The sequence below is a fragment of the Hoplias malabaricus genome, chromosome Y (genome assembly GCF_029633855.1).
Source record: "Hoplias malabaricus isolate fHopMal1 chromosome Y, fHopMal1.hap1, whole genome shotgun sequence".
In the NCBI taxonomy this organism is placed as follows: domain Eukaryota; kingdom Metazoa; phylum Chordata; class Actinopteri; order Characiformes; family Erythrinidae; genus Hoplias; species Hoplias malabaricus.
The window spans coordinates 77,211,266-77,313,843 of NC_089820.1; the positions used below are offsets into that span (position 1 = coordinate 77,211,266).

Consider the following 102,578-nt stretch of genomic DNA (forward strand, 5'->3'; position numbering starts at 1 on the left):
TGAACAGTCTTTTTCACTGGTCTTCAAACTGTAGCTATTGGTTTGTTGACAAGTTTCCAAAAATAAACAAGGTTGGTTTACATTTCACAATCATCATGGCAATGTTAATTTTGGCAGCAGGTTTGTTTAAATTTAGTTTTACACTTTATTAATACTAATTCACTTCTAATTTAGTTTTATTTAACAAAAATATCTTATTAATCAGTTTCTGAGAAGGTTAAAACGTTGTTGTTATACAAATATTTTCAGAAATGCAAACATTCATTCATTCCAACTGCTTATCCAGTTCAGGGTCAGGGATGATCCAGAGATTACACGGAATCATTGAGCTCAAGGCAGGAACATACTCTGGACATAGCGCCAGTTCATCACAGGGCACCACACACTCACTCACACACTCACATGGATGCTTTTCCACAACCAGTCCATCTATCTGCGAGTTTCGAGTTCTACCTACAGCCAGTTTCAGACACCCATTTTAAACTACGCAGCCTGCGGAATTCACCTAAAGAAAAAGAAAACACACAAACATTGACAGTGTCATTGATGCGCTGCACAATAGCGTCCCCGTGTGGAGCAATCCATAAATGTGTGTGACTGTGAGAAATGCAGCTGTTATGTTGCCCGCCTGCAATAACACACACACATATAGACATTATCAGCACCGAGTGTACACGAAGAAAATACTTTTATTATTTAATGTTTCTCTTCCACTTTAAATTGTACAGAATTTACTTGCTATATTATTATATATGGAAAGATATATTAAAATAGGGAACAGGAATGTAAAATGGATTCAGTCTCCTATAAAAAGCCACCTCAGCCCCAGAATGTACCCAGAAGGTGAAAGTTAAACACTGATTAAAATGTCAAAGTGCTGCACCATTTAAAGCGGAAGTAAATTTAGCAAATCTCTGTAAATATTGAAGCACTAAGCTGTGGAATATCAGCTTCATTCAATAAATCAGTTCTGCTAATGATATTAAAGATTTAAAAACACTGTAAATCTGTTCAGTGTCGTAAACATCCATGATTAAAATTTTATAAAAATAATATAAAATATATGTAAATTCTCTGCAAAACATAAACTGGAATATTTTGATTATTCTGAACATTTTAAGGATACTGTGAATATATTTAAATAATCTGAAACAGCAAAAACTATTTAAAGTGAATAAAATGCTATTTAGGGAGCTTTGAATAATACAAATATTTTGTTCAAATGTCAATACGTTATTCATTAATTTATTGTCTGTAACCGCTTATCCGGTGGGTCGGGAAACTACCTGGAATCACTACAGGTGCAAGGCGGGAATATACTCTGGAGGGGGCGCTCTCACATTCACTCACGCCTGGGCACTTATTGAGTAACCAATCCACGTACAAACGTGTTTCTGGACCGTGGCAGAACATCGGACAAAGGAACCCACCAAACTCCTCACAGACCGTCACCCGGAGCGGGGCTCGACCCTGAAGCTGTGTAACAGTGACACTGAGTGGTTTCGCCACCGTGCCGTCGGTCAATACATTTTACTGGTTTAAATAATGAATTCACAACTACGGCAGTTCACACTCAGGCCAGCAGGAGGCAATACACTGATGATATGGTCTAAATTGCACATACTTGTCGGTTCTTGTCTGTGGTGTGTTGGTAATTTGGGTGCTTAGCTTATTTATTTATTTATTTATTTATTTAGAGGAACTATGAATGGAACCATGAGTCATTCAACCTGACCCTGTGGTATGGAAGGCTGGATCTATATGGCCATGTATATGTTGTATTTATGAAGATCAACATGCGTAAATATCAGAATGAGTCATGATGCTTTTACAGAGTATAGTATTATATTTATTTATCATATTGTTATATAGATCACTGAATGTCACAGCACTAAAAGCACTCCGGTGAAAGGTGTGGCCTGCATTTCCTGAAAGAGTCCCTTTTAGTAAACAGTGAGCTTGAGGTGCCTGCCTGTGACAATCTCATACAAACTCAACAGAATATCTCATCCTTCTCAAAATCACACTTAAGGCACATAACCTCTTTCTTTCACTTGCCCCTGAAACATAAAGCCATAGTCATCACTGTTGGGAAAGAAGTAATGCTCAAAACTTGTGGAAGTTTACTTAGCTCATGTCATACAGTCGTACATTACACTTGACTCATGAAGCATTTTTATTGGTCCATCCATCAAGCAATTTGCACACAACATAAAGGGCAGCTCATCCTTCATTCATTCATTGTCTGTAACCACTAATCCAGTTCAGGGTTACGGTGGGTCCGGAGCCTACCCGGAATCACTGGGTGCAAGGCAGGAACACACCCTGGAGGAGGTGGTCTTTCAAAGGGTGACACACACTCACACATTCACACTCACACCCACAGACACTTTTGAGTCACCAATCCGACTACCAACTTGTTTTTGGACTGTGAGAGGAAACCGGAGCACCCAGAGGAAATCCACGCGGACACGAGGAGAACACACCAAACTCCTCAAAGACAGTCATCAGGAGTGGGACATGAACCCACAACCTCCAGGTCCCTGGTGCTGTGTGACTGCGACACTTCCTGCTACGCCACCGTGTAAAGGGCAGCTCCTATATTTAAATTAACATGAACATTAAAATAAAAAAACGGACATAAAAGACTTTGTGTGGACAGTTTTGTAAACTGAGAATTATTAGAGACAACTAGCACTAGGTATTTTAACCAGTCTATTCAGAGCAGGAGAGGGTCAGAAACAGGAAGAACACTTCAGTCAAATGTACTTCACTCAGAGGCAGGAAGAGTATTTGTCTCTGGAGCCTCTTACAGAAAGATGCACTTCTACTCCCTCATGAGTTCTTTAATTCTCTCTGTGTTCGTCCTCTACATCTCAGGTAAGATCAATGCTGCATCATTCCTGTGCACTGGAGGTGTGTTCTTCACTCTCTCACTGCTTTAAATACACTTTGATTAACTCACCTGCTCCAGGGTGCAGAGTGGATACTGAATAATAACATTTAGGACGAGGGTGAAATGTGTTTGCTCAGTTATGACCAGTTTATTCCTCTGATATAGTTCTGAAGCAGTTCCTGAGTCGGAGTAACACTGTTGTACCATTTGACTTCTTCTCTGTAGAGTCTGAGAGTGTGAAGACACTGAGGAATGTAGCTGTAAAAAGAGGAGGATCTCTCACCATTCCATGTTTTTATGATGAACAATACAAATCAAACCCTAAATACTGGTGTAAGGGGAAGTACTGGAGCTCCTGTGGAATAGTAGCCCGTACAAACACAAGAGGAAGAACATCAGTCACTGATTATCCGACCCAGAATATGTTTACTGTGGAACTCAATAGTCTCCAATACTCTGACTCTGGATATTATTGGTGCGCTGTGGAAATTGGAGATAAATGGACCGTAGATGACAGTGATTATTTGTACCTGACGGTCAGTGCAGGTAAGAAGTCTCTCTGTGTGAAGTAGAACCTGTTCACTGTAACTTAAAGCTTGTTTGATGGAGGATGTGTTTACAGCACTCATTCTCTGCCTCTTTATTCAGATCCTGCTGTGTCTGTGATAAACAGCAGAGTGAGTGGTCAGGAAGGGGGCAGTGTCAGTGTCCAGTGTCTCTACAGAACTGATTATAAGAATAAACAGAAGCAGTGGTGCAGATTTAGAGACTGGCGCTGCTTAACATCCCAGAATTCATCAGTGCAGATCAGTGATGATGGGAGAAGAGCGGTCAGTGTGGAGATGAGTGGACTGAAGAAGAGTGATGCTGGCTGGTACTGGTTCAGTGCAGGAGAAGTGGGAGTTACTGTTCATCTCACTGTCACTGAAAGACCTACAAGTAAGATCACATCTATCAGAAACACTGCTCATATCTGCTGACCATCCTGCTGTAACTGTGCCACTAACATCAGTTTATTTCTCCTTTTCAACAGCAGGAAAAGCTGCACCTACAATTTCCTCAACTGAGAAAACCAGCATCAGTGAGACTCCTTCCTGTTATTAACTTTTTTTGTGGTGAAATTAATAATAAATACAGGGAGAATTGCTGCACTTCTCTCAGCAGGCAGGTCACAATGCCGAGAAAAAGCAGCAGCAGTCAGAGGCCAGTAGCCTGTACTATGCAGAGAAGCTCTGGTGCAATGAATGAAGACACATGATTAAGTTAGCATTGCTTACACTTGTGGTGTTTCTCCTTTTCAACAGCAACAGCAGCTGTAACTACAATTTCCTCAACTGAGAAAACCAGCATCAGTGAGACCACTTTTGGTATAGAAATATTTTGTGTTTACAGTAAATAATATTTATATGTAAATTATGTAATTGTTTTTCAGGTTCTTCAGCTTTGACAAGAAAGTCAGAGACTACTCTGTAAGTAATGACATTCTTTATGTGGCATTCAAATTTACAAACAACTGAATGGTACACTTTCCCTGTTTTCTTTCAACAGAAGGACAACCTCCTCTTCTGCAGTGACCTCTGAGGGAGTAAAAGTCTTAAACAAGCAAGAGAAGTAATTCACTCATAATGTGAAATGAACAGAACTATTTATTTTTGGACATTAGTGATGAAAAAACATCTTCCTTTACATTTCATGCTCTGAAATCTCAGGCAAGAGATATGTTCCTTTGCAGAGAATGCAATTTACAGGAATCAGACAAGCACAGTTGATTTAATGTGGCTTTCATTTAGGTAAAGTTTGCTTAGCATGTGTAAGCAATGCTAGCCTAATCATATCAATTCATTCACTGCAGCAACAGAAACACCATGCATCTCTGGATTCTACTGGCTGCAGGCCTCGGACTGCTACTGCTTTTGGTCGGTGTTGTGATTGGGCTGATGAGAAGAAAGCGCAGTAAGTAATAGTGTTTAATTAGTGTTTAATTCATGTTACATTTACATATTTATGACTATTGAGAAATGCTCATAATACATTTTATGTTTATTAAAAACAATGCAGAAAAATAATACATTAATACAGATAATATGCTTCATAAATTCCTAACAGATCAAGCAGAGACCAGAGAGAGGATCAGGAGCTCTGCAGTTCGCACAGTTAGTATTAATGGCTTTGTGTTTTCTGGTGCAGTTTTCAGTTTTTCATTTTCTACTTTTCTTGACCTGCTCTGAAGGCGTGACCAAGCCAACAAATGACAAAGTGAGAACTGGACAAAGCTTGTTTGTGGATTTCACATTGCCTATTGTGCCATGTGGATGTTCTCACTGCCCACCTGTTCAAATTGATTCAATGTTTTGGAGCCTTGGATCCTGCTTAGACACTTTACTTTGCCTTTGTATGTGACGTTATATTGACTGCTTTTCGTGTGTTTTCTCATTTAAAAACTGCAGCAGAAATTAAATGCAGTTTTACATAAATGCCCAACTCTTTCTGTTGGGTTGAACAGCACCACAATATACATATGAACATGGTGAACTCTAACAGCTGTGGAATAGAAATAACAGAAAGTAGTATTATGTCATAACAATGAAGAATTTTCTCACTGAAGATTTTCCAAACTGAAGACCTGCCCCCAAAAATTCATGGCCGTCAATGGTCATTATCAGACAGATTAGAGTCAGCAAACCAGAGCTGTACCAGTTGAGGAAGGTCCACACTTTTTAACTTTAAATAGATTCAGATATAGACTGGTGTAATTTACAACTTTTCTTTGTGTATTTGCCTTTCTGTCAGTTCTGTGTGCACTGGCTGTTCCTCTCTGGCTATAGATTTGCAGTCTCAGAAAAATGGATTTTGTGGCTATAAACAAATGAATATGATGTGTGTGTGTGTGTGTGTGTGTGTGTGTGTGTGTTGCATTTTTGCCTAAACAGCCTCTCATATTTGTGTGTGAAATAGATCTCTACAGCTAAAGCTGAAGATAAAGAAGTGATATATGAAAATATGAATCCCAAGAATAGCAAGGTAAGACTTTATACTTCACATTCATCTACTTATAAATTGCACTCGACAACTGAAGCATCAAGGCAAGCCTGGGTTGTTTGTAATGCAGTTCCTCTGTGTGTTCTTGTGTTTTTATGCATGGCTTTATAAAACCCGGAATCAATAAGAAAAATTCAGGATGATATGGAAAATGCAAATCAAACAACAAAAGCAGTGATCTTTAAATAATGTTTGGCCTGCATTAAACTGCAAACAAAATAACAGCACATTACTTAATGTTTTGCCTCATGTAATGTTTGTTGTTTTTTCAAAACAACTATTTTAATTTTGATCAGCAGCAGAGAACACGTCAGAGAAAATAAATTGTCAATCATTTTAAACATATTTCTCTTGAATACTATAATCACATTTTATGAAAAAAAAAACAGTAGCGGACCAGGTATGAAAAAATAAAACGGGAACTTATGAATATGAAAGGCAGCAAACAGGTTTGTCTCATTTTTGCCACTCTAGAGGGCACTTTAGAAAAAAAAAATTCTACTATAGGGGCACAGGTGAAACCTATGGATTATTAAATATTATTTATTTACATTACATAGTTTTAAATTATTTTCTGAATTAAATTACATACTGCTTGTTTTTTTAGGCAGACATTTATATAAAATGTGTTTTTACATAAATATCTGGATCCCAGCGATGCTCTTTTAATTTAATTGGGGGCACAGGTGGGGGGAAGACTGCACCCCCAGAGTCTGCCAGTGACAAATATTGTAGTACTATATTTATTTTAGTATATATGTCTTGCTTCCACATCCAAAAGAGAAAAAAATTAACAAATCAGGATTTAGTTCTCTGTGGTAGATAGCTAGCTAGCTAGCTAGCTAGATAGATAGATAGAGCCAACCTAGCTCTCCAATATGATTGGAATTCAGGAGCTGGAATAAAGCCCTACCATCTCAGATGAACAATTTATTCATAATTTAAAATGTAATCAATTAACTTTAGCTTAGTGCTAACATACTACTAGAATACCATAGAATAAGCGTTACATCGTAGTGGTGTTAAATTTCGACATTTATGACCTTAACTGACGGCCTTCCTCCCACACCCATACCCCACCGCCATTAGCTGACAAATTACAATCAGAAAACTGGTACTTTCCAGTTAATAAAAATGTGTGCGCGCGTGTGTGTGTGTGTGTGTGTGTGTGTGTGTGTGTGTGTGTGTGTAACAGGACTCTACAACTGAAAATAGATTCATCTATAGCACTGCAACTAATATAATGGTAAGTCTTTATTTTTCGTATTCATATATACATAAATATAAAAAGGATTTAATTACTGAAACTTTACCAGACTTACACTGAGTATCTGATTTCCACAGCCTTCATATGAAGTTGCTCAGGAAACTGATTTGATCTACAGCAATATTGACATAGCTCCGAAAAATAATAGTGTAAGTGAAATATTTCAAAAGCTGCTGCCATAAGTGAGACATGAGCTTTGACCACAGGAAGTAAAGGTGTCATACGTTTATTTCTAAAACTGTCCCATTTTACAGCTCTCTTCAACTGCCGGAGATGACACAACGATCTACAGTAATGTGCCCTGTAAATAAGAAGTGAGTCAAAATGCACCATAATTAATTGTGGACTGAAATTTTTGATACTTTCACTCTTCTGTTCATTATTTATCTTTTGATATCAGGTGTATTTCTGAACAACAGCCAGGCCAGATCAACTGCATAGAAGACACTGCACAGCAGATACTGAAAAACAATAATCCTTTAAAAAACAGATGTTGTTTAATTTCAAATATTGAACATAGTGGTCTTATTCTTATTACAGTGGTCAGTGTAGCAATGAGTATGGTATTCCCACATGTATGTTACATATATAAATGTATATATGTCACATGTGCATTGCATTAGACTTTTTCACTTGCTGATCATAAGTTTTAGAGGGGCCATTACTCCCTCTCTGAGCCCGTCTTGTATTCCTTCCTCTGACCACAGTATGGTCTTGAAAGGGTTTTCTATAGAGTGAAAGTTGTCTATGCAACTATGTTTTACATATATTAGTCTTGTGCATGTCATTTTTTAATGTACTTCTGCTTTTTAAATAATTAACAAAATATTATTAATATATTATTTTCATTAGATTCATTAGATTAAATGCTAATGTTGAATTTAAGACGTGGGAAAGTATTTCACAACTCACATTTACTATTTTAGATGTAAAACCCAACAAATAAACTGTAGCAGTGCATTAAGTGTGTAAATGTGCAGGTGTGTGCACTCTGTAACGGTATGTATTTGTTATCACTTAGAAGAAGGCAAGACAAGCTTGGCCAGCATTATAGGGACGAGGAAATGGAAGTCATTCATGTTGTTCTCCACTTGTATTTTTATGGTCCTGCTCTTTTTTTAGACCCAAATGCTTCCGGCCAGGATTTCTAAATCGCCTAAAATGTCTGGGATTTTGCATTCCACAGTCTTTCCCCCGTAGGGCTGCACAGTGGCGCAGAAGGTAGTGTTGAAGTCACACATCTCCAGGATCCTGGGGTTGTGGGTTAAAGTTCCAGTGACTGTCTGTGAGAAGTTTCAGTGTGGTTTCCTCTGGGTGCTCTGGTCACCTCCCAGAGTCCAAAAACACACGTTGATAGGTGGATTGGTGACTCAAAAGTGACCATAGGTGTGAGTGTGTGAGATTTGCAAGATCTGGGTGTCGCCCTGTGAAGGACTGGCGACCCCTCCAGGGTGTGTTGCGCCCAGTGATTCCGGGTAGGCTCTGGACCCACTGCCACCCTGAACTGGACTAATTACAGACAATTAATTAATTAATGTCTTTCCCCATCCCAATTCTTGCCATCGGCCCTAAAGCCTTCTATGAAGTGTGAACTGTCATTGACGTTGTTTTAAGTGAGCAAAAGTGGCGCAAGAGTTCAATTGTTCAAGGGGCCAGAGAGAGGACAGAATTGGACACACTTTGCGGCTCACGTTTTCACGTGTTTACATCACTACGGCTTTAACAGAATTTACACTGTATACTTTACTGGACACAGTTGAGTGTTAATGCCCTTTTGACAAATAAGTTACATTTGCACAGCTTTTTGTTTTACTTTACATGAAACAGGCGAAACCTCTGGATTATTAACCCTCTATGGCATAGTGTTGCCCTCAGGCAACAAACTACATTTTTGGCCCCAAAATCTTCCCTTTAAATAAAAATAAATATTTAAATAATTCCAGTGTCACATGACATGTCAGTGACCAATAACATGGGGTGCTGAAGTGCTTGTCATTGTCTGTTTGAGGGTGGAGCAACCCTTTCAATAAGCAGTGCTGCATAGGTCACAGTGCTAGCAAAGGGTAAGAAAAAGCATTAGTTTTTCATGTTTTTAATAGACATACATTCACACAAAAATATTTATATGTACATAAATCTTTAATGAACTACATTGTATTGTTTAAATACATAATTTGTTTATATTTATATACAAAAACTTCATGTATTCATTCACTCAAGGCATTGTGCAACTAGACTACTTTTTAGTTCCATATGGATGAATATGTGGTAAGGTGCAAAATAATGATCACATTGAATGTTTTTGCTGTCCAATCTACCCGTTCTCACAGAAAATGAGACACAAAGGAATTTTATGGCCAATAGAAACCCGATCAAGCAGTTAGCAACATAAAATGTGTAAAATGTTTTGACGTAAAATAAGATATATCCATGAGCTTGGTGAGGTATTATGGTTCCAGTATGGGAATGAAATTATGTAAATAACATTTGTATGAAATACACCTTGCGCCCAATGATTCCAGGTAGGCTCTGGACCCACCTCAACATTGAACTAGATAAACGCTTACAGATAATGAATGAATGAATAAATGAAATGCATAAGATCTCATTTATCCCTGCCTGCTTTCTTCTTGAAGCTGATTGTTTGCCTGTTGATAATGATGAAAATGAAGAAAGTTATGTTGACACTGCATTGCATAGCATATAGACTTTACTGCTCTACAATGACTTGCAAAATGTCTTCAAAAAAAAATTGCTCCAGGGGGGACTAGATTCCGGGTAAACAGTAAAGTTCGCACTATGTTGGGTTCTCCACTGTGGTAAGCATGGAACATCATTGTCAGATACATAATCAACATTTTTTTTCAGCATTTTTCTGAAGACATGTTGCAAGTCATTGTAGAACAAATCTATATGCAATGCAATGCAATGTCAACAGGCCCCTAAATCTCACTGTCATAGAACTGGAGCAGTTTCTGTGTGCTGTGATATATATGTCATTGTTTGGGTTGCCAGGCACACGCAAATGCTGGAATTATGATGCACACCTGTGCTTCACAACCACTAAAAAGTGTTAAGTTCTACACAGAATAGGAGTTTACAATTAGCTAAAAAAATATTATTGTCAAAAAATATCCCACAAAAAACACATTCCATCACACATGCATGCACCCACACACACACAAAATACCTACAGTATAGATAGAGTTCCAATGTTACAATATTGGAAGTCTTATTTTGTGGTGATTAATAAAGCCTGGCTGAAGCTTGTTGTAATATAATATTCTAATGCATGTATCACACGTTTTACATTGTTTCACATATTAAATGTATTATAGAAATCCTGTGTTTTAGTACAACTGTTGCACACTGTTGCCCTGAGGCAACGAAGTAAAACTGGCTTGTGATGTGGGGGGTATAAAATTTTATGACTGATACATTATCAGGTACCCCCAGTCTTCCAAAATAGGCTTTTTCCTAAAAAATAAATATTCAAGGCTGTGAATTAAATTACATACTGCACGTTTTTTTAGGCAGACCTTTATATAAAATGTGTTTTTACATAAATATCTGGATTCCAACGAAACTCTTAGAATTTATATTATGCAGTTGGCTATATCATTTCTGGCTGCTAAAATGTGGTGCTTGCTTTCAGTAACAAGCAGCTGAGCCATTAATAACACGTAGGAGTCTGGGAAATTGAGTTTCTTATGACTGACCATAATTTTCCTAACGCGTCGCCCACGCCCCCTACTGGCTGCCGACGGCGTTAAATGATCCCTTTCAGATAGCAATGACATTTTACATACAGAATCTTATAAATAAATAATTAAATTAAATCATTTTAATGTTGTCTTGCATAACTCTTTCTATAAATACTCATAACCATTTTTAATTGATGGTTTACAGGTTTTGTTACTAACTTGTAGCATCAAAAACATGTGAAATTTTAATTACTTTTATAATTTACAGAAGGGCATACACATTCAATATCAGTCTGTGTGATCGTAATATAGACCTAGCAATGGTTTGAGTTGTTTGAGAAATGTGCATTATTAAATTATGGATAATAAATCAATGAATGCACCGCGACCCTGAAATGGAGAAGCCGAAAATGATGATGATGATGAAATTAATGAATGGTGATTTTTAAACAATGCTTGGTATTGTTTAAAAAGTATCTCTGGTCAAAAAGAGCTACATTTCTTCAAAAAGAGAGGGAGGAAGCAAAAGGAGAAATACAACATAAAATCTTAGGTATAATTGTAGATAATTGTAATGGAGTGATAGCAAAACTTCAGAGGTTATTACTTCAGGGAGCATACTGTCAGCTTTAAGACCCACTGATGGAAATGTGAAATTGCATGCTATTTTATAAAATACGTCAGGGGTTTTCTCACCTGAGTGTATGTGAGTAGATTAGCATTTCAGTCCCAACATTATAATTTCGATTTTGTGGTTAAGAAATCCTCGTGTTCCCAACCTGAGCATATTTTGAAGCTGTGTTTTTGGGTGTTGTTTATACATAAAAATATTAGACATAAAAAATTACTCCTGGTCCTCACCTTGCACTGGACACTGACACTACCTCTTTCTTCAACAATCACAATGCTCCCCATCACAGATAAATCAGAATTTATACTGATAGGATTGCTGATTTAAATCTTGTACCTCACTTCATGAAATAAAAATGACTTCATTTATCTGATTCACTGCCAGTCTGCACAGTCAAATACAGCACATCAGAATGCTCCAGTGCCTCCACTCTCCAGATCTCTCATGGTCACATTAAAGAGACCTTGAGCTGGGGATGGAGTCTCGCTTTCTTCCAGAGGTTTTTTTTTCATAAACTAGGATCTCACAGTAACTCCTGACAACTCAGTTCAGTGTGGTAATGTCTAATAATATAAAAAAGAGTAAACTAAAGTGTAACATGCTTGGAATTATGAAACTGGGAATCAAAGAGTAGCGCGTGATTCATTATTGCGTCAATCAGTATACTTTTATTCTCACTTCCTCATCTCTATTTATGCTGAAACAGCAATTAGATCCTCCTCACTGTGTGTAGAGTGAAGATAAACTTTGATTTAATTTGGAATGTAAAAAAATGTTAATGTTACACAGCAGTCTGTTTCACTCGCTGCCGAACTACAAAAATGAGGTGAATCAGATTTAAATATATTGTGGAATCTATTTTTAGATGCTGAGGCAGGCACCAGGATTCCCATTACACTGTCTCTTTTATGGTGTGACCACAATGAGAGCACTGACAAGCACAGTGTTGGGAATTGACCAAGAACTAATTCTCAGGCTCTGACAGGGTCATGTTCCAGGGGGGGGGGATGAAACAGCATAAAACATGAGAGCAGATTACACAAGTGCTCTCTCTCTCTCTCTCTCTTGCACAGACACAGAAACTAGAAAAACACAATGGATTTATATATATTTCATTAGGAAGTTGAACATAAGTTTTGAGTGTTTTAACTATGAGAACTAAGAGACTTAGTGCATTGAGATATTTTGTGTTGTGTGGCGATACATTAAATATAGACTTCCGCAGTGGCTCGCCACCTATAAATTTAAGCCATGTGTCCTGACCTTTTGTAAAACTATGCTTTGGCCAAACTATATGCTTTTTTGAGCTGTCCCAATAACAACAGACTGACAACTTAAACTATAAAATACAATGAAACAAAGATGACAAGAGGCAGAAGACTGATTTACAAGACTAGGGGGAAGACAAGGTCAAAAGAAAAGTTGGCATTTAAGAAAAAGTATGTGCAGAGTCTAATCAGGGGAACCATCCATTAATCATGTGAATAGATCTTCAGTCTGAGAGTCTCTAACTTCTTTCTTAGGAAGCACAGAGCTGTAGATTACCCCATCATGTCTGTCTGGTGGGGTGGACTGTAGAAAGAAACAGGTTTCGAAAAACTGAGATCTCATTCATATCCCTTGCCCCTTTACCAGAAAAAAATCAATGTTGAATTTTTTGGAAATATATATATATTTCATAGGGAAATAGACTTAGAATTCTTCCATGGACAGTGTCTACAGAATGTGGCACAACTTTAATGAGCTACCTGCCTTGCCATATAATTTAAGTCTTACCTTGTTGTTTTTTAAAGCCAAAGAAGCATACATCATTGAGTCTTCAGTTGGAGAGGCCTTTCTCAGACATACAAGTACACACACACACACACACACACATTATTAAAGGAGCAATGAAAGTATTGCAACATGAACACCAATGGCGAAACTGTACCAGCTTGGATCAACCACTAAACTCACCATGTGATCTGCAGAACTACTGACACTCTCTTTGGTCTTTGTTTGATCTGTAACAGTGAGATAAAGTGAGAAAAGCTTTAAAGTTAGGAGCTCAGCCTTCACAGTATTGACATGCTCATATTAGCTGTTAGTTGCTTATAATTAACATAGAAAAGAAATACATACTGTGGTTCTTTCTCAATTTGTAGATTACAATGAACAGGATCAGCAGCAGTCCAAGAACAAGAGTCACTGTGATATGGATATTGCTGCAATGCATGGAGACATGTCCATTACATTGGATTTATGAAATAAAACAGAAGGAGAAACATTTTCATTTGCACCAACTTTTTCTATTGCATATGTGTTAATCTGTGAGTACAAAATTTCAGGCTGGTAATAATATTTATTAAAGGAGCTAAATTGGTCAATAGGGGCGGGAGGGTGGTGCAGCAGGTTAGTGTCACAGTCACACAGCTCCAGGGGCCTGGAGGTTGTGGGTTTGATTCCCGCTCCGGGTGACTGTCTGTGAGGAGTTGGTGTGTTCTCCCTGTGTCTGTGTGGGTTTCCTCCGGGTGACTGTCTGTGAGGAGTTGGTGTGTTCTCCCCGTGTCCACTTGGGTTTCCTCCAGGTGCTCCAGTTTCCTCCCACAGTCCAAAAACACACGTTGATAGGTGGATTGGCGACTCAAAAGTGTCCGTAGGTGTGAGTGAGTGAGTGAATGTGTGTGTGTTGCCCTGTGAAGGACTGGCGCCCCCTGCAGTGTGTATTTCCACCTTGCACCCAATGATTCCAGGTAGGCTCTGGACCCACCGCGACCCTGAACTGGATCAGCGCTTACAGAAAATGAATGAATGAAACTGATTAATAGTTCAAATATCATCACTGTCCAAATAAATGCGCTTCATTTTAGTAGATTTTTTAGTTTACCAGATCAATTGAAAGCCGCATTGTGTGACCGTTTCATGATGAAATGACTAATAGAAATGCTCCATAATTACTTGGAATAAAATCTTTATTCATTTATCTCCACTGAGATTTAAGAAGTTATTACCTTCTCCTGTAAAGTTACTATTGTGGAGATACATGTTCATTCATTCATTCATTATCTGTATCCGCTTATCCAATTCAGGGCCTACCTGGAATCATTGGGCGCAAGGCGGGAATACACCCTGGAGGGGGCGCCAATCCTTCACAGGGCAAAACGGACACACACACACACACACTCAAGGACACTTTTGAGTTGCCAATCCACATGCAACGTGTGTTTTTGGACTGTGGGAGGAAACCGGAGCACACCCACGCGGACACACCAACTCCTCACAGACAGTCACCTGGAGGAAACCCACGCGGACACGGGGAGAACACACCAACTCCTCACAGACAGTCACCCAGAGCAGGAATCAAACCCACAACCTCCAGGTCCCTGGAGCTGTGTGACTGCAACACTACCTGCTGCGCCACCGTGCCGCCCACAGATACATGTTGTAACAGTTAATTTAACAGCCCCTTCCAGCTACAGCAATAAAATGATGAAATGCAATGAACTGCCTCTTGTGCACCTAAATGTTTAAATGTTGGCTGACTATTACTAGCATGTTTTATTTAAGCATGTTTCAGATCAGATATAATAATATATTTATCAGATATAATTATTGGTAATATTGATTCCTTTTGAATCTCAAAAAATATAAATAAATAAATAAATAACTCACAATACTTACCGATTTGTAGCTGCATTACTAGCCCCTGTAGACATTATATAAGAAAAAATTATTATGTTTGATTTTATATGTTTTGTATGTGAAAAACAAAGTAAAGGACCCCAAAAGTTTTAAATTAGCCCTGAAATATGTAAGAAAATACTCTGACTTTCCTTCTGTGACACTGAGATGGACAGGAATCTGTAGATCTTTAGATTTACACCAGTACCAGCCAGTATCACTCTTCTTCAGTTTACTCATCTCCACAGTAAAGGACCTTATTCCATCATCACTGAGCTGCACTGATGAATTCTGGGATGTCTTAGACCTCCCCACTGTGTAGCACCTCTCGTCTTTAGATCTGCACCATTGCTTCTTTTCTTTCTGATGCTGAGAACTGTACAGACACTGGACACTGACACTGCCTCCTTCCTGACCAGTTACACTACTCTTCACCACAGACAGATCAGGATCTGGACACAGACATGGGTGATTTAGAAAGGATGTCTGGATTCACTACAGTGAAACATCATTTACAGTATGTAATATTTGCTGTTTTTAAATTATTACCTGATTTGACGTTGATAAACATGGCTTCTTTAACATCTGCCCCCATGTCAATCTCCACAACACACCAGTATTTTCCAGTGTCTCTGATCTGCAGATCTCTCATTGTCACTGTAAAGAGACTCTGAACTGGGGACTCAGTGACTACTAATTTATCATTTGTCGTATTGGCATAAGCACGAATCTTACAGTAACTGAAATCTCCCCCAGCATGATAGCACCAGTATTTCCTGTGTTTGTCATATTCATTACCATAGGGACATGGAATAGTCACAGATGATCCAGGCTGAAGCATTAACATCCTTTCACATTCAATGTCTGGAATAACATCAACCGAACAGTAAAATTAATCACTTCACATTCATTAAATAATATAATTTTCTTGTTAGCAAAGTTTTTTTTCTAAGGCAATCAATTGCACATGCATAGTTTGTGCTACTAGAATGTGACATTCTGGAGCCTGAAGTTACCATGCTCAACGCCAAGAGTCAGACAGAGCAGTATAAAGCCCCCAGTTTTACACTGTGGAACAGTGGAACTGTTTTTGAAACAGGGTTTCCAGAAGACTGTCCTTTTCAAAATAGAGTGTAGCTTTAACTCAGTCTGAATATACTTTAATAATTTGGCTACCTCAGGTTGCTGCACTTGGCTGATAAAACCACAGATAGATGAAAGGAAAATGTTGTGGTCTGTACATTTAAATAATTATAATAATAACAATAATATTAACAATAATTATTAATGATTAATTGAATATTATCAACGGTGGAATCAAAATGTTATTAAATATATTTGCCACTATTTACAAGAAAAATGGACTTGAAGACACTTTACATTATAATTAAAATCCGATCTGCCTACAAGAGACTACAGTATTTTTAATTTGTCAGTAAAGTTGTCTTGACGTACTGAAAAATACTTGTAAGAACTCTTCAACAATGCTCCCCAGAAAAACCCCTTCCCCTCAGACCTGGGAACGGTCCATTATGTAAATAGTGGGGCTATGGAAGAGGCATACACTAGATAATATATAAATAAAATATGTAATAACAATAACAATAATAATACAATATGAAATGTATGTTACTTACAGGGAATAAAGTAAATGAAAAACAGAAGGCAGTCCAAGCTGGTTCTTTTCTTGCTGCCTGTCTTCATTTTGTTGCTATCTGTATCTGAGCAAGTTCCTTTTTCTTTCAATTTCTTTTTTTAAACATCCCCCAAGAGCTTGTAACATCCTGAAACACAATGTGTTCTTTTATGGGTGGACCAGAAGAAAGAAAGTCCCTTACACACTTATACATTATTCAGCATTTCTTCTGAAATGAAATTATTTCATTGATACTTGGTCCACCATTACGACAGTAAAACTGTACATATTTCCCATTCATGTAGGAGTGGATCAGATACAGCAACGCAGCAGTGCAGTAGGAGTTTTTATTAGTGTCAGATCTCTCATAGTGAAAAAGAGACTCGGGGCTATAGGAATCATTCATTGTTTCTTTGTTTATTTTATCCTGATCAGGATGGAAATCAATGCACATGGTGGGAACACAATGGTTACCATATTACAAGTTATATATTGGCTAGTATAATGTTTTAAAATCAAAGTGTCTGTTAATATAAATATATTAATAAATTAATTAAATAAAGTCACACAGCTCCAGGGGCCTGGAGGTTGTGGGTTCAATTCCCGCTCTGGGTGACTTTCTGTGAGGAGTTGGTGTGTTCTCCCAGTGTCCGCGTGGGTTTCCTCTGGGTGCTCCGGTTTCCTCCCACAGTCCAAAAAAAAAACACATGTTGGAAGGTGGATTGGCGACTCAAAAAGTGTCGGTAGGTGTGTGAGTGAGTGTGTGTCTGTGTTGCCCTGTGAAGGACTGGCGCCCCCTCCAGGGTGTATTGCTGCCTTGCGCGCCAATGATTCCAGGTAGGCTCTGGACCCATCGAGACCCTGAACTGGATAAGCGGTTACAGATAATGAATGAATGAATGAATAAATAAGTAAGCATGAATATACCTACTGGAAATAAAGAATTAAATTATTTAAAATAAAAATTTCCATATTGTCTTTGTTCTTACGCCTGCTAAAATTAGCATATACTACACCACATTAAGTGAAAACTTGACTGTCGTTACTAACATGTTCCTGTTTTCTAAAAGTCATTAAATCATTTAAAAAAGCCATATCTTTTTAAAGGAATTGACATATGATCAGGGTGATAAACTTAATCCAGCTGCAAGCTCCCTTACTCAGCTATCAATAAGCCTGCTGCTGGTGGTTAGAGTATAAATGTGGTGTATAGCTAAAGCTATAGGTAAAGCTTGCTAGCATACTTGCAGTTTAACTCAGATTCAAATGGAGCCTTTCATTACAGCAAGCTTTCATCAAAAAAAAAAAAAAAAAAGTTCCATTAAATATGTTTTAATAGGAAAGAAGCAGCACAACTTAAAACTGTTGCCTAGTGCCTAGTTTAAATAGCAGTTACTACTAGCTGTTACGGCTAAAGTTTCTTCGATAATCTACCATTTACAGATCAAATTTCTTTGTGGTTTCAAGTAAATAATTTACTGATGTCAGTAATAATTTGCAGTACAATCATATGTGGACTAAAAAATGAATCAAATATTATACACAAAAATGTAGGACATGTGCATTTTGTGGCCTGAGGTCTGAGAGTCTGGGCAAAAAGCAGGTGAAAGAAAAATCTCAGACACTAAAAAGCAAGACCATGAAGATTCTAAGGTCCAGCACCTCACAGCATGTGTGGAATCCTTCAGTTGTGTTTAATGTGATGACTCTCTGAAACATAAAACCAGAAATCAATTCAGTTCATTTTAGACAGAGGATTAGTAGCAGAACTGCAAACAGAATCACTGATTTCAGCCAAACAAAACCGGCACGCTCGTCAGGACACAACTGTAGAGTGGGTATCTGTCTACTGACACATGATAAATAAATGTTTAAAAAAATCCTCATTGGAATTTTGTCTCGTGCACATTACAGCCGGTCCACCAGGGGTCCTCAGCGTCCCGTGCGAATTTGAGGTATACATTTGATGTATAAAGTAAACTGAGGTAATAGGTGTAAAATCAAATATTCATTCATATTTTCCAATGTTGCCTTAATGAACATATTGACTAGTCCATCTGACAGTAATTAAGACATGGGTACAGTATGAGAGAAGTTTTGATAATGAATTACAGAAGTTATTCAGGTTTTTTTTTTTCTGACTTCCTGTGTTTGTCAGCAGCAATAAAACACAGCCTTTGTTCTAAACTAACAAAGCAAAATTCTGACAAGCATTGGCTGATCAGTCTCATCTAGCATATCATCACTGTCCAAAGACAAACATGTATCTCCAAAAATAGTAAATTATAGGAGAATTCTTAACTTTCAATGGAAGTCTATGTAAAAAGATTTTATTCCAAGTCATTTTGGAACATGTTTATTGGTCCATTCATTAATACTTTTTCACACCAAGTAAAGGACAGCTACGGTGTTCAAATGATGTAGTAAAATAAATATCAACAAAAATACATGAGATACATGTTTTTGATTGGATAGCACTGATAATTTGTAAATTTGAATTTTTGCTGAGATAAGAGATTTTTTTTTCCCAGTGTGTGTTAACACTTATCCCCAGCTGTCTTTGGACCCTTAGTCTGTGAAGCTCTCACCTTTTACTTCAGAGTGGTAGATCACATCTTCATATGCTTGTGAGAGCTGGAAAATAAAATGTTTGGAAATAAAGGATTAGTTTACATTGTTACCATGCTGAGTGCTGCCCTATCTGCTCATTTTAATGTGTGAAAAGTTATGGAACATCCACAAAAATGAGACATTTCTTAAAATCAGCTTAGCTTATTATGCAGCTTTTATTAATCAGTAGAAACAATGTGTGTGATAATTTAAAAATGATTTTTTCTTTGTCCACATCACCATGTTTGTTTTCATTAAACTATTTGTATATATTTTATTAATATTATTTTGGTTTCTTTTTCACTCACTAGGTTTTGCTAGTCTCATTAAAGCAGCACTCCTCAGTTTTAAATTTGAGATGATTCATTTAAGCAACTTCTGCAGAGTCCTCTGCACATTTGCTCTGGGCATTTTTATTTAAAGTGCTGCTTGCATTTCTTAAACATTTGGATCTTTTAGCTTGGTCACATGAAAAGTGTTGGTGTTGTGAAAGAAAAAAAATCATTCTAGTAATTATTCAACCAGTTACATAACAGTGAATTGTGGTTCTTTACAACAGCTGCATTTTAAAAGGGATTTTACTTACAGTTGTGTTTTTGTTAGCCGTGGCTAAGCAGCTGTAAGTCACAGTGTTTTGTTGAGTAGGTGCTGATTGAGGCTGTAGATATAATATTATAATGGTAAGTCAGTGATAATACTTACAGATTTAAATAACAGAATACTGTTTATGGGTGCAGACAGATTAGTCTTACCTTTATATTAGTCACAGTGCAGTATGTAATAATGTTTTCTGCAGGAGTCTTTTTCCATGCACAGGTTTTACATGCATATTCACAAAAACAGTACAAGACTCAAATTATGCACTGGTTGCATTGGTAAAAAGCTTTTTTTTAATTTTTATTCTGATAAATTGTCATATATTTCCCTGATATCCAAAATATGCCTCATATGGACATGCTTTTAAAATCATGGCTATAATTTAGCATTGTCAATTGGTAATTATTTAACGTATTGATATATATGTATGTCATATATTTTACCATATGGCTATATATATAATACATGACATATACCAGATTTCCACGTGGATAATACTAACTTTTTGAACTGCAGAGTTACTGCTCCTCTCTCTGGTCTCCATCTTATTGTCCTCTGTTAGAATGAGAAAGTGTGAGTAAAGGAAAAAATGCAATTATTAATGAATAATTTGCTTTGTCCAGTAATAAAAATATTAACAAATATGTGCAATAAACATGAAAATATTTAGATGTAATGCTCTTCACGGAACTCCATTACAACTCTCACTCACTCACACTGCAACACGTTTACTCTCATAGTTAACTATAAGCTTATGTCACAAAAACCAAAAACCTACTGGAGAAGGAAATATAAAAGCTGGTGTTTTCAATTAGTGCAAAAAATGGAAAAGTTCAAAAAGATACATGGTTCTGTTTCGGCAAAACTGTGGTATGTGTTTTTACAAATGGCAGTTCAATGTGAAAAAGGATTTTTTAATTGCACCAGTGCAACTTTATTACAGGATTAAATCAAATTCTCCAAAATGTCTCTTAACTTAAGTAAATAAAGTCAATAAGTATTTACTGTGCTTTTTTTTCAGGATGCAGGCTACAAAACTTAGCAGAATCAGCAGTAGTCCGAGGATTGCGGCAAGGAGAAGCCAGTCAAGCATCTTTCTATGTCTGCTATAAACAAAGACATATCTTTTCAGTAAGTGTAAAACACATGAATTAACTTTCACAATCAAAAAGTAGCTTAGCATCTCTAAGCTAATGTTTGGATCACAGTGAACCTTTCATAAAGCATTTCTGTGTCATAATCAGAGATCTCTTTTTTTAAAGACTGTAATGAGGGGCGGCACGGTGGCGCAGCAGGTAGTGTCAGAGTCACACAGCTCCAGGGATCTAGAGGTTGTGGGTTCGATTCCTGCTCTGGGAGTGTGGTGTGTTCTCCCTGTGTCTGTGTGTGTTTCCTCTGGTTTCCTCCCACAGTCCAAAAACACACGTTGGTAGGTGGATTAGTGACTCAAAAGTGTATGTTGCCCTGTGAAGGACTGGCGCCCCCTCCAGGGTGTATTCCTGCCTTGCGCCCAAAGATTCCAGGTAGGCTCTGGACCCTGAACTGGATAAGGGTTACAGATAATGGATGGACTTTAATGAGATATATTTATGATGCAAGTGCTTGGATTATAAAAGAAAATGTGAGCATCTTCAATAAATGTACTTTTGGAAAGCAAGTATTCTGAAAAGGATGGAAGCTGTGATAAAGGTAAAAATCTACCTACACTACATTATGAAAATAAAACACCTTTTTTTTGGGGGGGGGGTTGTTTGTTTTTGGGGTTTTTTTGGCACACAGACAAATTAATATTTATATTAAAAATCTGTTAGGCAGGAAGTTAAGTAAACGGGGGATTGGTTTCTGATTTTTTCACAGCACTAAATCAGGAATTTATAAGTTGGAAATACAGAATTAGTCTGATTAGTCTTAGTTAGAGTTCAGCTTATCAACATTAAGTCTTTTGTGAGTTACTTGTCTTGCTCCCTCTTGCTCTTGTTCGTGTCATTTGTATTCTTAGGGGTTGTAACTGTAGAGTAAATAGTTGTCATTCTGCAAAAAAAAAGCCCCACCCCCCAAAAAAAATAAATAAATAAACTGAAATGAGAAAAAATGGTTGCGTTTGAAGAGATACAGGATACTTACTTATGTTGGGAGAAGTACACAGAATCATTACTTACAGGTATTTATCCGTCTCTCGTGTCACACTTGTAGACACTGCAAGACCAGTCAAATGAACTTATACATTCTGTTACATATTTTAATTAATTTTATTTAACCACACATTTTTGTGGCTTTGCAAGAAATTACACTTTTTATAGGCATTGTCATTTCTTTACTTTAACATTTTCATTAAATCAATATTTTACATTTGAGGTAGTTTAAAAAAAAACTACTGTTCAACCTCAAGTTCAATATCAGCCTCATCCTTCATCACTAACACACTAATTCAGTTCACTGCTGTCCAGAGCCAAATAATTTACATAACAAGCAAATTAAATCAAAAAGCATGTGTTTAAGATTGTACCTGGAATTGCATCACTGACAAAGAGATGGACAGGGATCTGTAACGTCTCAGTTTTACACCAGTACCAGCCAGCATCACTCTTCTTAAGTTCACTTATATTCACGCTGAATGACCCTGTCCCAGCTTCACTGATCTGCACTGATGAATTCTGGGATGTCTTTGTCCTCCCCACCGTGTAGCAGCTCCAGTCTTTAGATCTGCACCACTGCTTCTTTTTTTTCTGATAATTTGAACTGTAGAGACAATTGACACTGACCATGCCTCCTTCATGACCAGACACACTGCTGTGCATCACAGATAGATCAGGATCTGGACACAGAGAAAGAGGAATTAGGGATGATGCCTGGATTAATCACAGTGATAAGTCTGTGTTTAATATTTACTGTTTTAATAGAATACCGGATTTCACTGTGATGTAAAATTGTTCTTTATCATCTGGTTCTAAATGTCCCCCAATCTCCACAACACACCAGTACATTCCAGTGTCTCCACTCTGCAGATCACTCATGGTCACAGTAAAGAGACTCTGAGCTGGTGAATCAATGACTGTAACTCTCTCTCTTGTTGTATTTCCATAAGCAAGAATCTTGCAGTAATTGAATGCTCCCCTAGCATCATAGCACCAGTATTTGTTATGCTGTCTATATTTCATGTCATAGTGACATGGGATGTCAACCATTCCTCCAATTTTTTGAGTTATTTGCCTTGTTCTCCAGCTTTCAATGCCTACTGAAACAAAACAAAAACATTAGAATGCTATCATTACTATCCACTTTGACAGCTAATAGCTGGTCTATTATTATTTTAATGTAAACAGCCCACTTACCTGGAGCAAAGAAAAGGATGAATAAAAAGCAGTCCATGTTGGATCTATTCTTAGGTAAAATAAGGTTCTTTTCATTTCCTAAGTGTCTGACGTGTTGCTTGCAATGTGGTTGAAGCATTTGAACCAGTTCCTGTTTGCCCACATTTACTGGGAAATGATCAAACCATGGTTAAACTGTATGCATGTTTTGTAAAGACACTGAACACCTACCATATGAACTAATGTACTAATCAATTAATAAAAGTGTGTGTCAATCCGGCAGTTGGACACAAAGTAACTCTTCAGGTTTCTCCTTTAGTTAGCATCCACTGCTTCTGACAATGAAGCATAGGCTACAGGTTAGATATAAAACTGCTTGTGTTTTTAACATTACTGTTGTTGTAAGAACAAGGAAATCTTTTATATTTCACATCACAAAAAACTAGCCTGGGCGGCATGGAGGTGCAGCAGGTAGTGTCGCAGTCACACAGCCCCAGGGACCTGAAGGTTGTGGGTTTGATTCCCGCTCCTAGTGACTGTCTTTGAGGAGTTGGTGTATTCTCCCTGTGTCCGCATGGGTTTCCTCCGGGTGCTCCGGTTTCCTCCCACAGTCCAAAAACACACGTTGGTAGGTGGATTGGCAACTCAAAAGTGTCCGTAGGTGTGAGTGTGTGAGTGAATTTGTGTGTCTGTGTTGCCCTGTGAAGGACTGGCGCCCCCTCCAGGGTGTATTCCTGCCTTGCGCCCAATGATTCCAGGTAGGCTCTGGACCCACCACGACCCTGAACTGGATAAGCGCTTTCAGATAATGAATGGATGGATGGATGGATGGAAAAAACTAGCTCTTTATTAAAAACAGAAAAACAGAGGGCAGCACGGTGGTGCAGCAGGTGTTGTCGCATTCACACTGCCCCAGGATCCTGGAGATTGTGGGTTCAAGTCCCGCTCTGGGTGACTGTCTTAGGAGTGTGTTCTCCCCGTGTCCACGTGGGTTTTCTCCAAGTGCACCGTACACAGAGTCAGGTAATTTAGAAAGGATGCCTGGATTTGTTACAAGTGTAGGCCTGTATTAATAAATGTAATATAATACCACTGTGATTTCACTGTGATGTTATCTACCTCATGAATGAGGATTCTTACTCAATCTCCTCAAGTGAAATATCAGATACAGTCATTAGGTTTAATATGTTATCATTTTTTGCAATGGGGCATTTATTCTGATACAACATATACAAGATATAAACACAGTAGACATTCAGTGAAATTCTGTAATATCGCTTCAGTGATGATCAAGCCCAGACAAACCCTGCTTCCCCTGCTTCATCTCAAAGTCTTTTTACTGATGTTGTCCATTCGTTTCTTTCTTCCAGTCCCTTTTGCAGTGAAGGTGTTTTCAGTCAGAGCCCACGGACCTGTTCAGCTGAAGTGTTCATAAAGACCAGTGGAGTGTATTCTCCATCTGTACAGTTCAACGGCAACATCTGAAATGAAAAACAAAGCAATTCAACCTGATGTCTCAGCAAGTGTTTAGACACGTTCAAAATAGTATCATGAATTTAGAGGTGTATGGGACTATGGAAGCATATCAGTATCAAAATAAAAATGATAATGTAATACACAAAAAGACAATGTAAACCTAAGTTTGAATTTAAATGTTCCACTCATACATGCAATTTCCACTCAAAATTAATTAATTCATTCATTAGCTGTAAGCGCTTATCCATGTCATGGTCACGGTGGGTCCGGAGCCTACAAGGAATCACTGGGTGCACACAGGAACACAACCTGGAGGGGGGTGTCAGTCCTTCACAGGGCAACACACACTCACTCACGCCGGGAGAATACACCAAACTCCTCACAGACAGTCACCCGGAGTGAGACTCGAACCCTCTACCATAGACCTTTGAAGCTGTGTGACCACCGTGCCTCCTCCGCTCAAAATTCACATTCAATAATTCTATTTCAATTTGCAGTTTGTAGACTTTAACATTTGAATTTTTCCATCTGTCTAGCAGTGTGGTGAGTTTGAAAAATACACTTGAGTGCAAATCCACATTAGATGAATAACCTTTTAATCATCATTTTGACACAGTTAATTCAAACTGGGAAGAACATTTTCATTTAAATAAAGATCAAAGCATTCAAAGTACTCAGTACTCAGTGTAAATGAAATATCAACAGTCTACCAAATTGCAAATGTAAATGGAATTATTGAATTTTGAAATTTGTGGGAAATTAAATTCAAGTTTAGAATTAAATTGCACATTTTGACTATTAAGTTTTTATTTAAAATTTGATACTGATATGCTTCCATATGAGACAGACCATGGGCTTAGCTTTTGTTGCATCCACTGCTCTTTTCTCAGGCTCCCTCTCTGTTGAATAAAATAAAAACAATTTAATGATTGATGAACTATGTCCTAAAATGTTGAGACAGTGAAAAAGCAAAATCCTAAAAATTCTACATGTTTATAATTAATAATAACTGTATATTAATAATATATACAATATAATAAATCTATACAAATAACTAATAACTTTCATTGGTACTGTTTGCCAGTAGCTATGTTAGTTAGATGGTAACAATGACTGCTTGCTCCTTTAAGCCAGGCTCAGTGAATTCCAACTTTAGTTTTTAATGAACTGAAAGTGAAACTTACTGCATTTCTCTCGAATCCTCCATGGCACCAAGACTGCAGTCAGTAAAAGCAGCAGAGCTCCACAGACCATCAGAGCAGGGTGCCAGAATGCTCGGCTAAGAGAATACAGTAAAGAAATATGAAATAACAAAACATACAAAATGCCCAAAAGAATGAAGGGTGTTCATTGGCTGTTAGTACATCATTACAACAGAAACAGCTGGCAACACTTCTGGCAATGCTTTACAGTAGATGCAAAAAGAAGAAGAGCTAATTGAACCAAGCTTACTTCTCTAACCTTACTTCTCTAAGGCTACGACTGCCCCCACACCTCTTTGGCCCACTTCTCTAGCTAACATTTGACACTGAGAATAGATGAGCTGTCCACAATATTTTGGCCATATTGAGAAGCTAAACATGTAATCACACCCCACATATGTAATATGGTATCAGTTATTTATTATTCAATAAAGTAGATTGAAATAAGGAGGGGGATAGTCACCAGTCACCTTTTAGAGTCCTCAGACTTTAGCACTGAGGGATGCTCCGTTGTGATAGATGGCGCTGTAAAGGAAGGAGTTCAAAAGTAATCACAAGTTGAATTAAATTCAATCACAACATGAATTAAAAACAATCATTTTTAATTATATATGTGTAAAATTTATTGTGCTAACACTGAACTTGATGACTAGGTCATCATTCATAAGGCTCTATGGCACCTACATGACAACTAACAGGTGTTCTGACAATCGATGATTAACTTTTTTTTTTGTCTTTAGTATTATGGTTTCCATAATGTTAGTGCTTTGCTAATGGAGCTTAAACACATCACATACTAGTGGTTGGTCTTGGTGTCACGAGGACGTGAACAGACACTTGCTGCTGACCAGATCCACACAAGTACCACCCTGCATCTCGCATCTCCAGGTTCATCATGGTGATGGTAATAATGCTTTCCCTGTCGTCGCTGATGAGCAGTGATCTGCTGCTGAAGGTTCCATTAGAGTCCGTCGTTTTGCAGGAACTAATATAACCACTCCTGCACCACCTCTTCTCACTTTCCCTGAGAAAAAAGTTACAAGTCTCTGTGTATTTAGCTTGACTTGAGTCATTACATTTGAGTCTCTACACTCAACTATTTAATATCAGATAACAGTAAATATGCCAAAAAAAAAGTACCTGTGTTTCTCACTGTACTGGCACTGGACACTGACACTGCCGCCTTCCTGCCCAGTTACCATGCTGTTGACCACAGTCATACCTGATACACCACAAAACGTTTGCATTACGTTTAACAGGCCTCGGCGGTAAAATGGTACTTTAGTTCAACAATTTATGTAAAATTAGGTTAAATGAGGTAAAATTATAATCATTAAACTGGATGACACTTATAGGAACAGTCTGTAATAGAGGAGTCTTTACAGTAGAGTCTCTAGTTGATTTTAAAACTGGAAGGCCATAGGCCTCACAAAGTAGACAACTGAAATATTTTATGCACCCCATTTCAGGACTTATATTATGTTCTTTTACTTTACACAGTTTTACTATGTAATCTTACAAATAATCTCCTGAGAATGCAATATATGTTTAGAGAACAAAACCACTTTAAAGTGTATTCAAGTCCTTCCTGATTATTTCCTGTACACCTACGCATTTTGACTAAGAATGAATTACACAAAATGGTGGTGCCTTAATTTTGCACAGTACTTCAGGAAGCAGCTTTATTCACTCACCGTGTATGACAGTGATATAAATGGATGCAGTGCTGTCTACATTCCACATTCCTCCAACCTCCACAGCACACCAGTACCAACCAGTATCAGATTCCTTCAGGTCCCGCATTGTGACTGAGAAAATGTTTTGGCTGGGGTCATCAACTATGGTCACTTTGCCCTTCGCTAACGGGGCAGATTCTGGGTTATCTGTACGAGCCAAACTGCTGCAGAACTCCCTCATAGTGCCCTGACACCAGTACTTCACATTCAGAGAGTACTGAGGGGTGTAATGGCAGGGAACAGTCACTGACTGACCCTCTAATACTGTCTGATCTCCAATTGTGGTCACAGTGCACACAGCATCTAGAGGGAGAAAAAGAGGGTTAATCCATACAAACATCCTGATCATCTGACTGACCAACTCAAAAGTGTCCATAGGTAGAAGTGAATTTGAGTGTGTGTGTGTGTGTGTGTCACCCTGTGAAGGATTGGCGCCCCCTTCAGGGTGTGTTCCCACCCTGTGCTCAGTGATTCCAGGTAGGATTCTGACCCACCGTGACCCTGAACTGAATAAGCGTTTTCAGACAATGAATGAATGCATGAACTTACACTACATCCTGCTTACCATATTAAAACACTGCATACTCCATATATATGATCTACTTGAAACTAATTGTACATAGCTTTCTCTATCAGTGTAAACTCTATAGTGCATACAGTACAATGTGGTCTTTTTTAAGGTTTAGTGATCTGTAAAAAAGTTATGGAGGTATAAGATTGTGTTTATTTTTTCCCCTCCATGAAATATCTATAAATTGTCTTAAATTTAACAATTTGGGGCATAGCATTGACTTACAATTTCAATTGTAATGGTTCTTAATTGATCAGGCCTTCTACATTATGAAACAATGTTCATTATAGACAGTAGTTACATGAACTCTACAAGCTATTTAATTTGATTACAATTATGAATAATATTGCAGAGCACTGAGTATTATTGCGAGGAGAAAACTATTATATTCACATCAGGACTATGACTAGACTGTAGAAAATTACCCATTGGATGGTTGAAAGGTGAGGAAGAAAATGACAGAACTGGAGCAGAATAAATAATCACTAACATGGCATTTCTGAATGAGGGTAGGAACATTTGTTCAAAACAACAGCAAAAAAACAATGACCCACCAAAAACCCTGAAAATGAGCTGTCATTTCCTGGAGCTAGTTTTTTTTTTTTTTTTTTGGCAGCCCCCTAATATGAGGTCATTTTCACTGAACAGGAAGATGACTAGATCTTTGATTATTCTCAGTATACATCCAAGAATGAAAGACAATATGCATAAAAGCAACAGTGGTTAAGTGTGTGTATGCCTAGTTATTCTTGTGGTGTCCAGAGACTTGTGCAAGAGACAGAGGAGGAAGGGAGGGAAGGCACTTAGAGGTGGAGACACACAAAGAAGGCGGGGGAGAAAAATTGGGAAATAGGAAAAGATTGCAGAGAAATATGTTGGACACATTTTATCAGTTTGTAATATTCTAACATTTGTAGCCAGTTGTCAATAGACACCAATTACTTAAAAAAAACTGCTTATTTTGTTCAGAAATACCCTTCAATAAGCTGAGAGTTGCGGGAATATCTGTAAAGAAATAAATTCCAAAGACACTCTGGAGAGATGTGTCACAATTCTGCTGTTAAACATCCCACTAGAGACACTCCAAACCCTGTATCAGCATTAATAAAACACCCTCCATACTCCTGGCACTGTTCATGTTCTCAATATTTGCGCAGTGCTGACACTTACAGCTGCACGGACTGATGAAGAAACAAACTCCTGCCGGATACTGCACCTGAAGCTCACTGAGTCATATAGATGAACAGATCTCACCTGGAAGTTGATGAAAGAGAAGAGGGAGAAGAAAGAGGAGTGCAGTCATGGTTAAGACTCTGAGGGTTGGTTCAGAAGCGCAGCTGTTTTGAGAAGAATTCCTACTTTCCTTCTTCTTCACTTTCACTTCCCCTTCAGCCCTGACCAGTCCCAGATGTTAGAAGAGATTTAACTCTTTGTGCACCATGACACAAACTTCACCTTCAGCTTAGAAAATAAAAAGGCAGGAACTGGGTGAATATTTACAGGAAAAAAATATGAATTTAGCTGTGAAATTAAATAAAAACATTTTCAACTCATTTGCGTGAAACTTAGGTATAAATTTTGGAAAACATTAAAAAAAACTTTTATGCATTATGTTCTTTCCATTATGTTAAATAAATAAGAAACTGATTAACTTAGTGTTTTAGATTGAGGTCTGTAAAGGATTTTCCTTTAGAAATTCTTCTATATTTAGATTTTTTACACTTGATTTCCAAATGTTTGTAAACCCTGTTTTAGTAATTTAAGCTACTTTAAGGTTCATATATTGCAATATTTTTGTATGTATTTATAATGTTATATTTGTTATTTGTAGTGTTAGAAATACTTAGGTTTTATTAAGTTACTACACAAAGTGCATGGGATATGACACACACACACACACAGTAGTAATTGCCTAAATTATGCCTGGATCCGACTGCATGATATTTTTGCCTTTCACAACGTTCACTATGCCAGATTAGCATGTCAGTGAAAAGATCCAAAGAGTTCTAACATGCTAGATTTTCTGTCGTGGGGTGTCCCAGACACCACATCGCTTATCTTATTTCATACTACACAACCTTTGTTACGCCAAATTCTGTGACCGTCGAGTTCTGTGACCCTAGAGGGCGCTACTTCATAGCCTTGGCATAGGGAGTCACAATTTCTGATAGCTGCCGTCAGAATTTGTGACTCCCACTAAGTCTCCATATAAACCTTATAAAAATGAATGTTCAAGTACATTTATGTAATTAATATTCAGTGTCAGTATTTCTGACAGCTGGCATCAGAATTTGTGACCCCTATGCTGGACATGAAGCAGCGCCCTCTAGGCTCACAGAACTCAAAGAACAGAATCTTGTGTAACACTGTTACTCTCCTCCAATGATAATATTCTATTCCAACACTGGAAGTTTGTCTGAAATATCGGGCCAAATTCACGTATTCTGATCCCTGCATTAGAAAAACAGGCTTTGGACCAAATCACTAATGATGGCCTACAGAGTATTCACTGGCTCTGCTCCTATCTACCTCAATAGACTCTTAAAACCATATGTTAGCACCCGCCCACTCCGTTCCTCAAAGGAGCGCCAACTAACACGGCCAACCCCCCGTACAGGACAGTCGAGGCTATTCTCATCTCTGGTACCACGCTGGTGGAACGAGCTTCCAAGCACTATCAGAGCAACAGAAACCCTCTCCGCATTCAAGAAATCCTTGAAGACCCAGCTCTTCCGAGAGTATCTCTTGCAATGAAAGTCTTTCTTTAATGCACTTATTACTTCCTGGCAAATTGCACTCAATGTGAGGTAATTTGTATACATTTTGCTGTAGTTTGAATGTTAGATCCTCTTTTGTAAGTTGTTTTTTTTTGTATAAAAGCGTCTGCCAAATGCATAAATGTAAATGGACCAAAAGATTGCCGGTAGGATCACCTGGACAAGTAGGAAAACGGGGGAAGCGAAAGAGGAGCAGTGTTTTCTGATCCATCAACATCCATAGCTCAGGTACCCATGCTTCTAACCCCACCCAGAGTGCAATTTGAAATTATTTTAAAAGGCAGGTTTCAGGTTAGATCTTACCCATTGATGAAACACATTTTATAACATTCTTAAACAATATTTTGCAATAAAACACTGCAACAAATCAACATTCTTAATCACTTTATTCCTTTTTCAGTAACTGAAAGATTTTAGAAAAAAGTAGAAAAGCATGTTGCTGAGACAAACAGATCTTCTCCAAAATAATAAAGTTGTCATCAGAAAAAAAAAGAAATCATATTAAACATATTAACAATCTGCAATTTGATGGCACTCGTTGAGGTTCATTGTCCGATGTTGGTCAGAATGCATTTACACAGCGTCTCTGTCTGAAACAGATCAACATTTACTGATTAGAAGAGTATTCTCAGAGTTCAGGAGAAAAAAAAAACATTGCATGTAAATATTTCATAAGAGAGTGTAGTTAACCATTAAAATTCCTAATAGATCAATAAATTAAATACATATCTCTGCTATTATTTGTGTCTGTGAGAATGTGTGAGAGTGACAGGTTATTGCATATTTAAAATTTACAGTCATATTACATTAAATATAAATAGAATGCTGTTAACAAGGCTATAAAAACCTTCTGTAGAACCATTTCTAAGAATGTAGATATATTAGATTCAGAGAATTGTGAGAACTATTTAATGCAAATAATTTTTTTATTGTGCACCTGCAGGAAGTAGCACCAGGGAAGGTAGGGTCTTCACTCAGCCGATGAAATTGACCACCACCAGATGGAGAACCGTGTGAGCGAAGAGGAAGTCTGCAAAAGCCCTCTCCGGAGAAATGGAGAGGAATTCTCCTTTATTCTGAGGGTTGACCTGGATCCTCAGACAAACTGAAATAAAGAAGAGCAGGATTCAAGCAGCGGTATTTTAAATTCAAATTCAGTAATTGTTAGCTGACCTCAACAAATGATAAAAAAAAACCCAGCCTCACACAAAATTTTATGTGGCATATATTAGGGTCTGTTTTTGCCAAAATTACATGGATGAAGTTTTAGAATTTATGCACCTTTAAACTGTGTCTGAGTTTTCTGCTGGTGAGTGGACCTCTTGTTAGACACTTCTGAATGCATTTACTTTATCAAAGGACAATTCAGACCTTTGAAATGAGAAAAATTAGGCGCTTTCGGGTTCCTTTTAAAACTTGTTTAAGAACATAAAAATCTAAGGATCTGTGGGAGCTAGTTATTAATGATATAGGCTGCAGGCCTGCATTAATGCATATAATGATTGAAACCGGCTCCCAATTTTAATCTAATAAAAGACGTGCATTGCAATCAGTAACTTTCTCTCTCCACCTACCCCTCTGGTGCTCACCTGCTGCTAGAAAGCCCCAGTTCCCAATGCTGACTGTTAATGAATCCTTGAGCTTATGACTTAAAAAACCCTGGCTGTTTCAATGTGCAGGTTTAAGACCATGGTATGAGCTGAGCAGCTTCAAATGTGAAATACTAACCCTAACTGCCTTGCTTATAATAGTAGTATAGGTTATTATTATTTGAAAAATATTAATTGTAACACACAACACCACACGGACACATCAACAAAATTAAAAAGTTGATTTTCACTGGAGATAAAACAGATTTCTAATAAGAGGCTACTGAACATTAACACTTATGATGGAAAGTAAAATCTGACTAAAAATACTGATGAAAAGAAGCCAGCATCCCGGGTCAAAGTGTAGGCTAAGTGACAATTAAATAAATAAATAAATAAATGAACGCGAATATGAAACCCCCACTTCAGTCTCGTTAAAGCAACATTACCTGCGAGGATAAATGAGCCCACCGAGGAGATAAAGCCCGATAGAAAACTGTTAAAGGGGAAAGTTCCGACCAGTAAACAGTAAAGGAACTGAAAGGCTCCCGTCAGTAAGATATAGAGCAGATACGCGTCTATCACTTTCAGCTTAGTGGACGTGCTGCTCCTGTACTCCTCCAGAAAGCGGGACACCACGGAGATGACTGAAGTGGACATTATTCCTGGGAACGAACAGTTATTCACCAAATAAATGGAGATGAATGTTTCAGCTAAATGAATGACGTGTAGCCAACACCGTCAAGCGCTTTAAGAAAATGTGTCCCCACTGAAACAGGCAGCTGCGCCTTTTCGTTCCGACGTCAAGCTTTCTTTTACTCTCTATAACAGTTGTTAATCTAGATTTATAATTTCCAAATTGACATATATATTTTCAAACATGAGAGAAGCAAATAAAAACAATAAGAGCAAAGCTTTTTTGAAGTTATAAAAGACTGACACATATTTCACTAGATGGACTCGCTTTTCCAAATAGAGTGCAAAAGAATATGGCTAGAGAGATGCAAATGAGTAAGCTGGGTATACAAACATGGAAAGAGTTTAGGTGAAATATATCCTGCATTGAAAAATCAGTATTTGTACTTAGAAAATTGTCTGAGTGTTGGCATTACACTATGAGTGAAATAAGCAGTCAACGTTTCGTGTAGTCCAAAAATAGTCAAAATGGGTGAATTCTGACAGCCATAAACCTAAGGAGCCAATCCTGTCAACTTGTGGGGCGTTTCATGTACTATGTAGTGAGTAGGGGGCCAAGTGGGATACGACTTCATTGGCAGTGAACTCTAGTGTGAGGTTTGCTCCGCCCCTTTTAGATCAGCTGATCGCAGTGTAAGAAACAGGTTACAAAACAAGGTCCACTCGCTGAACTTAATGTACGTCGTAACATTTCCTCTGTCCACAGCTGGGAGCTGATTACAAGTATGTCAGCGATGCGCCGGGATTAATAAGTGTATTCTGCACGTTACTAACCTGCCTGGTGAACAACACAATGCAAGACGAGAATGAATTAGAGTAAGTAACCGACCACTTGGTCATTGTTGACACTACGGGAACTGTGTTTCACATCCGGTCTCTCTTATTGCCTCCCACCCCTCTCCAGTAATAACATACTAACATTTGTGTTATTATACGAGCTGAACAGGTTAATATATAATTATGTTATTGAAAGGAGATAAATGCTCTTAGTTTTAAGGTCCAGTTTAATTCATTTAGTCCTGTTTTTGTGCTGAGTCATGCTGTGGTTTTGAGTCAAGGGATAATGATAAAAAATATAATACATAACGTATTTGTTGTTGCTATTATTCATACGTGTTTTTGTAATAAAAGTACTATTAATAAGATTGTAAGTAACTAAAATCTGTCTTACTAAGGCACCCCCTGTGTAATGTGATAAAAGGTATAACTCTTTGGTGCTTATAGAGCTCATAAAGGGTGCATTCATTTATTTATTTATTTATTTATTTATTTATTTATTTATCTATCTATCCAAAATAAAAAATGATAATGTGAATTTTAGCTTTTGTTGTGAAATGTCTGGGACAAGAAATAGTCTCAGTTCTCATTAAACCACAATGCATGCTATTTGTATTTGTGTAAAGTCAAAATGTCTTTAGGATTAATGCTCTATACCAATAGTAAAATGTAAGTAGTGTCAGACTATGGGTGTGTGTTTACATATGTTTGTGTGCGAGTGTCTATAAAGCATGACTCAGGCCCTTTTACCTGACTGACCTGTGGCCTACTTGTAGCTCGTTCAATATATGTGCACTTTTTTTGTGTTTAGGTCAACCTCTGGGAACTGGTCCTGGTGGCCATCTTGGAGACCAACGTCTATGTCTCTGTTAAAGAGTGCCGAGGCCAAGATCCTTGCCTGTAAGTACCAGATCCCCTATTATACTTTTTCTGTGTTTTATTTCATACAGTAATTGATTGAGAATGTATGAAGCAAGGAATACATTTCTTTGATTTATGTAGCACTGCTGTTTACCTCACTGTGACAATAGCACAGTAAATTTTACTTTTTCATTATAAAGGCCCTTTAAAAATGTGTTCTCTTTGGTGCGGTTGTATGGTGATGTATATTCTTCACATTGGTGCATAATATTTAATTATAACTTTGTAAAGTTTTAGAGAACTGTCTGTTTGACACTTTGTGGCGTCTTTGTGGATGTGGTGTCTTTAGTCTCGTCTTTCCTGCCCTTATTAAGGTATTCAGAATGAAGTGTGGTCTCGATTTCTGACATTGCCAAATCAGGACCGAATATGGACCCTCACAGTGACCAACAGGACTGCACGCAAAGTTTCAGACAAAGGTAGACTCTTGTTTCCTTCTCTTTTTAAATGTACTGTAATAATTACTATTCTGTCTGAAGCAGACGTCTCTTGGCTGTTGGTTTGGGTGGGTGGGGTGTTATAATAGATCATAATTCATATAATTCTTCATATGACTGTATGATACTCAAAAGATGTTTGAATTTCCCTGGTCACATTATGTTTTGTTATTTAAGTGAAATCATAATCAAATAAAAACCAAGTCAAAAATTTCATCACTGACAGTTGCTGGTAAAGTCTTTAAGTTTACAATCATGGTATTTGCTCTCCATCTCCAGCCCCTAAGACTCCCCTGGTCATGGTCCATGGTTTTGGAGGAGGGGTGGGGCTGTGGGTCAGAAATCTGGATGCTTTGAGTCGCTCCCGGGCAGTTTACGCGTTTGACCTGCTGGGGTTCGGACGCAGCTCTCGTCCAACCTTCCCCTCCGATCCTTCGGCAGCAGAGGAGCAGTTTGTCAGCTCCATAGAGCAGTGGAGACAGACCATGGGGCTGGAGCACATGATCCTACTGGGACACAGTCTTGGAGGTTACCTAGCAACATCTTATTCCATCCAATATCCTGAAAGGTAATAACATATACATGAAATTTTAGTTTTGAGACCGTGTCAACCAGTGTCAAGTGCAGTTATGTTATCTGATTAATGTGTGAATATTAGATTAATGTGATGCCTGTTCCTTAGGGTCAGTCACCTCATCCTGGTAGACCCCTGGGGCTTCCCTGAGAGACCCAAGCCACAGTCTGAGGGATCATCTGGTCAAGGTTTAGAGGTAAAACGGCCAGGTCCACCTCGCTGGGTGAAAGCAGTGGCATCAGTCGTCAGCTTCTTCAACCCACTGGCCATCATCAGAGCAGCAGGACCATGGGGTAAGAGGCAGAGGAAATGGACTAGCTCATTTAATTTTAGCCTTTGTGTTTTAAACCAGTGGCTCTGAAACATATATAAGGCAGGGGGAAGTCAAAAAGAAACAAAAATGGAGAAAACAAATGGGACTCCTAACAATGAAGAGGGCTGCAGTAAATTCTTACATTCGGTACATAGCAGTTTTGTTAGTGTTTATTAAATCTGTTGTGGCCATACACCATATGGCCAAAGGTTTGTGGACACGTCATTCAACATTCAAATTGACTGCATTCAACCAAACATATTTGTGTTTAATTATAGAATAATATGCGATGAGCTGTTTTCATATAGTGGCCCTATAGTGTGAGTGGACATTGTTGGGGTGAATAAGACACAAAAATGTAGAATATTGCCCTTTTAATGGATAATAAACTTGACCACTCCTACAGGTCCAGGGCTGGTGAATCGATTTCGACCAGATTTCAAGAGCAAGTTTGAGGATCTTTTTGATGACAACACTATGACTGAGTATCTGTACCACTGTAATGCTCAAACACCCAGGTGACCAATAAATTACCCAGCATTCTTAAATTCCTATGAACTCTCTAAGTATTTGTGCATGTATTTAACAATGACACTCTATTTCTCTCTCTCTCAGTGGAGAGGCTGGGTTCAGGGCCATGTGTGAGTCTCTGGGCTGGGCAAAGAAGCCTATGTTGCAGCGTGTGCATTTGCTGCCCTCCTCCATGCCTGTCACTTTGGTGTATGGAGCACGCTCCTGGGTGGACAGCTCCAGCGGCACAAAGATGGTCCAGCTCAGAGGCCAGAGCCCCACTAGAGTTGTGGTGAGTTTGCATCTTACACAATAGTTAAACATTAGTTTGTTGCTGTCAAGTTCCTTTACTACTTAGTAGTAGTTACTCAGAAGTAAGCCCATGATAATATTCCAAGACTACGTCAGCAGGCTACAGGTATCAAAAAACCTAAATCAGAGTCAGTCAGGTCTTTAGTGCTTGAGGTGTGTTTGTTTTGGTTTTACACTGGAGTCCTAAGACTACTTTTGACTACACATGTGGTGGTTGCTCCACTCAAGAGCCCCATGAATTATTACCAAGTGTTAAATTTTACTGCATATTGGCAAACACTGAGGCCATGGTTTTGATTGTAATTTATAAAGTAAAAGTTTAAACCGATGCAAAACTCTTTCTGATTTGTTGCCCGATAGTTAATAGATGACGCCTCTCATCACGTGTACGCAGACCAACCTGAAGAGTTCAACCGAGTGGTGGAGAATATCTGCAATAATGTGGACTGAAACTTGCCCTGAATGTCAACAATAAATCAGTCATGAACCTTGGAGTCCAGCTATCATTAGCCCAAGCTTCATCTGTCTTTCTATTTAAGACAGCAAACTTGCCTGTACCTCCTCTTTTTCACTTTTCCCTTTTGGCTTAGTGGTCAGTACAAAGTTGGAAATATTTTGTGAGCATTGTCCAGCTCCATAATGTATTTTGTCACCACTGAGTTTGTCACAAGCACATTTATCACAGCATTAGAAACTTGTGTAATAAGGCCATTTACATATATTTTATTGTATTTATCAGAACGTTATTATATGACTGTATTTAAATAATGTTGTACTCAAAACTTGAAATGTTGTTAATACCTGATTATATTTGATTGTATTTTATGACAATACAGATTTCTATGTTTTACATGCTGTTTTCAGAGTTTCATTGTAGTGCATTAAGTGTCCACCAGAGGGTACCATATGCACCTGTTTTTGCTTTTTTCTCAAATTTCATAAGGTAAAAAAGTTGAGGATGTTATTTAGCTTGTAGTTTGGACACTAGATAGCACATTTTACACACATTTCCTGTAAATGGTAATGAAGTTACTTTATATTTCATTCACTTAAAATTTGAATATAAAACAGTAATTTTGGCTTGGGTGGCACAGTGGCGCCACAGTAGTGTCGCAGTCGCACATCCAGGGACCTGGAGGTTGTGGGTTCGATTCCCGCTCCGGGTGACTGTCTGTGAGGAGTGTGGTGTGTTCTCCCTGTGTCTGCGTTTCCTCCCACAGTCTAAAAACACACGTCGGTAGGTGGATTGGCGACTCAAAAGTGTCCCTGAGTGTGTGAGTGAATGTGTTGCCCTGTGAATGACTGGCGCCCCCTCCAGGGTGTATTCCCGCGTTGCATCAGGTAGGCTCTGGAATCACCGCGACCCTGAACTGGATAAGCGCTTACAGATAATGAATGAAGGAATGAATTTTGGCATGGGCTAATGTTTGGACATCATACTGAGTCAGTAATGGACTGGCAGATGTCTTGGCGTGTAAACAGCTTTTCAGAAACATCTAGGAGTCTTTGTCACCCTCTCATCCTTTCAGCAGACTACTGAGATATTCCTGGGTCACACATTTTCAGTTTCAAACAAGGGTATTGAGGGCCTTTTCTCAAATGTTTCACCTTGTGTTTACATGAGGAAGTGTATGGTATATTTTGAGGCAAGCATGGCAACAACTTTTGCATTACTGGAATGGCTCAGAAATGTGTTTTTTTTAGTGCATGAGAACCCTTACACCGATTTCAGATTCAGATAAAGCATTTAATGTTTTTTCTATATAATATGAATTTTGTTCAGATTTGAGTGATATAAACTCTGAAATAAATATTAATTAGAAAAAGGTTCCACAAGGTTTACTAACCATCATTAATGGTCTTCAGAAAGAAACCTGACGACTCACGTAGAGTTAAATATTCTGTCATATATATTAGTCATCAGACTGTGTGCAAAGATGCATGCTGTATAAGAATGCGTCCATAAAACTGAATATGTTTAGGCTGCAATAACAGATAACTGATCCTGAAAGAATATAGAGAGGGAAGATTGTGCTCTTGAGATTTGCTTCTTGATTTCTGTCACATACATTGCTTTAGTGTTCGAAAGAGCAGAGTTACAGATCTTGAAGTGCTTCATGTTATTATAGAGCTGTCTAATGAATTCAAATCAGCTGTCCTTGATATGAATGTATCAGAAGAGCCCAAGTCAGGTTTCTGAAGCTTCTTCTGAAGCTCATTTGTAGTCTGTATAAGATTGGAAATTTAAAAAAAAAAAGTGGACACTTCAGATTTTGATTGTTTTATTAACAACAAAATAGCATTGCTATAAAAAGTAAAACTGTTTATAAATAAAGTCAAGAGTTACATAAATCACATCTAATGAAGTTTTCCTTCACATTGTATTGTCAAGAGGAGGACTGTAGTAACCAGACAAATGCAATGAAAGGTGTTAACATTTGAAGATTAATAACGTACTCACACCTGAGCACTCACTGCTGAGGAATATAAAGGCCTTTTTGATACTGACATAAAATTCTTAATTTTTTTAAAGCAAATTATGTAATATCAGAATCTAATCAGTAAAGTTAGACTGTAAATAAACTATATTATAGAAAATTAGAGACACTATTTACACGGTGTGCCATGTATATACACAGCAGCTGTGTCCCCATTTCTAGAGCGTTCCTTATATAGACAGTATTTCACATCATAAAATGCACACTCTAGTTAAGCCATTCCCAATTCTAAGATCATTAAAAACTGCATATTTGAAATACCATTAACAGTGCTTCAGATGCTTCTACAGCTGCTGAGAGGCAGCATCTCAAGATAATTTAACATCCACAAACACCCATCTTACTCCTGCCAAAAAGATATCGAATGGTGCTCAGATCACACCAGAGAACATGGTACACCTCATTCATCGGCCAATACTGGGCCAATAAGATTTTACACCTTCCTAGCCAACACTTGGCATTGAGAATACAGACCTTAGGTTCATGTGCATCTGCTCCAGAATGCCCCACTGTGTTGACAATGATTTTCTATAACTGAATGTCTGAGGCAACAATGCATGCACCTTGTAGTAACTGAATTAATTAGAAGAGGTGTTTGGGTACTTCGACATTCATATTGAGTTTGCGGCTTCATCTTTAAGTGCTTTAGAAAAGGCTGATTAAAGTAAGCATTTGTGCCAAGCATGCAATATAAGACAACTTTCATTATTAATAAAAATATTCATTTTAAAAACAGCACTTTAAACTTCTACAGTTCTAATATGGCTCAGAAAATGAGGTGTATTCACAAAGCACCTCAATGAAGTATTCCTACTGAAAGAATCATACAGATATCATTGTGTATCTTTGGGAGTTTCTCGTTGTAAGTTATCTCCAGTTTCTAACTTATTATATAGCACCAACAACATTGAGAGGGTGTACCACTGTAAAACAGGAGTTGAATTAAAGCCCTACTGGAGCTGGACTGTTTTACAGAGAAGGTTTTCTAATGCCATTTGTGAGATTTGATTGACCACCGGTGGTTTAGACTCCTATTGCTGGCTCTTGGTTCAACCAATTACAGAAGAGCATTCATTCACAATCACAGTCAGAAAATGCAAACTACCGTCAATAAAGATTCACACTGCATTCAAAATCACTCAGTTTACAGTCCGACACACTAAGTCACTGCACTATTTTTTAACAATCTGCCTCTCACACTAGACAAATATTACTGTGTCTTTAATCATTTAAATTAAAGGACCTCTCCAGGTAAAATGAATGCAGGTCCTGTAGGGCTTAACTAATCCTTCATATACGCAGCATTAAACTAACAGTATCGTCTTTGCCATTAGGAGCCTCTCTTATTCTACACCCCATAGAACGTAGGTCACACCTACACCTGCTTAGTAGCTATGCTCACTGGACATTTTGTATGTAAGACTTTCCTAACAGGACCACTGATAACCTGACAGTTGACAGTTCTCAGCACAGCATTGACACTGGCAGCATGTACTTTGCCCAATATGAATGTGAGCAGCATTCATTCAGTTTTTCAACACCTCAGTTGTGCTGTCAGTGCTGGGTTGAGAATAATCTGCCAACTCTGAGGTCATAAATTTCATGAAGGGCTAGAGCTCAGGTTCTCATCCCTGGTCCTCAGTGCAGAACTTCTGCTCTGTATGTCTTTGCGTTTTCGTACATGATACCACCACCGCTCAGAAGGCATTAGAGTTAGTGAGCTGATTAGTATGAATCAAGTGTTCTGGGAGCAGACTAACAACAAAACGTGCAGGTGAAGGTGTGCTCCCAGACCAGTGTTAGAGGAAGATTAACATAATATTCATCAACAATTATTAACACCTGCAAGTTAGGTGTTTAAGATAAAGTGGCCAGTGTGAGTGTATGCTGTGTTGTGTAGAAAGACCAGTGTGGAATGGTAATTGCATGGGCATCCTGAACACATCAAAACTTGTGTCTTCACTTATCCTCATGCACGACGATGTCGACCACACCATGAACCTGCGTAAGCTGTTTACAGTCCAGAGAGGCCACCAGCTTCCTCGTCCCAGACAGAGAGGGAATGAAGTGCTCTGTCACTGTCACAGTAGCATGCCTAACCACATCTCTGACATAAAAAGAAACCAGGAGTTAGACTAGAGTCTTAGCAAATAGTTTATATCCAATATCAGTTTCATAACTAACCAGTACAAGCAGAGATGTTTTATTATGGGTTTAATGTGAGAGATATTAAATATTCCCATGGAAAAGCAAGGAACTGCTCAAAAAGTGAAAATGACTCCATCAAAATGGTTGTTTTCTTACCCCACGTTGATGGGATGGAGGTCCCTTAGGCCAAGACCCTCTACTCTAACCACCACATTAGAGAGGGTGCACGGCAATGGGTTGGTGAAGGTGAGCTTGGCTGAAGCCTCCTTACCCACATATGCTTCTCCCAGAGGCTGGAAAGATGTGACATGTTACAATTACACCGCTTTCCCCATGATTAACCACAGTTTATAACACCAAATCTTTAAATTACTGGCATTGTTTTCTCACCTCAATTATTATATCTGGTGTACGGAGTCTAAAGGTGGTCTGAGTGGCCAGCACCTGTTTTGTTTCACTGACCCTTCCAGACAGGGTCAGCATCAGGGCAGCCTGGTCCACCAAGCTGTCCTTATAAAGGTTATAGGGTAGGACCCAGTCTACGACTTTCTCTGGCAGAAGAAACCATTGATTAAAATATAGTTTTTTAGTTAGTAAACCTCCAATTTATTTTCTCCCAACACAGGAGTTATAAAAGGTTAATTCAATATGGTCAACATTACAGACTCTAGATTACACTTCCTCCCTGCTCACCTTCATTGGGCTGCAGCTCTACAGGTATCTCATCGCTCTTAACCGTGTTCTTCAAAACACCAGTGTAGTACATCACAGCCACTTGGCTGTGGAGGGTGGTCCTGCGGGTCTGATCACTCTTGTTCTTCATCAGGATCTTCAGCACAGCGTCTTCACCCATACATGGTCCATCTCCATCAAGATTCACCTCAACACTCACATCCTCCACTGCTGGGGAGGAGTACACATTTGGCTTGGTGCCATAACGGCATGCTGTCTCCACCGCAATACGCTCCTCTTCTGAGCCTGGTTGAGGAGAAGATAGGTTAGTCAAAGTCTAATAGTGAGGTTCTAACAGGTGAGATTAACTTTCAGGATCATTGGTGGGTGGGGTGACATTTTATATATGAATATCTGGGCTTCACATTTATTTACCTACTGAAGCATCAAACACATAACCACAAGTAAAATGATAAATTATGCATTGCAAATGCATACAAATACATGCAAATGTACACAGTGGGCTTCATGTTCAAATCATTGCCTTTTTTTTTAAATCAATTTCACATTAGTTAAGAGAGCCACATATGACTAGTAATTTCAAATGTGTAATCAGTACTCCAAGCGTTGGACCAAGGTCAGTGAACGAGACAATGTAGAGTCAGTTCAGACAACAGGGGACCAAACCCAGGCCGGCTGGTTAATGGCGTAGGTGCTTACTCTGTGTGCTACCACAGTTAGTTGTCAGTAGGACTCAATGACAAGTTTGATCTCAGTTACAACACAGAATGAACACCACCCCCCCCCAAAAAAAAATAAATAAATAAATAAATATAAAATAATGTTCACACTGGCCTAAATTTAATAGAAACTGACAGGTGGAAAACAAAATAAGTAACTTATTAGGGAGAGAGAAAGCTGGTTGAGATTAACTAAATAAACAACTGGCCACCCCAACAGGAGGAAAGGGAAAACAAATAAAAGAGAAACAAGGAAAAAAACTGACACTGACAGAGGTTCCAGTCCTCCCTCCGCAAAGGGAAAAGACTCAAGAAGAGAAAAAGATGAGGGGGAGTGCAATAACTCTCAGCCCTCGACCATTCACCGGATATTTCTTACTGCTCAAGTTGAGACAATGACCCAGCACTGAGCACTGTCATTTTGGGTTTATAAAGCCCTCTGCTCAGCTGTGGGCCGTTGAACCTGATTAGCTCTGGGGATTGCGCGGCGCCCCCTCTAGTGGACGGAGACGGAGATGCTAGTTATTGGCTCAAAAGGAACCAAGATCGCTTGATAAATATTCAAAAAATGTAAAGAAGAAACATAAAGAAGATTGTAACTTATTTATCCTAAGTGACTGAGGACCTTCCTGCATTGGTACATATGTGTTCATCTCAGAGATTATTATTATTTCCTAACTGCCCATGGGATCTGCAGAGATCAGCTGATAAATGAACCTTTATTTGTAAAAACAGTTCGTTTCTGGCCATTTGATAGATCTACACATATCTCTATTATAACGAGGACATATTGTGAAATAAATCACTTTTAGTGCATGGACAAATTCATTTCTGTGTTCTAAAGCCTACCAACCCACAAAATGTGGTTAAATATGTCCAACCACTTTACATAAACACAGCTCCAGCGCAGTGTTTGGAGATATTCCGATGCTTGGGATGCTTGTTTTCTGATATAGGCAGTCCACAAAATAAACACTGGGTTGTTTTGCTTCACATTTTGCTTCATAGTGCAATATGTAAATATAAAAGTGTGCAATATGTAATATAATTCATTACAGGGCCATCACTAGAGACTATTGGTTAGGGTGGCTAATAGCTAATAGCAGCTAATTTCATTGATGAGGTACAGATTAAGCAAAGCCACAATGTTACTTACAGTAGCAGGTCCCATATACCCTCAAATAGTAATATAGACTGGTACGATCAATGTGCATTTGTTTTATAGTTGTAGTTCTGTTCAATAACCTGGATGTCTGAATGTGACCTTTGACAGCAGAAATAGTTATTAAAAATTAAAAAGCCAGAGGAAAACAGGGCTATAGGCAAAACCCCAACAGAAAGGAATACACCAAAATTGGCAGTACTAACAAAAACATATATGACTTGTAATTTGGTCACCAGGTTAATGTTTTCTTAAATCCAGTAAAAAAATATAAAAAAATATTCTGAGAAAAATATTTTAACATTTATTTGCCATTTTTTATTTCAGTTCTAAAAAATAAATCCAATATTCATTCAATCTTAGAAATTTTTGCTGTATTTGAGAAGTTCTTACTTGAAAATGTGTAGTTATTGTTATTGTATTTAGGTCTTTTAAGGTAGTGGAAGCATCAAAGGATATCTTCGCTTTTTCAGTGTGGCAAATCGATCGATGATTCTGTTGTGATCAATGATTTATAGAGTTTTGCTCTCAACTGACATGGCTGCAGAGTATAAATCCTCTTCTAATACATGTCAGTTCATTTTAACTGGCTTTTTCAGCAGGCTTACTTTATGTTCATCAATAATCAGGTTTCCTCTGCTAGTATAATGCTATTTTAACTATTGCATCAGCGGCTTTTGAATTTGGTCAACTAAAGATTGTAACAAGTATTCAGGTAACATTTTTCCTTTATTTGTGTCTTGAAATGACACTCGCCATCAGGAAACTTACTACTTCTCCCTGCATACATCATGTTCACATTCTGTCAAAGGGACATGCAGTAACAGCAGCAGTTCCCCCAGGTCCTAGTGTGCCCAAGTTTCATTACATTGTTAATATGGAGAATTTGGGGGGCTAAAGAACATTTATTTCTAAACAGGCCTAAAGACGTCCATGATTCTTTATGTATATAGACAGTACCTGGACAGTGTGTAAAATTTGCTTGTGTTTAACTGTTGTTTTTGTATTTTATATTTTAACATTCTTTATATTCTTATTTATTGCACTCTCAGCTGTCCACCCTGACCTTGCTCATCCTATACACTTATATTTAATTTATTATACTATTTTTGTATTCTTTTGCTGCATTTTTATATCTTTGTTAGACTTTCTCTTTGTTCCAACTATGCAGTAAAAGAAGAAAGATTTTGAAAAGGTATCTTACATTATTAACTGCACATTTTTTAAAGGTTTTACTTTATGGCTTTAAGAGAAATGAATTGATACACTCGTATGTAGTGTTTGAGTGTATATATGTATCTGTGAGTCTTTATGTGCTCTCACCTTCAGGGTGTTTGTACAGGTTTGTGATGTCAATGCGCTCATCAGATCCAACAGCCTTGGTGCTGATGCAGCGTCCCACAGTATTCTTCTCACTGTGGATCTGACTGAAAGTACCATCTTGATTTCTTTGCCAGTAAATCTTGTCACTGTTCACCTGAAGACAAACCAATATAGCAATTCAATATTTACTTACAATAAAACTGCCTTTACATGCACTATAACTGTCCTAAGCATTTATTTAGTTTTTGGATTTCCACTAGATGTGAAATGCAAGTGAATCAATCTTGAACTCATTCAAGAATAAATATCATATGAAATGAGTAAAACTGTGAAAATTATTTTGACTCAATTTTGAGGCTCGATTTCCCATAATAGCGCCAAATCTTGTCCAACCATGAAATCACTGCTATGAAAGAATGTATGTTTAGGCTGAGCACCGACAGGTCTATTAAAGCTGGACCTGCAAATATCTTTAGAGACTGTTGCTAAGCTTAATATTATTCAAAATAATGTCTGTTTCAGATTCATTCATTCATTCATTATCTGTAACCACTTGATCCAGTTCAGGGTCGCAGTGGGTCCGGAGCCTACCTGGAATCATTGGGCGCAAGGCAGGAATACTCCCTGGAGGGGGCGCCAGTCCTTCACAGGGCAACACACACACATTCACACACCTATGGACACTTTTAAGTTGCCAGTTCATTTGGACTGTGGGAGGAAACCGGAGCACCCGGAGGAAACCCACGCGGACACGGGGTGAACACACCAACTCCTCACAGACAGTCACCCGGAGTGGGAATCGAACCCACAACCTCCAGGTCCCTGAAGCTATGTAACTGTGACACTACCTGCTGCCCTGTTTCAGATTCAAATATCATGAATAACTAACCTCAGCAAATACGAAAGGTGTGTCATGTCTCAGGTACACCTGCCCTGTGCGGACAGCTGTAATAGATGCTGGGCCACAGCGGAAAGTTCCCTGGCTAGTTTCCTGGGGTGTGGAGTCAACAACCTGCCAGCCCCCCATACCAGGTGGTAAATCAGGACGCGCCATCCAGCAGTCATTCCACACATGGAAATTCCTTAACAGATATGGACAGGGAGAGAGGAGATATCTCCTGAGTACAGCTGAGTACAATTGCTCTGCCAAACCAAAATTCACATTTTAAACAGGATCAACTTGTGTCTTGACTATTATGATTATTGAGTGTTGATAAGGTGATGGAGCACAATGGAGAACGCCTATCCCATCCTTAATGGAACAAGCTGCAGGCATCATATAAATATTTACAAAAATAAACATAAAAACAAACATGAAAAACATATATGTTTTTAAAATATAGTTTAAAAAAACTTAAAAATATATATGTTTTTACAATCTTTTTACCTTAATTTCTATTGAAGTTTTAAAGGTTTTTTCCTTTTTCTGTAAACTGACTATTTTGTGAGATACATGTTTTAAATTGGACAGTGACAATTTGTATTTTTGTAATAAAATGAAATATAATTTTCTGCTTTATTTTGTAGCAGCATTTCACATTCTGTCCTAAGTGTTTTGGATCTTTCTTAAAACGTTTACAGCCCTTATAACCCTGACTTTAATATTTAACATCAGCTGAGGTACATCTTTTTTTTTATTGTATAGACCATCTGGACTTACCACACTGAATCTGAGTTGAGGTAGTTAAGAGGGTCCATATTTTCATCAAAATACACATCAGTTGTCAAGGAAACATCTGTGTCATGGGCAGACTGGAAATTGGTTACACTCCGGGAAGGAATACCAAGACATCTCAATACTGAGAGAGAGAGAGAGAGAGAGAGAGAGAGAAAGAGAGAAAGGTGGGTGTTGAGAGACGCAGACAGGTTTAGAGTGATAAAGACTTGAATTAACAAGTTAATAATATTACTGCTATCTTGTTAAAGGGTCTTTAGGTGGCTTGAGAAACACAGCGAAAGACACACACACACACACACACACACACACACACACACATATACACCAGCACAGCACTGTGGCCTACAGGAACGTCTGGAATGCAGCTAGGGTATTTTTGTCATCGACATACTGATTTTTGGCCAGGGTCGGCTATGAATATCACAGCGGAGCAATGACCTGCAGCCGCCCATAATTCATTCTCTATTTCTCTCTCTCTCTCTCTCTCTCTCTCTCTCTCTCTCTCTCTCTCTCTCTCTCTCTCTCTCTCTCTCCCCCACACACACACACACACATTGGATGGCAATACCAAGTGTGATTCCAAAGTTGAAAAGATGGGTACCAAATTTTGGAATATGAATTTTAAATCTTCCTCAGTTATACTGAACTTTGAATCATCATGTACCTGTATTAGTGACACCGGAGAAGACCCAGCACTGTCCATATTTCACAGGCACACCTCCTTCTCTGTGGTATCTCTTCAGGATTTCCACACTGCCACTCCATGCTGTGGGGGGCGTACCACCCGCGTAGTTCCCAGACCAGTTCCCCTCCAGAACACCACAATCATCAGGAGAATTAATCTGGAGTAAACAAAGACACCACCAGACCAGGTCTGAATCAACATTTTCATTTTTATGCCAGTATAATAATTCCATGTATGTACTGGGATCGCTTCTGTGAATGAGAGCTGTAAATACAAATGGAACATTAAAGTGGGATATCACAGTAAAACCATTTATGGTTTTAATGATTTATGCCATTTATGATGCAAAATATTTAAATTTAACTACATTTGTAGTGCACAATTTCATTTTACACTGGATGGAGAAGAAATATTAGGCCATTATTTGGTTGATAGCATTGTTTTAAATATAATATTAGCCATTATAAAACCAGTGATGGAAACAGTTTTACTGCATCACTCACCATAGCAGAAATGACTCGAACTACATTCACTGGATCTCCTCGGCCAGATGGAGGAACCTCACTTTTCTCCAGGATATACATACACGCCTCCAGAATACCTTCATCAAACTGAGAGTGACAGAGATGAAGACAGAGAGTCAGCCTAAATTAAAATGTACATTTATGTAAATGGAATTTCTTTTGCTAAACGAGTTATGCCAGATTTCGGGGTTCAGATTCATTATTCATATGTAAGAGTGGGCTTAGGATATTTATGGTTTCGTTTTCGATTACTGAGGTTATATGTAGTGAATTTGTTTTTGGTTTGTAAGAGCTTGCCTAAGGCCATTTGTCTCTCTCTTTGGAAATGTCAAAGTGGAACTTCTCTTATTTGTTATGTTTATCCAAAGTGTGTTAAGTCTTCCTGCAGTAATAGCAGTAATGTGAGGAACTTGACTAATAATTGTAAATAATGTTAGTGTACACCAGTGAAGGACTGACACCCCCTCCAGGTTGTGTTTCCCAATTGTGCCCTGTGATTTGGGTAGCCTCTGGACCACCAAGACCCTGATTCGGTAAGTAGTTACAGACAATGAATGAATGAATGATTGTTAGTGTATTGAAGATGTGCAAAATTCATTAATTCTGTTGATCAACTGATTTAAACACTGTGCCCACTCTATTAAACATATGTATCTTGCTGGTTCACTTTGTGGATATAAAATCAGAGAAAGAACTGTTGGTTGGTGGACTATTGTCAGTCCAGCACTGACACTGAAGGATGCAAAACCTCCAGCATCACTGCTGTGTCTGATCCACTGCTAACTACTAACACACCACCAGCATGTCCGTGTCACCAATCAAATCAGACCTGATCCTTTTAGTGTTTTTGAACATTAAAATAAAGATAACTATGTATGCAGAAACTATATGATCAGAGGAGTTGATAAAATGAATAAATGTCCATGATCTTGGACATTAACTGGCCAATTTCTTGACCAATTTTATAGCCGTCTGCAGGTCCATTTCTGCTACACACAGGAACCAATCAATATAATACCTTATGTATTTACTAACAAATAAACAGAAGTATAAAACTTCAGGCTTTATTCACTCCATACTGCACCTGTCCAAAGTTCCATGTTCGAGCACCGATCTGTTTTTCAGTTCCATAGTAAATCCTCCCTGTGTCATTCAGTACATATTCCTTCTTCTCAACCTCATCATCCATATACACTACGTCCTCTAAAAGAGACAGATAGGAGGGAGCATGGTAGAGAGGGGAGAGAAAAAGAGAGGGAGAAAGTGGGTGTTGGTGTTTGTTGTAAAATCTGGGAGACACAGTTCCTGGAATTTTACTGAGTGGTCTGAATGACTTCATTGAAACACACTCATTGTGTGACATCATCAAAGTAAGCCCCCCCACAGGTGGGGTCCTTGAGAACTGCATGTTCCGGTGCAGTCAGTGGTCCACACCCAAAACACACGAAACAGAACAGTGCTTTCTGTCTTTACAGACATATGGGCATGATTATCAGAGGAATGTGGCGAGAGGAGGACCACAATGTGGTGGAGATCAACAAATGTGTGTTTTGAAACTCTTATTTTTCACTTAAGATTCCTCCATAGGCAAGTGGGTTATTCTGCACCTCAGACATCCTGAATTTAAAAATTAAATTAAGGGTGTCTCTGACATAAGTAATATCAAGGTCCTGACAAGGTATAAAAACCAATGTGTGTGTTATGACCTGTCAAAGAACAGTTCAACTGTACAGAAAGGAAAACAACTCACGCTCTGCCAGAGTTTAGCAAAAGAAAAGAGGAAGTGAGGGAGGCACTGGAGAAAGAAAAGAGAAAGGACAGACCACACACACCACACTATTTCACTGGGTGTGGGAGTGGGTTCCAAAAGAGGAACAATAAAAGCGGCTCATATTGCTGAGTGATAGACCGGTGAAGGAAACAAGATGTCTGAGCTGCAGGGACAGGAAATGCTGTGAGTGAACCTGTAATTCTTATAATGATAGGTGGACAAAGACATCAATATTGAAGAAGAATATTTGTTTAAGAAACAGAAAATAAAAACTGAGGGCAAAGAAAGAAAACATTTAGGGGAGTAGAACTACACTCAAATTACAGAGCTGAGAGGGAATGCTGATTAGAGTTCTGGCCCATATTTGGCAGCTGAGGAATCCTTACTCAACACCTCCGGCATTTGGCAGAGGAAGGCAAGGGACAGACAGACACAGAGAGAGAGAGAGAGAGAGAGAGAGAGAGAGAGAGAGAGAGAGAGAGAGAGAGAGAGAGAGCAAGCAAGCATGATGACCCACCCAAACAGGGCTGTGAGGGGTGTGTTCACTCAGCTATAGAGTTTAGTTAGAAAGGTTAACTCAGCATTTATGGCAACAAATTAAAACAAATACATCAAACCATGTTATACACAAGAGGACAAAACTGCAAGTAAGATACAGAAAAATACCATGTGCACAATATGTACCAAATGCAAGTAAAATATCCTGTAAACAGTGGGACAAACCAAATAATACACAATAATCAATAATAACTACATAATATCTTTCCTACATCTGGCAAAACTGGTCGCTAATAGCTGCCATTCCTTACTGTGTAATACTGTTCACGGCTTCTCTTCCTCTTACCTTCACACCATGGATTGAAGAGAATGTAGATTTCTTTGTTGGGATCATACATGGTGACACTCTCTCTCTCTGGACAGTGGGTGGCGATGCTGAGTTTGTACAGGCCGATGATGGCGTTCGGAGGGGAGTTGACAGACAGCTTGATCCTGTTGCTGTTCTGTTCTACAATCTTGGCCTCCCAGCGCAGGTCCTCAAGATCCTCCACGAGAGGAATGACGACATGTGTGCCCTTTGACACCAGAGGCAGCGAACCTTTAAAAGACACATTACTAATTTTTCAAAATGACTCTATATTCTCTAGAGTTTTAGGGGTTTACTGGGTCAAAGGTAACATACACACACCCTACTAGGTCTCTCACTGTGGATATGACTTGCTGAACTGAAACAAATGTGCAGATTTAAACATTCCATGTCCATCCCATTGGTGTTTTTAAGTAGAAGAACAGATATGCTATTACCATGTTGTCTGTTTGAGGGATAACTGGTGCATTGATATGGTACGAAAGACTACTTTGAAATCAAAGATGCTCTTACTGCGCTAAGTTCAGTCTGTGGGTACAGTTGTAGTACAAGGATGCAAACCTGCTGAAGTCTGCAAAGAGACTGCTCAAGAATAGGAGATAACAACTGTTGGCAGGTTCAATTTCCAGGACTGACTGCAAAACCTGGGTACCCTATTGGTCAAGGCACATAACTCCACACCCTGCCCAGTGCTGCTCCAGGTGGTTTGGCTCTACCGGCTACAGCGTTCTGTTCTGACTGGTTGTAGTTACACTTTAAAATGACAAAATCATTTCATGTAGGATTAATAAAGTATAACTTAAGTTCAGACATGTAGCACAGCAAAAACATTTCAGGGAACGTCCTCAAACTCACCCACTGAGTAGTAGTTAAGTACACACTGCTGACCCTCCCTTTTCAGGAAGGGAGTGTATGGAGCACCACTTTCTGATTCATTTGTGTTTGCTTGTTAATGTTAGCAAAGCTATGTGAGATTATGGTCAAAATATTCCCACTGTCGTAACATTTCCAGAGAAAAGTGAGAAGCACACGCGTGATTCATTTAAACATCAATTTCACTAAACAAAAGAGGTAATTACAGTGTATTACTATTTGAAATACCCAGTGACACAACACTAATGCCCTTCCTCTCAACCTCTTGGAAATTTACACACAGGAAGTCTATGCCTGAGTTGCACTTTGAACTGTGTGTCATATCTGACTGACTGGCGCTAAACTGAGTATTTAGCAACTGCATATGAATCTAAGGTCACCATTAACAATGACAAGCATTGGTTAGATGAGTTAAAGTCCCCAGTACTGGACTGTGGAGCCACTACCTGCCCTGAATAAAATGTATGTGGTTGAATGCAACCAGTTGATAAGTTGTAAATCCATCATAGAAGGGTGAAGGCTGCTACTACAGCAAACAGGGACAAAACACATGTTAATTCCCTTCAATTCATAAGAAATGTTGGGTGTGCAGGTGCCCACAAACATTTTAATAAACCACTTTATGGTCAAAGCCAAGGTTTACACATTGTATCAATGTTTGCACAGCTTCAGAAAAAATCTAGCAGCATACTCTATGACTGATTCATTAGTCTACAGTGGGCTACAGTGCTGCACTCCTCCCTCTTTTTCATGCTCTTGCTCTTCTTTTCTCAGTCCACACCCTGATGCATGGTCAGTCATGCATTCTTTGCAGAGTGGACAGAGTGGAAAAGGGTACATGAGTGAAGATGTGTGAAAACATGGTTTTATCAGTAGACTGAATACCAGGCCTCGACTCCTGCTGCTCCTTTGTATCATTTCATGCATGATTTACGGAAGGAGCTATAAGTTTTAGCTAATGCACAGAGCAAACAGAAAGCTACTGCGAATAACAGCTTTGCCCCTTCTTACACTTTTACACCTGCTTTATATTTTCACTTGGTGCAACAGGTAGTGTCACTGTCATGCCTCGGGTCATTGTTTGCGAGGAGTTTGGGGTGTTCCCACTTTGTTTATGTGGGTTTACCCATGGTGCTCCGGTTTCCTTCCATAATCCAAAAAATACCTGCTGGTAGAGGGATTGCCTATGAAAATGTATCCACAGGTGTGAGTGTGTAAGTGTGTGAGGCCCTGTGATGGAATGGAGGCCCTGTCTATATTGGATAAAGCAGTTACAGAATATGAATTAAATAATTAATGTATGTTCACCCGCCACTTTATCAGAAACACTTCCATGTTTTTTTTTTTTACTCAAAAGCTACTTAAGGCAATGTGTTAAAATATGTTTGTCATGATGCATAACCTCACACTAACCTGTCTTCAGCTCCAAGTGCAGTTTGTCTGTGTTGACATTGAAAGGTCGTGACAGGACCAGCTCCATTTGAAAGGTCTGGCCTCTGCGGATGATGAGCTCATTGTTGTGGTACTGGTCAGTGTGATGCTCTGTGCGGTTCTGTCCCTTTTTTGAGTTGAGCAGGTCCACTGACCGCACAGTTAATCCCAGCTCTGAAATAAAAAGGGAACATGGACTACATTACATTTAGAGACATAAATATTGGAATATTTGGACATTAATACGTATCCTGGTATCTGTTTAATTAACTGGAAATTGTGATTGATATTGTTTTGTAAATGGGGAGTATATTATAACATCAGGTCTCACTTTAAATAAAGTGGCAGTATTTATCTAGAAATGTACAAAATACAACATTATTGTACTAATTATTTAAGTAATATATGGAAATATTCCAAAATGTTGATTAGATCACATAAGCTTGAAACACAAGTTACGTAAAGCAACTTAAAAACAAAGCTGCATTAGGTAAAATTAGGATTTATTGGCCAATATTTTCCACAATTTACAGCCTGTGTACATTTCATGAAGAATTTACTAACAGAAATGTTCCAAAATTTATAAACTTTGTTGGAAACTCAAAAATTTCCAGTTTGTTGCGGAAGGCTGTACTACTTAATTTCAACACAAGAGAAGTTTAGTTTGCGCTGTGTGTGGATTTCACCACTTATCCATTGCTGCCAACCAGAAAGTACCTTTACCCTGATTTACAGATGCAATGATGCTATGAGTAAACAGAGCTGTGATAAGTGAGGTTAAATGGCTCACCCTTCAGCTCATTGTCATCTGTGTGAGGTTGGGGGGGCTCAGGGATTGGGTGTTTCTCATCGTCTGTCATGACATCTGCTTCATTGACGGCATCATATGAGCAGCTCTGTCGTCGAAAGCAACAAGGGCAACACTTCCGTAACCATCTACGACAACACCCCTCCTCAGGCGCTTCCTTAGCAAGTGTCTCCTTCTCTGGAACTGCCTGTCCATTGCTTGTGGCAATGCCATGGAAACGGCCAACAGCCAAACCATCTCTTACTGATGTCCTCGTTACAGACATTCTGAAAGGCAGAGAATGAGAATTATCATTGCTACTGAATGACAAATTTTTGTTGGACAATATCTACTTATAATGTTCTCTTATCATTTTAAGTATGACAAAAAATTACAATAAATGGACAGAATGGACAAATATATGCACATAAATAAATAAATAAATACTCAAATAAGTAAGTGCAAGATGGTGGCCACTGTGGCTAGTTTTATTGGAATAATTATGTATTTTTATGGATAACATGGTATCATAGAATGCCAAAAACCTGTCCCAGATTGCCTTTTGAAGCCAGTGTGTGCTCATACATGCAGGCATTATTGCATAATTTCTATTAGAATCAATTATTGTTATCAGTATTTTCCTTTTAGCTACAGTGCAAAGCTAAACAAATACACTTTATTCATTCATTGTCTGTAACCGCTTATCCAGTTCAGGGTCGCGTTGGGGCCGGAGCCAAGCTGGAATCACTGGGTGCAAGCCAGGAACACACCCAGAAAGGGGCCAAATGCATTTTAATCCTTGCAAAATAGCAATTACTGCTGACATTTTTTGCATTTTTCACAGTAGAAAATTATGTTATTTGGATACTGCACTGCTTCCTTTTGGCAGAAAGTAAGGTTTAATTAATCAAAACTGTTTAAGTGAATACTACATTATTAGTATATTAGTATAAGTTAATATCACTGGCCAGCACAGCATTTCTAGTCTGTTATATCACTATTATATCTGTTATAAACAGATCAGTCCTATAAACATGTACGACAAACACAGCTTCTACCTTTACATACTCCAAAGACAGCATGAAGTAAACATCTAGGGTTATCTTAGACCTATCAGAGAAATAATTAATTCACAACACACCACTGTATTTCACAAGGAAAGAGAATATTCACTGGAATAGCATTAAATAAATCTCAGTGGAGTCATGAGACTCCATGAGAGTCAGAAAAAGTTAAAAGTGCACTAATGTGAACCATGTGTGTCTCTCAGCTCCCTGCACATGATCATGCTCTCTCTCTCTCTCTCTCTCTCTCTCTCTCTCTCTCTCTCTCTCTCTCTCTCTCTCTCTCTCTCTCTCCATATCTGTAGCTTAATCACTTTTCTAAACCGTAAAATGTTTCTTTAAGGGTTGTGGAACCAAAAACACTTGAGGATTGTTTAAATGCATTCACTGTTTTTCTCAGTCATGGAAAACCTTATTGTTTAATAAAACTAATAAGTCGAGCACCACATCACATTCCACTATCATTAAACTACCCCTTCTCAGCAGAACAGCATTTCTTTCCCACAAGAACCATGTTTTCCAGTGTCACTTCTCAGAGACTCTTGCTCTTACAAATTTAAACAAACCCAAGAATTATGTGACACAACTACCACACACAAACAGTACAAACTTCAATATAGGCCTCTCTCCACAAACATTACCCCACTATATACCCCAAATATTACATACAACTGTATATTTACAGTTATAAACACCAATGTGTTGGAATGCAGATCTGAACTGCTCCTCAGTGACCATGATTCACTCAGATAAGGAATGCAGGAGAGAGAGAGAGAGAGAGAGAGAGAGAGAGAGAGAGAGAGAGAGAGAGAGAGAGAAAGAGAGAGAGAGAGAAATTCAATGCACTTTCTGTGAATTCTTGACCCAAGACCTGTGCACAATTAACAAATACCATTTGCCAGAGTCCCAGCCCAAAGCTCCCCACAGACTCCTTCTGGACAGCATGAAAATCCTAGACATTCCTCTTTTATTCAAGCACCTCTTAATGGAACCATGAAAAATGGTGAGAAAAATAGGAGTGGGCATTCAACAATGCACATCTTTTAATTATGAGGTACTCATTTATAGCAATTATGCAACTTAGGCATTAGTCATACGCAAGCTATCATTCTCCATTCAGTCAGTGCCCTACAAACCACACTGGGTCAATATGTCAAGGCTGAAAAGTTGCCCAAGGCCAAAGTGTAGAGCCTTCATTGTTCCTATGACACAGCGCTGTATCTTTGGGTGTCGTAACATTGTGTCTTAGGGCTGTACAGATGAATCACATGAGGGATATAATGATACATTCAATATACATCTGACAGTACTTTGATCTATATCAACCCAAATAAAAGATGAAGATGGAGGTGGGTTAATAAGTTTGAATGGTAAACGTCCACACTCCAGCTTCAATAGCGTAAAGAAACTTGTGACTGTCAAAATCTCTACAGAAGGCATTGACCAATAAAGCCCTAAAGCAGCTGCAGATGTGTCTAAAGTCAATATGATTAATGCCAAATGTGGAAAAGTATAAAGCCCAGTGGAATTAACTTTGAAAATTGTTTTAGTGAGTTTTATAGATTCATGGTTACCAACCACTGAATGGTGAAGCTGAAAGGTGAAGCTGTAAATATTTTTGAATTTTTATTCTCAGAAGAATCTCATTTATTCTGTTGTCTAGTGCTACTTCTCCTTAGTATGATTTTAGCAACTTTTGAGCAGTGAGTTTGCTACAACTGGCACATACCTGTGACATCTATATTCAGCTCATACTGAGGTGCACACTACCCACATACACTCTAAAGCCTGAATATGTGAGCCTGGTCTAAAGTGACCAAGCTCTTGGTCAAAAGCCAAGAAGAGAGCAGGCTTCAGCTGAGGGGTGGGTCCAGGTCAAACTGCTACTACAGGCCAAATTTAGACCACACAGCTTGCAGCAATAATCTGATAGTGCAGTTTTACATACTGAAGAAGTACAGTCATACGCAGTCACTTGGGTACTCTTAATCAAATTATGTTTTGTTAACTAAGTGAAAGCACATTTAAATATGTTTTTTCAGTGTACAAGTTATATGTGTTCAGTTTAACATATTGATGACAACAAAATAAATAAATATTATGTATTTTATATTTTATAAATATTTGATATTTTGTTAAAGTAAACGGTTTATACACATATACATTCTACATATACAAGAAGGCCAGCGAAAGGCATTAATGTTTAATTAATATGTGAAATGTGCTGTTGTATGTTGTGTCTAGAATGTCTCCTTGATAACAGCAAAATATAACTAAAGCCCCTGCCTCAATTGTCTCATCAGCGTATTAAATAAAATTAGGTAAGTAACAGAATGACACTGACACAACAATAAATGAACAAATTCAAGTTACCCATGCACTAAATAAGCAAAATAAATTTAGTAGTAAATTAAAAAAATTTAATGACTGCTTCAAATATGTTATTATATTGCATAAGCAAAACTTCCTTTTGTGTTTGCCAATGTTTCAAAGGAGCTGATAACCCAATATGGTGTGTGTGTGTGTGTGTGTGAACGTGAGTAAGAGCATGTTACAGTTTTATATAGCACCTAATTATCCATTCTAACATTCACTGAGACTACAACTGCCCCCACTATGCAATACTGTGGTCCCACCCTACACCAGGACTCTGTTCTATGAGTAACTCTATGCGAGCTGCATCATTCACATGTCAACAGACACAACAAAGAATGACAAATACTGTCCAATCATTATGGATTGGTGCTGCTCTGACATTTTTCACAAACTCGGACGCAGCAGCCTCTTCATGATGATGCAATAAACTCGACTTGAAGTAATTCACGCACTATGACTTTGTAAGAACACGTCAAGGAGACACTGAAATAATGAAGTCATAGCTTTCCATACAACAGATGACTTCATGAGTCAAACCTTCATCAGACAGGTAATTCATATCCGAGCATTATGACAACATCGTTTATAAGTCACTTTAAACATCTCGTACCATAGCATATTTATTGTACCTTGCTTTTGAAATTTAAACTTACATATTACATACATCTCACAAATTCATATATAAACACTGTGGAACTCTGAAGTGTTCTCTGAAGAGGTATCGTTCTCACTTTGAGGTATCTAGGACTTCTTTGATTACTTTTAAAAACCAGACTAGTCTTTAAATTAAACCACCATGTGTTCCAGGCATACATTTGCTTACTTTGTTGGTAGATTAGACTCTTAGTAGTTCAACCCAATCCGGTTCTCATAAGCAGTTCGTCCAAATAAAACACTGATTGTGTTCAATGTTTCCAGAACCACGAGTGTACTTCCTGTAGGCTCAAAAAGCCGCTCTTAAAAAAACGCCTTAGAAATAACAGCTGCAAATGAGAGGTGGTTTAATCACAGATTTCCTTTAACACATTCTGAAAGGAAAGATTTTTTTTTTTTATTTGACCACAGCTTCTGTCTGAAGTTTACAAAAGTGATTTTACAAATACAACACCCACAAATCAAAACCCTCTAAAGATACATCTATGAAACAATATTATATAAGAAATCTGCAGTACTGCTGTCTCTTGTACCTTTGAATTTAACTGAAGTAATTGTTTAAAATTGTCATGAAATGTTAATACAATGTAAACCTTTAAAATGATTTAAAATTAAAACTTGAAGGCTGTTTTTGTGTCTCATTTATCTCCCTATCCTTTTCCTTCTCCTATTGCTCTGTGTTTTTCTGTCCCCTCTCCCTCCGGTGGGTATTGGTGTTGGCTTGGCTGAGCTCTACTCCTTTTGTTGGAATGCAAGACGACAGGCTCTGAGCAACAGAGATAAGGCAGACCTGAAGCTGACCAGTAAAAATAATGTACCTCTCACCCCCTCTCTCACCGCCCTGCTGTGCCAACTTCTTCAAATGGACATATTCATGGGCACCAGGCATTCATAGCATTTGTAGTTTAATGTTTAGACGTCTTGAGGTCTTTGCATACGCAGAGAATGTGTACAGAGGGAAATGTGAATGAGACGTATAGGCCAAATGCACAGAATCCTTTACAGTGGAGTGATGGACTTACTGTGCATTAAAACATGCATTTTCCATCAGACTAAAATATAGATAACAATTTACTGTAGGTCATGAATCATGTGGCTACATGACACTTTTACATGCCTTTCGTGACAAACGACATAAGTCAACATACACATGTAGAAAGGCTTAAACCTGATCCTGATCAGAGCTGCAGTTAGTCCAGAGCCTATCTGGAACCCCCCACTCCTCACAGACAGTTTCATAACACTTCCTAGATTTAAATTGAGGTTTAATGACTTTAAAGAACTTTATAAATGTTTGTGAAGTTTAAGATACGTTATTTGAGTAACACCTATGAATAAACGTAAAAGTAATATTGTTTATTTTTTTATTTTAATTGGATATAAGAAGAAGGTGTAGTCAACAAGAGAAGTTCATCTTATATTAGAGATTAAATAACAGTATATTAATGTAGGGTCATTTGGTTCATCGTAAGGTCATGGCCTAGCAAAAGTCAGTAATTAAACAATGTGATCAACTGTAGAATTCACAAGACATTCAATCTGAGAAATGATCCAGTTACTCTCTGAGGGAATATAAAACTGTGTTTATTCAGTCAGTCAGTGCTGATGCTGACCTGGAGCTGGATGTAGTGTGATGCAAGTCATGGGCTGACAACAATCACATTACATACAAATGACTTATCAACCATGTTGGTCATATCATTGATGATATGCAAAATCTAAGAAATATATGCCATTGCAGGTAACAGAGCTTGACAGACACTTGTGTATTCATGCCTATAATCATATTTCATTCAGCAAAATGAGGATGTTCAATCCACTACAGTTGGCACAATAATGCCATACAAACATATGTTCTTTGGAGGAAATATGATAACCAATATAACCCACCAGTGTGTGTGTAGTTTGTGGCCACTCTTACACTGTAACCACATTGTGGCAGGTGGATGCTGTTGTTAGAGCTCAATGTTTTGTTATGGGTGTTAAATGAATGTTAACTCCCTCTTTCACATCGGAAATAAACACAACTAGCGGATGTCATTTTGTCTTAAAAATGGTTCCCATGTGGTCTAGTCTAACCTACACATATTAAAACCTTTCTTTCATATAACTGTGCCAGTCTGAAGGTTGTGCTTGTCCCAGGGTGGACAAAAGAAAGTTACACATGATTTCATACATACTCCGGTATCAGGTGGCAACTATATTTGTGATCAAATCTAACAGTATGCCCATTAAGTCCCTTCACGTTTAATTCCTAATTCATTGTATTGGGTTTAAACTAATTCAGCTCTGTTGATTCAGGCTTTGATGTTCATATCTCTCATTAATATGAGCCAAGAAATAGCTAAAATCAAGTCCCTCAAGTCAATTCATTAGCCTGAATGTCTAGTGTGAAGATATATTTACTCATAAGCTGTTGCCTGATGTTTATAAAACGTTAGAAAGTACAAATCATAGTTTAAAGACCTGATAGGGGCACTACAGAAGGAGTAGGGAGGCGATTTGAACACATGCTTTTTTATAGGGTGTTTATATTGCAGTAAATGCAATAAAACTTCACTTTGTAATAAAACTAAGTTGATTAAAGCTTTGTGTTTATCACGTTAACAAAAAAATCACTATATTGCCCGCCTCTACTTAAACCTGCCTCCGTTACTGAAGTAGTAAACTTGGTTTATGAGATTTCAGCCTGTTTTTTAAGCTTTAATGATCAATATAGTTGTAATTCAAATTGTGAAAATGTCCCAAGAGTTCATTCATATAAAATATTCGTAACTTTGGTACAAAAACTCACCGTTAGAAGCAACGAAACATGGAAAATAGTTCATTAATAACGGTACCTTTGCCGAGTGGATGGGATTCCGTTAGCTGCAGAAGCTGAAGTCAGTAGTTTTGCAGGCTGCTGTTCTGAAGTTTATAAAGTGGGAAATATCTCTTAAATCTTGCGTTCAGTCCGTCAAAAGTTCCAAAATCCTTCTGAATACAACGTGAAGAAGTGAAAGCTAAAATACCCCTCAGCCCCATGACCTTAAAAACCGCCCCTTTACCGCAAGAATATAAGTGTGGTGTAATAGCCACAGAGAAGCAAAGGAGGCGCTGCTGTGCCAACTTCTTCAAATGGTTTTTAATGTTTAGACGTCTTGAGATCTTTTCTTACGCAGAGATTGTGTACAGAGGGAAATGTGAATGAGACGTGTAGGCCAAATGCACAGAATCCTTTACAGTGGAGTGATGGACTTACTGTGCATTAAAACATGCATTTTCCATCAGACTAAAATATAGATAACAATTTACTGTAGGTCATGAATCATGTGGCTACATGACACCTTTACATGCCTTTCATGACAAATGACATAAGTCAACATACACATGTAGAAAGCCTTAAACCTGATGCTGATCAGAGCTGCAGTTAGTCCAGAGCCTATCTGGAATCATTGGGCACAAGGACGGAACAAACCCTGGACAGGGCACAAGGGCATTGTAGTGGATCACACTGACCCAGTCACTCACTCAGTTACACAGGTGGACAATTTCACACATTCTCCCAGTCACTTACACATTTGGACAATTTCACAGAGTTAATTCACATATTATTACCCCCCACCCCTCGCAGACAGTTTCATAACACTCTCTAGATTTAAACTGAGGTTTAATGACTTTAAAGAACTTTATAAATGTTTGTGAAGTGTAAGATACGTTATTTGAGTATCACCTATGAATAAACACGTACAGTAATATTGTTTTTTTTACTTGGATATAAGAAGAAGGTGTAGTCAACAAGAGAAGTTCATCTTATATTACAGATTAGTGTTAATGTCATCAACTGTAGAATTCACAAGACATTCAATCTGAGAAATGATCCAGTTACTCTCTGATGGAATATAAAACTGTGTTTATTCAGTCAGTCAGTGTTGATGCTGACCTGGAGCTGGATGTAGTGTGCTGCAGGTCATGGGCTGACAACAGTCACATTACATACAAATGACTTATCAACCATGTTGGTTATATCATTAATGATATGCAAAATTTAAGAAATATATGCCATTGCAAGTATCAGATCTTGACAGACACTCGTGTATTCATGCCTATAGTCATATTTCATTCAGCAAAATGAGGATGTTCTATCCACTACAGTTGGCACAATAATGCCATACAAACATATGTTCTTTGGAGGAAATATCAGTTCATTAGCCTGAATGTCTAGTGTGAAGATATATTTACTCACAAACTTTTGCCTGATATTTATAAAACATTAGAATGTACAAATCATTCTAACAATCAATTTGACTTTTGTAATGAAGGTGATTCCTTAACCGCCCGAAATAAACCCATTGCTCCCTGTACTCATTTCTTCTGGTAAGGGCCCATTCTCTGTTCCTTGCTTTCAGCAAAGAGGATATTTCATGGGTTTTGTGAGACTATCACTCATGGCCTATGACATAATCACAGATGAACACCTTACTATTACTTACTTTTTTCCAGTGTGCCTTGTGGCTCATCATTTGCTGTGGCAACTTTCACATAATTGCATAAAAAAAGCATGTTCTAACAGTTCATGTTCATTCCTATATGCTGTAACAACTCTGGTACTAAAGTGTAGATAAAACAATTAATTTTCTGTAAAATTTTAATGAAAACTTGAATGAAAAATGTATTTCTTAATATTTCTTATATAGGTGTGTTCTCCCCGTGTCTGCGTGGGTTTCCTCCGGGTGCTCTGGTTTCCTCCCACAGTCCAAAAACACACGTTGGTAGGTGGATTGGCGACTCAAAAGTGTCCGTAGGTGTGAGTGTGTGAGTGAATGTGTGTGTGTGTCTGTGTTGCCCTGTGAAGGACTAGCGCCCCCTCCAGGGTGTATTCCCGCCTTGCGCCCAATGACTCCAGGTAGGCTCTGGACCCACCATGACCCTGAACCGGATAAGGGGTTACAGATAATGAATTAATTAATTAATTTCTTTTATATTTCATGGCTTAAAATGACAAAAATGTTAAGATTTACAGACACCATAAACAGAAGCAGGAAAGATACTCGAATGGTGTAAGAGAGGTGTGAAAAACATTAGACACAGAAGCATAGTGGAGCCTCTTATGATAAAGTTTATTAAATATTAAATCAGGCTGAAGACGAAAAGTGGAGGGTAAGGTGAATCACTATCAATAAAACTTTTAAACTGTAGTGTATTCAAGTAAGTGTTATTGTCATAATTTGTATGACTATCAACTGTAAAGCAACAAAATCTGGTGCAAAGTGTGTACCTTGAAAGTGCAACAGTAGTCTTAGAATCTTACTTTTTGTGTTAAAGGGGTTTTCAAAATACATTCAAAATGTCAGGGAACAGGTATCATTAACTTTTCATAATTGAATTCTTTAGTGAGAAAAGTATAGTCTGTAGACAAACCCAAGTATATGAACCCAAACATATATCTGATACAGAATAATGTATAGTTGGATTCCTAAACCTTATTGTATATGGCTCATTATTGCCATAGAATTGTAGTATCAGTATTAGTTCATTTCCTTTTTCATTTCTTTTTTTATTTTTATTTTAGTTTTATTGCATTAATAATTCTACTTTAAAGTTCACTTAAAAGTGTATACTAGTTGTCAGGATTGGCACCTCTTCCTGTCTTTGTTGCCACACCTCATTACATGTCCCCTTGATTAGTCCTCAAGTATTCTCTGTTCCCTAATATATTTTAACCTCTGTGTCTCTGTTCCCTTTCTACATTATTGATGTGTTCCTCTGTGCTTGTAGTTTGTGTCTTTCTTGCTATGGATCTTCTGTAATCCTTGTTATGACCTCTACCTTAGTTTAGTGCTTTTTTTATTTTGTTTATTTCATTATTGATTAGATTCTTTCTGTTTATTTTCATTTCTGTTATTTAAACAATAATCCTGCATGTGCATCCAGCATATCCGTCATTGTACATTGCACTACGCATTATAATAGTCTTTTTTAGAATGGGACCAGTGGACTCAAGGTCAAATGCTGTCCTAGAAAATGTTCCTAATGAAGCTATTTTCTGTTTGTGGGCATGCTGGACCATAGCATCACAAATGTTTAAGCACATTTGAACAGCCTGGGCTAAAGAAAATCCTAAAGGTATGATACATCTCTTTGGAAACCAGAATAAACTTTTACATAGTCATCATTTTGTTTTGTTTTTTTTTAGCCAGGATACCATTTTTGTCATGTTCCTCCTATTACTCAGCACAACCCATATTTATAAAACCACAAGTAGGATGTCACTCGGTGAACTTAGGTCAAAGGTGAAAAGAGGAGAGGCCGTGAGGATAAGTCATTTACTGTAACTCGTTGTCACATGGTGGAGTAGTTATTATAAAATACTAAATCCACACTATAGTAACAATGAGGGAGAGGTCATTAATTGTTACATATATTTGGCCACATATAATCAGGGATATCAGCTCTTCTTCAATGAAGGTAATATGCAGTGTCTGGAATTTCACAAACGTCCGGGATTTTGTTTTTCTAGAGCTTACATAGAATTTCAAGAAGCGTTTCGTTCACAAACTAGTCCCGCCCTCCCCTACTCCGATTGGTTCGCTTGAGCGAGATGGGGGCGTGGTGAAGTAGCCTAAAATCTTCGGATTGGACGGTCTGACTGTAGAGCTATCGTTATTCATTGTAACCTTCTCTGTAAACATTTAATTGGTCAGTCTGCACATCAGTAGTCGCCCCCCATATATATATATATATTTTTTTTTTTTTTTTTTTTTTTTTTATCGTATTATGCATATGTTTACATGATGATGAATTCTGTCCCAAGAATATCATAAAATTTCATAAAAAGGTGAAGGTGTTTTAAGGTTATGGGTTTTGAAAAAGTAAAGGATATGTTTCCACAAAAACGACACAAAAAATGTGTGTGTGTGAGAGAGAGAAACCAATTCATTAAAAACCGTCTAAACGGTAGACGTTAAGACGTATCACTCAACACTGAAGAGATACAAAGGGTCCCTCTAGTGGTGGACTCAAATAATTATCTAGATTTGTCGGAGCGTATTGTGACCCTAGTTTATTAACTGATTGATGATGTGTTGATTCAGGTAAATGTTTAGCAAAAAGTTAATCTACAAAAATAATATATTGACACTATTCTGGGTATTTTCAACAGTTAGTTTCACAAACACTCATCAGTCATAACATCAAAATGGCCTCGTTTCTAATCTGTCAGATGTATCATCTGAAGCTGATTAAATATAGAGTGAGTATAGAAACAAGGAGGTGGCTTTATATTTTGGATCACGCAGGTACGAAAATGCAAGTGGCTTATGTACCTACTACGTCCTCGGTAGTGCACTACCTAGTGAATATGTGCGCAGGAGCCTTGCCGACGCAACAATGACGTTGTCGATTCGTCGTCAGTCTGCGACCGAGTTGTGTACTGTGCACATGTGAACTGTGGGACGAGCTGAATATTCTGGTAAATATAAAAGGTTTTGTTATTCACACCTTTCGACGGGTTGTGTGTATTGTACAGTGTTTATATGTGAAGTATAAAATGTATGTGGCTTTGAGAACGTTAGGTTAATTTAAATGTAAGTGCAAGCAAAGCAGTTAGACCTAGTGATTCACTTTCAATGCAAAGACCACAAAGACTTATAAATCAATATATGGCCATGTTTGACACACATCTAAATTCCAGGCAAATTAAGCTGTCTTTTAGAATATGCGATTGTAAATATAAACCTCTGAACACTTTATGAGAATATACCATTGATCTGTCTTTCAGATATGAAGCACAGTCAACAAAAAGTGTAACTCAACACATTCCCGGAGTTAAGTGGGTTTTTACTTGGAATCACACAATCTGCACTTGTGAAAGAGTGATAAAAACAGAGACAAAGACATGCTGGAGAAGATGGAGGCAAAAAATCAGGGGTATTTTAGCCAGAGTAAGCAGAAAAAGATGATGAGGAAACCAACTAAGGTTAAGGGAGAACTTAAAGAAGGAAGGAAAGAAGATGGGAGAGAAGGAGCAAAAGAAGGAGACAGTGGTGGAAAGAGGAAGCGATTGGATGCGTTGTCTGTGGGGTACTTCAGACGTGTGAATGACCGTTTGAATGAAGAATTTCCAGATGATGAAGAGCGAGGTATCTATTTTTTTTATATATAAAGCTGGTTAAACAACATTATTCATTTTAATATGTTGTTATTTTACATAGTTAAGTACTAAACACTGGCCCAGTGGATGATGCCAAATCCATCTTTGGCCAGGATTCTAAGAGAGCCTAATTGGCTTGACTCTCTCATTGCAGAGAGGATGACCCTCTCTCTACACCATTCAGCTTGATGCTAGCCAACAGCATTTACTGGTTGACATAATCGTATTTTCGTGTCAGGGTGTTGAAGTGTTTAATGATATCCAGTAGCCTTTACCTTCCTAGACTGGGAGCATGGTGTGATTTGGTCTAACTAGAGAATGTCATGAGCATTTTCTAAAAACATATATTGAAAATTGCATGAAAAATTTCAAGACACTCTCACATATGAGCTGTTTTTGTCAAAAACTAGCAGTTAAACCTTCTCTCTCTGTGTCCCCTTAGCTCTCTTTGTAGAGAACGTTCTTTCAGAGGTGAAGGGAAAAGCTGCCTTGATAGCTATGGATATGACGGGTAGCGTGGCGCTGCAGAAGCTGCTGTCACTAGCTGAGCCTGCTCAAGCAGGCATGGTCCTCAATGAACTGGGAGGAGAAACAGGGTTAGAGTTCAAAACTGTGTCATGTGATCGGTGTGGGGGTCATGTGGTAGAAAGTGCCCTGAAGCAGATGGCCAGGTGGACAGGTAAGCAAGAAATGAAAACAAAGTAAAGCTGAAAATCTGTTATTGTCTCGGAACTATGTTTTTCATCAGATTTAAGATATCCCTAGTCCTCAGAGTTAGGCTTCAGGCATTAGACAAAACAGACTCTCTTTTCTTCCTGTAGAGACATTAGTAGTCAAATGTTTATATACAAGCCAATGGAAAGAGAGAACAGTTGTTTAATCATAATTTTAAGCTAAGCATAATGAAATTGTTGGGTTTTTTTTTATTGACTTTTGCTCACTTTTCACTAAACTCAATTATTTCCACTAATATGAGGGAGAGTTTGGAAAAAGTAGGAGAACATATGTAGTCCACTTCAGTCTGATTTGCATTCTGTTGAAGTTTAAGGATTTTAATCCACTGAATCATTTTTCTTTCATTGCAGTGGACACACCCCCTGAAGACAAAAACAACTCTCAAAATGAGGAAGAATCTGTAGCAGGGAACTGTGGGATGCTGGAGGCTCAGGTGCTTTTATTGTGTCGAGTTGTGAGAGAGAATATCATAGAGTTCATCAAAGACCAACATGGGAATCATGTTGTCCGAACTCTCATACATGTCCTCGCAGGATGTTCAGCTCTAGAACAATCTGATTCTCGGCCCGGTAACAACCCTTACACATCTCTTATAGACACAAACTCCTACTTCATGAATCACACATGAGCAATATTTTTCATGAGATGTTGAATGTTTTCCTTCTCCTTTCAGCTAAAAGGCCAAAGAGAGCTGAAATTGAGCTCACAGACTTTGAGGTGCCAGTGTCTTTCTGGTGGGAGCTGAAGTATCTTTCAGATGCTTTGATGGAAAATGTCAATTGTGAGCTTGTCACTTTCTCTTGTCTAAATATTACCTCTTGGTCACTTAAACATTTTTATTGTGGACATTGTTATGCAGTACAAGGAGGAGATTAGTATAAAACTGCAGTAGGTTTCAAAGTAAGGAAAAACTCTGTATTGTATATGAGATTGATGTATAATTTTATATAAATTGATATATAATTTATCTGCCAGTTAGTATTTGTTTTGACTTAAAAATAATTTAAGGCCTGATCAGTTCATTTCTGAGACTTCAGAAATATAAGCACATAATTTAACCTTAAATCTAACTGCAGTTTCCTTCTGGATCAATAAAGACTTGGTTTAAAATATATAGCCGGCCTTTAATATTTGCAGATTTGTTTGCTGCTGAAGTTGCTTACTTTTCCTTAAGTACAAAAAGCCCCAAAACATGTCATTATGTTTGCATACAACTGTATATACTCTCCCTCTCTCACAGTGTGTGTCACCAACTTCACTGCCGGCGTAGTGCTCCAGACCCTGCTGACCGTCTGCCACAGGAAACGACCCATATTGTGCAAGAAGTTAATCAAAGGCATCTTGGGATACCTGACGTCTCTCAGCTCGGCTCCTGGAGTCAGGTCAGAAAGATGAAGTGGTGCATGGTTCAGTGAAAGACTGTAGATATATGAAAAGGTTCATTCTATTATTGTCCTCATGTTTTGTTCCTTATAATTTGTAGTCCCCTGTTGGTGTTTATGAAGGACCAGCGATGCAGTCATCTCATCCAAACAGTGTTCCAGTTTGCTTCTAAAGCGAAACTCTGCAGCATCTACAAAAACCATCTCAGGAGCCAGCTCATGCCACTGGCACTCCATCAGTTCGCTAACTATGCCATCCAGAGCTTAATAGCAGCCTCAGTCAAATACAAAATAGTATGTCACCTATGATACACTATATGGACACATGCTCAACCTATTAGTTTCCAGTCTTTTCTATTCTAACAAGGGTTTACACTAGAGGGCAGGACAGTTCCATATTATATGGAACTCCATCCTCCAGAGAAGATAGTTCTCTTACTCCAAGTCCCCTCTAACCAACACTTGGTATTGAGAATTTTAAACTTGGACCTACTCTAGAATGTCGCACTTCAAATATCACCAAGATTATACAGATTGTGTGAATAATTGAACATCTCAATGTGTTCTCGATTGTAGCTGAATTCACTAATTATAAGCAGCGTCTAAATACATACGGAAATATTCCGTGCCAGCACAAACCTTGAGTTTAACTTCAAGAGAGATCTGAAGGATTACGTTTTCTTTTCTCATGCTAAATATGTCATCCATTCTTTCTCTCAGTTCCTGAAAGTGTTTGCTGAGCTGGTGGAAGGGTTTGAGGCTATCCTGGCTGCAGGTCATATGGGGGTTATAGTCCAGCTGGTGGAGAGCTGTGTCCAGAGAGAAGAGCTACAGGACGCAATGCTGCACCACCTCTTTGAGGTCAGACTAAGTCACTATTGCTCTAAAAACACACAGCTAGTTTGAACAGCAATTTTACATTTTTAACAGTCCAAAAAAGAAAGAATCATACCAGTTCATGGCCCAGTTGCTATGGCATCACAACCACAGCAGTGGGTTCTAAAAAGAAACTTTAGACAAAACGTGAGGAATTCTGGAGAATGCCGTCCTTATTTCCCTGCATTAAAGTGCATTATCTGAATTCTTCTTCAGGCATTTCACTGTGACAAACCTGCCTCTCGGCACACTGCATGCCTCCCTCTCTTCCTGTCTTTACTGGCGTACGAGGTGTACTACAGCACAGAGGCAGCAGAGGGCGATACCACATCTCCGGTAAATACACACAACTGTGGAGGAGTTATTATCTCTAACTGCTGGGAAAATGCTCATGGCCTTGAAAGGTGGGCTTGTTTTGCCTGCTGTTTTTTGCATTATTTGTCTGACATGTAAAATACATGATATTAAAATGACCTACATCATAGTTATGAAACGTATAAATATTAATAACAATAATAAGGGTAGAATTCATCAGTTTAACTCAGGGTCCACTGGCTTAAAGCACATTTTTTGCTGACAATTTTCAAGAAAATTGTTAGAAAACATACAAAATTGCCTTTGACCTTGTGTCCAAACTTTTGCAGCCTGTTCATTGAAAGAGCAATTTACAGTAACTGTAACACAGATAGACAACAATGATATAAGAATGAATTATGAATAAATTGAAATAATAAAATTAACTAAAAGGACACCAGAACACACAGGAAACAGACATAATCCCGAGAAAAATACATCTTTAGCTGAGATTTAAAGTTTGTGTGTACTTTATATACAGTTAATCAAACTTTGGTTTTAAGGGGTTAAAGAAATGAGAAGTATGCGGTTTCTGTTGAAGCAGAGACTGGACGAGCTCGCACCTGTTTTTCAGCGGTCACAGCTCCTGGCCTTGAGACTGGAGTCAAATGATAGCGTCATGTTGTCTGTGGTTTTATCGTCCATAGCGCTCCCTGGCGGTGTGTTATCACGGCTCCCGGCTGGTCCAGGCCCTGGCCTCGTTTAAAGACCGCTCCATCCTCATTAACAGCCTCCACAGCCTGAGCCCAGCTGACCTTCTGACCCTGGGCACTGACCAGACGGGCAGCCACGCCCTGCAGGCCCTCATCACCTCGTCCAGCGACAAGGGCAAGGGCAAGATGCTGAGGAAGCTGGAGGTGAGATCAGAGAACAATGATTTGGTTCTGGGAGAAAAACAAACAAACTTTCATTATTGACACTGGTGTGTTCACTGCTCTGAGCTCAGACAGGAGTGTGCAGAAGTTTGAGCACAATTGGGAAAGCGGCATGTGGTTGTTGTTAAGAACAAAGATCAAAGAGTTATTTTTGAGTGTGTTAGGAGAAAGATTAACATTACATATGCTTTATTGCTTTTGCACAGCCCATGTTTAATGTTGCTTTCTCCTTCTCTCTCTCTCTCTCTTTTACAGGGATTGTATACACAATTGGCATGTTCTCGGTTTGGTAGTCGTGTGTTGGAGGCTGTGTGGAACAGCGCCACCATCAGCCAGAAGCAGAGTATTGCAGAGCAGCTTGGTAAGTTGATAATAAATCACAAAATTCAAGAATCAAGAGATTTTAATTCCTATATACGTCTGCAAATACATGTTATATTAATTTTTAGTATTTAACTAAGTGAATGAAAAACTGACTTTTTTTATTAAAAAATCCTTGTAGTTCCTTTTTTGACATTCTTTGACGCAATCAGCTGCACTTAACACGGTGAAAACATTTTATGATGAAAGGATCAATAGAAATGCTGTAAATTTACTTGTAGTAAATTACTCTAACTTCTATTGACAGTTAAGAGAGGTTTCTTCTGCTGTAAAGGTGCCATTTTGGAGATGTGAAGTTTTTATCCAGTGACATTATATTGATGTTCAGTACTGTACAAATGTCTTAGTGCTTTAAGGAAATTGTTTAAAATAATTTTTCGGTGCAGTAAGAGACTTTGTGCTGAAAAATAAAATCACACAATTTAGAACAAATGCAAACAAACATTAATGAAAAGTAAAATATATATTTATTTTAATTTAAAGAAAGATTAAAGGCTAAAAATTATGCATACCCCATAATAAATAACATTTTATACTGTGTCTGTCAAAAGAAAGCCTTGTCATTTTTTACGTTGAAAACGGCAGCTCTACAGTGTGGGAATTTTTCTTTTTGAACGGAGTAATGGAACCATTCCTGGATTAATTTGTTTTTTAAATCTGTTTACATTACCTTTTAGTAAATGTAAGAAAAATTAGTTCTGTTCTGGTTACATTTATGTCCTTATTAAAACCATTTTGGTTCATGTTAGATGTAATTACCTCAGGTTTACTCAAGGAAATGTTATGGAAATAACTGGGCCCTTTTTTTTAGTGATAATGAACTCTTCTCTCAGCTTTAGCCGTGTACAAACATATTTAAATTGCATTGATATGTTTCTTCAGAATATTTAAATATGTCTTTCAGGATAGGATCTGGAATTCAAAATTGCTCTCTACACAAAACAGAACTTAACTGAATTGAACTAATCTGTGTCCCTTTTTGTTCAGTGCCAAGTGAATCTCAGCTGCGATCGGACCAGTTTGCTCGGCACGTCTGGGCTAAATTTGGGCTCAAACACTTCCAGAAGAGACGAGGAGTCTGGATGGAACTCCAGACCGGAGAGTCAAAGAAAAGGAAGATGTTCTCTGATATTCTGGATTAATTCTAACTGTAGTTTTGTGCGAGTGCTGTTTGACCCGGAACACCATGAAATCGTAAGTGATAAAGGAGCTCCAACAGAATTATATACGTTCCTTTGGAGTCTGAATCACTTACAGTATGAATTCCTTAACACCTGAGGTTATAGTGTGTAAGTGGTATTTCTGTACAAAACATGCATTTTCTGTTAAAAAAAAAAGAAAATTGCACAGTTTTCTAAATTCGTTCTTTATTTTTAACAAATATATTGTACATGTAAATAGAACTTTTTATGTTTTGAACCTCTGTTCAGAACATAAGGCATCTCAAATCATTAAAAATGATCATTTTTCTCCCCGTCCATTCTTCTCTAGAAAGGTTTTTTGTTGCCACTATCATTTGACCAATAAATCATCTCATGTTAATGTTTTTTGGCATCGGCTGAAATCACAGTAATAAATATATTTTAATGTTATATGAAGAAACCAAATAAAATACAATAAATAACCAGACACACCTTTACACACTAACAACATTTTCCTTTTTTAAAGTGCCCATATTGTGTAAAAACAAATCTTCCTTAATTTTAAATGAGTTTGAGTTGGCATGTAATCCAAATACCTGTTTTGAAATAACTGTTTTTGTGAGGTCACAAACAAAGCAACATAAAAACATTACTTCCACTTATATTATAAACTGCACCTTAGCCACACCCATTTATGCTGATGTTTGAGGGGCTTACTGAATGAGGCATGATATAAGGCAGCCAATTAGATTGATTATTTACATATTTACTGATATAATTATATGTAATCTTAACAGCATAATAACAGAAATAGCCTTTACATTATATTATGAGAAGAGTACAAAGCAAAAACTGTGTGAGTATGTATTCATAATGGTATAGTGCTAGTTATAAATGATTTCTTTTGTTTGAATATTTTAACAACTTTAGAATTTAGTTTGTCAGTATAAAATATAAACATGTCTTAGATTATTGAAATGTTTGCTTCTTAAAATCAGCATTGCCAGTGATATATTGTTATTAATCAGGCACTTTTGGATGGATAGAGGGATGAAAAGAACTAGAAAGAGAATGCAGCATGCAGCTGTGGCCACCCCTCCGCACTCTGGCTCTATCTGAGTGGGCTGCGGACAACAAGAGTCCAAGCTTTGGGGCGAAGTGACATTAAGCTGCAAGATTCTACTGACCAAGTCCAAACCAGTCCTGATATAATACCTCACACTAAGAGATGAGAAAGTCAAACAACTCTTTCTAATGACCATTAGCCAATGAGCTAAATTAAAAGGTTTAGTCTAGGACTTCCTTCTGTCACTCATCTGTAGAGGTGTGTGGGTCTCAATCAGGTCCATTAAAGAACAATAACAGTTTGATGCTATAGACTGCTGGCTCTTAAGGGAGTTTATTGTGATGGTATGAAATGCCACTCTGGAGATTGAGTGTGAAGCTCATAGCTGTGAAGGACAGTCATAAAAAACATAACATTTTTGGTGCCTGGTTTAAATGCCATTAGCTGTGGGCCATTATCATTCAAGCACTTGACATATCTAGAATGATTTCATGTCTTATAGTAGATGTATTACAAGAAGATTATTTATTATTTTAGTGCCTTGCATTTGATTGATATCTTGCTACGTTTCAAGACAGTCCTCTTAATATTGTCAGAGAGACCCTGTGCTGTTTAATATTTAAAATCATGGTTGTATTGCAATTTCTGAAAAAGTATTATTAAATATTTCTTTGCTGTTCAAGAGAAGAAAACAGAACCAAAGAGTCCATACCAAACACGGGTTTTCAAATTTGTAGGATGTTCTTGTAGCTCAGAGCAGTTTTTAGGGACTACTAGGCTTGTAATGTTTATAAATACATAACACAGTCATATTGGGTATTTGGGGAGTATTTCTGTAGTGAATTTTATCAGTTCTACTCAGCACTGGGTAGAACATTCCCTTCAAGAACATTTTCCCTTCAGCATTTAATCTGTGTCCAGTCCGTTCCTTCATAGCTGAACTCTTATTAAAGTGTCATACCCCTGGACCTGCCTCTGGGACTCTGTGACAGTCATCAGGTTGATTCTCCCGCAGGACCCTCTGTTTGGGGGATTTCCTGGGGGGCTCTCGGCCTGACCCCCCTCCCTCATTAGCCATCCGTTGATGGATAGCATGCTTAATTGTGAGCTTGCAGACCAGCACTGGACCTGCCCATCTGCTCTAGCTCTGCAGCTGTGAACACTTATCAGGAGGTCCTTCGGAAGAGATACTCCAGCTGGATGCTGTCTCTCTCTCTCTCTCTCTCTGTCTCGCTCTCTCTTTCTCTATCTCTCTTTGTGTTTCTCTTTGTTTCTCACTCTCTCTCAGATTCTCTATTTTTCTCTTGTCGCTTTTGCTGTTGTTGACATTTTTCTGTCCAGATATTATCTAAAAAGCACTTCAGTGTAATTTTGGCTCCATGTGTTTGCACAGTTCCACTTTTGGAAACAGTATTTTGCCACACAGCAGCTGTAGAGACTTCAACATATTAAAGAAGACAGAAGTAATTTCCTACACTGAAACATGATATATGCAAATCAGCTATATTCTGATTGGCTGCCCTGTAATGTGTCTCAATCACGTAACAGTCCGGGTTGAATGTGCTGAGCTAAAAGGCTGTGAGCTGAATAGGTGTACATTTTTAGCATGGGTTCCCTATACCTATTTGTTTGTATGGGGAGCGCATGGTAAGTAAATCAAAGTTTAAATGTGTTTACACACTACATCAAATATTTCTATTTCAGAAAAGTGAAAAGAATCTTGAAAATTGAAAACAAGTTTCCATTGGTACATTTTCCATGGGACTTACTGCTTTCAAAGAAAACTCACATGTTCGTAACGCTATCAGTCAGTTTGAGCAAGCGACAGACTCACCTTCTCACACCGTCACCCTTTTCAGCTTCAGATTTCAGTTAGCCGTACCGATGACCGGCTGTTTTAACTTATCTTTCTAATTAGACCCAGGGCTGAGAGATGCTTAAATGTATCCCTCATCACCAATCACCCACCCAGTGCTTCATTCTCAGGTTCTGTAATTAGCCCATTCACATTAGGGGAGGGCAAGTGGAAGGGGACAGCAAAGACAGGGAGCTGTATTTGGCTACCTCTCTGTGTGTATGAAGCTAATTAGAATGACCTAAATGTCTTTGTTTGCGCCTCAGTATGCAGAGATTATAGATTTTCACTCACACACACACACACACACACACACATACTTAAGTAATGAAATTTCAGATCACCCCAAATTACTTTACGTCTGAACAATTTATTCATACAGAAAGTTTGGTAAGCTGGTTCCTCTGTATATATACTTATAAATTATTGTCACAAGTCAATATTACTACTGTCTTAGGCAACAATGTTCAATATGTACCCAATATAGCAGTTAACATCAAATGCAGCAACAAGTCATGCTAGCACTCATGCCTAGCACAACTGACCTTTTTATTGTTTTTTTAACTGACCTGGAAGTCAGTGACTGACAAGTTATTTTAGAAACATCGAGCTCAATGTCTTTTACTCTTCATTTTGCTCGACCTCTCCTCAAAACGACAAGCGCTGATGGAAACATTAGCAAAGTTAGCTCCACTCATGTAACCAGCTAAGCTGTAAGCGGTATGGAAAGGGAGTGGCTATCTCTCTCAGTGTGAGGTGTTTTCACATTCTTACCATGAGAATACAGACAACAAAGCGGTGTCCCAACAGGAGATCTGCTGAAATCAGCTACATAAACGCACTCCTAACCCACTAAGGCTTACAGAGCCAGTGAAATCCTTGGATAAAAAAAGAAAAAACACAACTTTGAAAGATGGGGCTGACTTTGATAGACTGCACTGAGAAAGTATTTCACAGGTTCCAGACCCATTTTAAGTGCTAAAACTCTGTTAAAATGTTGTTCATCCCTGTTCTAATCTGAAACAGATGTCCTAATACATATGGGTTGCGAATAAGAGGGTTTAAGCCTAGTCTTGGGTTTGTTTTCATTCACTGGAGAATCCTCATTGTAAGCTTAATCCTTGTTCAAGAAACAGTGGTGTTTTCGGGATTTATTTCCGCTGACAGAAAATTAAATTGGAAAAAATCCATTTGTTTATTTTTGGTATTTTCTTGCTTATACAATGAAAATAAGTATTATGCAACCAATTAGGACAATGCAATTTTTCAGGCAAAATTTAAACATTTCTGTGAAAGATATAAACAAAACAGCTCACTATTATTCATTATAAAAATTAATGTAAAATTTTAAATAAATATAAACAAATTATAAACCCTTTTTAAGAGCTTTTTAAAAGTCATACTACACAATATATTGTCCATATCAAAAAATAATTTAAGTCCTCATATGTTCTTAGGTTTTTTTGTTTGTTTGTTCTTAGTTTTTAATGGACCAATAAAATGCTACAGATTTAATACATTAAGTTATTTACATAATTTACATAAAAAATATTCTCTGCGTTCTTCTGTAAAGTTGCCATTTGGAACATTATTTGTTTGTATGGCAATAAAGTTGCAGCTTTTCCTTACAAAACCACTTTCCTCCAGACTCCTCGGTTCTCCCAGTTGGTAGTCCAGGCCACTATACACTTGACTGCCATTTACTCTTATTTGTTAATGGTTTATGGGCATGCCCAGTACTGTAAACACACAGCCCTCATTGACGGGGCATACAAGCCACCAAACTTTACATTGACCGAGCGTGCGTCCATTAGCCCATGGCCGTGCGGCCCGGATCCTCAGGCCGTTTCCTGTGATGGTTTAAGAGCGACTCACAATGGGAGGATACGAGCTGTTATTACAGCTCTGGAGCATGAATGGAGCAGCGAGCTGCTCAGGGGCCTCAGGACTCATACTGGATGGGCCTGATGACTGACAGCTGGAGGGGTGTGTGTATGTGTGCGTGTGTGTACATACTTGTAGTAATGCTGAATATAGATTAAAGATGTGTAAATACACGATATGGACTGCTGCCCGTTAACATTTATTCTGAAAGCCACGTTATTATCAAGGAGTTTACCATTTATAATTTATGTAAGGATTTGTTGCCATTCAGCGATGAGAGATGGCATGAGCATTAGTGTGGTCAGGTACTAATGTTGGATGGTTAGTTCTGGATCATAAATGCCATTCCAAAGATGCTGTGTGGAGTTTCATCACTCTAGAGTGCTCCACTGCTCCACAATGCCAGTGTTGGATGGCTTCTTGCCTCATTAGCCCAAGTTTGTCAATTAAACATGGTGACCTTAGGCTCATGTGCAGCTGTTTTGGAACACACATGTGGGCTGGGCCTTTTCACTTCACTCAGAACTATCTTTGTCTGTATGTGGACCTTGAAATGTAAAGGCATAGCTGGATGTGACATCAAGGCCAGATATCCTGTAGGAAAGTACTCTGAACCAAAATATAAGATCAGTCATTTGATATTAATAGATTCGTAGCTGTCACAGGCCATAGTTGCTGATAAGCATCGGTATTAATTCTCACCGTTTTTGCTCCATATGGCGGTTCACAGGGGCCTACGTAGAGCCTTCTTTTTTTCCTCTCACTTTTACTGAATCAAAACACAGGGATTGTCTTTCATCTCAGGAATTACACACGAGCTGACCTCATCGCGCACCAGAGCAGAGAGGGTGTGCAGCGGGCAGCAAGGCAAGGCAGGGGCGGATTTTCAGCCTGAGCTTTCACATACTCTGACCAGGGAGGAAAAAAAGTGGAAATTTGATTAGTAGCCTTGGTAACATGACAGCGAGGTCACAATAGTCTTCACAGCGAGATATGACAGGCAAAAGTACATGCAAGATAAGGTCAGACCATGTAGCATCCTGTGGTTCAGCAGTCCAGGCGAGTTAAACTCATTCTCATTTTTTTACAGCTTGTAAGCTGGGCTTGATACGAGCGATTCGTCACTGTCTGGAAAGAAAAATCTTTTATCTGCAAAATGGTTGCTTTACAGGAAAACAAAAAAAAAAAACATTTTTGAATTTCCATAGAAATTAAAGTAACCAGATTTCTTCTGAAGGAGTTTTGAGCCATTTCTATTGATCTGTTCATTGTAATGTAAACAACCGCTGACTCCTAAAAAATTTAAGTCAAAAAATGGAAAATGTCCTCTTTTTCTTCCAACAGCAATGAAATACCTTGTGTGTCCGCCATGGCTAGCTGTGGCTAATGCTTTCAGACTGCGATGGTGTTCCGAGAGGCTGGGGTGACTCATTAATAGAATTTCAAGGCATTATGGGAGCCCAGCCTTAATGCGATAAAGCCCTGAAATAAGAGCAAACAGTCCTGCGGGCCGCCGACGTGTTGACATCTGCGATGAATCTTTTGATGTCATGAACGTGATGGTGACCGTGGTTGAAATATGCTGTTGGAGGAGGAGGGGAGGAAGAGAAAAAAAAGAAAACACTATATGGATCATTTGGTCCTCTCAGCGCTCCAGCTTGAGTCTATTATTGATGTCATCTTGATCCAATTTGATGAATTTGAGGGGTTCGCCCAAAGAGAGAGGGGCCGTCCGGAGCAAACGCCGGTCACCTTTCTCCAGATTTCACCTCCTTTCTCACCCGGTATACACCTCTTCTTGCATATACACACACATATACATACCAGGACACTAATGGCTGCTATGATTATTGTGTTTTGCTTTTTTGTGCAAATCTCCAAAATTCCAGCCTCTTGACTTTTGCTATTAAGGCCGGTCTCTTTCAAGTCGACCTTGATCCGAGACTTCTTATGTGAATGGCTATGAGAAAAAATAAAAAACCTTGCAGAATCTCATTCAAGACTAAACAAGAAACAGGTTGTTCTAGAAGGTTGTTCTTCAGTTAAATAGGTTGCTGAGGGTACAGATTAATCGGCACCAATTCCAGAGGTCAATAGTGATAATGTTCCTCCAGAGATCTGGGCCGTATGTGTAAGAAGCCTCTGTCTGAGCCTATTTAGGATGGATTGTGTTGCGTAATAAATCGGTTAGCAATTTGTTTTCTAAATTAAAAGCCATTTGCCTCCGCCCTCTGTCAACCTAAGGCCCCATCTCATTTCTTCTTAAATCTAATTTGCCTCTCCCTGGCCCGTGTCTGCATCCTCAGTGCGGGGCTTTGATCTGCCCTTGGCTCCGTGAGGTAATGTGGAAGGCGCTGCCATGTTGCGTTCAGAGATGACGAGGTTCAGGGCTCTGGAAGCGGGAGGTTGTGGTGTCCAGTGGCCGCAGGCGGCTGCAGGACTGACTCGCAGTCAGGCTTTATTGAGTCTGGCAGGCCTGAACTTTGAGCCCCCCTCTGCACGAGCTTGTGGAGGTGATGGGGTGAAAGGTACAACCTCGATGGAGGTGTAGGTTGTCCTGAAAGGAGCCTTGCAAAGAATGCCACAAAAGAAATTCAGGAGGACAAATTCATATTCCAGGTTCTTTTCTTCACCTGGATATGTATTGGTTTAACATGTAATTGTAAATTTGTACAGATGATTTTTAATATTTATTAACCCTATGCTTCTGTTAAAAGCCAAATTCCGTTAGAACCACATTTCCTGAATACCAAGCTGTTGCAGCAAATTGTTATACTGAGAGCATGGAAATCACTGAAAAAGAGGTCATCTAGAAGGCGAACACAATGATGATTATTTTAATAAACAATTTAGTTCAACAAACGTGTTGTGAACTTTGTTCAGCAGTGGTTCTGGAATTTCCCTGACACCTTCTTAGGACGGTCTTAATAAATAAATCTAATAAACCAGGCCATTACTGGATTCACTGTATGACAGCATTACGTGATTAAAAATAAATTAATATATAAAAAATCAGTAGGGGAATAAATATAAATATTCTGTATTTTATTTGAATTTCTCACACTTTTCCAAACTTTTGTAACTATCCTAAAAATGTGAAATTATTAAGGAATTAAATTAATTATTTATCAGCCCTACTACAGCACGGCACTGTAAACTGAACATAATTCAGCACTGATTCTGTAAACCTCCCGTTTCTCCTGTGTGAATTTGCTGAACTTGACAGAGTTAATTGTTTCCCATCTCTGGAGACATCTGGCCTAGAATAGACTGAGCTTTTTCTGTGTGTGTGTAATGGAATCGGCTGATTTTTAACTTAGAGAAGGACACGTCTACAGGACGTGAAAGAGTCAGTAGCAGCCGAGTGCACAGAGTGAGGCACAAAGCAGGATGCAAGTTGTTTTTATAACCATTTCCACATTGCAAATACAATAGCTGTCATCAGCTGGGCCATTTTACCCAATAAGAGACTCATTTGGCCAAGAGCCAACTCCAGCAAAGGAAGTTACAATGCACGAGGACCTCATTCTCTGAATATTGCAGCTGAATACATACAGCTTTACGTCTGTAGAGGGATTGTAATTTCCTTTGGGATTAATAAAGTAATGTATCATGACTGCATAAAATGTGAAATATAAGTTTCATATACGTATGAACATATATAATTATATATATTAAAACCTTTACTTGTAATAACTTGTTTATTCTTGTATTAACATTTATAGCAATGATATTGATTTAGTATTTTGTGAATTACATATTGCCCCCTGATTCCGGGTAGGCACCGGACCCACCGTGACCCTGAACTCTATAAGCGGTTACAGACAATGGATGATAAATGAATTAATTACATATTTCCTAATTTTATTATAAGTGTTGTTTGTTTATCTCAAACCTCTTGGCACATATTTATAATTCTTCAGAGAGTTACTTATCAGTTGTCTCAGTATATATTTTATTAATATGATGCTCTTAGTTAGTCATCAGTAAATGCAATATTAGTTTTAATTGGTAACAAATATTTCATTAGTAATAAGCTATTATAGTGACATTGTAGTCAGAAATTATGATGTTAACCTTGGTTTGACCCCACACACTCAAACTTACACTTGACCTCGACCCCTTCAGAAACTGTGTTCGCCACACAATGGCCATCATGTGTTTGCTTATTTAGTTTTTGTTTTACAATAGAGCACTGAAGTCATGAGTCATCCTGGAGTTGGCATTATGCCTATGTTAGGAATTCCGGGCCTGAGTTCAATTTGTCAATGATAGAATTGACTGGGTTTTAACTGGGTTAATACTGTGGAAAAATTTTCAGAAATGCTGATAAGACAAAAGTATTTATTCTATGGAAAACACTGGATTTGCAGTGCCCTTGTTGACTTACAGCAGAAATGTCTCGTAAACTGAAAGCTTAGCCAATAAAGATGATAACGGGGGCATGTTGTGCTTTAAAGATGTTTTTAAACTAAAACAAAATATATGAATTTTCTTTCTTGAGGTTTTATAAATCATTCGTATGCAGAGAACCATGAGATCTTAAGAACAAATTTAAGATGGAATTCATGATCATGTCATAAATGAGGGCCATGGTTTCAGTATCATGCTTCTTTCCAGAGACTTTTTGGTTAGTAGTTTATCTTTCCTGAAATTTGAAGATATCACAGATAATTTGGGTGAATCATGGTGTGGGTGACAGGCACCGGCAAGACATTTGGGATCCAGATTATCTTGTTTACAAGCATCAAGTTTTCACATTTAACAGAAGGGGAAGTTTCCATGGAGAGTTGCTGAGTTACTGAGCTGGTTTCTGGCCAGTTGTGGAGTGCTCCCTGAACCTTAAATCCAGTTGAGTTGCACAAGAATTTTCAGATCATCTGACATTCCACATTCCTAAGCTTCATCTAAAGGTAATTCAAACCCACTACAATAAGTAACACAAACCTCTCTGAAGTTCTATTTAGATAGCTTCAATCTGACTGCATCATCAAAGAGTTATTCAGAGTCATGTCCGAAACTAATACAGATGTTAGGAACCTGAATAATTTGTAAAAGATTAATGTCTCTTTCTTTAATCACAATAAAAATGATTATACTATTAATACCAATCATTAAAAACACATATCTCCAAAATAGTAACTTAATAAGAGAAGGAAAATATCGTCTTAACTTCCAGTGAAGGTCAATGTAAAATTAGTTATTTCAAGTAAATTTTCATTCATTCATTCATTTATTATCTGTAACCACTCATCCAATTCAGGGTCGCGGTGGGTCCAGAGCCCACCCGGAATCAATGGGCGCAAGGCGGGAATACACCCTGGAGGGGGCTATTTCAAGTAAATTTGAAGACTTCTATTGGTCCTTTATCATGACATTGTCACATAATCTTAAAGACAGCTGTGTGTTCAAATGATGTAGTAAATTAAAAGTCGACAGAAATAGAGGTATATGTTTTTCTTCTGATGCCACAAAACATAGTTTAGCATCACCGATTATATATGCAATAAGGAATAAGGTTTTAATCTGAACTACTGGGAAATGTAATTAAGAGTTTGCGTCATCATTTTTATTTCTAGAAATAAAATATAGAAATTGTTTTTTGACCAGGAATGCATACAATTATGCATATTCCTATTATCCACCATGTCTGCAATTCTATCCAGTATTACTCCACCTGGAGTCCACTATAGCCCTGCTAACCTGACAGCAGACAGAGTCATCAGCTCACACTCACTGTCCCACTGCCCCCTGAGCTGTGAATTCCTTCCGTCAGCTCTTAACACCTGCTCCTGGCATCCAGCTACAACAGGAGTGGGGGTGGGACAGGAGAAAGGGGGGCTGTTTTGGGTCCGGGTGTCCCAAAGTAAGCCCTCGCACCTGGGTGGGCCCTTTGGATCCAGCTGTTAGACAGAGACCTAAAGAGTGAAGGGCCTAGATTGAGACTGTACATTTTAGATTTGATCTACTTAAACCCTGTTTTGAAAACACAAGGCTATAGGCCACTTTCGCAACACAAATGTTGTTGCTTTGCTCAATTGTGCCATAAACCGTGCTATAAATCATGCAGCAAATGACTTTGCAATTGCTGTTGACAGCCATTGGCCCTGAAAAGGAATCACTTCTCCATTTCCAGTGTTGGGAGCAATGCTAATTAAATGAGCATTGTTCAGTTATATTGTTGTTAATTACAAGGTTAATTAAGAAATTCTTTCAGTGTAATTGTGTGAGGGATGAAAACAAGTTCTTCAGAGTGGCTTCATTGCGAATGGTTCATTTTTGAGAAACTTACCGACTCAAAATACCTAATGTCTAAGATAACAAGCAGCATATTTACAAGCACTTCGTGTAATTCCAATCAGTAAAGGAACTTATAGTGGCTTTAGGCGTCTGGTACCTACGACCACCACTGTGAACAATTCTGCCTCTGCATGTTTTTCTGGAACAGGGCATTTAACAACATACCACCCTAGATGACTTTGTAGAGATCTTAACTACTTTGTTATTTCCCTATTTAGAAATATCCCTGAAATTCGGTTTTAAATATAGTGATGTACAAATATTTGAACACTCCTGATCAAGTGGTATTATGTTTTGTTTTTTTTGTTTTTAATTAATTAATTAATACACATCCTCTACAATGAGAACACACAATGAATGCTTTTGGCTGAATTATTACATAATGTGGATAAACATAAAACTTTGTGGCACATTAAATGATAGTTTTGCAAATTATTCTCCCAAATATGTTGAAGTTGGCAATTAATTAAAAAAAACAAAATTGGCAAGTTCAAAAAATGGAAAAAAGCCTTATTTAGGTAACTTTGCTGTAGAGGATGCCAGCTTATCTTTACTTCAAAATCAAAACATGTAATTTGACCAGGGGAATTCAAATGTATACAAGTTATATTTTTGCTGCTAGCATTCACACATAGACACACACACACGCACCCACACAATGACAGCAGAAAGAGCCACCTCTGAGCACAACAACTCTCTTCCCAGAACCAATTTGTCAGTCGAGCCTTGAAATAGTTGCTTATCTCCCGCTGATCTGCTACCTGGCGAGGGAAAGCCCAAGCACCCACCTCCCGAAGCCAGTCGCTCTGGCATCTGAGAAAGCTGTCACGAATACCAGCATAGGAGAACCACGCCCGGGCACTGAACCCAGCAGCTCGCAGTCGTCCTGGACCCTTATCGCCTGCATCGCATCCTCTATTCAGCTCCCTTCCCTCCCTCCATGCCTGCACAAGGGCACTGCTCTATTCATCTGAGAGGAGGCAGAAACACAGCCCTGATTGCTCACATTCACCAGCTCCCAGTGATTCAGCCCCAGTCTCAGACAGAATGGGAGTTTTTCTCTTTAGTGTAACATTTGGGGGATTTTTGAAAAGCAGGATTGTTGGTAAAGAAGGGTCGATCTTGGACACTGTGTGGGGTCACAGTAGGTATCGAAACAACCTTATTCCATAGGGATTTGTTATTATCTTGTGCCACATTGCTTTATGATATGTCAAATAGTATAGCTAATGTAACAAAACTGGAGCACCCAGGTAAAACCCGCCATTTTGAAAACACAATGAATCAACAGCATCAAGTTTGTGTCTCATTGTTCCCAGCTAAGCCCAGTGTCTCCGGCATGGTTGAGTCAGCCGCTTTTAATCTCCAGACACCGATGACACCATGAGCTGTGATAGGGTCCATGGACGAGATAGTGTGCCCCATTGCTCCTGTAGTTTTCTCCTCGGCACTGGGATAGAGCTGCCACAGGAGGGCAGAGGCTTAGGGCAGGTACGGACAGGCCCCATGAGAGGGGCTCAGTGACTGCACTTGCTTTCTGAACAAGGGAAGGAGGGTGAGAGGACATTCCACATTGATTTATCTCACTCTTACAAGGAGATTTATCTCTATTCGTCTCACAACCAGTACATGCTTCGTCCTTTCTGCTTGTGAGTCTTTGTACACCTCCAACATTATTTTATATTACTTGACTTTCTGACTTTCTGATCCCCAGGATTCACTCTTTTTCTTATTTTAAAATATGTATTATATATATACTGAAGATATATGCAAAATTATATGCAAATACTGTTATTGCAATGTTAAATTTATAAATATATACACATTCTTACTGAAGCACTTTGACTTTATTGTGAAATTATTTTAGTTTATTGCCATTTTGTGTCAAATTAATTGTCTTTCTTGTAGTGCATCATATAAATTTTGCTTTGATTTCTTACTACAATTCCCAGCATGCAATCCACAAATACATCACATGATAATTGTGATCCCTGTGGTATCAACAAAACCTGACTGCTCCTCAAATAAAGACTACACCACCCCAAGTATCCACCACAAATTATTAGAAATCTTTCCAAACTTAATTCCACCTACAAAATATATTGTTAGAAGGGTTTTTTTTACTCTCATCCAAAAACTACTGTATTAATACATAAGAGGTGAGTGGACATATACACAACAAATGTAACACTGGCTATATTTTTCATTTTGGCTTGAGTGGCTCTTTAATCTCTTGTATGATATATGTTTAGTAATTTTGTATAAAAATAGTTACATCGTTTTGATTGAATGAAGCCATTAGTCAGCCATCATCCCAGATGTGAACTGTCAGTAATGTGATGAAGAGCAGCTTGAGTAGTTCACTGCATGGCTTCAGTTTCCATTCATCCATAGCTTGGAATAACTACAGCAGAATAGCTTGGCAGAGTGGCACTCTCAGCGTGTCTCGCTGTGGGGCTCAGTGCAGCAGTTACACGCTAATATTTACTGAGCTTTCACTTGGTAACTATCAGAGAAAAGCTCTCTCTGTGAGCGTAAACATCCCCCAGGCGCTGGTAATGCTATCTGGCCCAGCACCACCAGCACCACCACCCCCCAGACTGGAAAGACTTCAGTGAGTGGGTGGGAGGGGGGCTCAGAAACAAGCTCACTGACAGACTCACACCTGGAGCGTCTGGGACCCTAATGGTTTGTGTTGGAAGCTGTCTGATACTTCAGTACACGGTGTATATGTAGTTTTGCACTGGTTTTGGATAAATAAAAAGAAATAATGAATTACATATCTAAAATGAGTACATGTTACATACTAAAGTGATTAACTTATAATTTAAGAAAATAAATAATGGGTCTATTATTCCAAATAATTACATTATTTTTTAAATGACTGAAATTTGCCTTAATAAGTTGAAACATGTATTTTGAAAAATCCTAAGTCATTATTTCAAGATAAATTATTCAAGAACACCAGCCACTATTTTGACATTTTCAATAATTTTGAGCTCCTAAATCCAAATATTGACGTTGTGTCAAAAAACAAGACACAGAATACAAACAAAACTGGTGTTATTTTTTCTCTAACTGGTCGGAATGAGATTCAATGTTCCATGGGATTCTTTAAAGTTGCTTTAAAGCAACAAGAAAGTAAGAGTTTTGTTTTGATAAAAGACAAACACAACCTTCATCTAAAATTAGAGCCTCAGAACATACACCAATTAGCCACAAAATTTAAACCACTAACAGGTGAAAGGAATTACTGTGCTTGTCTTGTTACATTGGCAATAATGGCTTGTCTTGTTACAATATTACTATATTCCTCTGGAGACAAGAGCCTTGGGTGCAGTGGGATTCATTATCATTCTTCCCAAAGTCTAACCAAACAGCAAATTAAAGAATTGTAAACCAATGCATTTCAAAACTTGTTTTTTTTTCCTTTAGGTCATTATATGAAATGGCATCATCACCAGCAGATCATTGGTTTCTAAATATGATTAAGTGCATAGAGATGAAGAGCGTATTTCCAAAAGGTTGTTTATCTGATATAAAACATTATAGACCAAATATCACCTGAATTCAATATTATTTCTCTAATAAATGTGGTATCAATATAGCTGTGATATTTATTTTCAGTGTAAAGCCTACATTCAAAGATATATCAGCAAAAGTACAAGAAAATTTCATTGTCTATAATGTGCTTTGGTGTGTAATCAGCTACTATAACGGAATTTTTTTTCAGCTGCTGGTGAAACATTAATCTTCTTTCACATTCTGCATCCCATTTGTTTTTACCAAGAATAAATAAAAATACATGCATTTACCTTGAACCAGGTTTGACACAATTTCATGTTAAATTTCTAAATGAAAACATATTCTCTACAGGCGACAAATGTCAATACAGTAATCTTGAAATTTGGTGGGTAATTTGAGGCACCTTTTTATACCCCAGCTTTCCAAATAAAGCCTGGGTATCACATAATACTATAAGAGTCCTTGGACAAGACGCCTAACAGCATGAGCCTACCTCTAAAATGATTAAACTTGTGAGAGCATTTTGCAAGTATCCATTAATATGAATCTAAATAAATGTAGTAAAATGTAAACACGTTGATTTATTCCACTACATTTAGCACACAGTTTCTAACTCAAGAAACAGTAAAGTGTAATCCATACTTCCAGACTCAGGGATTCCCTGTTTTTCTTTCAGGAAACTGTCCCTTTCTCACCTGTCTTTTTTTTCCTACCCGACACCTAAAATCATTGCCCTTCACCCTCATCCTGGAGCACCCCCAGTGTCAGGGAGATGGTTCTGCTTACCTGCTTTTAACAAAACCTCCGAACACCTGCAGAGAGCAAGGTCGTGGGGGGGCAGGGTCAAGTCTAAGCAAGGCTGAAGGTGGTGGTGGGGGGTGGGGGGGGATAGACACAGACACACATACACTGGGAAAGATAGAATGGGGAGCCCCCCACAGGTGCAGGCCGCTATTGTGGCTGAGTGAGGGAGGGTCGTGTCCTCACCATTTCTGCTTTACCTGTCACTCACCTGGACCCTTTGATATGGTCCAGCACTTCAGCAGCTTCCTGTGTGGGGCTTAGCATTCCTGCGTTCAGGACACACTTTAAAGAGCCCAGCGTAAGCTCCGGGGAAGCTGCCATGTCACTGGCTGACTTGACAAAACCTCACCAGGGATTGTTTAGTCAACTGTGTGAGGATTACCAGCCGCGCCTGTCTCGCCAATCAAAACAGCCCTCAGGCTAATGGCTATGATGAGTGACTCAATAAATTTAAGAGCTCTAAAAATGGTGTAGTCATTCATCTACACGTGTAAATAGTCAATAGATACTCTAAATTTGCTAGTTTATGAGTAGTAATTGAGTCATAAGATAATGGAGTATAATTTGGAGTAAAACTCCTTATAGCAAAGTATTTACTCTTCTCTGTACTGAAATGTGTAATGTATTACTTGTAAATAAAATGTCAACATTTTTAATTAGAGCAATATTGTTTACACACATAATGTATTTTAATGCATATAAAATATCCTATATAGATTATTCATGCCTAATCAGATAGTGTAGTGTGGTGTGTCTAACATCAGCAAGGAACTAGAAACCTTGTGTCTGTAAAATGCATATATGTTACCCACTATGCCACAACAACCACCAAAGCCAACACAGCATTGTGGGTCCCAAATGGATACTCACAAGTTTTTTCAATGTGTTAAACATTGGCCCCACATATTGATGAACTACAGGCTTAGAAATGGGGCCATGATGGTTTGTAACTAGGGTTGATACGTACAGACCTAAATTAAGGCATGTGAATAGACCTCATATATATTGTGTAAATATTCTGCCCTAATTTATTTGATGTAGGCAGCCTACTTGGATCCTAATAATCTAATTTAATAGCCCATGTACCAACCCTTACATACCCCATGCCCAACTTAAACCCAGGTAGCCCATTTTCAACCCATGTGACCCATACAACAGTGTGCTGGCTGGTTGCTAAAGATGTGAGGATATTGGAAGGTAGACGAGTGTTCTAGTGGTCAGCCTTTGTCTAGAAATCTTTTCTAACCATGTATCCTCTGCTGGAATACTATAAACTGCCTATTCCTCAGCAATTATGGTGTTATGAGAAACATTTTATTTTGCGAGCCCAGAATTTTTCCTGCTATTGTGAGCCTCGCAGGCTTTGCTCGGTGAGTTGGTTATAACAGAAGAGCTGACATGACCCTATCTATCAGTTTCTGCATGTCAACAGCTGATAAGACACAAGTGGGAGTCTGATTCCTGAAGGAGAGGCCTGGAAGTCACATACACACACACACACTTGAGTGACACAGTGTACCAAGATATAGACAGAACACAGTGAGCCAGAGCAGGTCTCAGTGTCCGATAGAGAAAGCAGCATCCACAGTGAAATATTACTTGCTGATAAATGAACCAATGCTGAAACCTCAGGCCACTTTCGGTGGCTATAAACAGAGGATTACTCAAACCAAAACCACTAAACCTTTACTGTATAAAACCAGTGCTGACAGCTTAATTATAGGAGGCTTGAATTTTGTACAGTATACTGCAAATCCCTGTGTTTATACTTAAATTACAGCAGTATTCATGAGTGTACCGCCGCATGTACATAAACACTGCAGGTGTTAATTCAATGACATTGGTGTTAATTCAGCACTGCAAGTTATGTGGAAATTTAACACACCAAAGCTGACCAAGGATCTAAAATGTTTTGATTTGGTGTACAAGTGAGTTAATGATTTAGTACAAGCTCAAACTAATTAACCTGAGAACTGCACTGAAACTAATTGCAACTAAATTATTTAATCTATTGTGGCATTCACCATGACACCAACACAGACCAAGGACAATAATGGGGCAGACCAATGCAAAATAGCCCCCAATCTTGCCCCTGTATCCACACCATTAAGGGAGGAAAATGGAGAAGAACTTTATGTTGTAACAGAGGCAAAACCTTTAGGAACACATTTCCCTTGTTCCCTTTTGACCACACCCACAGGTGTTTTAGACAGGATTCCAAATTAGTTTAATAAATCACTGGCTAAATATCTTGTTTTTCACCCTAAGAATTTTAACTGTGCATTGTGTTTAGCCAGACGTTCTGGTTCTGGACTACGGGCACCAGATTGTTTACAGCAGAGAAAGACCTATACAGCTAGCAGAGCCTTGCAAAGTGGTATAATAAGGTGAGAAACAGCAATAAATCCATAAAACAACAATAACAATCATAATCATAATTATTTTGTAACACCTCAGAGAGTGTCTATGGAAACATTGAGTAGATGTATACAAGGAAGAACTACAAAATGATTGTGTGTGTTAATGATTTTAGTACCATTAATATGTTTAAATTACCACTATATTAACAACTTAATTTGACCCCAGAAATCTAGTTAAATAAAATATCTATTAAAAAACATATAATTTGGTTTGAAAATAAAATAGGTAAAGGTCCTTGACCTTTGATGAGAAGAATATGAATTAATCACATTCGACTAAATGCAACAGGTTTTTCCAGCATGTTTATGCAGAGAACTAAACTGTCCTTAAATGCCCTTCCATAAGCCTGCCATGCGTGTCAGTCTCGTAATGCAATGTAAACATTTTAATAGTAAACATTTCACTCTTTGAATGAAGCTTCCTAGTGAGTCTCAACAGCTTGTTTATGTTTGGGCCTTGTTGTTTCGAGATAAAGATTTATGTTGATGAGTTCTCAGATGATTGGGTGATACCCATAATAGAACAGAGTATATATTTTTCTAGTTGCTCATGGTAATGAGGTGTTTTTAAATGCTGTTGTTATGAATAGCACAGTTCTACAGCTAAAGCAGTCTTCTGAGCGGAGCTGATAAAAAGACAATCGGAATTCCAAACAAAAAGGGTTGTGTTATGTCTATGAACTTTGTTATCGCTGCCATTGGCATTTAGCATCGGCTGATCGTTCCTACTTTTGCGTAAATCACAGTGAACCTTGCTAGCAAAGCAAAGCTACGCTCGTGTGCAACGGTTTGAGCGCCCCTGGTAGAATGACACGTTCTGGTTGATTTTCAAAAGTGAAAATAAATGCTCAAATACTCAATTGGGAACACATTTTAATGCATGGTTAATGTTTATGTGATGAATTTAACATATTGATATGCATGTTATTCCACCATTTCATATATTTAAATTAGATTATTTTTTTATGGGAAAACTGTTTTGTGAAAAATGTTAATTTGACAGACTGTTTATTTTCTAAATTCATCCACGTGGTACAGAAAAGCAACAAATAACATGGCCTCTGCAATGGGTGTGACATCCTTTTATGTTTGATATTAAATTTAACAAGTGAATATTCTTGTAGAAAATGTGTTCACTTGTTTTCCTGTTAAAAGTCATAAATAATATGTGGTGTGTGTGTGTGTGTGGGGGGGGGGGGGGTGTATAGGACACAGCCTGTCCACAAGACAATGTGTAACGGCTATATTTACACCTTAACATAAAACTGTATATTGCTCGTGATAGGCCTCGGTATGTGTGCTGCCTCACTGCAAAGAAAAAAAATAGAGCTTTGTTCCACATGTGAGGTATTAGCGTCCATGTGGGTCTCTTTAGGCAAGCGAGTGAAGAAAGGGGCATTAACCTGAACCGTTGAACTCCGTTCCGTTGGTGTCATTCCCGAGCCATGCTATCAGTCCTGGTTAGCTTCGTTTTTTTTCTTCGGGAAGCTTCCTCTGAGCTGCCCGCGTAATTGACGCTCGCACAAAAGAGCCTCGGTGGGCAGGAAAGCTTGGGGACAGGGGTCCTTTACCTTAATCTCATTTTATCAGTTAGGTGAGACAAAACACTGGGCCGTTCACAGGGCTCTGTTCTTGGCCCTGGTTTAGTCTGGAGAGCGTCGCGCTTCAGCGCAGGAGGAGAAAGACATCATGGCCACGATGTGTGAAAATGACTGATCGCCCTTAACTGTGTGAGATATGGATGATCTCTCTCTCTCTCTCTCTCTCTCTCTCTCGTCCTCTGAAGCTTCTAGAGGCCTGGAGATGGCCGATACAGTCATTTGTTATTGTTATCGTGATACATTAATGAGTTTTTTCTCTCATTCTCTTACTGTCTCCTTCAATCCTTTGCTATGGTACGTGTACAGGTAGATATTCTGAAGCTTCAGTAGGTATAGAGGTAGTCGTTACAATGAAATGTGATTAATATTGTGATGAGGTCTCACTCATACTCTCATCTCTTTAATCATATTTGCTCCTCCTCTGAAGGTCTTTTGGGCCTAGTGGTGTTTAATATGATAATATGTTTGTTATTGTGATAAATATCTTATGTGAATTTTATATATTTTATAAAGCTCCAGGGACCTGGAGGTTGTGGGTTCAAGTCCTGCTCCAGGTGTCTGTGAGGAGATTGGTGTGTTCTCCCTGTGTCTGTGTGGGTTTCCTCCGGGTGCTCTGGGTTCTTCCCACTGACGAAAAAACACACATTGGTAGGTGGATTGGCGACTCAAAAGTGTCTGTAGGTGTGGGTGAATGTGTGAGTGTGTGTCACCCTGTGTGTGTTCCTGTCTTGTGGCCAATGATTCCAGGTAGGCTCCGGACCCACCATGACCCTGAACTTGATAAGTGGTTACAGACAATGAATGAATGAATGAATAATAATAATAATTAATAAATTAACTTAATAAATGAAAGTTATTTACTATTGCTTTTACTATTATTTATTATTATTTTTATAGCAGTGCTATTAGTACCAGTTATTACATTTATCAAAGAAATATAACTGGTTAGTCAGTAAAAATATTTAAAATTTTCTTAACGTTTAGTGTAGTCCATACTGTTTTTGATAGTACACATTCATACCCTCCCTGTCCCTCAGTACAGCAGTGTGTAGATGTAATCCGCAGGGAGAGGCACTGAGAGTGTGTCCTGCTGAGATGTATTCTGTTTTTATCAAAGTAGAGCCACAGCTGCTCGGCCTGAGCCCCACAGCAATTCCACACTCCACACACTCCACTGTTCTCTAATGCTGAGTCAGTTTGAGTTCCAACAACCATTTTGACTGATTCCATAGTTATAATTACAGACCAGAGAATGATGCCATTTTTCCTTACAGACACAGAATGACACTGGAACCATGACAATCCGCAGATGCTGATAATGATCCAGTATTTATTACTTTACTGAGCTAAATTAAAATAAAATTAATGTTTTTTATTAAAAATCAAAAGCCATCATACCAGGCCTCACAGCATTTGCAGAATCTTGCAGCCAATAGTAGCACCTCCCATTCAAATTTGCATTGCATTGTGGGGTATGTCCACAAACACTACACTTAAGTACTCAAGATTGTTTGTACATATTCTGACTGTATAAAACCTTGCATCTCCATATATATATCTGTATTATTCTTTGCATTGGGTTATAACTTCATGATTAATAAACCAACGGAAATGTTCCCAACACGTACTTGCAGTATTAAGTTAAGTTTTTTTGTTTATTTGTTGTTTTTGCTTCTCCTGTAAAGGCACTATTTGGGACATGTGACAGTTGCAGTATATTAAAATTTGGCATTATATACTCTATACGCAAAAACCAAATGAGACTTAAAAGAAACGCATGATGTCAGAACAGAGACTGATTCAATTTTCTTTTGGTCGGAACATTTCGTATCTTGGGGTTCTTCGGCTTATCCCAGTGCAGGAGGGTGCTTTCTTAAAGACTGTGAAGAACCATCAAAGCATGGCTCAATAAAAGGGTTCAGTACACGCCAGCCCAGAAGTAACATCTTTTATGGCGTATCAAATTTCCATCACAAATTGGCGACATGCCTTACTAAAACAATGTACAGAGCCGAGGGATAATTAGAAGCTTCAGGCCTCAGTCTCATCCCTTTATTGTTCCATGGAGGGATTTAAACCTGGTTCTGGACCTGAAGTCACTTCCCAGATAACAAGGAACGTCCTCCTAAAATCTGTTTATGAATAGCGTTATCCCTAAAACATTAGGACAACACTAGGAACTTGTAGGAACACTACAAACAGGTTCCATATGTGTTCTGTAATAATATTTTAAGTACATCCATCCATTGGTGCAGATGTTGATTAAGGAGATGTAATCCATAATTTACCAAAATGGATAGTAAATATCTAAAACCTAATGTTAAATAAGTACCATACATTTCAGTAACTGAGCCCAACCTCTTGAAACTTAAATGACTTGCTGATATTTAAATCAAAGCATTCGCATATGCTTTTCCTCTGTTTATTAAATTGTATTTTTACATTTAGATGTATACTTACATTGATAAACTGTTTCTCTCCACTGCTAAGACCGGACAAGGGCTCAAATAATCAATATTAGGATATTGGTTAAAGTAATACAAGGTAAAACTAAGGATTTAACTCAAACACTTTGCTTCAACCTAGCTGTATAACATTGACATAAAAATATATAAGCAATTTGTTAATAAACAAATAATATTACAGTAAGTGTTAGTATAATTCATACCTGTCAAAAAACGTTTGATGTAATAATTGGTGTTAGGACAGCTTATGTCACTTGCTGATATTTTTTGCTGTAACACTTCAGACGACTACTGATGTGCAGACTGGCCAATTAAATGTTTACAGAGAAGGTTATCGACCAATAACGGTAGCTCTACAGTCAGACCGTCCAATCCGAAGATTTTAGGCTACTTCACCACGCCCCCTTCTCACTCCGAACCAATCGGAGTAGGGGAGGGCGGGACTAGTTTGTTAACGAAACGCTTCTCGAAGTTCTATGTAAGCTCTAGAAAAACAAAATCCAAGTCTAAAAAAGAGGACATGTCCGGGTAAAAGAAGACGTCTGGTCACCCTACATGAAACATGACCAAAAACTACATAAATACATAAAAATGTTGATGCCATGAAGTGTCATTTAAAACTGCTTTGGACCCTTCTGATGCCAGTTCACCTCTGTGTTACAACACTGAAGAGTGGGCTTTATATCAGCTGTCGTATTCAGGGGTTGTGTAGGCTTGTGAATGCTAATGTTGTGTACAGTGTTACTTGCAATAGTGCTATGACATATTACTAAACCGAATCTGTCATGACAGACAATTACATATAATAAGTTGGATGTGATGATATATGTTATGAAACAATGTTCAAGTAAATTGTTCCTGTTGATGTTATTTGCATGTGAGCATCTGCAAAATTCCTTCAGTGTTTAAAGCCCTCCTGAGAATATCTTACAGATGTCATCTGATTAAACTCTGAAGCTTGCATGCTTTTCCAGAACATTAAGATGCTTAGGAAGGCTTCATGGGACGTTTTCAAGCTTCTCAATTTGAAGCAGTCCCATACAACTCCCTGGAAGGTTGAGCTGCTCATTAGCCGTTTAGCATTACCTGATTGTTATTGCCTACTCCTTCGCTCTTCAGCTGTCATTCATTAGCAGCGGCACCTCCTTAAGCTCTGTATTTGTTTGGTTTACTTCAAGGGAGGGGTCCTTAAGACCCATCACACTCTCACAGTCACACACACAAAGTAGGGAGAGTCAGAGAGAACAGAGAAAGAAGATAGCGTGAAAACTGATTGGGAGGGCAAAAGAGAGAGAGAGAGATGAAGAGGATAAAGTGAAAGAGAGACAGAAAGGATAAATTGAGAGAGGGAGTGAGAGAGAAAGAGAGAGAGAGAGAGACAGAGACAGACAGGGGGACAGGAACCTGATGCTTCTGTATCTTGTTAACAAGGAAGGTGTTTGTTTTCCTTACCTCTCTTTTCCTTCTTTTCTTTCTCTTCCTCCCCCTCTCTCCAGGAGGTGAGAGTGTAGAGCGCTGGGTTGTGGGTGGCGTGAGTTGAGGGCTGGTGGTGGGGGGCTTTCTCCGGAGAGCTCTGTGGCCTTTCTTAAATCAGGCCCCATTTTTTTGTTGTTTGTGTTTCCTATGATTGAGAACACATTGGCCTGGGCTGGGGGCCGCTGGGGTCCCTCTCTCTCCGGGGTCACCCGGCTCCTTCCTCTACTTAGAACTGCAGCCGGAGCGAGCCCAGTCGGGGGGCAGCAGGACAACCCCCACAAGAAAGGTCCTGCAGCGAGATGACCCTCCACTGCCCCCAACAGGGGGCGACCTGCATGCCACCAGTCTGCTCTCTCGGGTCCCTCTCCAGAACCCTCCAAAATCCCTCTGAAACCTTCTCCAAATCCATGAAATGTGAACAGATAGAACACATATACAGTCTGGCATGGAGGTCGCCACGGCAACCGCTCTCATGTTACCTGACTACCTACAGCAAGTCTTAGGCCACTAAGCAGTTGTTTGGTTGGAAAACAGCCAAAAAATATAACACACACAAAGGGAACATTTTCTACCCCTTTTCCACAAGTGCACACAGTTATGTGTCTTCATGAAATGTCTGTGACATGTTTTGGTCAAAATACCACAAGGAACAAAAACCACAGCAGCATTCTCGCCCTGTCTAAACAGCCCTGTTTGCAATGACAGGTTTCAGCACCTGTTCATTTTTGGTTGGTTATCTTTCTTCTCAGCTCTAGTTTTACTGATAATTCTTATTTTACCACACTTTTTTAGTTTCTGTTTTGCTTTTTAACAAGAAGTGTTCTAGAGAGTTGGAGTCTAAAGTCTGTGCACTTGATGTAGGATGCAGCATGAGATAAGAATAGATAATTTTATCCCATAGATTCTGACTTGGGCAGCCCATAAAACACTGACTGGGTGGTATTGTTTGACAGTGTGTGGGTTGGTGAGCTAGAGATCCCCCAAATCAATGCGCACATGAACTGAACAAGTGTTTTTCCATCATATGTCCACTTAAAAGGCCCATTTTATGGAAAACAGGAAAAAGAGGTGAAGTGCTGTGAAACTACTTAAGAGTAATCCTACCTACAATAGAGCCTGCACAACTGCACAATTATAAGCTATGGCCCATGCCATATAAAGCCTTATAAATTCACTCAAAGGAAGTGTTACCAAATTCTTTACTGTATTAATCCGCTGAACTCTAAACCTACTAATCAATGATAAATCTTAAGGTTTTGTACCGACTCTGAAAGAAGTAGCTGCATGAAACGACTGTTGTTTCAAAACTGAATAACTGAAGTCTGAACCCTGACAGCTCCTCAGAGATCCTTATGTTACATAATGTTTTTAATCAGATAAATAACCAGATGAATGGTTTTCAAGACCATTGCCCAGAACTGCACAGGGAATATGCACTCTGCATTAAGATCAGGTCTGATGGAAGCCGTATGGATTAGAAGTGAAGTACATTATTGAGCCATAAGGATTGTTTCTGAGTGTGTGGTGAGGCTGTTCTCTGTGTCCTGACTGGCTTCTCTGTTCGTATGAAGCACACATGCGTGTGTTTGGATAATGGGGAGCGGGAGGCGTTTGCGCTCCGTATGGCATGGCTTCCCTCAGGAAGACTGCGCTGAGGTTCAATATAAACAGGACGTCCAATCATAAGCAGCCGCATGCAGCCTCTGCCATCACCCACGGCTTCAACCGCACAACCAAAGGCTTCCAAACTGCCTTTTCAGGAATCAGACGGCCAAAATGCTCATGCTAACGTGTCCCAAAATGCATTTTTACCACTTTCTCTGTAGGGAAGTTCAAGTCAATACTGATTTGACAATCCTTTATTGCACCTTTAATCATTTAGATTGACCTTTTATTTAACAATAAAACCGTATTTGCTGAAAAACCTTTTGCTTCTCTAACAACTAATACAGTAGGTTTATTCTACTGCTTTGGCCCCCTGTTCCTTTCAGTGCATTCGTGGACCTTCGCTTCTGTTTCTCACTTTTATCAACATATAAATTACCTATTAGTTTCATAGTAGTCACTGAATGATTAAAGGCTTTATTTACTAAAATCTTAAGATAAATAGCTAACTAATAACCCTGTGAAAAGAATAACAGTGGAATAGAGGGCAATCACATATTATTTGTAACCCTCATTTAACCCCACCCAGTTAATGAAAATGAAATGCACCCAGATTATTTTGAACATTTACATTGAAAGTAACGGTTTGTGCTTTATCACGTAAAGTTATTATTTGGAGGTTTGGTTTTTTTCTTCAACAGCAACAATATACACATTTATATCAGATATGTAATTGAATACGAGTGCTTGTTTTAGAGACATATACAGGTCAAGCTTTTGATTTAGACTACATTTATGTCCATTCACTTTCACTCTGTTTGAAATCCAAGATTAGTTTAAAACATTTATTATATACAATAAATGTATATGGATATTAGAACTTCTCTATTTTGTGTTTCATTTTTTAACATGTTGTCTCATTAATATTAGAGAGAAAGGTGTTCTATTTTGCTTTTTATTTCTCCAAACTTCCACACTTCGGAAGTTGGTGTATTTTCTCGTTCTCAGTATCCAGGTGATACCAAACATAATGATGGTTAAGGATTTATCCGTTCACAATCCAAAGCACATTGTCATGATCACAGGACACTAGTCGAGTGTTTTGACATTTCACATTAAAACACATTGTTGATTAAATGACACAGACATTGTCAAACCTGCAGCTCATATTTGACGATGTACATTTCGGCCAGTGTTAGTAACAGTGAAGTAACTTGTTGCATTAACTTATTAACTTCGTATGAACTTTAGGCAAATGTTCCCTTTAATATTTTTATAACAGCTTTTCCGTGAATTATAATATACAAACACATATAATACCAACAGCACATGCTCTGTATTTTGTGTTATTATTTAAATATGGCTGTATCAACAGAATCAAGCCTAGAAGAGCCTTGGTGATTTATGAAAAGCTCACTGGGTTAAAAATGTTAAAAAGAAACACACACGTACACAAACAAACGCGCACACACACTCACAGTTTGAATTGTTATTCTCAGCTCAGCCTGGCCTACAGGAGAGTGTGAACAGATGAAGAGAAGCATGAATGGAAGCACAGGTTGTGTGTGTGTGTGTGTAAAATGTGAAAGCTTCAGGTGAGAGAGATGAGGGCAGTGCACCTGTCCACTCCAACAGCGGTAAAATGACCCGAAGCACAACTCTTACCACCATCAGCCAGCACAATAATCACTGAAACAAACTGAAAAGCATTATCAATTATTCACTACTTCATATCATGCAACGTTTATCAAACGGCAAAGACACAACAGCTCCGTAAACCAAGATATTTCAAATATTCATATACAAACTTAAAAATATGGTCATTGCCAAAACCTGACAAAACATTATGAACATAATGAAAAAAACTGGCGAAAGGAAGACCATGATTAACTTTGACTGTGTAAATAAATGGAAGATTACTTTCAGGTCATTTTGTGGTGTTTTCATTGGCCCATTCGTTATGAAAGTTGAATACTTTGAATCATTAAAAAAAGATTAGAAAAAAATGGAAATGCAAGTTTTGCTTAAGTCCCTGCCTTGCGCCCAGTAATTCTGGATAATGTTCGGACCCACCGCGCCCCTGAACTGGGTAAGTGTTTACAGACAACAAATGAATAAATGAATTAAAGTTTTACTTAAAACAAAGACGATATGTGATCTGTTTATTGTAATAGAAAATATACAGCAAAATTCATGCTTCATTTTCATTTCATTTCCAGTCAAAACAACTATTGACTGTTTATTTTTTCAGTGTCAGGGTGAAAAACAAACAAAATATATATATTTTTTGAAAATATTACACAGAACCCTCAGCAAATACATATAACAGATTCCTCATTATTTGGTTTCTCCACCTCTTTATGACAGCTTCTGTATTGTTTGTTTGTTTTTAGTTTTTTAAATATGTTTCCTAAAATAGTTTCATCTTTGTTTTCTCACAATCTAAGTAACCACACTTCACATTTCAATTGTTTTCCCTATCTCTCATAGATGAGGGCACAAGGGCACACAGGGCACAGGTCTAACAAGTATTGCATGTTTGGGGGGGTTATTATATGTTGTTTTTTAATTGCAGATTTTTACTTTAGCTTCTATTTCGTTGATCTTTTGATAGAAGTAAGGACATATTTCTCTGGTGCATAGATTTATTCTGCTGTAGTTGACTGTGATAAGGGTGAACAGGTCTGAACTGTGTTGTGACTTGTTTACAGCAGGCTGCTCCTGGTGCTGATCAAAGAGGACTCGGTGTAAAACCCCTCAGCACCTTCACCTGCGCCTGAGCCGAAAACAAAAGAGAGAAAAGAGCTTCCTCTCGAGCTGAAGCACGGCCATCAAAGGATCAACATCGTATCTGTAAGCTGGACTTCTTAACTGCTGGAAGTACTCTTTAGGCGTGGGGTTTCTTTTCCTCTGTCATTGCATATGAAACTTTAGCTGAGATTAAATCAAACTGTAATTTTCATAACTTTAGTTCACAATCAGGACTGTGAGCTTTGGCCTGGTGAGTAATTTGGAAGATATGTTATTCAGGAATCAAGGATATTTGAACATCCCTTATAAAATTTTTCAGAACCATGTTCTTATATACATACGTATAATTATGTTTTTATGCACTACTATTCAACGTAGACTATTTACACAATCAAAACCAAGATTTATGAACAGTATTAAATGAACCCTGATTATTTATTAATGTAAGACCCATCATTAAGTAGATTCTACAAAACAAATTGAATTATTAGGTTAAAAGTGTAAGGACTTGAAGATTTGGACTCTTAGAGTATAATACGTTTTAAAACCAAAAAACCCTTATTAAGTGATGAGTTACGACTAGCGCATTCCCTAATGATGCTCTATGTGTATCAGGGACCAAGTAATAAAAATGTAATGATCAGTGGAATAATGCCACAAGGCAATGACCAAATCTATCAACACAGTGAAAGTAATTGGAATGTTTTGACAAAGAGGTGTCCCTCCCACTTCCAAAACTACAAATGCTGAAATTATGCTTTGGAGAACAAAAGAGAGTAACATTTTTCCTGTTATCTTAAATCCCTGGGGTGTTTTTGGAGGATTAATCAAAGAAATTGAGTAACATCTTGGCTCTATATTGTCTGTGCTAAAGATTCATGGCTCACATTTCCGCAATGCAATGCATTATAGTAATTTGACAGGAAAGTTGTTGGGAGAATGGCTCAGAGCTTCCCATAGGTTTCCTGTGGGTGATAAGAAAGGCAAACATGGCCATAGTCTCAAAACAGCAGCGAGCAGCTTCAGGAAGAACCCAGGCTTCTCCGTGAGCTTTGTAGCACGCTTTGTAATTTAAGGCCGAGGTCAATCCTGGGCTTTACAAAGTGAGGAAGCCCCCGCCCGTTCATTAGGGCCGGGAAGGATCAGCTAGGGCCAACATTAAAGACAAACGGTGAGACTTCATTCTCTTCAAGGACTGTGCGTGCTCTTCCTTAAGGGTATGCAAGGCAGAAGATTTGAGTATAATTCAGTAAAGTCGTTATGATATTACATCAAAAGCGAATGTCTATCTATCTATATGTAACAAGCAATGTGCAAAAGTCAGAGACCACCCATAAATATCGTCATTAAGGACATATATTTACTCAAACCACTGTAACCCATGCCCATAATATAGCAAGAATTATTCTTCAGCAGTCATTTAAGTTTAACTAAATCTATTGACTCAACTAATGTCAGATAGTCCACACGTTACCATTGTTACAGCGTCCATTGTTTTTAGAAGAATATTAAATCAGCAGTGCTACGCTTACACATCTTTAAAGTTCACTCCTAGAGGTTTGTTACATTATCTGCTCCTCAAGATCAATTTAATCCCAAACGCATTCACTGATGGTGAAGTATGAGCTCTGGGGTGGCCAGTCCATTGTTCTGAAAACACCAGCAGCTGATTTCATTCTTGTCTGTTTAATTCCTTAACTCAGTTACAGTTTCCATTCAGACCCAGAGCGCTGAGCTGTTTTCTCGTAGTGGAAATATAGGCAGAATTTTTTTTCAGATTTGAAATTTGGAGTGGAGTTTGACTTGAACTTTCTTCATCATCGCTATAGAGTTTATGGGTTGCGGACACTTTAGGGCGTCTAGCTTTTGCTTGGTTTGTAAGAAGTCCCAATTCATTTGTAGTTTAATAGCACATTACTACTCTCAATAATTAGCTTTCCTTTGCCTTTCTCCTTCCTTATGCAAGTAGATCCTATAACTAATATAAGAAATATAAATTCTTACAATTTAGTTAAACAGTGTTATTTAACTAAAGGCTGGTCTTGACGTTATTCCACAGGGCAGTATCTACATAAACACTCATATGTAGAATAAAGGCTGGCAATAAAAATGGAAGTTGATAGGCTGATTTACATTTAAATAACCTCTCTACAGTATTTAACCCAATGGTTTTAACCCCAGAGCACAGTTTAAAAATGTTAAATATAGCTCTAACTTGCTGTACAGGTAATGAACGGCCCTGTCCCTCATCAGAAGACTTGTGTACGCTTTCACTTTGCCGTGTGATAGTTTGTGTAATGGTTTGCTCCAGCTCAGAGATGTGTGCCCTGCTGTCCCTCCGCATTCTTGCACTCTGAACCGTAAACATCCTCATTTCAAAGAGCAGGCAGGAAGTGAGAAAGGCGCTTTAAATCCTCCTGTAAACTCCACTAGGATCTGCGCATGCGACACATCAGT

General features: G+C 38.4%; 7 protein-coding genes and 1 long non-coding RNA gene across 9 annotated transcripts; 3 read left to right on the plus strand and 5 right to left on the minus strand.

The window, feature by feature from the left end:
• Positions 1–3,135: 3,135 nt before the first annotated feature.
• Positions 3,136–3,876, plus strand: LOC136678547 (polymeric immunoglobulin receptor-like; the record flags this gene model as incomplete). Its single annotated transcript, XM_066656591.1, has 2 exons — positions 3,136–3,442; positions 3,545–3,876. Coding segments are annotated over 2 exons (639 nt in total), but the record flags the coding sequence as incomplete, so codon positions are not given.
• An 8,785-nt stretch (positions 3,877–12,661) lies between these two features.
• Positions 12,662–13,697, minus strand: LOC136677735 (uncharacterized). The gene is made up of 4 exons (XR_010796418.1): positions 13,659–13,697; positions 13,494–13,540; positions 13,314–13,370; positions 12,662–13,109 (listed from the first exon to the last, which is right to left on the minus strand). It is a non-coding gene; the product is annotated as an uncharacterized lncRNA (long non-coding RNA).
• Positions 13,698–15,215: 1,518 nt separating this feature from the next.
• On the minus strand, positions 15,216–16,900 carry LOC136678548 (polymeric immunoglobulin receptor-like). Its single transcript, XM_066656592.1, has 4 exons — positions 16,835–16,900; positions 15,747–16,061; positions 15,346–15,649; positions 15,216–15,222 (listed from the first exon to the last, which is right to left on the minus strand). Exons 2-4 carry the CDS (start codon positions 16,042–16,044, stop codon positions 15,216–15,218), a joined length of 609 nt encoding a protein of 202 aa, XP_066512689.1. The 5' UTR covers positions 16,045–16,061; positions 16,835–16,900.
• A 1,434-nt stretch (positions 16,901–18,334) lies between these two features.
• Positions 18,335–29,729, minus strand: LOC136678549 (polymeric immunoglobulin receptor-like). Its single transcript, XM_066656594.1, has 17 exons — positions 29,591–29,729; positions 27,724–28,068; positions 27,170–27,251; positions 26,827–27,053; positions 26,500–26,554; positions 26,012–26,106; positions 25,652–25,726; positions 22,946–23,275; positions 22,547–22,855; positions 22,200–22,236; positions 21,994–22,071; positions 21,046–21,146; positions 20,543–20,595; positions 20,196–20,243; positions 20,030–20,101; positions 19,422–19,467; positions 18,335–18,543 (listed from the first exon to the last, which is right to left on the minus strand). The coding sequence occupies exons 1-17, from the start codon at positions 29,637–29,639 to the stop codon at positions 18,518–18,520; spliced, it is 2,028 nt and encodes a 675-aa protein (XP_066512691.1). The 5' UTR covers positions 29,640–29,729; the 3' UTR covers positions 18,335–18,517.
• A 1,776-nt stretch (positions 29,730–31,505) lies between these two features.
• On the minus strand, positions 31,506–33,484 carry LOC136679387 (dolichyl-diphosphooligosaccharide--protein glycosyltransferase subunit dad1). Of its 2 annotated transcripts, none has more exons than XM_066657887.1 (3): positions 33,152–33,484; positions 32,051–32,218; positions 31,506–31,699 (listed from the first exon to the last, which is right to left on the minus strand). In XM_066657887.1, exons 1-2 carry the CDS (start codon positions 33,360–33,362, stop codon positions 32,088–32,090), a joined length of 342 nt encoding a protein of 113 aa, XP_066513984.1. In that variant the 5' UTR covers positions 33,363–33,484; the 3' UTR covers positions 31,506–31,699; positions 32,051–32,087. The 2 variants fall into 2 exon arrangements, with proteins under 2 accessions (XP_066513984.1, XP_066513983.1); XM_066657886.1 differs by having other exon boundaries at positions 31,506–31,703; positions 33,152–33,480.
• A 557-nt stretch (positions 33,485–34,041) lies between these two features.
• Positions 34,042–38,065, plus strand: LOC136679089 ((Lyso)-N-acylphosphatidylethanolamine lipase-like). Its single transcript, XM_066657373.1, has 8 exons — positions 34,042–34,214; positions 34,987–35,075; positions 35,411–35,515; positions 35,813–36,101; positions 36,216–36,400; positions 36,827–36,938; positions 37,036–37,222; positions 37,603–38,065. The coding sequence occupies exons 1-8, from the start codon at positions 34,192–34,194 to the stop codon at positions 37,690–37,692; spliced, it is 1,080 nt and encodes a 359-aa protein (XP_066513470.1). The 5' UTR covers positions 34,042–34,191; the 3' UTR covers positions 37,693–38,065.
• Positions 38,066–39,527: 1,462 nt separating this feature from the next.
• On the minus strand, positions 39,528–61,463 carry LOC136679221 (protein-glutamine gamma-glutamyltransferase K-like). The gene is made up of 14 exons (XM_066657625.1): positions 61,334–61,463; positions 54,403–54,686; positions 53,595–53,786; positions 51,288–51,539; positions 49,757–49,875; positions 48,652–48,759; positions 48,128–48,305; positions 47,446–47,584; positions 46,675–46,867; positions 45,786–45,939; positions 42,582–42,866; positions 42,279–42,439; positions 42,045–42,181; positions 39,528–41,847 (listed from the first exon to the last, which is right to left on the minus strand). The coding sequence occupies exons 2-14, from the start codon at positions 54,683–54,685 to the stop codon at positions 41,700–41,702; spliced, it is 2,349 nt and encodes a 782-aa protein (XP_066513722.1). The 5' UTR covers position 54,686; positions 61,334–61,463; the 3' UTR covers positions 39,528–41,699.
• Positions 61,464–65,801: 4,338 nt separating this feature from the next.
• On the plus strand, positions 65,802–72,717 carry LOC136679162 (nucleolar protein 9-like). The gene is made up of 12 exons (XM_066657512.1): positions 65,802–65,943; positions 66,253–66,613; positions 67,067–67,303; positions 67,710–67,928; positions 68,033–68,140; positions 68,600–68,741; positions 68,843–69,035; positions 69,462–69,602; positions 69,834–69,953; positions 70,619–70,828; positions 71,102–71,207; positions 72,215–72,717. The coding sequence occupies exons 2-12, from the start codon at positions 66,370–66,372 to the stop codon at positions 72,367–72,369; spliced, it is 1,875 nt and encodes a 624-aa protein (XP_066513609.1). The 5' UTR covers positions 65,802–65,943; positions 66,253–66,369; the 3' UTR covers positions 72,370–72,717.
• Positions 72,718–102,578: the final 29,861 nt, after the last annotated feature.

Bases quoted from the DNA above. Each gene is read 5' to 3' on its own strand.
- LOC136678549 (XM_066656594.1), bottom strand. From the start codon at position 29,639: ATGACTGCACTCCTCTTTCTTCTCCCTCTTCTCTTTCATCAACTTCCA. The intron at 25,727-26,011 runs GTAAGTTTCACT...TTTATTCAACAG, and splicing joins GAGGATTCGAGAGAAATGCA to AGAGGGAGCCTGAGAAAAGA. The intron at 23,276-25,651 runs GTATCAAATTTT...GTTTTGTTTCAG, and splicing joins TCTCATATGGAAGCATATCA to TAGGCATTGAAAGCTGGAGA.
- LOC136679162 (XM_066657512.1), top strand. From the start codon at position 66,370: ATGCTGGAGAAGATGGAGGCAAAAAATCAGGGGTATTTTAGCCAGAGT. The intron at 66,614-67,066 runs GTATCTATTTTT...GTGTCCCCTTAG, and splicing joins TCCAGATGATGAAGAGCGAG to CTCTCTTTGTAGAGAACGTT. The intron at 69,036-69,461 runs GTATGTCACCTA...TCTTTCTCTCAG, and splicing joins CCTCAGTCAAATACAAAATA to TTCCTGAAAGTGTTTGCTGA.
- LOC136679221 (XM_066657625.1), bottom strand. From the start codon at position 54,685: ATGTCTGTAACGAGGACATCAGTAAGAGATGGTTTGGCTGTTGGCCGT. The intron at 48,760-49,756 runs GTGCAGTATGGA...TGTCACTCTCAG, and splicing joins GAACATGGAACTTTGGACAG to TTTGATGAAGGTATTCTGGA. The intron at 46,868-47,445 runs GTAAGTCCAGAT...ATATCTGTTAAG, and splicing joins CTCAACTCAGATTCAGTGTG to GAATTTCCATGTGTGGAATG.
- LOC136679089 (XM_066657373.1), top strand. From the start codon at position 34,192: ATGCAAGACGAGAATGAATTAGA. The intron at 35,076-35,410 runs GTAAGTACCAGA...GCCCTTATTAAG, and splicing joins CGAGGCCAAGATCCTTGCCT to GTATTCAGAATGAAGTGTGG. The intron at 35,516-35,812 runs GTAGACTCTTGT...CTCCATCTCCAG, and splicing joins ACGCAAAGTTTCAGACAAAG to CCCCTAAGACTCCCCTGGTC.
- LOC136679387 (XM_066657887.1), bottom strand. From the start codon at position 33,362: ATGTCCACTTCAGTCATCTCCGTGGTGTCCCGCTTTCTGGAGGAGTAC. The intron at 32,219-33,151 runs GTAATGTTGCTT...TCTTTATTTCAG, and splicing joins GGGCTCATTTATCCTCGCAG to TTTGTCTGAGGATCCAGGTC.
- LOC136678548 (XM_066656592.1), bottom strand. From the start codon at position 16,044: ATGTTAATGCTTCAGCCTGGATCATCTGTGACTATTCCATGTCCCTAT. The intron at 15,650-15,746 runs GTAATAATTTAA...GTCTGTGTCCAG, and splicing joins GTTTATCAACGTCAAATCAG to ATCCTGATCTGTCTGTGGTG.